The sequence below is a fragment of the Equus caballus genome, chromosome 9, assembly GCF_041296265.1.
Source record: "Equus caballus isolate H_3958 breed thoroughbred chromosome 9, TB-T2T, whole genome shotgun sequence".
NCBI lineage: Eukaryota > Metazoa > Chordata > Mammalia > Perissodactyla > Equidae > Equus > Equus caballus.
In genome coordinates, this window is record NC_091692.1 from 83,482,085 (window position 1) to 83,613,648 (window position 131,564).

At 42.7% G+C, this 131,564-nt stretch overlaps 1 protein-coding gene, 1 long non-coding RNA gene and 1 other non-coding gene across 17 annotated transcripts; 1 reads left to right on the plus strand and 2 right to left on the minus strand.

Moving 5' to 3' along the window:
* Positions 1-42,371: 42,371 nt before the first annotated feature.
* Positions 42,372-112,386, minus strand: LRATD2 (LRAT domain containing 2). Of its 15 annotated transcripts, none has more exons than XR_011421399.1 (7): positions 111,859-112,383; positions 110,086-111,318; positions 101,882-101,972; positions 101,722-101,794; positions 59,130-59,208; positions 57,600-57,736; positions 54,784-55,197 (listed from the first exon to the last, which is right to left on the minus strand). XR_011421399.1 is itself a non-coding variant. In XM_023648957.2 (2 exons), exon 2 carries the CDS (start codon positions 111,220-111,222, stop codon positions 110,284-110,286), a length of 939 nt encoding a protein of 312 aa, XP_023504725.1. In that variant the 5' UTR covers positions 111,223-111,318; positions 111,859-112,386; the 3' UTR covers positions 106,556-110,283. The 15 variants fall into 15 exon arrangements, 2 of the variants coding, with proteins under 2 accessions (XP_023504725.1, XP_023504726.1); XR_002810472.2 differs by lacking the exon at positions 59,130-59,208 and adding an exon at positions 87,981-88,061; XR_011421401.1 differs by lacking the exons at positions 54,784-55,197; positions 57,600-57,736; positions 59,130-59,208 and adding exons at positions 84,921-85,124; positions 85,436-85,555; positions 87,981-88,061.
* On the plus strand, positions 73,781-75,067 carry LOC138915454 (uncharacterized). Its single transcript, XR_011421407.1, has 2 exons — positions 73,781-73,982; positions 74,564-75,067. It is a non-coding gene; the product is annotated as an uncharacterized lncRNA (long non-coding RNA).
* Positions 76,628-76,734, minus strand: LOC111775123 (U6 spliceosomal RNA). The gene has a single exon (XR_002810623.1). It is a non-coding gene; the product is annotated as a U6 spliceosomal RNA (small nuclear RNA).
* Positions 112,387-131,564: the final 19,178 nt, after the last annotated feature.

The following is a 131,564-nucleotide window of genomic DNA, read 5'->3' on the forward strand; positions in this document are numbered from 1 at the left end:
GGCAGCACATACTGAGAGTTAGAGCCCACCATGTCAGTGGGAGAGGACTGTGAACAGTGCAGCATCAGAGCGCCTTGAAAGGGGCGAGAGTGTGCACAGCAAAGACTTAACATAGCAGGCCTGACTGCTGTCCCATGAGAGGCCTGCTTGCAAGGTTGGCCTTGACAGGCCGTGACCGGTGTCTGGGAATTGGGAGTGATCCCACCGTTCTCAGAACTGATAACAGTTCTGGCTCCCTATGCCTAAACCGTCTGTACAGACAACACGGTTTATGCTGAACACCTGCTTTCCTTCTGGGAGTCCGAAATTTTGGTGTGTGCCAGACAGAGGCTGCCTCCATTCCAATCCCCAACAAAAACTCTGGATGCGTAGTCTCTAGTGAGCTTCTCGAGTTGGCAGCATTTCACACGTGTTGACACAACTCGTTGCTGAAGAATTAAGCACATCCTGTGGACTCCACTGGGAAAGGTCTCTGCAAGTTCATGCTTGGTTTCCCTTGGATGTTGGCCTGCATGTCTATTCCCTTTGCTGATCTTGCTCTGTAACCTTTTGCTGTAATAAATTACAACGGAGTCCTACTATATGCCACGAGTCTTCCTGGTGATTCATCAAATCTGGGGGTGCCTCCAAAGAACCCACCATTGTCGCCTAAGAGAAGCCATGCCAGCACTTGGGTGTCTGCCAGACAGAGGGTGCAGATGTCAGATATGATAGCATCAGTCATGTAAAAACCATTTTTAGGTTTTCATTTCTCAGTTTTCTCCTTGAGCTGATCCTGGGAAAGCAGAAGCGACACGGGCCATGGGGGAGAAGGGGAGAAAGAGCCAGTGAAAAAGGAGAGGCAAATGAGCAAGTGGGATGGAAGACAGCACCCCCTCCCACTTTGCAGATTCTAAAAATATGAGTCTAACTTCGGCTGGGGTGGGGAGGAGAGCTGAGGGGGCAGTTTGGAAGGGATGGGATGGGGAAAAATACTGAGCTGAATTAGACATCAAATTTTGATATTTTTAATATCTGAAAGTGAGACTGTCATAATAACTGAAGGTACCTAGAAAGAAGGTAAGAAAAGCCACATGATCTGCCTGAAATGATGTCAGGTTGGAAATGAAGATCCAGACAGTGTGTCTGAGGACAATATGGAAGCAGAATAAATCTATCTCTTGATGGAATCCTACTGAGTCCAGATCATTCAAAAGAACTAAAATCCACTTTTTTAGCACAAGCAGGTGTTCAATAAAACCACATGAAGCATACAGGTAAATATGTTCACCTGCGGTTAAAAGAATACCGGCTTTGAATTCTAACTCTCCTATTTCCTAGCCGAGAGGTTTTTGGAGAAGTTTCTTAATATCTCTGATGCTCAGTTTATGCTTTCACAAAATGCAGACTTGAATATCAGCCTCACACATGGCTCACACATGTCACACATGGGTCACTATGGGAACAAATGAGAGAAGACACATTAAGTGCCTCGCACCTTTGAAATGTTTGGAAGAGATGTAATTTGTGGGGTTGTGTGTTGTCATGGTCTTAATTTTGTTTGTGGGCTTGAGTGCTTGCTCAAGTTTGCTCAATGTGTAGTTGGTGAAGCTGAGATTTGGACCCAAGAGGTCTGATTTCTTGACTGCTTCCCACAACTGGGTCAAGCCACCACCAGACATGGTCCCTATTCCAAACATTGGTCACTATATCTCCCATAACACAATACTGGGCTATCAATTTGCTCAAAGGGAATTTGGCTTGTGTTTCCTTCCTTATTAACATCACTATAATGACAGATTGAATTTTATTTTTCCAATAAGAACAGACATCTTTGCATGCTTCCAAAGTAAATCTCTACCCATGCCTTAGATAATGCAGATATGCCTGAAATTCAAAGCAAGGAAAATATTGAATTCAAACAAAGCAAGTCAAAGAAGGTATTTGTCAAGCCCAGGCAGCAATGCAAGCCACCCATCACGGCCATGGAATGTTTCTGGGAATGGAGGACCCACAGCCATCTACTTGGCTGAGATACTCAAGAGAACCTGGCTCCCTCTAGAAACTGCCAGCTGGTCTTTCTGACAACAAGAGTTGGAAACACTCCCCCTATACAGTTCTTGGGTTTCCCTCTTATCTTTTCCACTGAATATTTAGTCCTGATTGGAGAGAGAAGGCAAAAGCAACAGAAACACACACATTTAGCAAATATGTTTTGAACAAAGTTTGTGCCTTTCTGACCTTCACTTTCCACTTCTGAGAAGGAAGGAGACAGACTAGATTAGTGGTTCTCAACCTTGGCTCATCCAAGATCACCTGAGAGCTCTTAAAAAATACAGATGCCCAAGCCCTCTCCTGACCAATTAAATCAGACCCTCTGAAGGTCCGGCTGAGTATGGGTGTTTTTCAAAACTCCCAGATAATTCTAATAAGAAAGCCACCACTGGACTAGATGATGCTTGTGGTTATTTCTATCTCTAATATTCATTTTATGATCCTTTATTTAAAGTGTGAGCATAAAGCAATGAAATGGCTTCCCATACCTCTCATGAAAAGCCATTGAAATGTTAAGGTTTCTCTTAGTATAGTAGATGAAATCTAGGCCAGTCTTGTGGAGAGACCAAGTCATAGTATGGTTTTAGAAACTTTTCTGATGCTCAGTATCTGGGAGGCAGTGATGAAATCTAAGACCAGAGGAGTCAAAAATTCAAATACTTACAGGGTCAGACAAGAAACATAACGCTGTCACTGAGACCAGGTATAACAATAGAGATGGGTGGGGTTTGTGGAACTAAAACTGTGTGCACTGCCTATAGGCATTCAAACAAGCCCTCTACCACCTCCCCCCTTTTCCTTCCTCCTTCCCTGCTTCTCTCTCTTCCTTTCCTAAATATCCTGTTGGCAGAAGGAAAGATTAACCTGCATGCTTAATTCACCTGTGGGTCACCTGTTTGAGACCCCTACTCAAAACGTTCTGATACCTTAGGAAAAAAATAATGAAAATATTGCAAAAGCATCTGTCTCATTACTAGACCTTCAAGACGTCATGCCTTCCACATTCCATATTGCGGTGGACAATAACATTGAGGGATAGACAATAAGACCTACTGTCAAACCCTGCTCCAAACCTACCCAACCTCCTTTTCTTCATGCATCTCTGTGGTAGTGGACATTTGGCTCCATAATCTTAAATCAAATATCTGCTTATAGTCCTTTGGTTTCCGTGTGCCATTCTGGTTTTCCTCTTGGGCTCACTGCACCTCCTTCTCACATAGAATTTTGAGCTGCAAACTCCTGTGATGATTGCATGTCCTGCAAGTTCAAGGAGGAGAGCCTCTCTAACCTCCCCACCCCTGGAGGGTCCTACCAACCAGCTGTCCTCGAACTCTGGGTTTCTCAGTCTCAGCATCATTGACATTTGGGGCCAGATAATTCTTTTACTGGGAGCTATCCTATGCGTTGTAGGATGTTTAGCAGCATCTCTGATCTCTACCCACTAGATGCCAGTAGCAAACCCTCTCCCCGAGTGGTGACAATTAAAAATGTCTCCAAACCTTGCTGAGTATTCCCCGGGGGACAAAATCTCCCCAGGTGGAGACCCACTGCTCTAAGTGCACACAGCATCCTAGTGCCTACAAGGAAAATAGTACAGTAAGCTCCATCAGTTTGGGACACAGCCAGCATAATATCCAAGCTTCCAAAAGAAAGGCCCCAGCTGAAAAGAAAACAAGCTTCAGTAGGATCAGCTGTGTCAGTTCCATTTAATTGTAAATTTGGACAGGCTCTGCTGAGTGAAGTACAGAATGTTTCTCGCCTTGGGCACTGATATTATATTAGAATAAAAGCAACCTGAGAGGCATTTGTTTTTGTGGAAAGTGCGTGCATGGGCAAATCTCCGCTCATCAGATTGTTTTGAATTGATGTGGAAGCTATAAATAAAGTGTTCTCTCTTTTTTGGGCTGGCTTTGATCTATTGTTATCCTTTCTTTTTCAGAATCCTTTAAAGGCAATTTTCATTCAGATCCTTCATCAGGGAAGCAGGCGGACTTCAATAATTCCACTCAAAAGCTTCGGTCGCTGTCTGCGCGTCAATCAGCCGAATAGCCCTCTTCCCTAGATGGGTGTCTCCTTAATGCCCTGGAGAACGAAAGATGGATGGACTAGGTTGAGGTAAATAGGACAGGCATGTAACGTGAAGAGAACAAGTTTGACTGATATTTTCTTTCTGTGTTAAGGTTATTGAATAATTGCGATAGAATTACTGCCATCACAATTCTCATGTGCCCTGGAGGAAGGGGCACAAAGAAGAGATGTCTCCTCCTGGGGTGAGAGGCATGATCCAGAATCCTTGCCTCCTCCAGTTTGGTGATTAACAATTGAATTCTCTGACAGCAGCCTGCGTTTCTGCAATTGCCGAAATCCACATGTGTAAAATGACAGGAGCTTCCATGATCACAAGACAGTCGTGAGTCTAAAATATTGAGCATTAGTGTGCCAAATGGTTGTAGGAGGAAAGAGTGTGGTAGGGAGAAGAGAATGACTCCTCCCCTGAAATGATCCCAGTCCTGCCTCTTACTTGCTTTGTAGTATGAACCCCTCTGAGAACTCAGTTTCCTCATATTCAAAATGAGAACAATCATACTTCCTTCATAACGTCACCAGAAGTTTTGGAAATTTACTATGGCAAGTGCCTGGCATAAAGCCTGGTCCATAGGAGGTGCTCCTCCTCCTCCTCCTCCTCGTCATCATCGCTCTCTTCTTTCTCATTGTCATCATCACTGTCATCATCACCACCATCGGCATGATTGTCATCATCACTTCTTAAAGAGATGAATGGGTTGTCAGATGTGTGCTGTTTTGTTCTCCATTTGCGGTTAAACAGGACTCTAGTTATTCTTTCCATGGGATGTTGAGGGGAGTGGAACAATTTTCCCCAGCATTCTTATTTGTAGAGAAAAGTGCGAAATTCCCCAGAGGTCCAGGTCCTTGCAGACATTCTGTGACTGAATGGATAAAAGTAGCCTTCACAAAGACTTAGTTCAAAGGTTTAGAAGGCTATGGAGGGGTTGTGCAAACTGAGTCTATGCTTCCCTGCCTTGCCTTTCCTTGAAGAGCATGGGCTGTGATTTCATGGAAACTGAAGACTCGCACATCAACAAATAATCCTCTCCGCTCAAACTTGAAGGCCAGCATAGATTAGAGAAGCAGTGTGGATTAATGGGTAGGCCATGGACAATGAAGGCAGATGCACACAGACTCAAATTCTGATTCTTCCATTAAATAGTTGAGACTCTTAACCATCTCAAAGCCTCAGACACACGTGGAATAATTCTTACTTCACAAAGGGTTATCTTTTGACTCACTTCCCACAAGGATGTGTGACAAACTCCTAGAGAGAAGGGTTGTGTTCAGTAGAAGGAGCCCATTAAATACAGGTGTTCTTAAAACTAGAGGCTGTAAGACACTGAGGCCAAGGAAACTGTTTTGCCCCAGGTCAGAGTTGAGTATCAACGAGAGAAGAGTCTTTCCTTCACTTCCACTCAAGGGAGTGGCCACACTGTGTAAGGCTAGTGGGAGGACTAGAGGGAGGACTCGCTTAAGGAGATGATGTTAAAATGCAGTTACTCCGAGGCACAAAGGATCAGAGAGCCACAGGGAAAAATGACAGAGGCATCAAAAAAACTTATATACTCAAGAGGAGAGTCAAGGTCTTCTGTGAGTTCATGAAAGACAATCCAAGAGATCCCTTGACCAGAAAGGGAGGATCAGGAAGAGTGAGGGCCCATAGATTTTGTTGTTTAGGATCAACTCAGAAACTGCTGCCTGTCTATTGTGACCCTTTGATACCTCCAGCTTGTGTGCCATGGGAAACAGTGGCTACATGTGGGTTGACAAACTGCTCATCCTTGCAGCAAACAAGAAAACATGCAATGTAAGGTTTGTTGGAAAGGCAGAATTTTGTCAAAGAGCTCCTTATGAGGGATGAGGAGCCCAGTTCCTAGACCCAGCTTTGCCCTACATGTGACACTGTGGATCCTGAACGAGCCTTTGATGATTTGACTCTCATCCAAAAAGTCAGTTGTTGAATTTGTTATAGAATCCTCATGTGTCGGCGATTTGGTAGTAATTCTGTGGTTCCTCTACCTGAGGCACTGGGGACCTGGGTGTGAGGTTCTTGTGATGTACCTGAGTCAGCAGAGAAGAGCTGCCCCTCCTGCAGTCAGCATACATCTAGAATGGAGAAAAATCTCCCTGCACTAAACCTAGCAATTAGCCCAAAGTGCTCAAGGAATCCATTTCACTCTGTCACAAAATTTGGCACTCTCTATCTTCTCAACTACGTGTGGCCAACGCATTGATCTTCCCTAAGGAAAACAAGATATCCTGGAGAGAAATCCAGTTTTAACCAAAAGATGACATATGCACCTCAGAAGGGCATTCGCCCCCTGCAACAAGGCAGTTCACCTGCCCTGTTATACAGACTTGAATTGCTCACCTAAGGCTTCCAGTGGCCCAAGGGAAAATAAAAATTAAAACAACTTCACTTTCAAAGACTTTAGAGACTTTTCCTCATTTGGAGTGTGTGTGGAGATGAATTTTAAGCACAAATCTGTGCTTACTGGGTTTGAAGCAAATTGGAATCTTGACCACGAGGAATGAAGGTGGCTAACCTAATTTGAAGACTGAGTGCAGGCAAATGAGTGCATGTGAGCTTCTTGGGACCTGGGTCTTCCTATTGCCAAACCCGAGACAGAGAGAGAGAGAGAGAGAGAGAGAGAGAGAGAGAGGAACGATGCCTTTATCTTCTGGGCAGGTAGGTCCTTGAGAAATGCTGAGAGCTTGCTTCCAGCTTTAAAATGATGTGACTCTGTGGGTCTGTGATTCTGTGATCCCGCAAAATTAGTTGGTGAACATAGAAATATACCCCGACAGGTTAACAGCTAATAGTAATAGAAGTTACCCAATCTACCCATTGTTAAGCACGTTCCATATGCCAGGAAATATTAATCGGAGTTCTCTTTTTTTCTCTCTCTATTCTTCCTACCTCTGTCTATATAGGTAGAAAGATACAAACATAACTTCACACAAATGGATCCATGAGGTTAGCATTATTATAACCATTTTTAGATTTGGTAATTGACGTTTGAAGAGGTTACACAGCTTGACCTTGATAACTGGCTAAAATACGGAAGAGTCTGCATTTAAACCACACTCAGTCTGACTCCAAAGAATTTTCCACTGTTTCTTCCTTGATGGTCATGCATTGGATACAGGCATATTTGTAGAAACATAAAAGTGATAAAGAGTCATAATCATTGTGGTTTAATCAGTATAGTGTTTGGTTAATGGTTGCTAGAAATATCCTCCAAAGAAAAGAAAACCTGGTGGCCGTTTCCTGTGATGATTCAGTATCACAGGACAGGACTGGACCTCAGCGTGGGAGGTGTGAAGTTTGGCAGGGCATTTCCTTCCGGGAGCAATTTAGGGTCTGGCTACTCAAGGTACAGTGGGTGAACCAGTGACATTGACATCACTTGGGAGCTTGTAAGAATTTCAGGCTTTGTCCTAGGGCTACTGGATCAGAGTCTGCCTTTTAACAACATCTCAGAGTGATTCTCATTTACATGAAAAGTTCGAGAAGTATTGATTTAGGGCACCAAAGTAAGAATAATATAAATTGTTCACAGAGCCATGGACACCCACAGATCTAGGCTTCTGGGGTGTTGTGACTTATGATTTTAAAATCCTTTGCTTTTACTAGGAACATAGTATATAATAATATGACAACATTTATTGAACACCAACTCTATCTCAGGCACAGTACTAAGCATTTTGCATATACTATTTTACCTAATTTGTATAACAACTCTAAAAGGTGGCCAGTCAATATCCTCATTTTGTAGAATAGAAATTGAGGTTTATAGAGATCCATTAACACGTTCAAGGTAATTTACCTGGTAAGTAGTGGTTCTGGGATTTGAGCCCAGTGTGACGCTAGGGCTTGCACTTTGAATTGGTTAGTATACTATGCTGCCTCTCCAGGCCAAGCAAGAAACACCCAGGAGAGTTAAATGGAGCCTCGTGCTCAAGGAATTAAGCTAGAGCTACAGATTTCAACAATTGTCTCGCTAACACCAGTGCAATCTCCCCTCAGTTACCAGGTCTGCAGAAGGAAATTTATTACTAATTACCCTGTTTGTGGATTAATTAAAAAGTAAATTAAGCACAGTGATCAAGCAGTATGAAGAATCACAGGACAAACGGACATGATTTACCTCCTGTTATGATACAATGATACAGACACAACCCCACCTATAGTACATGCTTGCCAAAAGATGTTTAACCTGGATCGAATCAGAAGACTGACAAACCCAGAGAAATTATTACAGATTAGAGGAGACTAAACAGACCTGCCAACCCAATGCACTGTGCAACCCTTGACTGAATCCTGAATGGGGCGAATGGTGGTGGAGAAACCTATACAAGTGATTATTGGACAGTTGGGTATATCTGAATATGGACTCTACTTTATATGTGGGCTGCCTGCCACAGCATGGCTTGCCAAGCGGTGTGTAAGTCCACATCTGGGATCCGAACCCGGTGAACCCCAGGCCACTGAAGGAGGATGTGCAAACTTAACCGTTGCACCACCAGGCTGGCCCCAGTCACATGTATTTTTTAACATAAGGTGATGTCATATGCTATCCAGTGTCTTAGAATTTCAGAAACTTTCAACATGTGAGTAAGTCAATGGTCAGTGCTGTGCAGATAGTATTAGCATCACAGAGTTTTGCTAATTCTCCCCAAACTGAGAACCAAACTTCAGTGGTTCCATATTTAAATGGGGTAAAATAAATGATAAAAGATCACAACTGAAGAAAAAATTATTACAATGTCTTTCTGTAAATGACTTTTCATTTCATTGTTAATACCTGGTTTCAATTAGGCCCTGTTATGATAGATTTGAAGAGTTTAAAGATAAAGACCTTTGGTAATACGGTTTAAGAGATGAGAATTTCCAATTCTTAGAAGTCTAGGTGGAATTCTAGTGGAAAAAAAGAGAGTCTAGCCTAAAAGGATTGGATTCTCTCCTAGTTTTGAAATGTTAGGACAGGAAATGCTTTGGCACCATCTACTTATATAATTCACAGTTATCCATCAACTTTCACTCCGTAAACCCCTCCAACGTCTGACTACCTCCTATCCTGCTGGATAGGAAAGTTTCTTTTTCCTCCAAGTTCTAGATCAGAATCACTTCCCCTGAGTTCCCAAGAGAAGGAATGGAGGCAGTGGGAAGTCTAGTGACTTATTTATGGTTGTGTTAACTGGGGAGGGAGAAGTGGATGAAGATGGTCAAAAGGAACAGACTTCCAGTTATAAGATAAATAAATACTAGAGGTGTAATGCACAATATGGTGACTATAGTTAACACTGTTGTATGGTATATTTGAAAATTAAGAGAGTACATCCTAACAGCTCTCATCATAAGGAAAAAAACAATTTTTTCTCTTTTTTCTTATATCGATATGAGATGATGGATGTTAACTAAATTTACCATGGTAATCATTTCAAGGTATATGTAAGTCAAAGCATTATGCTATACACCTTAAACTTTTACAGTGCTGCATGTCAATTATATCTCAATAATAATAAAAAAAGACTTAGAGACTTTCAAAAAATCCTCTTAAAAATGCCAGATACTCCTATTGTTGAACGGACCCTCAACTCATTTTAAATGGAAAGAAGCTATTGAAACTTTAACTAAGTTTTATCCCTTTGTTCCTAATCTCCAAACTTGTCACAGGATGTTCACATTTCATTTTGTAATTGTAATAGCGGAAGTCATTTTACATGTCTGCAATTTTAGCTCTCATGGAAGCTGGAGATGGCTTGTGACAGCTCAAGAGAGCTGATTGTTGTGTTCAGGAATTTTATGAGCCAACTGTTAAATATAGCCATTTTAAATTACATAAGCTTAAAATTTAATAAATTATATTTAAAAAGAAAAGCTTAATAAATATTCCAAACTCATCACATCATAATTATTTTACTATTTTTTGTTGCCATCTGTGTTCTTATGTTTATGTGCATCCATTGGTTCTGTGTGATTGAGATTCTATATAATGGTGCACTACTGCACATCTCTTCCCAACTTTGCATTCAGTGATGTCACATTTGTAGCTTGAAATTTGTCATTGAAGTATTTACTCCACTCAAATTGGAAAACACTACAAATCAGGGCTTTTCCTATCTCTCCCACGCCCACTGTGCAAAAGAGACAGGCATTATTAAAAATTTGCCAGCGCACCAATGCGTAAAAAGACGCATTCATTAGTGGAGAGGGTAGAGCTTTGTGAAAAGAACTTGGTTTCAAAATCAGAGAAGCTTGAATTCTCATTCTAGTTCTGTCATTTACTAACTCCATGGCTTTGGGCAAGTTATATAACTTGTCTGAACCTGACGTTTCTCTTCTATAAAATAGGAAGAATATCTGCCTCTTAAGATTGTTTTACTTTATTTTGAGATACTGACAATCCTAATACCTGCTAGGTATTTTTAAAGGTGTACTGTCATGTCAAAAATTTTCAATAAATGCTAACTATTATTATTTTTACTACTCTACTAAGTTAGCATAAAAATGTAAAGTATAACTCTGAGAGTTATCGTGTCAGATAAGGCAGGGAAAAAAGTCTTCCCTTTCTATAGTAGAAATAACTGTGATAGGGCTGAGAACAATCCAATGCTAAATAAATAAAGAAGAAGGAAAGAGAGAGGGAGGAGGGAGAGAGGGAGGGAAGAGATGAGGTTGCAGAGGGACACAGGAACAAAGTGTGGAAAACCTGTGTGCCCCACTAACAAAACAAGACCCAGATTCTCAGGCCAATTAGCACCCCTTGAATGTTTTCAAGTAAGAGACTATCACGATCAGATTTGTGTTTTAGATAGATTATTCTGGCCTCAGCATGAAGATGAAATGGGGAGGCCAAAGCCCATGAGTGAAACTAATTGAGAAGGTACTGTAAGGTTGAAGTGAGAGAGGGCAATGGTTTAAACTAACGTAGAACAGTGGAAATGGAGAGCAAGAGATGGCAAGAAAGGTGCTAAGGAGATCTCTGCTTACAGAAAGGCCTTGCCATCTGCCCATCCTTCCTGCAGAGATAAAGAGTAGCTAGACTAAATGCTTGGAATATTTCAATCTATCGTGAGTTTGGAAAAATAAATTCTTACCTCCCTCTCACTGTATTCTTGATTAAAATGACCATCATTGAGCAGCTCTAAAAAGATAACGGTATTAAATACTTCTTTATTGTGTAAAAATTAACTAAAAATAAAATGACAAATTGAAAAGCTACCTGGAACTTTCTATACAGGAGTTGAGAAAAATTTCTGTAAAGGGCCAGACAATAAATATTTTAGGCTTTGAGAATCATACAGTGTCTGTGGCATCGACTCAGTTTTGGGCTTATAGCGTGAGCAGACATTGACAATACTTAAATGAATGAATGGCTGTGTTCCAATAAAACTACTTATGGACACTGCAATTTGAATTTCATATAATTTTGAAGTGTCACAAAATGTTCTTTTTAATTTTTTTGCAATCATTTAAAAATGGAAAATCTATTCTTAGTTCACAGGCCGTATGAAAACAGGTGGTAGGGTTGGATTTGTCCTACGGGCTATAGTTTGTTGATACCTGGACTAAACCATAGAGGAAATTTGATTTTGAAATGGATATGATTTGAAAAAATTATTTAATTAGAAACCAAAATCCAAAGAGACAGAGAAGATGTTTGCAGAATGTCTAGTGGGCTCAAATGAGCCCAATATTCAGGCCCATAGATGACAGCCCAGGGTGCCGGGACCCCGCATATAGATATCAAAACCCTGTTGACAGCTTTTGAGAAGATAGCTCTAGGAGAGAGGCCAGATCTGAGATGAGCAAGTTTCACTCCGATTTTCAAAAAAAAGTAGTGTGTATCTTAGAAATGACATATTATGAAACCTGAAGACATTCCCTAAAGAAATTTATGTGCTGATCATAAAGTAGAAGGATTATGTATCCAAAGGAAAAAAATCATTTCAGGACAGAAATCCAAGAATAAAGCCACAGTAGGTGGGTGGTTCAGGAAAGCACCACAGATATATTATGACAGGATTTATCAAGGCAAATGTAAGATCTCTCCTGACATCCTTTTAGAATCAGGGGAGAAATCATGATTTGATGAAAATCCTTGTGTTGTTTTTTACGGGAATGAGTCCAGTGGTTTTCCTGGTCATTTCTATAAAGTTTCATCCTCTGGGAAAGGAGAAAGAAGGGAGCTAGGGAGAGGGAGAGAGATTGAAAAGAGGAGAAAGGAACAAAGAGAGAGAGGAAGAGGAGAAAATTCATTTTTTGGAAAACACGAGATTTTACTTACTGCCAAGATTCTTTTTCTTTTTAAACACTTTAGATTCAAAAGTCAGTCATGGGTACATGCTGGGGGGATAGTCTCTGACACTTTCAAATCCCAGCATTTTTAACTACTCTCCAAGTGGTTTATGCCCACTAGAATTTACAAATTTCCACCCTGTTTCTTGCCTATGATCCTAGAGAACAAGGACCGTGTTTGTTTTGATTACAACTGCATTCCAAGCACTTAGTACAGTGTCTGGCACTCAGATGACATGTAATGAGCTGTTTGAATGAGTCAGTGAATGAGTTAATGGAATGAGCTCTGAGTTCTACAAATTTGACCCCTCCTTTCATTGGAAATGTCTACCCTACTGGCAGCTGAGAACCCAATCAATAAAGCCAACCGTCGTGATGGTAGCTACTAAAAGCGACAAAATGTGAATAGGTTTCTCCTCTCCCACAGAAGGGCTCTGTGGACATCTTCCTCCTGAAAATGCTGAGTGGGGAAGGATTTTTGGACAGGAGAGGACTTTGGTGTCCTTCAGTTATATCACCTGAGAAGTCTATCTGCTTCAATTCCCAGCATGAACCTTCTACTCTCTATGCTTAGTGGCTCCATTGCTCAGGTGAGTGCCTGAAAAGGGAAGGAGGGCCCTATTAGCATTCGCTGGTGCTGCCAAGGCTTGCTTTGTGGTCACTCTGTACCCCACTTCCAGCTCTTTGGCTATGCTAAAGATAAATATGTTCCATATCTAAAACCTTGACTGATTGCCCCTAGATTGTTTTCAAAGATTTCTCACATAAATTTTGGTGGCCTTCCACTTTCTTTGACTAGTCTAATCCTTTATCACTCAGATCTAGTGTCTTCATGCTACCACCTATTTGTTCAAATGTCATTCTTTCCTTCATTCATACATTCACAATTTACCTAACGTGTATTGAACATGTCTCAGATGTCAACATTTTATCATGTGCTCTGAATAAAAAAATAAATAAGACACGATTTCTACATTTAAGGAACTCACATGATAAGAGATTCTTTTATCACAACTAAAGAGGGTAAGAGATATAATAGAGGATGCCTGAGAGTCAATGGGAATTGATCATCTTATCCTTATCGGGTGAGATGGGGAGTTGGCAAAAGTAATACAAATGAGGAATGTGTGTTTCATACATTCATTCTTTCAGCAGACATTTATCAAGCTCCCATCAAATACAAAGCACATTTTGGACTTTCTGGGAATATAGCCTTGAACATTCTAGAGCTTGAATGAGTTCACTAAATGATCAAAAGAGAAGGAATTCCAAGGCAATGGTAGTGGCCAGTATAAAGGGATGGAGACAAACATACAGAGGGCCCTCCATAGTATCGCTCTTTTTCTTTTTTTTTTTAACCCTTTCCTTTCTTTTCAGAACTTGGCAGTCTCTCTTCCTGTGGTACACCATAGGAAACCAGACAAACCTTTGGTAACTTGGTAGTGTAGACTCTTTCCCGGATAATTATGTCCCTAAGGCTTTAAAGAATTTCGTAAATGAAATCAGACATTTAAGGCAGTCTGGTGGGAAGCATAAATGTGTTAAGAGATCATGAGCTGACCACGAGGTCCCTCTCCTGGGCCTTCTTTAGTTAGCGGTAAGGCCACCTCTGCAGAGAGCTGTGGGGTTACTTCTAAAGAAAGATCCAGGGCTTTAGAGAGGGCAGTGTATCTCCCTAGGTCCTAGTAGAGCTTCTGGAACTGCCCAAGTAATTGTGGGCAAATAGGGTTCACTTTTTTAGATACTCAGAAGAAATGGACTTGCTCACACTCAGGAGTGGTCCTTGCTGTTAGAAGCTTCCAAAACAGAGGGAAGTAGGGTGCTGGGGTGAGACAGTGTTAAAAGCAGAACAGATTGGCCACACTTTTAAAAAAACGTTTTCCAGCTTCATTTGAATGATTTAAACACCCCAGAGCCACTATATTACATACAAATATGTGTTTTTCACCCTTCCTGTCTGGAGCAAAAGTCTTTTCCTCTTTCTCCAGCCCCTTCTGACAATTTGTAGCTGGCACTGAGCATTTTGAACGTGGTGTTTTGATTTGGAAGATGACAAGATATTTCTTGAAACCGATTTACTTCATGCCAAATATGAAATTGGATTTGTAATGGTTGGAGCAGATGGAAAACCCATGAAAAAATGCCAGAGCAGCCACATCGCAGGTCCAGGGGCTGTGAAATCAGGCTGCTTTCAGATGAGGGTGAGGTGGTCCTAGGACTTAACTCAGGATAAAGTGAGAGGAAAATCAGCAAGGTTATGGCGGGACACTCCACCCCCTTCAAATTGGTGTCTAGTTCTAAATTTCTCAGAGACTCTGTTCAAATTGATTTTTCCACTATTAGCAAGGAACAAATTAATGGCAATGATCAGAAACAGAACAAGAAGCTCTCATTCCACTCCCTCTGTAAGCATAGGGCTTGGAACTCACACAGTGGGTCACTGGGGAAGAGGAGCCATGAGCACAGAACCTGCAGACCTCCCTGTGGGGATTCTGTAGACCCCTCGGATGGGGATTCTGTGCCTCAATAGCTCAAAAGAACTGCCCCTGGATCATCAGATTCAATGGCGGTCTGCGGGCCCCCACTTCTCTCCACTTAGACCCCTCCTGCTTTGGATCAAGGGCTATAGGAACACTACCAAGAAAAGACAAAGGCTACTCTTAGCCCAGGGCAAACTTTTTCTTGCAACTTGATACAATTTCGCAACCTCTTCCTGCTCCCATTTTATAGACTTTATTCTGCACCAATCAGGCCTGCTAAGTAGACTATCTGCAAAATCTGTGAATGGTCTTTGGTTTTCTCTTCCTTTGGACAAAGCCCAAGTTCCTTGTCATGGTCCATAGGAATCTCCATCCTTTGCCATTTTTCTCCTCTGAGGCCACTCCCCTCACTTTCCCAGCTCCCTATTTCTTTATTACCTAGTCATAATGATGTTTGTATTTGCTACCCCTGGCCGTTGCACGCAGTTCTCTTTGGTGGGAGCACGCTTTCCAGCCTTTTTGCCACCTGGCTAGCTCTTATTTGTCCTTTCAGTTTAAGCTTCTATGTCAACTCACTACCTACTGAAATTTAAGATAGTATGTAATCTCTCCAACCCTCACTTATTTTATTTGTAAAACAAAGATTAAAATTAACATTTCCTTTTAAAGTTGTGATGAAGAATAAAGGAGGTTACTCTAGAAGTTCAGATAACTTATAACTACTACCACCTATGGATTCTTCCTACGTTTGCTCTAGCAGTGTTCTATATATTTCTATATATTTATGCAAGTGATCCTCATACCACCTAGAATCAGGTATTTGGGGCTGTTCCTTCCCTATTGGTGCCTAAGCAAAAAGCAGGAAAAGCCTCCCTTTCTTCAGGACACTTCACATCCATCTGTTGGAAAATTGTCATAATACACCATTTCTGTTAGAACACGATACTCCATTGGCATCTGCTGTGGAACTTTGGCAATAAATATACCAATCTCTCATGTTGATGTGAATGGTGCTCACTCAGAGCTGGTGCCTTGTGCACTGTACAACTTGCACACCTGCGTGCAGCAGGCCTGTAGATAGGATTGCTACCTCATTTTACAGATGAGTAAACTGAGGCTCATAGAGGTTAAGTAACTCAGTTGAGATTATACCAAGAGGCATCACTGTGCTTTGAGCCAAGGCAACCAGCACAATGCCAGCTACAAAATAGCTTCTCATTGAAGATCAGGTGCAGTTTTTGTCATTATTAGAACTGACTCAAATAGGCAAAGTGGAGTTCACTACAGATTTTTTGCCTTAAAAGGGAGATTATTCTAATGACAGCATAATGGATAAATTAGAGGGGGATGATAATTGCATTACATGTATGAATTGGTCCATCATTATTAATTGGTTTTGCAGTGTAGTTTAGTTTTTGATGCTGTAATACAGCCTTTTATGTGTGCATTCAAAGCTTTGCTAATTACTAAAATGCTTTGCATCTATGACATACTTTATCCTTTTGAAAGGGTCTCTACATTTACGCCTGACAATAGCCTGGATTGGAAATGGCGCATGGTATCTTCTAGATTCCATAGATGTGAAAAGGGAGAGTCGGTGTCTCGGATGGTCTCCTGTTGCTGTGTTAAAGGACTGGGCGGGTAAACCTTAAATCTTCTGCCCAGGGAAAACGATGAATCCCTGAAGGAACTGGCCCTGGGGCCCAGGCTGCCTGCTGAACCTTCTTTCCTAAACCCATTGGGCAAAACCCCCAGGGATACAAAGCTAGGAGGCAGCGCCTAACCTAGATGGCTCACATTTACCAGCTGGTCATCAGCCAATATCACTTTGTACAGAGAAGTGCTGAAATAGAGCTACACTCGGGGAAACAGGGAGGCAGAGGGCCAAGTCCCATTGCCTCTTTTGTAGATTTGGGACACAATAACATAGCATAGAGTTTTTGTGAGGATTAAGTGAGTTTATACATGTAAGTATTTAGAATGCCTCTTGACACACACACACACACACACACACATTACTGCCTCCCAGAGGTAGAAGTCATCAGTTCTTCAGTGTCTGTTAGGAATCAGAGAAGGTTTCAGAGAGGAAGTGACTGTCCTGTATATCTTCCTCCAAAGATTTAAGTAAGAAGTTCCTTGAAAGAGGAAACCAGAGGATATACCACAATTTAACTCCTAGTGAGCATTTTTTGAAGTGTGGGTCAATCTGGATAAGTGAATAAGAACTTGCCAAGCTTACCGATAGACCTATTTTTTGGAAATGCGAATTTTAAGGATATTTTTCAAAAGTAGAAAACACTTCCCTTTGGTTTTAAATTGAGAATATAAAACATAATGTAATCTTTTCCTGATGACTCAAGATCAGCCTTTTGCTGTTGGTAATCTTTTCTCAGGGCACCTAGGAGCTATTCCTAATCAGCCACCTACATTTATGCAGCACAGTCTAGTGAAGGGCCTGAGAGGGACATCTCATTTCTAATAAATGAAATGACCAGGCCGTGGCATTATGCTTTGCTTCTTGCCAACCTGTTACATCAACTTCCACTTCCACAGCCACGTTAGATACAGAAATGTGGCTTCAGAGAAGTGGGAATTCAAGATGCTTCCTTCACTTCCCCTATAGTACTTGGATACACACAGGGCTGAGCACACTCTGAACTTGACAAATCTAAGAGTCCTTGGACTATAAGGCACATCATTAGTTATTACCACTAAAAAGAAAAGATGCTGTCAAAGGGTGCACTAGATACCAAAGATGACAAAATGCATGCAAAAGATGCTTCAGAAACAATGAAACAGCATTTGTTATAAAACATACACCATCCAGAGATATGAGTAGTTAGCTAAGGAGATGGGAGGGGAAGTGGCTTCCAGACAAGGACGGCGAGTGTGCAAAGGGTGAGCTGGGAGTGAATTTGGGGTAACTGTGTTTCCTGTTGCTGGTTGCTATGGTCAAAAATGTCTTTGTAGGTGGGAAGGGTGTTTAGAGTAAAATTTCCCAATAAGTTAGAAAATTTGGGCCCTGAAGCATGGAAACGTGAGCCATCAACATCAGAGACAAAACAGCTGTTCATCTCATTCACACATTCCAGACCTCCCGAGTCGAGGTGCTTCCTTGTTTATTACTCAGAGCCCTTCTTCCGGGAATGTCAAGCCCCCTTCTTTCCCATCCAGGGGAGTGAATGCAGAGAAGTCTCCTTCTTATCACCAGTGCTTATCAGTCTGGCCTCTCTCCCCTTCCTCTTTGCTGCCTTTGATTTGGGTTTCTGACTTATGAACAGACGATATCATCCCTCTTTCAGGGACCCTGCTAGTTAAAAAGAGGATGTTTTAAAACATTTTGTGCTAGAACCAGAAAACCCAGCAATGACTAATCCTGAACACAGTGGATGCTCATTCATTGTTTGGTATACGACTGAGTCACTTGCAGAGTCCTGAGTCCCAGTCTCCACTTTCCATTTCATCACTGGAAGGCTTTTAGGCAAGTTACTTAGCCTTTCCCAGCCTTAGTTTCTTCATATCATGAGGCTAAGTCAGATATGAGTGTAAATTGTTTAGCAAGGTGCCTGGCACATAGTAAGCCTTCAATTAATGGAAGCTGAAAAATCATCAGATTTGCTGAAACCTATGGGAGCAAAGATGAAGAAGACAGACCTTTCTCTGGAGGAGCTTGAGGTTCACTGTGGGAGACCAGTGTATAAACAACTGATTATACTCTGGTGCAATGGGGCTTTGATGGAGGAGACCAATGTGTTCTGGAATAGCCCCTCCCTGCACCTAAGGAGGCATTGGTGGAGCTGAGTGTGGCAAGGAGAGCGGGTGCTTGCCAGGTGGACATGTGGAAAGAGAAATCCAGGCAGAAGGTGAATCATGTGCAAATATGTGGAGGCTGAGCAAATGGTGCTCTGATTTCGTACGGGAGACAGGAGGGAGGAAATGAGATACACAAGTAGGCAGGGAGCCTGACGCAAAGGTTTTGTATATGGGGATAAGGACTTTGAATTTTGTCCCGTAGGAAACTGGGGAGACAATGAGTAAATTTCAGTGAAGGAATTTTACACATAGTTCCTTCACATCCACTGTAATGTGGTTGATGGGCTGCTGTGTGTGTGTTTTGGGGGTTCAGTGAGGGAGACCAGGTAGGGAGGCGTCTTCAATAGTGCTACCCCAATTCCAATCTTATAGACACACTCTGCTGTCTACAACTAATTCATTTTAATGAGTTAAATTTCTCACTCACTCTGGAGGTGAATATTCAAAGCAGGAAGTCTAGATTTAGAAAACTATGTTTTTCTATCATAATTTTTGGTGTATCCTCCCTCCTGACCTTTAAATCGTACTCTGCCATCTCTCACACTAGCCTGGGGCTAGCACATAAAACCCACAGACGGCAACCCCAGCTCTGAGCAGCTGTCCATCTGTCTACTCTCTCTTAATAACAACAATCACCACTTAGTCATCTACAAATATAAGCAGAATGTCTACCATGTATGCGGCTCTGAATTGTAAGGTGAAAATAAAAGGTAACTAATACAGCCAAAGTGCCTGCTTTCAAGGAATCTGCAGACCAGTGGAGAGCTCTTTATAGACTAGATGCATTTCCTCCCCTGTGCTGCTCCCAACAATGTTGTAAGATGCAGCCACCATTTTCCCCGTTTTAGAGATTAGGAGACAGGATTATGGAGGTTAGGTGACTTGCCCAAAGCACACAGATGGAATTTCTTTTTTGTTCTTAACTATTTTTCTTTTATTCTTAACCAGTACCTCGTTAGAAAGGGGACCTCTTTCCCATTCCTGTTGTCTCCTTCTTTGTGGAGGGAATCCCTCTAGCAAAAACATAACCAGCTCCTCTACTCCCTCCAGATAAGGAGGAGTGACATGAGATGACTAGCAGTTTGGAAGGAGAAACTGAACACCTAGTCCTTTTCTCTCTCTTCCTCTTGAGAAGTCTCAAAGCATACCGGCTGTCTTCCTCCATGCCCCTCCCCCATCACCACTGAAGAATGTTGGCATCACCTGGTTAAGTAACCTGTCCATGGTTACATATAGATTTGACACCAGGCAGGCTTACCCCAGAGTCTCTATTGTAGGGGAGGAAGACATTTCCTCTATCTTCTCTGGGTTCCTCTGGCTGGAGAATGAATTAAATTCACATGAGACAGAATAGCAGGAGAAAATTAAACAAAGCTTTATATCTCCCATGTATACATGGGAGAGGTCAGGCAAGCTAAGCAACTCGCCAAAATGGCTGAAGGCCTCACATTAAGTATCATCTCAGCTAACGACAAAGGAGGATGTTGCGGGTGGAGGGGCAGTCGATCATGGGAGATTACCACTCAAGTACAGTAAACAAAATGCAGATTTAAGTCCTTGCCTTTGGCATCGATTAAGAGTTTCTAGAGAGAAGGTCATCCCCTTTCTTCTTCCTGGTCCAGAGAGGGAGGCACCTGTACAAATAGAGATTTCCTTTACAATGTAAATGTCTCCTAACAAAGGGCAAGCAAGTTTCACTCCTCAGAGCCTCCTTCCCTGTCCCAGTTTATCAAAAGCAATCAGCCTCAAATAATCCTCATGCCAAAGAGACATATCTTGGTGTGGCCAAGACCAGTCCCCCATACTATCCTTGACCACTGTATTAGTTAGCTAGGGCTGCCATAACAAAGTAGCATGGTCTGGGTGGCTTCAACAGTAGAAATTTATTTCCTCAAAGTTCTGGAAGCTAAAAGCCCAAGATCAAGGTGCCGGCAGGGTTGGTTTCATTCTGAGGCCGCTCTCCATGGCTTGTAGACAGCTGTCTTCTGCCTGTGTCTTCACATGGTCTTCCCCGTGTGTGTTTTTATCTTAATCTCCTCTTCTTATAAAGACACCAGTCATATCGGATTAGAGCCCAGCCTAACAAACTCATTTAACCTTAATTGCCTCCTTAAAGACCCTTTCTCCAAACACAGTCATATTCTGGAGTAGTTAGGGCTAGAATTTCAACATAGGAATTTTGGGGCACACAATGCAGCCCACAGCAACCGCTATGCTAGATTGTCTCTTTTGTGACTAGACAACATTGGTACAAAAGTAATGGTAATGTGAAAGAAGAAGCTATGTAAGCTCTCAGGAATGGATAGACAAATTAACGTGGGAGTTGAGAGGAAGAAGGAATTATCTTGAGCTCCTGGAATGGGGCAGGGTTCTTGGCCATGGGCAACAGAGACCAACTCTGGCTTTTCTAAGCAGATAAAATGCCTCTGAATGCCTCTTCCACGGCTGAATTCATTCCAGTCACTTCTGCCCTTAGACCTCTCCCCTTGAGACTCAGACTCCCAGGACAGAGAGTATAATGGCGCTGGCTTGAGTCATGTGTCCACTTCTTGGCTTGGGAAATCTAGGACACTTGGAATAAGGCTGCATCCAGTAGAAGTGGGTAGTGCCCTGAAGAGAGATCGAGGGGTTGTCACCATGCAAGGGGCAGTAAATACTGAGTGGGCAAAAATTGCGCTACAATGGGGTGTGCCATCCTGATATTATATCTAGAGAAACTGAGTCTTATCTTTAAGAGACCTGGGACTTACAAGTTCTGCTAATTACAAATGACATAGTCTTTCTAGTGACCCCATAGTGCATCAGCCTGCCCACTCCCAGGGGAATAAACATATGAGTAAATATATAAATAAACAAGAGAGCAAGTACATGAGGAGACGAGAATTCTAGAATTTTAATCCACTAATTTATATATACTCTTCCTTCACTACTAAATTGAAGGCTCAGGTATGCTTAATAAGAGAGATTTCTTTGTTTGGCTATCATTAATATTCAAGAGAGGATTTGAATCCACATAATCCACCTTTTGCAAGAGAAGAGCCAGTTCTAGTTTTTCCTCCTGTCAGTTCATCCGGGCCCTGACAAGCCGAGGATTCTTCACACGCAGCTCAGCTCCTGCAGGTGACCTCTGCTGTCCTGCCATTTGGATTATCAAGCCTGCCAGGCAGAGGTCACGTCCAACTCTATGTTTGCAGTAACACTTGATATATTTGTGGGTCTCAAAAGATGTAAATTAACATTAGCAATGTGGATAGGTTTGTTATATATGAGAGAGGGAACATAGCAGTTCCATGGGGAAAGGTAATTGAGATGGGGTGGGGGAGGGAGCTGCTCCTGTATATACAATTTATCAGTATTTACTGAGCCTCCAATTATATGTTAAATGCTACACAAGCCCCCAAAAAGAGAGGTAAAAGAATAAGCCAACAGCTAATCCTAAGAAATGTTTCATCTTTATAGTTATAGATTTTATAATAAAGCCTGAGCTCTGGAGTCTGAGTTTCAAGGCCAGCTCACAAGGGCATGTCACTTCCATGGTATTTTTTCCAAAATCCTATAAGCCCGTACTAATTAGGAGAAAAACATCAGACAAACCCAGGCATTCTACAGGATACCTGGCCGGTACTCTTCAAGACTGTCAAGGTCATGAAAAACAAGAAATGATTAAGAATTTGTAATAAAGCAGAGGAGAATGAGGTGACATAACAATTAAATGCAATGTGGTACTGGACTGGATGCTCAAGGAGAAATAAAACTGTACTGTATTTGTAGTGTCTCACCACAAAAAAAATTATATTCACGTAACACGTAGGAGTATGATCTTATTTGGGAAGAGATTATCTGCAGATGTAATCAAGTTAGGATAAGTTCATACTCAATTAATGTGGGCCATAAAACTGGTATGACTGGTGTCTTTATAAAAAGAAGGAAATTTGTCCCCAGAGACGCAGACCCAAGAGGAGACGCCCATGTGAAGATGGAGGCCGATATTGGAATGATGCATCTACGAGCCAAGTGTCTTAGTCTGTTCAAGCTGCTATAATAGAATGCCACAGACTAGGTAGTTTATAAACACAGGAATTTATTTCTCACAGTTCTGGGGGCTGGAAGTCTGAGGTCAGGGTGCCAGCATGGTTAGGTGAGGGCCCTCTTAAGGGTGGCCAACTTCTCGTTGTGTCCTCACATGGCAGAAGGGATGAAGCAGCTCTCCAGGCCTCTTTAATAAGGGCACTGATCTCATCCATGAGGGTGGAGCCCTCAAGACCTAATCACTTCCCAAGACCCCATTTCCTAAGACCATCAGACTGGGCATTCATCTCAAGGTATGGATTTGAGAGGACACAAACATTTGGACCTCAGCATGAAGGAACTCTGAGGATTGTCAGCAACCACCAGAAGCTAGAAGAGGCTGAGAAGGATCCTCCCTTAGAGCCTTTGGAGAGAGCATGGCCTCTGGGCACCTTGACTTTGGACTTCTAGCCTCCAGAACTGTGAGAGAATAAATTTCTGTGGTTTTAAGCCCCTCTGTTTATGGTACTTTGTTATAGCAGCCCTAGGAAACTAATATAAGGCTGTTAATAGAAATGATGGAATCAAGGTAAAGGCTGGAATTTACTTAATATTAATATATTGATGTTGGTTTCTTAGCTTGACAAATGTTCCACCATAATATAAGATGTTAACATAGGATAAACTGGGTGAGGGTCATACCTGACTGCTATGTTTGAAAGTTTTCTATAGATATATAATTATTCCAAAGTAAAAAGTTTATTTTGGAAAAAAGTCAACTCAGAGGCTGTGTCATCTTTGGATGGTCACCTCCCTGAGCTTAGGTCTCTTCATCCATGAAATGGAGATAATCATTGTCTTACTGAGGGTTGTGTTTAAAATGCAATAATGCATGTAAAGTACTTAAGGTCACATTTTTTCTCATTTTGATTCTGTGGCTTGGTCGATTTGCCAGTCCTTCCAAATTCATGTCACAGTGAATTTGCCCAGTTCATGCCCTCAGCTATGCCATTGTTTGAAATGTCAACAAAGAAAAGGGCAGAACCCTTCAGGCTGCTGCTGGATTCAGTGGCAGCGTCCCCACTGACAGGGAGAGCCTTCCAACTTGCCATGAATCCAGCTAACTCATGTGTTCCATCTTGGGCTAAAATCTAGCCACCTTATGAATCATCATTGCCCACATGTCCACTCGTTGAATAACCTTAATGAAAAAAGAAGTGAGGTTGGTCTAGTGCAGATATGATGCTTTCCTTGTCTTTTATAGGCGACCATGTAACATCCTGGTTAGGTGGAGGCAGGTTCACTGCTTTCAAATCTTAGCTCTACCACTCACTAGTGCTGTGCCATTGGGCAAGTTGTTTACTCTCTCTTAGACTCAGTTCCCCCATCTGTAAAATGAGGATAAAAATACCTTCCTGATAAAGTGCTATAAAGTTTACTTTAAACACTGCATGCAAAGAGCTAAGCCACAGTTCTTTGCACACAATCAGCATTGTCACTGTCAGTGTGTGTGGATACCCATGTGAATGTGTGTATATGGGCATTTTCATAGTCTGCTGCAGTGACTGACATAATAGAATCACAAAATTTTCTGTTTCAGAAAAAAAGTCTGTATAAATGAGAACACTATGGATTGAAGAGAGATTGTGACTTGACCAAGGTCATAGTCCAAGAGAATGGCAGGTGTACCAGTGACACGGGACTCATCACTCCTCCAGGGTTTACTCCGCAGGGGTCTCAGGAATGACCTCATTGCTTTTATTCTGTAGATATGGACACTGAATCCCAAATAATCTAGAGGCTTGTCGGGGGCACCACGACTTGCTAGTGGCAAATATTATACCTCCGCCTCATGTGTTCCAAGTCCTAGTCTAGGCTTACTTTCTACCTCTTCTGGCTTCTCAATAGCGTCTAGTAAAATCTACGCATAGAGCATCTAGTCTGCACTTAGAGTTGACGGTTGATGTCTAGCATCTCAGAAACCAAGGGCAGCTCTGAGAGTTGTCAGACCTTTGGACAAGGGCAGTGAGGATGAGGACAGTAAAGCCAGGGCAGCACTGATTAAAGCCTCATGCTCTGCTGAAAGACCCATGGCTGCATCTTAACGCAAATACTGAAGAAGGCAAGCTAATGCCAGAGGCTTTGGCAGTGTGCATCACAGCTAAGCCGTACTTTGGGCACTTGAGGAAGCAGCACGAGTATTTGAGCCCAGCTCTGCGGCCTCACTCATAGTGGGGAGTTTTGAGCAAATCACATCTCGTCTCTGTGCTGCAGTTAATACTAAAACAACGGTAGCAGAGGGTTGCAAAACACTTTATGGTTTTCAAAGATATTTTGACTCTTAGCCATTGTCTCATTTGATCCTCACAACAAACCTTCAGGCTATAGTTGTTATTATTATATTGGAGCCCCTCTATTATAGATAAAGAAACAGGCTCAGTAAGATAGAGCGTTGTTGTTTTTAACAACAAATACATATTGCCATCAATGAAAATAAGGAAAGTAGTCATTGTTAATATTTGCTGAGTGTGTATCACTGTTCCAGGCACTTTAAATGTATTTGTCATTTAATTCTCACACAACTCTGTGAGGTTGGTGGTACTGCTATCCAGTTTTACTCTAAGTCACAGAGAGCTTAAGCAACTTGCCTGAGGTCACACATCTAAGAAATAGAGGATTCAGGTGACAAGAGATTTTCATATATTGAGGTATATGGGGTAACTATTTGAGTTCAAAACTAATTTGGCTTGAACTAAAGAAGCCTGACTTATGGTCTATCAAACAGACATTGTACATCTGCTTTAACCATTTAAGAAAAGAATGCACTGTCTTAAGGTAACAATGCATTATCCCTCATATGCCCTCTTGGTAAGGCCCTATTGGTAATGTCGGGATTAGTCCCTTGCCCAGACCTCAGGGTCATGTTGACCCGCTAATTTGCAACTGAATGCCTCTTTGAAACTTTGATGCATATGTATCCTGGGTGAGTTTAATGTATATTCTTTGTTCTAAAAAGATATAAGACTGTACTGAAAACCATGCTTCTCCAGAAAGCTTTCTTCCTTTGTGGAAACTGCCTTCTGAGGTTACAATCCTCACACTGGCTCAAGTAAAACTCACCTTATCTCTCTTATCTATAGATGGTTATTGGTGGGGCCGGCCTCCTGGAAGACTGGTTAAGTTCACGCACTCCCCTTTGGCAGCCCAGGGTTCACAGGTTTGGATACTGGGCACAGAGTGACACACCACTCACTCATCAAGCCATGTCGTGGCAGCATCCCACAGAGAATAACTAGAATGACCTATAACTAGGATATACAACTATGTACTGGGGCTTTGGGGAGAAAAAAAAAAGAGAGAGGAAGATTGGTAACAGATGTTAGCTCAGGGCCATCTTCTAAAAAAAAAAATAAAACCTTTAAAAAAAGTGACTTCCAAAGAAATTCTTTAAAAAACAAAAAAGAATGGTTATTGGTTATTTTGCGTCAACACAGGATATGAACCCAAGCAATCTGGTTCCAGACCCCGTGATCACACCAGTAAACTATAACAAACATATTCTCTTGCCAAACAATGAGCTTTTGAGCTGAGTAGGACACAGATACACCTTTCTCCTTAAGGAGTGCACAGACTCGTTTGGACAACTGATATGCAAATTAGATCCTCACAATTCCAGAAGATAAAAATGTATAAGATTCACGATCAGAGCAATGTTATATGGGTGACTAAAGTCAATTTGGTGGAGCTTGGATTAGAAAGCAAGCCTCCTGAGGGCATAATCAATAGTCATTCTTTCTTTCATTTGATAAATACAACTAAGTGCTAGAGATTGGGAAAAATAATGGTAATAATAAGACATTGGTCTCCTGAAGAACCAATAATTATGGTCCAGAGAAAACATTTTCTAAATCAGTTCAAGCCTGCAGCCTTGGTTCCAGCATGAACACAAGGGGAGTCCATTGGTCATAAACTGAAGTGAGGACTATTCAGCTCTCCAATGCCCCACCCCATACCCCACCCTCCCTCCCACCCACCACCATGAAGAGGCACCAGAAAGAATTCTTTTCCACTTTCATTAGCAGTGGTGGCCTGATTTAATATAACCTCAAGCTCAATTGCTTTCACTAAAGCAAACTTAATTGGGATGCCTTTAATCCCCACAGAGATTTCTTCTCAATAAGCTGGATGTTGGCTTTGCCATGAGAACTGTGCTTTCTGCTGGGGAGTCTGCAGCATAAGTCTTTTGGAGTTCCAGGAATGCATCAGTGGTCAGTACATTCTTCAGATGACAGCTACGGTTTTTGAACCAATCCTCACAGAAATGTCTTTGAAGGATGTAGTCAGACTTTGACATCTTCTCCCTTTGGGGTCAGAAATATCTCAGAACACACTTTCCTCAATGTTTTGAGGATAGGGCAAATGAGATTGCAATTAGAAAAAGCTAAAGATGGAGTTTTGTTCTTAAAATAACTCTGAAAACTCAGCTATAAATTTCACTATCACGCTCAGAGTACATGAGGTGAAACTATAAAATATGCCTGCTTTGACAGTGTGACTTCCAAATATGGTTACAGTTCTCTCATTTTTCCAAATAATCACCAGAATACCACCTATTAATAGAAAGACTAAGACTTGAACCTCTCCAACAATTGCCGCAGAAGTATATAGCCATTTCCATTCCGTCCTGAGGGGCAGAGGGGTTGATTCTGTACTCTCTACTCTGTATTCTTATTTCTAAATAGCAAGAGAAGAAAGAACTCAGGTCTAATCTGATAACTATCATTTCTTCTCACTGCTACATTGTGCCACTATCAGACTGGCCCTGCATAACTTGACACTTGATACATGACCATTGCTACTAAGAAGACTTTGTTGATCTACGTCACTGGCCAGAGTACAAAGAAGCCCCATGTTGGAGACAAGCTTGGCCACTTGGTCCCAATGTTTGACCAGTGTGCCTGGGTCCAGCTTCAACCACTACTTTGATAATACCAGTTTTCTCCTGTCCCCCTCCACTTAGAGTACTTCCATGACCCTGAGCCACCTATGTAGGCTACCTCTTAGGGGAATGTTTTTTTTTTTTTTAAAGATTTTATTATTTCCTTTTTCTCCCCAAAGCCCCCCAGTACATAGTTGTATATTCTTCGTTGTGGGTTCTTCTAGTTGTGCCATGTGGGACGCTGCCTCAGCGTGGTCTGATGAGCAGTGCCATGTCCGTGCCCAGGATTCGAACCAACAAAACACTCGGCTGCCTGCAGCAGAGCACGCGAACTTAACCACTCGGCCACGGGGCCAGCCCCTTAGGGGAATCTTTTTGATCACTGGGCTTGAGTTGGACCACCCTGATCCATCCTGGCCCATCTTCCTAGCTTCAATTTTTCTAGTTTCTTTTTGTCCTTGGACTATTAATGCAAACTGGTCCTCCTTTTCCTCCTCGGGGACCAGTTTTGCATGCCAGGGGTCTCAGGGATGGATATCTTGACTAAGGTTGTACCCTTCTCAATCACCACTACTCCTCATGGTTGCCTGTTCATTCAAAATCTATGCAAATGAAGGGGTCATGCAATGACTCTCTTGAACAAAGATCTCCTTCAGGACTTTTGTCACTACCTCTACTTCAAGAAGAGGACAGTATTTTTCAGGCATCCCCTCATCAATTCCAGCCTGATAGCAGCAATGTGCATGCAGAAAGGAACAACTATTGAAGGGTATGAATGGGATGCGGGCTGGTTCCTTGTCATCATAACATAGCGATGTGTTACGTCCTCAGAATATCTAGGGTGGCATGGAATCGACATTGGACAAACTGCTTGGGGCAGGGAGGAAAAGCATCAAGAATAGAGTGATAGATGGCTTTGCCTACCCTTTTCTCATCTGGCGTGGAAGTCAAGCCATTAGGAGCAAGCCTACCTGTGCTTATCAGCTGACCAGCGGAGAGGGACCTCATAGAGGAGATGAGAACTGAAAGGGAGCTCCAGGACTGAATTTTGACACTGGCATTATTATGAACGGATTTAGCCAGCAGCCCTCGAATGTGAACCTTTGAGATAGCAGAGCTAGCAAGGCTGCTGCTGTGAACCTGGAGTACAAATTTGTGCAGGAAATCTGCCTGTGGTGCTGAAAGCCGTGGGCCCTTACCTGTGTTTGTTCCAGAGGCCCAGGCAGCTGCCCTTACCTGCTCATCTTTTTCCAGGGTCCTCCTGGTCAAACAAATCAATTAAAAACATCAACTGCTGGAGGAACACAAACACCGGCAGCGGGAGAGGGCCTGGAGGGCTAAGCTCTGTTTTCAGTTACTCTGGGTTTCCAAGCACGTTCCAAAAATATAACCCCCACAGCCATGGCAAACCTGCCTTTGATGAAACACAATGTACGATCTCTGATGTTGACACAGAACAGATGCGACTTTGATTTTGTTTTAATCTGTTCTTGATAGAAGAGAAATAGACATAATGGATTTTTGGGGTGGTTGGGTGTTTTTTCCCTCATCACATGCATACCTAACACCGAGAGAGTCCTTCAATTCTGTCTCTCTGTCATTGATCCTTTCTGTAACTGGGAGTCTCTGGTAGACTGGGTCTTGCTTTTCTTGTCAACCAGATAGGAGGAAGGTTACTGCCCCCACGTCCCTTCCATCTGGCTCAAAAAAGCATCTGTGGGAGCTGCACACCAGAAGAGTGTCCTCAGACTGACAGGCTTTGAGATAGTGGCTTGTCAACAAGGATCTATAAAGGCATGGCTGAACAGTGGCCAAAAGGGGCAGTATCCTCACCTGCCCCAGATATTGCTGTAATCTAAGTGAAAACAGTGGGCATTCCATGCAAAACTGACTTCAAGGCAAGTCCCAACAGACTGCAGCCGATACGCGCCTCCTACAAAGGTCTTGCAAAGCCGACCCTGGGTACAAAATGTCCTTTTCGAATCCTCCCTGCAAGTGTGGACAGAGATCCTTTGGGCGTGGCCTGAGCACAGAATGTTCTTTGGTGGTGGGATGTCCACCCTCACATGATTCCACTCCCGTGACAACAGTTGTTATAAGGGCAGATTGTAACAGACAGTGAAACAGGTTGGGCTCTATTATATTAACCCCAGATTGTTTGATTAGATGATAACGAGTATAACTGGATAGCTGCTGAAGCCAAATTTCCAATTTAATTTACTGTTGAACTTTCCTTCTTCCTACCCAAAAAGTACCCTTCAAGGAGAAATTTATTTTAAAAAAGAGGGAAGAAAACACACTGAGGAACTATGGCTTAGGTTAGTAGGTGTTCTGTCCTATGTCAAGAGTGGTGTGGCCTTTGGTGTCAACTCAACAGGCTCACCAGGTACCGGATTGACTCAAAGGGATGGAAGGAGGTCTTGTGTGGGAGAGGGAGGCAGGTTTTGCTGGCCTTCCCAGCCCTCCTCATTCTCTCACCACTCTCAAGGGGTTGGGGGTATGGGAGGAGGGCTACAGGAGGTTTCCTGGTTTATAAAACTGGTAGGATTACAATCTGGAATCTTGTCTTATGCTCTCCCAGAATCTAGTCTCTGCAGCACAAATTAAATTGCCCTAACTATATTTCTGAAAGAAAAATCTGGAAATAGGGATACTTTCCCAAAAAAGATTTTGCAGAGAAAAGGACAAGGTCGTACAGAAATAAAAAATGTTTACATATCCAAAAGAAACAAGATCTTTAGCTTGAAGAGGTATCTGCACCCCTATGTTTATCGCGGTATTATTCACAATAGCCAAGACATGGAAATAGCCTGAGCGTCCATTAATTGACGAATGGATAAAGAAAATGTGATGTAACTCTCTCTATACAGTGGGATATTATTCAGGCAGAAAAGAGGAAATCGTGCCATTTGTGACAACATGGATGGAAACCTGAGGGCATTACGCTAAGTGAAATAAGTCAGACAGGGGACGACGAATACTGTTCAATCTCACCTGAATGTGGAATCTAAAAAAACTGAACTCATAGAAACAGAGAAAAGATCTGTGGTTGCCAGAGGCAGGTAGTGGGGAGAGGAAAATGGTGAAAAGGTTCAAAGTTACAGTTACAAGATAAATAAGTTCTGGGCATGCAATATACCCCATGGTGACTATAGTCCTCAATGCTGCGTTGTATACTTAAAAGTTGTTGAGACAGTGGATCTTAAAAGTTCTCATCACAAGAGAAAAAAATTGTAACTATGTGAGGTGATGGATGTTAACTAAACTTATTGTGGTGATCATCTTGCAATCTAGAGATACATCAAATCATTATGTCATACAATTTAAACTAATACAATCTTATATGTCAATTATGTCTCACTAAAACCAGAAAAAAACTTACAGGGAGATAGAGAAAAGATTGCTGGATTGTCTTATTTTGTAAGCTAGCTCCAGAAAAAGAAATCTATTTCTACTTTTTATATATTTCACATGTGTTAGAAGCACATCCTCTTGGTGACTCTACTTTCCAGACTCCATATCACGTATATAACCAAGAGGATGCTTGTCATTTTGTTTGCCATGTTCCATGGCAAGGGCCATGATATATTATTGTTACTCAATAATTGTTTTGACTTTTCAAAAAATGTGTTTTAACTGTCATTTTTTTTCTTTTTCTTTTCCTTTTTTTTTGGCTTGGGAAGATCAGCCCTGAGCTAACATCTGTGCCAATCTTCCTCCACTTTATATATGGGTCACTGCCACAGTGTGGCTGACAAGTGGTCTTGGTCTGCACCCAGGATCTGAACCTGCGAACCTGGGCCACCAAAGCAGAGTATGCCAAACTTAACCAGTACACCATGGGGCCAGCTCCAGTTAACTGCCAATTTTATAGTTAATGAGCATTTCATAAATAAGCAGAAGACAAAGAATGCCCTCATTACTGATGATAATAATGAAGATGATGTTAGGAGTAATGAAGAGAAAACAAGATAAAAAAAAAATGGCCTATGTAGGGTAATCTACCAATTTTCTGATGAGTAGGCACAAGTAAAATGGGAGTTCCAGGGCCTGAATTCAAATCCCACTCCTACTTCTTAGAATGGTTAGTTGGCAAAGCACACTATGTCCCATCCTCACTTTCTTCATCTTTAACATGGAGAAGACGATTCCTCACAAGCTGTGAAAAATCAAATGAGAAAATTGTATATGAAAGCACTTTGCAAATGGGTTTGTACAAACATAAGGAGGTAATTTTATTATCAATCATAAAGAATTACATATGTCTTTCAGCATCCACTCAAGTGTTAAGACATCTTAACCACAAACTATCTATAAAAATGCAGAATGGCCAAGAATGACATATTCTTTTTTTATTGCTGTGTAACAAATGACCGCAAACTTTGCTGTTTAAGACAACACCCACTTACAATCTTATAGTTCTGGAGTTCAGAAGTCCAGGCAGGCTCTACTGGGTTCTTCGCTTAGGGTCTCAAATGGCTGAATTCAAAGTGTCAACTGAACTGGGTTCTTATCTGATGGCTCTGGGGAAGAATGTGCTTCAAATCTCATTCATATTTTTGCCTGAATTCAATTCTTTGGGTTGTAGGACTGAGGTCTCTGTTTTCTTGCTGGCTATCAGCCAGGTACTACCACTCTCAGCATCTTGAGGCTGCTCTTGATCCTTGCCCCATGACCCCCTTCCTCTCAGCAACTTCTCTTATGTCAAATCCTCTCCCTCTGACTTCCTTTATACCACCAGCTAGAGAAAATGCTGCTTTTAAGGTGATTAGATTATGTTCACCAGGATAATCGCTCTTTTGATTAACTCAAAGTCAACTGATTAGTAACCTTAACTACACCTGCAGAATCCATTTTTCCATGAAATGGAACATAAGCATGATTGTGATATCTCATCATATTCACATTCCTGGGGATTAAGATTAGACAGCTGGGGAGGGGGGCATCTTAGAATTCTGCCTACTACAGATTGCGAACCCATTGGAGGGTAGCTTTGAACATGTACACTATGTCTCTTCTCATTAAGATGTGAGGATCACATTTATATACTTGCAGTACCTAGCACGAATCCATGTTCACAGCAGGTGCCTAATGTGGGTTTGTTACATAGAGACATAAGGCTTCTTTGGGGACATCTGCTTTGAAATCTCAGCTTTCATAAAGAAAATAAGGACAGAAAGTGTTTTTTATCCTGTTATTAACTGCATATCCACCTTGCGCCTCTGTCACCTAGCAAAACACTCAACATATAGTGAGTCTATAAGAAATAATGTTGAATGAGTAAGTGGATGAATGAATGATTGAAAGAATTTTCCACTTAGGCTTAACGAATAATCTCCTCTGACATCTGAATATCAAACTAAGGGGTTTTTTCCGAAAAAAAGATGTTGGGGAAAGCTCCATAGTAAAATTGTGTTTTTGATTTTACCTGTTAGGCACCTTTTTTTTTTTTTATTTCCTCAGGGATTTGTTTCACTGTGATGTACTTACACTGAATAACGCTGTTCCCCTTCAGCATAGAGGGACCAGTGCTTCCAGACTAGAGAGAGATTTGCCTACATCAAAGCAGTGTTCTGCGTCAGGCATTGGAGGCCAACTCCACAAGCCTTCTCTTTGAAAGAATTCAAGAACCTCACCAGTCTGCTAAGGAATTTGACTGCATGGTGCATCATAACAAGCTAGATTCTAGCTCAGCAAAAACTAAGCGGCTCCTACCAAACAAAGCACAAAAAACTCTTCCATCATGCATCCACGAAAATGACAAAGCCTCCACACTGTTTCAAAGCTTCCTCCTTAGAAGCCTGATTGACCGATATTGGATTGAAGCGAGGCAGCTTAATATCGAAGATGACAGCTGGCAGTATAACGGGGAAACGCAACCCACCTTGCTGTGGATAAATCAATGTTCTGCTCTGGGCCATTACTGCATTAGTGGCTGGTTATCATTTAAAAATAAAAACCTGCAAATATATTGGGTTACACCTTCATCAGACTGTCTCTCTGGAGGATCCTTTTATGATTCTTCTGTTTTCCAAGTTGCACAAAATAATTTCCCATTAGCCATATCCTAACGTATTCTACTTACTAAACCAAAGCCATTTACATAATGGGTAATTTAACACACACACTCACGCTTTAGCTAATTATATGTGTAAACAAATACCTTGCTAAAGGTTGGCCACACGTGGAAAATGCAAAACAACTGGATTGTGGTGGAGGCGGAAGACGGGAGCAAGGTGCATATGTTACAAGTTAAAGAGCAAAATATACTAACACTACCTAATATTTATGATAGCACTTGCTACACTGTTCTAAGCACTATATTCGTATTAATTCATTTAATCCTCACAGAAACTGTATGATGTAGGGTGTGCTGTTACTACCATGTCCCGCTTGGAGATGGAACTCTGATGCAGAGAGATCAAACAGCAGAGGGGGGCACTGAACTCAGGAAGACAATGCTCAGACTCTGCTACTGCTAGTGTTCTCAGTGGTGGGCTTTCCAAACTCCACAAACATTTCGCTATCATGTGACTAGGTGCTGCCTCCTGCTACCGAGTGGCTGCAGGTACCTTGCTCCATTTCTCTAAGTGTCAGTTTCCACATCTATAATATAGGGATAAAAATAGAACCAAGCTCCTAGGGATGATTACAATGAGGATCATTCATTTCTTCATTCAAAAGATGTTCACTGAGCATCTAATAGGTGCCAGGCACTGTTGTGGACAGTAAACAGAAGAGACTAACCCCTTCCCTCACGAAGCATGTCTCCTAGAGCAGGGAGCAGACAATAAACAAGAACATAGTAAAACCACACAGACTCTACAGCCACTAAAGCAGTAGAGAAGGGGCCTCTTTACTGCTCTGATCATGTATGAGCGTAACTTTTGGAGTGAAAAAGCCATTGGGACATTGGACATACCACAGAGATATTGGTCGTGCATGCAGTATTCCCTTGCTCAACACACACTTAGAAAAGTTCATTTTTGGCTCCAGGATACCACGTTTAATGAATGATGGAGGCTGTGTCCGCCTGCGGTCTGTGCAGGTCTGTCTGTGGGACCAGAAAGTGATCTTTCTAATGTAGATGCTTGAAAAATGATCATTTTCTAAGGTACCTACAACTGAGGAATTCTCACCTTTTCCTTAGGTTTTACATTGTGGTTGGCTTTAGCATAAATCAAAGAAAAAGTTGGCAAAGATAGTGTAACTTTCAGGTACCAACTGCATAAAAGGCTCTATCTCAAGACTTCACTTTGGTGCAGAGAATTTCCCTCTCCAAGAGCTGGTCAAAGCCATCCACAGAAATGGAGACCAAGAGATGCCACCCCAGGAGAGAGAGGTTGATGAGACTTTTTAGCAAGGTGTCAGCTTGTATCATCAGAATCCAGGCTGTACCACTTACTATCTGGGTGATCTTATACAAGTTACATAATCTCTTTATTCTTTTTTTTTTTTAAAGATTTTATTTTTTTCCTTTTTCTCCCCAAAGCCCCGGGTACATAGTTGTATATTCTTAGTTGTGGGTCCTTCTAGTTGTGGCATATGGGACGCCGACTCAGCGTGACTCGATGAGCGGTGCCATGTCTGTGCCCAGGATTTGAACCAACGAAACACTGGGCCGCCTGCAGTGGAGTGCGCGAACTTAACCACTCGGCCATGGGGCCGTCCCAACCTCTTTATCCTTGTTTTCTCCTCTGCAAAATGGGGGTTATAGCAGTGCCTATTTCACAGTGGTTACAAGTGTTCAAACATCTCCACTTGAATGTTTAAATAGGCACCTCAAATTAAACATATCCAAACATATCCAAATTAAACCTGATGCTTCTGATTTTCATCCGCGAACTACTCCTACCCTAGCCTTCTCCATTTCAATAAATAGCAATTCCATTCTTCAAGGGGCTCAGTCCCCAAACAAGCAAACAAAAAAGTAAACTTTCTTGATTCTTCCCTCACATCTCATATACGTTCACAAAATTCTGCCACCTCAATCTTAAAAAATATGTCCAGAATCCAACCACCTCTCACCTTTAACTGCTGAAACCCTTGTTTAAGTCACTAACATCTCCCACTGGATTGTTGCCTTTTTACGTAATGGTTCTTGGCTCTCAATAGTCAATTCTCAATGCAGAGGCCAGCAGGATCCTTTAGAAACATAAACCACCTCATGACATTCCTTAGCTCAAAACCCTGCAATGGCTTCCCTTTTCACCCAGAGTAGACTCAAATCCTTACATTGGTCTACAAGCCCTACACAACGTCCCTCCTCCAGCCCTTCAAGCTTGTGTCCCCTCTTGCACTCTCCTCAGGTCACAATGGTCTCCTTGCTGTTCCTTGTCATGCATGCTCTTGCTGTTCCCTCTGCCTGGAAGTAACTGTTCCCCCAGATATCCACATACAAGCTCCCTCAGTCCTTCAAAGCTGTCCTTCAAAGTCACCTCTTAGACAAGGCCTATCTAAACACTGTCTCAATTTCCATCCCCCAACCCTCCAGCCAACCACACACGTACACACTTCTTCTTCTTCCTCAGTTGTTTTTGTTTTCCTGCATTGTACAAAACCTTCATTACCTTCTAGCGTAATTGATAAATATTTATTTTTAAATAGCCTGTTTCTCTTCACTAAAGTACAAGTTCCGTAAAGGCAGAAATCTTGTCTTTGTTCACTCCTGTATCTCTGTCACCCAGAACAGAGTTTCTCAACCTCAGCACTGTCGACATTTTGGGCAGGATAATTCTATGCTGTGGGGGGCTGTCCTGTGAACTGTAGGATGTTTAGCATCATCCTTAGCATCTGCCTATCAGATGCCAGCACCTCCCCAGCTATAACAAGCAAAATGTCTCTAAATATTGCCCAATGTCCCCTGGAAGGCAAAATCTCTCCCCATTGAATTTCACCGACTAAAGCAATGCCTAATGCAAAGCAAAGGACTGGTAAGTACTTATTGAAAGAATAAATGAATGTTAAACGAGTTAATATCTTAAGTACAGAGAACAATGTTTGGCACATAGTAAACACCCAAGAAATGTTAATTATGATGAACGTGTTGTTTTTATTACTGTTGCTGAGTTGTTGCTTACATCTAGAATAAATCATGGAGACAATCAAACTGTATTAAGTAGAGCCCTAGGATTTGATACAGATTTCATTTTTAAATATATTCAAATTATTTTTAAAAACAGAAGTACAAAACCTCACACTGAGAAGTGTTAACACATTGGATACAACCAATTCATTAACTTGTGTTGCCACGTTAACTTGTTTTTGTGCAGACCTCAGAATACATCATCTTCTGCCATCTCTGTGCATATATTTTAACTTCTTATAAATGTGTCGCTGATTCGGAAGGCTGTAGTTTGGCACTAGTGTTTATTTTTATTCCTGTCTATTCCTGTCGGCTCATGTAAAACTATTCAAGCAAGTATTCTATGGTAGAGTTGTATCAAACATACATTGATTTAATCTGCCCAAATTCAACTATACAAGCTTGGCCAAAAATTAAAGAGAGAAAGCATAATTTTCATTCAACATGAATCCCTAAATGCAAGCCAATTACTTCATCTGGTGCTCAAATAAAGTAACAGCAATCTGTTCTACCCTGGAGGAACAATTGACTGGATTAGATTTAGTAGAAAGACGGGACACTAGACACAAAACTGATATACTGTATTTAATGGGAGATTTAGGATACTTTTCATGGGCAACACTGACCATGTATGTTTACGGTCCTTTCTTATGTACAGTCTCAAAAGCCAAAAAGTCTTTGAAAAACAGCATTTTGGAGTAAATCATTTGGCCACAAATTCTGCGAGGTTATTTATGGTCATTGTTTCCCCTCAGAAGAGGGATGGTGGACCAGTAACTGATTTTCAACTCACTTGCTGCTTTTGAGCCTGATGCCTAAGTAAGATGTTACCTAATGGTACAGCAATACCACTGTTGAGCAGACCATTCAAGAAATGCTCCCTGCCTATACTCCTCCTGTGAAAAGAGTAACAGAAATGGGAAGAAATGCAGCATATAGATGGTTTCTGTGCTTAATATAAGTTTGAGATACTTCTTGTCTCATTTTTATGTTTATAATATCAATTTAAAGTAGTTGTGATATAAACCATAGTAACCACTAACCACAAGGACTGAATATACTCAATGCAAAGTCTTATTTATTATTATAATAATTATAATCATCATCATTGTCATGGCTGATGGTTCATCTTGGAAACCAAATTTCTTATTAGCATTCCTTCACATTTCAGCAATGGTTTATTTGAAGAGCATCCTGGGATTACAAGGCAAACTGCTAAAAACTGTTCATCTGCTCAGACATGTATTATCTTCTCTGCTCAATGCAGACTATCAATAACATTGATAAATCTCTAATCATTCTGATCAAATAAGAAAAGAGGACACAAACAACCAACAGAAGAAATAAAAGAAGGGACATCATTACAGCTCCAATAGACATGAAAAGGATACTAAGGAAATATTTTAAACACCTTTATGCCAGTCAATTTGATGACAAGTGGACAAATTCCTTGAAAGACACAAATACCAAAGATTACTAAAGAAGAATAGATGACTTGAATAGTCTTATATCTACCAAAGAAGTTGAATGCTAAGTGACATCCTTACTAACTGGCCTAGATGGTTTCACTTTTGAACTCTATTAAATGTTTAAGAAAGGGGTATTAGAGATTGTTTTGGGGTAGACAAAAATAATCTATATCTCAATTGTGGTTCAAGTTACATAATGTATATGTTTTTCAAAAGTCTTCAAACTATACACCTAAAATAAGGGGTGAATTTCACTGAATGTAAATTATACCTCAATAAACCTGAATAAAGAAAAAAAGGAAAAAGGGTAACATTTGGGAGCCAATAACCTGCTATTCCCAAATGCAAAGGAGAGTTTTTTAGTTTAACAATAGAAACATAAAAAGAAATTAAAATGAATATCTTAGCTGAAAGTAAAATATACACAAACCTAAAGAATTTTGTCTCCCTTTTACTTTCAGACCCCAGGATTTTATTAAAGCTTGGAAGTGTCACTTGTAGTTCCAATTGTCATCATTTTTATTTTATTTTGTCCCACTTTGTGACTGTCAAGGGCTGAATTGTGTCCCCCACAAATACATATGTTGAAGTCTTAACCCACAGTACTTCAGAATGTGACTATATTTGCAGAAAGGATCTTTAAAGAGATAATTAAGGTTAAATGAGGTCACTAGGGTGGGCTCTAATCTGATCTGGCCTGTGTCCTTATAAAAAGACATGATTAGGACACAGACACACACAGTGGGAAGACTATATGAAGACATAGAAAGAAAACAGCCACCTGCAAGGCACGGAGAAAGGCATTCAGAAAAAATCAACCCCGCAGACACTTTGACCTTGGTCTAGAATCATGAGAAAATAAATTTCTCTTGTTTAAGCCACTTGGTCTGTGGTACATCATTATGGCAGCCCTGGTGGACTCATATAGTGACTTTCCCTGTAGCGTGTGCATAATAAATACAGGTTAAGCTCTGAATTAAGAAGCTATGATCTCTATCTGGCTGGAGCCAAGCCAAGACCTTCACAGAAAAGACAAGAAACTACCAATGAGCTTGTCCCAAATTGAGTCAGATGTGATTCAACCAAGCTGGACACCAATCTCAAGTTCAAATTCAAGTTCATTTTAACAGCACTAACATGTGAACCTTCTCTGTGTGAGTTCCTGATGGCATTTGTGCCTTGTTGGTGCCCACATTTGAAAATAAACAAAACAGACATTGGTTAATTATATATTTTTCAACCTGAACAAATTTATTCCCGAATCCAGCCCAGCGTTTGCTCGCTTATTGCTATTCTAAATGTGACAGTGAGATATGCAGAGTGACAGAGTAATTTTCTACCAAAAAAAATCACAACAATAATTCAAAGAGTCCCCCCCAAAAAAGAGGAAGTGAAGCTGGGTACCTGAGGGTTACTGTAAATATTCTAGAAGAACATGATTACCTTTCAACCTTGTTCCCAAGGTAGACAGAGACAAAAAGAAGTTAATCTTGTCAATTTGCTGTTTTCTAAACAAGAAAACCTGAGGGGTGACTCAAGGGTCACAAGGACTTATGAGCTTGTTTAGCAGAAGAAAAAGAACGACTTCAAGGAAGTTACATCACCAGATAACCAGCCCCCAGCTGCTGTTGATGCCCAGAAGTCAGATTGCCCAAGGGCTTATCTGGAGTGAAAGAAATGGGGACTTATACTTTGTTTCTCCAAAACACCTTCTGCCAAACCCCTTAGCTCTATAAAACCCCCTGCTTTCTTCTCTTGTGAAGGCAAATTTAAGAGAACCTATCCTCCAGCCTTCTCTTTTTGCCCAATTTGAATAGAGCTTTCTCCATCTCCAAGCACCATGTCTCAGTGATCGGCTTACTGTGCATCGGGCACATGAACTTGAGATTAAGAGGTTTGGTATCAGAAGGAAAGGAAGAGTAAGGATATTTATTTTCAACTAGCATAGACTGAGCATGTTCTCTGTACCAGCCATTGTGAATCCTGAGATAGACAACAATGCCTCCCCATCAAGGAGCACATAGCTTTGGAGCTCAAAGGCAGTTCACTGAAATGCCTAGTTGACAACACGGTTATTTACAGCAAGGACTTTAAAAACAGAACAATCTGGGTATGAAGTTTGGCTTCATCATGTTTTGTTCTGTTTCATTTGCCAGGTTTTTAATCTCTCTGGAGCCTCAGTTTCCTCATCTGAAAAATGGTAGTTTTATTGTTGTTTAGAAAGAATGTATTAATTATCATCATTGATGTTTACTAGAAACTGTTATCATGTGGATAAGAGTTTGAGACATTGCAAAGTACTTTTACATACATTATTGTTTTTATCTCTAAAATGCCTTCCGTGAAGTCAAGGGAGGTATTGTTAGAGCTGTTTTATTTGTAAGAAAATTGAGTCTAAAGAGGTTAGATGACTTGTCCATGGCCACACAGGGAGACAGTTTTAGATTCAATTCCAGGTCTGGAAACTCATAATGCTATGTTCTTTCCCATCGGTACACTGCCTGTCCCCTCACGAAAGGTGATCTGGAAGGCCTCTGGTTTGCTTTAGGCAAAGATTTATTTCAAAAATCCATCTTCCCTCCTGCAAGTTAAAATCAACAACCCATAAACCAGGCAGACTCCAACCATGCCAGACAAATGCTAATCTGCTAGACGCTTTTTGCTAAGATGATTGATATCAACAGTGATGATCTTCACAAGAAATTCACGCACATCCCCTGAGGATTCCTGCCTGGAATCAGGTCATTTTAAGAACTCATTTAATACAACCATGCTTTGAAAGGCAACTGCTATTGGTATGCTCAGAAGCATGCTATCAGAAGGCAGCCCACTCCTTGAGCCTTGGCTGCTCAAGGCAAGGGCCATTAACTGGCTTCCCGGTTCTTCATCACAGAATGGGATCTGAGTGAACTTAGGGTCAAAGGCCATTTGCCTGGGGTGTGCTCTCTGATGCAGACATGTCTGGGCCTGAGCCTCGGATGTAAAGCAGTATTGCTCAGACTTTTTTAAATGTAATCTTCAGTAAAAAAAAAAAAAAAAAAAAAAAAATATATATATATATATATATATATATATTTACATCATGATCCAGTTACAAGCATGTTTGAAAATAGTGGTTAGAGAAATCAGTTTAGTGAGAATAACCAACATTTTAAAAAATTAATTGAAACAGAAAGGAATGAAACAATAGAGTAGAATAGAAAATAGAGTGCATTGCATGTAGTAAGGATCAAGTATCTATCTATCCATCTATCTATCTATGAATTGGAAGATCATGTTTAATTTATTTCTTACTGTGGGTCATAGTTAAATGAGTTTGAAAGACCACAATCTAGAGGAGTGCCAACAGAAGGAGGTTGGAGTCACTGGCGATTTGAAGGAAAAGCCATAATCAGGTCTGAGAAGAGGAGAGAATTCTCCTCCTCCCTGGACTTGGTTTCCAAAGCCTCCTTATCCTCATTCCCACCTTCCTTGCTTGGCACCCACAGCCATATGTGATCGCACCTGCTGACATCTCTAGCCTCATGGCTGACCACTCTGTTGAAGTAATTAAACAAGGAGGCCATTAGGCTAAGGGGGCTCTAATGCCTTGGGAGCCTATGTAAGCAAGCCAAACCTGAGCCAGACTCGATGCACTCAAATCTGAGGAAATGAAACTTGGGAACAACCATCACAGACAGCCATCTAGGCTTTCTCACATAAGGCAACTACTTAAGCTATAGCCAATCATAAACTTTCCTTGTTTTGCTTCCACGTCTTCTCTGTAAAAACTTCTCCCTGAGCTCCTGTTCATGGAGGGCTCCCTACCACCTTTGGTTTGGCACCACCCATCTCGAATAATGTATGCTCAAACAAACTCTTGAAATTTTTAATGTGCTTCAGTTTATCTTTTGGCAATTCTCATCGCCATCTCACCCTAAGCCTCAGCAATACCAAATTATTTGCTGTTTGGGTAACAATCCACGCTTCTCCATCCCTACAGGCTTCTGCTTATATATTGCTTCCATCGGAATTCCTGTTCTCACTGTGACTTTGCGATGGTAACTCCTATTCAATGCTTTCAATAGTTCAGCTACATTGTCACCTGTCTCCTCCAGGGAGCTGTTGTAACCGAAAGTTTGGTCTCTGAACCCGATGCTAATCCAAATAACCAGAACAGAGTCTTGAGTGGAAGAGGAAAGGTTTTTACTATGCCAGGCACAGGGAGCAAAGCAAGGGCTCATGCCTCAAAAATTGCTAGCTCCCCGATGAGGAATGGGTAGGGATTTTTATTTGGGGTTTTGGGTAGGGGAGGGGGGAACATGCAGCTTGTGCAGCGCGGTGCTTTCCCACCAGCCTGCATTTGGCCTTGAGAGGCTGCTTGCAGCAAGGCGGGGGGAGGGTGAGATAGGAGGATGGCAGGTGGGAGTCCTTCGCCGTTGTCTCGTCTTCTGGTTTGAGGCGGGTTCCAGCGCCGGGAGTCTAGGTGTTGAGGTCTGGGAAGCCTCCGCTTCTTGATATTCTTGAGACAGCGGCTTTCCTGGCAAACTTCAAGGACACATGATTAGCTAAACTTTAGTGCGCCTCCAACTCCAGGCCACCTGGGCTTTTGACAATTTGTAACTCCCATTTAGTTGTAAAGCTCAAAGAGTCCAAGTTTAAAGAAACAGGTATTTACATAAGAGTGGAGCTAGAGAAGCAGGAAAGAGGGTGGTGGGTTTTAGTTTTAACCCCATATACGCTGGGTTCAACGTGGGGGAACTGATATCAGGGCTGATGTTAAAAGCCTGTAACACTGTCACGTATCACTCTGCATTCCTTCATTCATTCATTCAGCATTTAACAAATATCCACGAGACACGGACCAAGGTACTGGAGATATTGTGGTTAACAGGACAGGTTAACTGTCCTTTTGGTGTTTACCTCCAACGGATGGACAGATGATAAACAACCAAATATAATGTCATTGAAGAAAAATGAAGCACAGTAAGGGAGAGGTGAGGTAGTAGAGGAAGCCTTCACTGAAGGGGGAATTCTGAGCAGGAAACTGAGTTAGGCTGCAGAGTAAACTATCCGTATATCTGTGGGAAAAGTGTTTCCGAACAAGGGAATAGCAAGTGCAAAGACCCTGACAGCTTGGTGTTGCCTGCTGAGCAGGCTGGGTTCCTTATTCCTCCTCTATGCTCCTTCATGCCTTCTGTATACTGTTACACTGAATTATAATTCCTCCTTGTTTGTTTTTTCTACTTAAATATGAGCTCCTTGATGGCATCTAAGAATTAGTCCCTTCTACATATTTGAGTGTGTGAAGAAATAAACAAATAAATGATTAAGGAAATGATTGACAGAATGAATAGGTGAGTGCAGTGTCTCTGTCCCTTCTTAGAAGGGGAGCAGGAAGAGCAAAGGAGAGGATATAGTCCCTCCTTGACTATATAGAAAAGGAAATGAGGGGGCCGGCCCAGGCCCAGTGGCGCAGCAGTTAAGTTCGCACGTTCCTCTTCGGCGGCCTGGGGTTTGCCGGTTCATATCTCAGGTGCAGACCTACACAATGCTTATCAAGCCATGCTGTGGCAGGCGTCCCAAATATAAAGTAGAGGAAGATGGGTATGGACATTAGCTCAGGGCCAGTCTTCCTCAGCAAAAAAGAGGAGGACTGGCGGCAGATGTTAGCTCAGGGCTAATCTTTCTCAAAAAAAAAAAAAAAAAGGAAGAAGAAGAAAGAAAAGAAAATTGATACTCAGAGAAGAAAAGCTACTGCCAACGGTCTCACTGGAAAGGAGTGGGGGAGTCAGGGCTAAATTCCAGGTCTCTTGAGAGATGGAGGTCCAGCTGAGTGATCTTTCCATTAGGCCTGTAGCTACACCCTGAAGGGGAAAGAGAAGCAGGAGAGACCTGGCTGTCTGTGGTCAGCATTCAAGAAAGAGGAAGACTCTGAGAAAGGTACATTTTGAAAGGCAAACTCTGGAAAGGAAAAAGCAACTTTCCCTAGAACTAATCCAGCTGATCTAAGCAAAACCAGAAAAAGAGGTGAGTGGATTGGTTAATTCTGTGAAAACTATGCCCCATTAGGCTGAACCATCCAAACTCATTAGTCTGAAAAGTAAATTGCCTTTCAAAATATAGCTGTGTTAAATGGGTGTTTAGAAATTCCTCTTGGCTCTGCAAATATTCAGCCTTGTGAAAAGAGATGCTGGGCCCCTGAACATGTTTTCAACTGTCTAGAAAATGAAGTCGAGAATATTAGAGCTAGAAGGAGAAAATAAACTCCTCATTTTAATAAATTTAAAATGAATTTTTATTTTAAGTAAAAATAAAGTCCTCATTTTATAATGAAGATAAAGGGGCGGGGCAGTTGCTTGCCCAAGCCATGCCTAGAACCCAGGCCGGTTCTCTCTCTCGCCACAGTCCTTACATCCCGCCATACTGCCTTGAGCTTGCCCACTGCACGTTATTTTTCTTCTTCAATTTTGTGAGAGAACATTTCCCCCTAATTATAGGATTGGGATTTACGAAGATAATTGAAAAGTGCTAGATGCTATTGGACTTCTCCCAGATTCCAAGATGTCAGAAGAAAGATTGCAACATTATCACATCAATTTAAGTGTCAGATGAAAAGAGTTCCCAGGAATCTTAAATCCAAGGACCCTTTCCTATCTCATGTTTCTCTTTGAACTCCTGCACTTCAAATAAGGCTTAATGCAAGCTGATCTCAGAAATATCCATTTTTCTCAGCACAGCTTATATTGAAAGAAGATTTGAAAATTCCTCCCAGATAAGAGTAAGGTTGGAAACATGCTCAGAGATAGTAATATACCTTGGAGAGTTGTTTGCTTTTTCCACTTCTCTCTTTTTTTTTGAGGAATCTCAGCCCTGAGTTAACATCTGCCAATCCTCCTATTTTTGCTGAGGAAGAATGGCCCTGAGCTAACATCCATGCCCATCTTCCTCTACTTTATATGTGGGATGCCTGCCACAGCATGGCTTGATGAGCAGTGCCATGTCCGCACTTGGGATCAGAAGCGGTGAACCCTGGGCCGCCAAAGTGGAACGTGCTCACTTAACTGCTGTGCCACTGGGCCAGCACCATGCATTTTCCATTTCTTAACCAAGAGTCAAAGACAGAATATTGTATATTTTTTAAACAAACTTTTTTTATTTTAGAATAATTTTAGGTTTACTTTTTGTTGCCAAGATAATACAGAAAGTTCTCATATATCCCTCACCCAATTTCTCTGATTGCTAACACCTTACATTACCATGGTACATTTATCACAACTAAGGAAACAAGATTGGTAATCCTTATTGACTAAACTCTATATTTTATTTGGATTTCACTAATTTTGACCTAATGTCCTTTTTCTGTTCCAGGATCATTTACATTTACCAATTTTTTTTTCCCTGAGGAAGATTACCCTGAGCTAACATCTGTGCCAATCTTCCTCTATTTTGTACATGGGTCACTGCCACAGCACAGCTGATGAGTGGTGTAGGTCTGCACCCAGGATCCGAATCTGTGAACCCGGGCCACCGAAGCAGAGTGCGCCGAACTTAACCACTATGTCACTGGACTGGCCCCTACATTTAGCAATTTTTAATTAATTTACATCATATTATATTTAATCATTAGGTCTCCTTTGCATTCTCTGGCATCCAACAGTTTCCTCAGACTTTTTTTGTTTTTGACGACCTTGACAGTTTTGAGAACTACTGGTCAGAGACTCCACGTACTGTCCCTCAACTTGGGTTTGTCTTATATTTTTATCAGTTAGACTGGGGTTTTGGGTTTGGGGGAGAAAACCAATAGTTGAAGTGCCGTTCTCATCGCATTATATCAAAGGTACATGCAATCGATGAGATTTGTCACTGATGATAACCTTGATCACCTGGCTGAGAACTGGACCAAATAAAAATGACACAACTTTTTAATCGCGTGTCAGAAATCACCTAATTTGCCAACACTCCTTCCACTGCAGTTTTCAGGAATACAGAAAGACATGCAGTTTTCAAAACACACCACATTCTCCTTCCCTCTAGTTCTTCATTCATGCTGCTGCCTCTGCCTGGAATATACTTTCTGTATATACCCCCTGCAGGTTAGGCAGGGTGGGGCATCCCTTCTCTTTGCTCTTATAGCATAACATCTGGCACGCTGATTTGTCTGTGCTGACCGCTCTAACACCTCCCCCTCATCTGTGAGCTTCTGGAGGAACATGACCTTGTATTTTATATTTTTATCCTTAGGATCTAGCACATAAAAGGAATTTAAGAAATGCTCATTGAGGGGCGGGTTCAGTGGCATGGTGGTTAAATTCATGCACTCTGCTTTGGCAGCCTGGGGTTCATGAGTTCAGATCCCAGGCACAGACCTACACACTGTTCATCAAGCCATGCTGTGGTGGCATCCCACATACAAAATAGAGGAAGATTGGCATAGATGTTAACTCAGAGCCAATACTCCTGAAGCAAAAAGAGGAAGATTGGCAACAGATGTTAGCTCAGGGCCAACCTTCCTCACAAAAAAAAAAGAAAGAAAAGAAATCCTCATTGAATAGATGAATGAATGAATAAATCTGAGCTTCACAACATTTACCAGTCGTTATTATCTCCATTTTTAAAATGGGGAAACTCAGGCTCAGGGATACTTGATAACTTCCCTAAGGCCACACAGCTAGTAAGGGCAGAGGTAGGACTCAATAGGTTCTTTGGCTGTGTCCTTCGTGTCAACTTCAGTGCTGATATTCTAAGAAGCTGAAACCACAAGAGTCCGTCTGCTACCTGGAGATGTGTGTAAATCCCTTCGGAACGGCAGGCTGTTACATGCTGTCTCACCTCTTCCTCTAGGTTCAACTGTACTAACTGGGGCTTCACTACGGTGTTCCAATATAGTTTAACGTACTTGGTATTGAACCTTAGTTGTAGGAGCCCTGTATTCTCTCCTAAAATGTGATGCAGGGTCCCCAAGGGACTCCAAAGGCTTGTCTCTTTCAAAGTGAGTTCAAGAGTGTGCCTAATGTTGGAAGACCAAATATGATCGTTTACATTATTTGCACTCTGTTCATGATATCTTTTTCTAGAGAAGCAATTGCTAGTCCTAATTTGGATATAACCAAGAGTCCCAGGTCATAAACATCACCCAATTTTGAGTTTGTCCTTATTTTACAGAGGATGACACGGAGATTTAGAGAAGTTAGCCACCAGTGGAAGGTCACTCAGCCAGACAGGGATGAGGCCATGTCCTAAATCTCCTCTCAGTGTCCTTTCTCACTGTCACTCGGCCTTCACTAGAGTTGGCCGAATTCCTGAATACTGTGTAAGTACATAAATTCCCCAAAGAGTATGATGAAATCTTAGCGTTCCTGACAACAGAATAAAGGAAATATGGGCTATAAGTATAGCTCTTCTCCCATCTCTTCTTTGTCCTCCTTTCGCTCTCTCTTTTTTCTTCCTCTTCCCTCTACTTGAGCAAGTGGGTTACTAAGAGACAAGTGGGCAGAGTTCCAAACTAATTATAACATCTAAACTTAACCCATAGCTAAACAAACATATGTAGATTTTCTAGATGAGTTTCAATTTCAAGTATTCTCTTCACTCTCTCTGAAGAATTTCTCATAGTGCTAAATTCAAAATGAGAAGCTCACCTCTCACGGCAAACGTAGGCAGTACTTCTGGCCGTGCTGGGGAAGCTTCAGCTGGATGGCAACACAGGTGGAATTCTCCTTCTTGGCATTCTACATCCTTTTTGTTTTCTCTCCCAAAGTCCCAGGTCACTAATTCCCCTTTAATTGTTAGTTAAGCATCCTATCCACTCCCATCCACAACTGCCTATCCAAGGACATCCCAGCTACAATGGCAATAGTCAAACGACTGCATTCCCTTACTCTGCTTTCTTCTGACGGCCTTCAAGCTAAGAATGGTTTCTGTATTTTTAAACGATTAAAAATAAATTTAAAAAATAATATTTGTTGACACATGAAAAGTATATGAAATTCAGATTTCAGTGTCCATAAATAAAGCTTTGAATTTCATCAACTAAAAATTAGTAGCAATTAGTTCTCTCTTTTGATCTAAGTACCTAGATGATAGCCTCAATTTTGCCTCTTAGCCTACAAAGCCTAAAATATTTACTATCCATCTCTTTATGTAAAAAGTTTGCCTCCCTTTATTGTAGAGAAAGATTGTAAGGTCGTGGTTAAAAGCTTAGGTCTTAGAGACAAGCCGACTTGGATGGAACCCCCAGTGGTGGCACTTCAAAGCTGGGTGACTTTGGGCGAGTTACATACCCCTTGCAAGTTTGCTCATCTATTAAGTGGGGGAAATGGCAGCTGCTCTGTAAGAATGTTGTGAGGATTAAATGAGATGGTACGTGTAAGATACTTGAGTATGTGCCTGGCATATAATAGGCACTCAACAACTGTTGATTATTATCAGTGTCTACATCATCATCCCTGTTATCTTTCTCATAATTATTAGAGCAATCCTTCTGAAGCTCAGTTCTGAAACTCCAAATATCTCTAAAGTGGGTCCTCTACAGAAACAGTGATTACTAAGAGAAAGCTGATAACAAGAAAGCACACAAAACTCCCTTTCGGGCTTCTCAGTCTGAAGAAGTTCTGATAACAAGGAAGCTGCATATGGGACTCTCGGTTAGAAGTCGCTCTAATTAAGTTCATACACATTATGGAGTCTACATGGCTTAACCTTCAAAAGAGAAGTATTTTCATATTAACAGAGTTGCTTATTGCACCAAATAAATATTTGATTGTCGAAATAAGTATATGATGAAGGAAGGAAATTGGTCAGTGATGGTAGAGAAAGAATGCATATCTAATCTTTTCACACATGAAGCACTCTTCCATCAGTCCCTGCCATTTCTAGCTCACACACTTCTCGCTACTCCCATTTGGGATTATTCAATAACCCTGTGTCTGCTTCCTCCAGCCTGGTACACATTTATATGACATACACACATACTTTAATTTGTCTTTAAGAAAGCTAGTTTTATGTATAAACATAGCATTGCATTATTTTGCTTTTAAATATTTATTTTCATTATAAATGCAATATAACCATATTACTGAAAATTGGGGAAAGAAGGAAATAAAAGGAAGAAAAGCCAACATCTCAGATCTGATTTTTCCTGAGCATAGGCCTTGTTAGAGTTGTAATCATCATATAGTTATATTCAGATTGCTCAACAGTTTCACATACTGCAATTTTCACTTAGTTGGTGAAAGCATTTTTCTATATTATTGTATAGTCTTCATAACCACTGCTTAGTTGTATGCAGGACACAGCTATCCCAAATGACAACTTTGAGGGAATTAAAGAAAGACTCTCCCTTTTCCAAGCCAACACAGTCCCACACCAGGTACACTGCTGGGCAAGTAGAGAACAGACTAGATTTCAGTCTCTGCAGATCTCCACTTGCCCTTGGTTGAGTGGTCTTGTGCAGTGAACAACCTAAAGCACTATGCAGGGTGGTCCCGACCGTATGTATATGTGTTCTCCACATCTTCATCATGAGCCCTGGACTATGAATCACAAGATGCCAGCTGTGGGCCCTTGGGGCTGTCACTTCACTTGTCCTCTTACTCTACCACCTGAGTTTTGGATCTTCTTACAAGGTGTGATTGTTGTATTAATGCCAAGGACAGGCAGGGGAAATAATGTGGAATCACAAGCAGGACTCAGGAGTCAGGCACCTGGGTTAAAATCCCTCTCCTCTACTGACTGTTGTAGAACTGAGGTACAAGAAAACACATATGTGGTCTTTGTCCCCAGTTCCTGGCACAGAGCTCCTAAAACCCTTGAAATTTCCTGAGTGATAGGAGTGTCTTTTGCTATTCACGACAAGCCCCTTTTGACCATATCTGCGTTTATACTAATAAGGTGTCACAGGGTAGACGTCCCTAGATAGCTTCAGGATGGCGGCTGGTCATCAGAAAAACCAAACCTGTGATTAGAGGGTAAGAACTTTCAGCTCCCCCATCCACCCACCCTACCCCTGACCTCAAGGGAGGGAAGCGGGGCTGGAGATTGGGTTATTAAAACTCTTGAACAGCGAAATTCAGAGAGCTTACAGATTGCAGAGCACACTCATGTGCTGGGAGGGTGGCGTGTCAAAGAGGGCAAGGAGGCTCCTTGCTCGCCCCTAGCCCCCTATCACATACCTTGCCTTACACATCTTTTCCATTTGGCTGTTTCTGAGTTCTATCGTTTATAAGAAACAGTAAATGTAAGCAAGCATTTTTCTGAGTTCTGTGAGCCATTTTAGTTGATTATAGAACCTGAGAGGGAGAAGTCATGGAAATTTGTGGTCAGCTGAACAGAAGTGTGTGTAGCCTGGGCATCCCATTTGCACTTGGTGTCAGCAGAGGGGGCAGTCTCGTGGGGCCTGCACTAACTCTGGGTGGTTAGTGTCAGAATTGAATTGAATTGTTGGACACTCAGTTGGTGTTGGAGAATTAGCATGGAAAAACAACATACATTTGGTATCAGAAAACACCACACAACACCCTTCACTGACTACCACTGACAGTTCACAGGTTAGGGGAAAAGACTTCCCCAGCAAGGTCCAGGCAGTCTCAGGCCCTCCAAATCCCATCCATTTACAACCTCCCACGAGTGGCAGTGCAGACACACTTACTAGGCAAAACACTCCCAATATATACAACCACGCCAGACAAATTTGGAGATAAAATTACTCTCAACCAAAAGTAGGAAGAAATTAATTTTGGAAGTGCTTCATTAATTTGAAAAGTTTGTCTCTACTCATAGCATTATAAATCACATTATCCCACACAGTAGACTTGAGTCCTTTTATTCATCCTCCCCTCTTTCCAAATTGGGTCTCATGGAAGTTAGAGGGAAAAAGAACAGAGCCCATGGCAAGGGCTCCTTCCTTCATTACTGGAAGAAAATCAGCGCAAGTGCTGCCCTAGCAAGGATTCAATTAAATTCTTAGCCAAAGGCCCTTGTTCTCTGTAGTTTCTATCTAGGGAAAGAGAGGAGAGAAAGGTCCTTGATGTCTCAATGACTCTAGGTTTTGCTCTTAGCTTCAACATTTCATTCATATCTCTGTAGTGATGCTCACCGTTTCAGGATTTATCTTTTTGCTCACTTCCATCCTCACTTTCACCCACTCCACTAAACTGTATGCACCTCAAACACAGGGTTGACTCCCCTTGCACAGCAGAGACTAGCAGAGTGTCTGGTCATAGCAAGACATCCAGTTGTTGACGCAAAATACCCAATAACCATTCTAGATAGGAGAGATAAGGTCAGTTTTCCTTGGGGCAGGGTGAGGATGATAACCTCGGAGGGCAGTTTCCACAAAGGAGGAAAGCTTTCTGGAGAAGCATGGTTTTCAGTACAGTCTTAAACCTTTTTAGAACAAAGAACATACATTAAACATGCGCAGGATCCATATTCACCAAAGTTTCAAAGAGGCATTCAGTTGCAAATTAGCAGGTCTACATGACCCTGATGTCCTGGAAAGAGAACTTACCTGCAGGAGTCCTAATACGGGCATTACCAGTAGGCATTGCTAATACTGGTGTCCTAGGAGGGGAAACGTGCATTCTTATCTTAAAAGAGTGCATTCTTCACTTTAATGGTTAAAGCAGATGTACAATGTGTGTTTGATAGGCCATAAGTCAGTCTTTTTTAGTTCAAGCTGAATCCGTTTTGAACCAGAATAGCTACCCCATATACCTCAATATGTGAGAATCTCTTGTCACAGTAAATAAGTGAAGGAGTTTGTGGGTGTTGTGTGTGCAAATAAGGAACAAATCAATCAATGAATAAATAGCTAATTGGGATAATAAGGCTCATCTTGCAGGATTCGTGTGAAGAATGACGAAGAAAACTTTAGGAAAGCATTAGGCATAATTCCTAGCCTTTTCCAATGCTCAGTCAACATTATGTTTCCTCCCTTCATTTTCTAAACATAAAAGCTCCAGTTCAGCTTCTGTGGCTTAGGACATCATTATCATTTATATGTTGGTGTACTCTTGTAATTGGACACGTTTATGGAAGCCTCCGCTCAGTTTTGGTCTGTGCTTTTAGCTGTGAGGCATATTATTTCCTCACGATGTTACAGTGTAGTCCAGGGAACAAATCTCTATTTGCATGTTGGAAGCAAAGGGTCTCCTTGCCAAGAATGATTAGGGGCTAACTGCAGCATCTATTTGGGATTATAACAACTGGATCTCTTGAAAAAATAAAGGGTACCAGCTGGCTCCTTGGTGTAGTGGTTCAGTTCAGCACACTCTACTTTGGTGGTCTGGGTTCACAGGTTCAGATCCCAGGTGTGGACCTACACCACGTGTCAGTTGTGCTGTGGCAGCGACCCACACAGTAAATAGAGGACAATTGGCACAGATGTTAGCTCAGGGCAAATCTTCCTCAGAAAATAAATTAATTAATTAAGGGTCTATATAGAAGAAGAGAGTCTTTAGGGGCTGGCCCCGTGGCCGAGTGGTTAAGTTCGCGCACTCCGCTGCAGGCGGCCCAGTGTTTCGTCAGTTCGAATCCTGGGCGCGGACATGGCACTGCTCATCAGACCACGCTGAGGCAGCGTCCCACATGCCACAACTAGAAGAACCCACAATGAAGAATACACAACAATGTACCGGGGGGCTTTGGGGAGAAAAAGGAAAAAATAAAATCTTTAAAAAAAAAAAAAAAAAAAAGAAGAGAGTCTTTAACCTAGAGGGAAGAAAAAGAAATATATCAGCATACTGCAAGAATTTAGGGAGAAAGTGGTTAAGAATATCTTAATTTAAAATGATATTTGAAAACCACTCAGCCATTAAAAGAAGATATTCTTTAACCTAAAAGGGGAGGGGAAGAGATATATGAAAACATGGCAATAGTTTAGAGAAAAAGTTGCTAGGAAGATCTTAATTTAAAAGCAGATACTAAAACTATTCAGCCATAACCAGTACATAAACACAAAGCCTTTCCAGACAGTATATTTGATCATTAAAAGAGAAAGCATTTTCAAGGATTGATTTTCTATTTTATTCTGTTTAGTTATGTGTGTATATATACTTTCTTTTATCTTTACTTAATGAGAAGAAGTAAATGAAAATAGACCAGGAATCACTAAGTCAAGTTATATTCATTTTAGCCCATCAAAGCATTTTTTTTTTTCAGAGAACTGGGTGACATAGAGAATGTCTGAAATAAAGTAGGGTTTTCTTTTTCTTGAGAGTGCCCAACCTCCTCAAAAACAAAGGCAAAAACAGAACAGGGCTGCCCGCTGAACTGTATGCAACTGCAATTTGGCATCCATAAACAAGCCACAGTTCTCTTAAAATCTTCAAAGTCCTGGCCATTGATTCCCTTGGATAGAACCATAGCACACACTTATATATGACTGATGAGGATCCAGGCTGCCCCAGGGGGAAGCCCAAGGTGTCCTGCCCTACATACTGATCTATATCATCCTCCAGGAGCATAGGACATCCTGACCTGATCCGACCTGATTCTTACCCAAAGTTATAGGACCACCCAATAACCAGGAACCACCTACACTGATACCATGTTAACGATTTTTTTCATGATCTTTCCTTTGTCTTGTAAAGAAATTACTCTATACCTATGCCTTATAAATTTAGCTCAAACTCTCAACACATTGAAGCTCTTACTGCCCATGGGTCCTGTCCCCATGCTACTCCATGCTATTCTCTGAATAACAGAGCACTACTGCCAGACCTTGAGAATCCAAGAAATCTTTCTTTCGACTCCTCGACTCACAAAGCCCGCATCATGATCACCATTTATTTTCTCCTTTGTGATGACAAACTTTTTTGTGGCTAAACTTCAATTAAGGAAGAATAAAGAGAAACCACTCCTTCTGGAGAAGAGCAGAATTCAAGAGGGGGGCTGCTGGCTCAGATCTTCTAAGCAGGAGAGGAGCCAGATTATTTGTGTAGCTTAATTTATATCCATTGTAATTACAATATGGTGTGTCTGATGCCGGTAATGATCACTTGGAAGCCAGCCACGTTTCCCCTCCCTGTCTGGCTCTGGTGGCGTGTGACTTTCAGCTATTCTTGCCCAGCCTGCCTTCTATTGTCCATAACCAAAGGACTCTCCAATTCAGATTGCAAAAAGTCTAGCTCGGTACCCACGGCCAAAGAAGAAAAGGAACAGCACATAAATATATCTGACAAAGTCATCAGGGATTAGAAAACAGAATCTGGCAATAAATATGGTAATTAGGTAATTTGAGACTTCCCTCGCAGGGTTCTTTGAAAATGCAATCTCAGAACTGGAGTCCAAAGCTGATTTTTGTACCATTAAGGAGAATTATGAGAGAGTCGAAACTTTTTAATGACATTTAAGTATTTTTCATTGGCGAGTTAATAACTTTTCTGTCCACGCTAGGGAAATTTTAATGATGCAGTTAGGAAAAAAGACCCCCACCCCCACCCCAAGCTGCCCAGTTTTGAAACTGGCAACTCCAGCGCAAACTCCCACACTTCTGGAAGCCCAGACGCAGCTTGGCTTGAGTCTATAATGAGTACTTAGTGGATGCTTAAGAATTCCATTCAGCTGCTATTTAGGAAAAAAAAAAGGAAACAACGGTCTTTTTTTCTCTAATTTAATAGCATCAAAGTTTTAATTATGTTTTACCATTTCACAGGGGGGAGTTTTGGCTGTTTAATCAATCTGCAGGTTGTCGTTCAGCTTAGCGTGTTTGCTGTTAAGAAGCCTTCATACCTCGAGGAAGGCTTCCCTTTGTTTTGGTAGATGAAGAGAGAAGGCGGCCAGAAGTGACTTCCTTCAAGAGGTCACCTCTAAACACCCAAGACTGAGTTCTGAGCTCCTCTTGGGTGCCGCTGCATCTTGTCTTCCCCTGTATCCTGACAGGGACACGTATTGGGATCACTGGTTTTCTTGTCTTTCCTCCCCCAGCTTCGAGTTCTTCCAAAGAAAAGACCATGTGCTTGCTGTTCGCTCTGGGATTCCTGGTTCCTCCACAGCTCCTAGCATATAGTGACCTCGAAACAGATATTTATTGAATAAATGAGGGAGTAGAGCCCAAAGGAATAAAAGATGCTCTCATGACATAAAAATTCAGTGTATTGGAAAGATTTCATGTTCTATTTTCCTGTTAAGACTATTTGCATGATTCCCTGTACTGTTCTAAAATATAATCTCTGAGGGATGAGATAAGAGGACCTTGGAATAGCAGTTCTCAATCTGATTGATAATCAAAATCACACTCAAAAATTAAAATACAGATTTTCTTGTGAAATTCTAGGGTGGTGATCTGCAATACCATTGCTTTATATTATTACTATTATCGTTTGTGGTGTTGTTGTTATTAAGATCCCTAGTTGACTCTTTTTTCTTTTAAAGATTGGCACCTGAGCTAACATCTGTTGCCAATCTTCTTTTTTTTATCTTCTTCTACTCCCCACAGCCAGCTAGTACATAGTTGTATACTCTAGTTGTAGGGCCTTCTGGTTCGGCTATGTGGGACACCACCTCAGCTTGGCCTGATGAGTGGTGCCATGTCCGTGCCCAGAATCCCAACCAGCGAAACCCTGGGCCGCCAAAGCGAGCGCAAGAACTTAACCACTTGGCCACGGAGCCAGCCCCGAGAGATCCCTAGTTGATTCTGAAAAACTGGAGCTCCTGCTTTTGAAATTAAATAATCCAATCCTTTCAGTTGATCAATGAGGGTGCTTACTCTAGAAAGGATGAGACTGGTCCAAGGTTACAAAGCAAGTCAGTGACAGAGGTAGGACTTGGACCCAGGTTTCCCGATTCCTGGGGTTTTTATGTCTTTCTTGCCCTTCAAGTCCTGAAGAGTTTACTGAGCACCTATTATGTGGCAGCACTCTGCTGATTATTGGAAATAAAAGACAAAGAACAATAAAAGCTCTTCTTTATTGAACACTTACTATGTATGTGACACTGAGGGAAATGCTTTATATAATAAACCTGTGTAACATTAATATTATTACAATTGAAGTGAATTTCAACCTAAAGAGGTTAATTTGCCCAACAAATCACTTGCTTTTAAACAGCAGGCCCTAGGGGCTGGCCTGGTGGTGCAGCGGTTAAGTGAGCACTTTCCACTTCTCAGCCTGGTGTTCGTCGGTTCGGATCCCCGATGCGGACATGGCACCACTTGGCAAAAGCCATGCGGTGGTAGGCGTCCCACGTATGAAGTAGAGGAACATGGGCACGGATGTTAGCTCAGGGCCAATCTTCCTCAAACAAGAAAAAAAGTCATAAACAGTGGGCCCTGGAGAGATAAGATAAGCACCTGGAGAAGTAATTCTGGGTGACTTGATGGGCTTTTCTCTCCCAACAATTCTTCCTCCTCCCTGCCTTTCCTGGAGTTGGTGACTTCAATAAGGTAACTCAGACTGGGGCAGAAGACAGACTCTCTTCAGCATAATATGGGACAGAAGATGGGTTCACAGGAGCTAGTCTTTGTGGAATAAAGTCTGTAGATTTTTTAAAAATATAATCCACTTGGAGACCAGAGCCCTGTGAAGTCCACTGTTTCTCCTTCTGCCTCTATCCTGCAGACCTGAAGCCCCTGCTAGGCCTCTACCAGCTGCAGAAACAGGCAGATAAGAGAATAATTAACAATGAAGAGAGGACTTTGCTTGACGGTTGGACAAGGGGAGTGATGGCGTAAACGGCTCACAGGGTTGATTTGGGAGGAAAGGAGATAAGTGGGAAAGGGTCCAAGGTGATGAAGGTGGCTGAGGAATGTGCTTGGAAATCCTAGGACAAAACCCTGAAACTCATGAAATGGAGCTCAGGGACAAGGTAAATTATCTAAAAAAGCCACTCCAAAATGCCCATCACCATTTTCTGGATTCTCTATTGGTTGGGTTATGTCAGTAGGAATGTGAAATATATTGCCCAGGACTTCATGTGCTCTTTGGGTTTTTCCAGCTAACATGAACATGTTATGACACTATTCCACCCTTCCCTTCCATGATGGGGTAGAGCAGGGAGCAGAGTGATGAGTACATTCCAGAAGTGCTATGGAGCCGAGATCAAAAAAGAAACTAAATCTGCCTGACGACAGGGTGCAGGGGATAGAGAAAATTATCAGGGAAGGCTTGGCAAGACTTGAGCCAGCTGAATGTGCTCACTAGGCTTCAGGAAGGCCAGTGCAATCGTGGGGGCAAGGCTTGATAGCACACAGAGGCTGGAAAGTGTGGCCTGTTTAGAAAACGCGGCATAGGCAGTGGTTCTCCTGTTCTGGAAACTTGCTGAAATGCAGATTCTTTGGCCTTCTCCCTGAGACTCTACTTCAATAGATTTAGAGGAAAATTTTTTCAGTTATTTTTTGAACTTGATGTACATAATTAGAATTCAGGAAGTCCTTGAACCTGGATGGGAAACATTTTACATCTTTATTTTCACTAACCTCTAACTGAAGTTCGGCATTTTGAAAGGAGGCAACAACGTAGGGTAGTATTAGCCGTCTCTGTGACGTCACCAACAGAAACCACACGTATTGTGAAGTCATATCACTGTTGTAGATATCTTGAAGTAATGTTTATACTGAAATAACAGAATTTATGAAACGACGTTAATTCTTATTATACTTTGTGTTAATAAATAAGCTTATGTATTACTTCATCAGAAAATTTATATATACTTATAGAGATAGAAAACTGTGTAATCAGTTTCCTTTGTGAGTCTATGTGCATGCATTTATAAACATTGTTGTGAGAAGGGAGTCCAAAGGCCAAAGGGGTCTGTGGCAGAAAAAGTTTAATTACTTCTTTATAGGCTAAATTCCTGGAATCTCCATTTTTAATATGCAAACCTGATATTTTTGATGCTCCTGGTCTAGGGACCAAAATTTGAGAGATTCTGGTGTAGGTTATATGTTTGTATGTGAGAGTGCGTGCGTGTGTGTGTGTTTGGAATTAGGAGTCAAATGAAGTGTTAGAGAGCAACAGTGCATGAAAATGAGACTGGAAAGTCAGCTAGGCCTAGTTTGCAAGGCTTTCCAAAAAAGTTTAAGCACAGCCCAAAGAATGTCACACTCTCAAACTTAAACGTGAAGTCATAAACGAATAATGCATACCACTTAGCCACCCAACTGAAATTTATTCTTCACTCCTTACAGTTAAACCACAGAAGCAAAGCTACCAGGGTTTATGTCAATAGCGGATTTACGTACGTGCTGTGTCTGTTATTAGCCTGATACTCAGGCCAAGAACAGAAATAAAAACAAATAAGCTGTGAGACAAAAGGAAACAGGAAATTCCAAGAAACCAGTGCTCCACCTGCATAACAAAGGTGGAGAACTGGGGCTCCACCATCTTTCGCTTCAGGATCATTCTGGAAGGATGATCTACAACCCACTATATCCAAAGAAGAGGCTGCCAGCCACAGAGACAATAAGCATGTCCACCCACAGCCTAATTTCAAGTGTTTTATTTGACCTCTCATGTTTTAATTATAAACCACATTCATTTGTGGATTCAAAGGGAGCTAAAAGCTAAATTTAGTATGTATTTACTGCAAGCCGGATAATTTATGTACTTGATCTGATATAACTTTCAGGGAGCTACTCCGATCCCCATTTGGCAGTTAAATGAGGCTCAGATGGGGTAAAGATCCTGTTTAGCAGGTAGAAGTGCTATTAACCACATCAACTCTTGCTAATTTTAAAATTCCACGCTGCTTCTCTAATTTGTGCTGAGGAATTTCTACGGTTTTTGGGGGAGGAAAATTACATACTGTGTTTCTTTAAAAACGAAATCAAGTTAAAGACAGTAACATACATTCATTCATCTCTTCAATTACCCAAACTCAGTCAAAATTGAGTAAAGGGAATATTTTAAGGACAAAGAGAACAGGAGAGGACATAACAGCAGCAAAATCTTGGAAGCTGCAAAGCGGATGGATGATTGATATGACGTTGAAACTGCAAAGGGCTGACCTGAGGCGTGCAGTAGGAAGCCGGTTGTGCCAGTGTCACACATGTCCCCAAAGAAGCAGAAATTGGTGGTGCTGTATACCTAAGGAAATGGAAATATTGGGGGCTAACAACAGGACTTTTTTTTTGAAAGCAGGTTTAAGGAGCAGTCAAAGCCCACATTTCTTTCTCTATGAGTTAGAACCAAGAGTCTATTCCTTTCCCACTGCAGCAAAAAACCTGAAGGTTTATCCTTTGGAAGGATAAAACAAAAGGCTGTCTGGCTTGTGGGATTCCATACACAGACAAAGATGGAGCCTCCATATTGCAAAACATGGTATAATGAGGAAGTTTACAGACGATTTGTGACCCCCTCCCCTCACTCCTTACTCAACTCTCAGGACAAGCTTCTATCCTGCAGGAAGGCAGGAGATTGGAGGCGCCTTCTTGGAGACTCTGACTGGCCTGGTGATAAACACGGAGATATCGACCACCCAGGATCTCCCTTCAAGGAACAATTGACTGCACAGTTTAGGGGAGCCATGTCAACTCCTTCAGGTGTCTAGCTCAGCCGCTGGAATCCTCCTTGCCCAAAGTAATGCCCTTCCTGGGATGGCCTGCATCCAAGGACTGATTAAGTTGGGGGTATACAGGTGGCCATTTCCACCCAATATGGGACACTCTGATGGGCAACACTCCCTCCAGGGCACCTGGCCAGTTACGGTGCTCTGGTTCCGCGGTCTGTGTACCAGTTTGACTGCTTTCTTTAGTCCAGTCCTGCTTCCTCCCCCTCTCCTTCACAGTGTGGTCTCAAATAAACATCTTGTGCCTCAATTTTGTCTTAGTGTCTACTTCCAGGAAACCAACCTGCAACAGCTCCCCCACCCACCAAATAAAGAACTAAATACAACATTAACCATTTCCCAATGAAATGGACAAAGTAATACTTCCCATGGTGAAGCCCACATTTGAGGAACCTGATGCAAGCACTCAGACTTCTAACCAGCTCTTGAGAGCCAAATACTTAAACATCAGACACCCAAGTATGGCTCGACATCTTACGGAAGACTTTAGCATGAAAAGTAGAATCCAAAACAAACAGGCTACACAAAGCTTTGCTCTTATCAAGATAAGATATTGTACCCATGAACCAAAAGAGGAAGTGTAAAAATATCAGAGAAACATAAAAAGCTCTTGGAAATGAAAATGATGATACCAGTAATAGTTATCACCAAGAACTCAACCAAAGCATTTGAAGGTAAAGTTGAGGCAATTTTCCAGTATCTAGAGTTACAAAAAAAGAGAGAGAGAGAGATTAAAATGAGAGCAAAAGAAAAAACAAACCAACCAAAAAGCCTGAGTTTGACTCCTAGAGATCCAACACCCAAATGACAGCAACTCTAGAAAGAAAGAAGAGAGAAAATGAAAAGAATGCCAAATAAATAACTCAAGAAATTCTCCCCCAATGGAAGGACATGAGTTTCCAGAGTAAAAAGGCCACCTAATTAATACTTCGTAAATGGAAGTTTTTTTAAGAAATCCTTTTTTTTTCCCTTTCAGGGAAAGATTCACCCTGACCTACCATCTGTTGCCAATCTTTCTCTTTTTTTATCTTTTTCCTCCCCAAAGCTCCAGTACATGGTTGTACATCCTAGTTGTCATTCTAGCCATTCTAGCTCTTCTACGTGAGCTGCTGCCACAGCATGGCTACTGACACATGGGTGGTATGGTTCTACGCCCGGGAAGTGAACCTGGGAGGCTGAAGTCATGAACAGTGAACTTGAACCACTAGGCCACCAGAGCTGGCTGTGGATTTTTTTTAAAGACTCAAACCACGCAAATCAAGGGGTAAAAAAACGGAAAAAAAAGAAATATCTTATAAATTTCCTGAGAGAGGTTTCTTTGCAAAGGATCAAGAATCAAAATGGCTTTGGACCACACAGTTTTAACAAGAAAGGCCGAAGGAACGCCTTCAAAATTCTGAGAAAATCAAATTATTCCTGCATAACTCTAAATTAAGGGTGAATGTACAATGAAGATACGTTCAGAGACACAATACCTCAATAATGTTACCTCCCATGCACCTTCTCCTCAAGCATTTCCTTGAGGATGAGCTCACAAACAAGAGAAGAAAACAAGAAAGATTCAAGGAGTGCATGAGACAAGGGATCAAATGGTAGAAATCTGGAGGGTCCAGCACAATGGTGAGACAGAGGCAGAAGGATGGCTTTGTCTCCGAATAGAGAAGGCCCTGGATGGTACTTCTTTAAGAAGATGAAACTGAGAGGCCCCATTATGTGTCAGAAAAGGAGGAAAGGACATTTGGACAAGTAGAGAGACTGAGAATTACTTAGCGAGATGTACAACAAAGAAAACAAACATGAAAGACAATTACTAACGTCAGCGAAAAATCTGGGCCTGAAAGGAAATGCAACTCTAATATATGACATAGTTTACCTGTAAATAACACTTACATATTTTAAATAATGTAAACACTGTATATCTCACCATACTTAGATAAAACATTTAGGAGGACAGGAAAGGGGGAAATTGTGTATCTTTGGTGGGGGTTTGAGAAGGGGTGTGAAAGATTACTAAATCCTCATATTCTACAGGGGATATCAAATAAACAAGACTGAAAACTGAACAGCCAAAGAGTAATATTTAGAGACATGGAAGAATATACCCCATAACAAGGGAGAAAAATGTTTTAAGCGGTTGTCTCTGCAAACCTAGGAAATGAGAAGGAGTGGAACATAGCTTTTTGGGTTTGTTTCAATAAGGCTTGTAGAACTATTTGACTCTTTAAACCATATTCATAGACCCCTTTAATAAAAATAAAAACTAAATTTTAGGGGCTGGCCCGGTGACGCAGCGTTTAAGTGTGCACGTTCCGCTTCAGTGGCCCGGGGTTCGCTGGTTTGGATCCCGGGTGCGGACGCGGCACCGCTTTGCACACCATGCTGTGGTAGGTGTCCCACACATAAAGTAGAGGAAGATGGGCACGGATGTTAGCTCAGGGCCAGTCTTCCTCAGCAAAAAGAGGAAGATTGGCAGCAGACGTTAGCTCAGAGCTAATCTTCCTCAAAAAAATAAAAGAAAAACTAAATTTTAAAAAGAGCAGCACCAACGAGACTTGTGTCTCTGTGACCACCAGTATTGAGGTGAATTAGGGCTGCCTCCCACGTCCTCTCTTTCCCAGGCTGCACTCTGGGTTCCTGAGCTCCTTAAAACCTGCTGAGTCTGGAAGATGGTGATAGATGACCCAGACTCTTCCAGTGAAATGATGGTCTCAAAAATGGGGGAGGATGCGCTGGGGATTTAGAAGGCAGAGTAGCCGGAAAGAGTATAAATTACCCCACCACAAGCTTCACAGAAATGCTGACACTAACGGTTGCCGGTAAAATTTTTGCAGTAAGTGTCAGTGTGATGCCAGATAGCTGAGACAGTTGCAGAAAGTGTCCAAGTTTCCCTCGAAATGTTTTGGCCGGACAATTGGGCTCCATCCTTAAGAGTGCAGCAGTTTGGGGAAATATCACAATCGGACAGAGCCTTAGCACCAGGGCTCTCTGGCTCTGCTTTCCTCTTGTTTGTTGCAGGGAAAGAGAGGAGGGTAAGAAGGACGCAGGGAGAACCACCATTTATTGGCTCACTGCAATCATCTGCCATGCGCTTTATCTGAAACAGAAAGAAATAAAAAACCAAAAGCCCATGGCCTCTAGGATTTGGTCTGGACAGTGGAGAATAAATTCTTTTCATGTCCTCTCTCCCCCTTCTCCTAGCAGATGCTGCTAATAGGGAGAGGGTTATCTTCAACCCTCTTTAAGAGTAGGGGAGGGGGGAATTAAAAAATTCTTTTCAAAGTTTCCGTCTTACTTAAAGTGAGTATATGCAGTGACTGGCTCAGGAATTTAGGAAAACACCCTAATGTCCTTTTTGGTTTGGAAAGACGAGTCTCAGCTGTGATACGGAAGGAAGAGGCTGAAACAAAGGGGAGATAATGTGCTCGGAAAAATAAAGGGGGTTGTCATCCCATCCCAATGCCCCACTCCGCAGCCCAGGAGTCTGTAGGGTGGAGTCCTTGGAAATGGGGAAAAAAAGAGATAAGAGAGAATTGATGTAGGGAGGTCTCAATTCCCAGGAAATCATGCTAGGCAGGGTCCTAAAGAGAAATAGCCTGAAAATAGTCTATCCGCGGGAATGGCTAAAGAAAACGGCTAAGAGTGTTATCAGATACTCACTTTAATGCATGTTTTTGTTCTTTATGGTAAATATCTGCCATTACTTTAAAAAATAAAGTCATTAAAGCAAGAAGAGCCCTATAATGGGGTACTCTGGAGAAAGGTAAGCATCTTCAGAAATCTTGGGGAGGATGTTGGACTTCCCTCAGTTACATAGAATGGAGGCTTGAGTTAGTTTATTTAAATATTCACAGAAAGTGTGACACAATAGAAGGCAGAAGAACTCAGGGACATTAAAACATGTCTCTTTTAACCATCAGAACAATGAGAGGGGATCATTATCTTTTTTAGCAAGAGTGTCCCTCTTTGATATTTGCTTTGTGGATAATGTTCACAAGTCACTGTCAGAGCATACAGTGGTAGAGGAGGGAGCTGAAATATCTGGTCACCCCCTTCTAAGACACTAACTCTTCCCCATTTCACACACGCAGGAATCCCCAGGGGATTAATGTCAAGGGGAAGCATGATTCCAAAGGGTCACCTATTATATTGAAGGTTAGAAAGCTTTCATGTTGAGATAAAAGGAAAACTAAGTTGTTAGTAAATTCCAGAAAATGTTTGAAGGTCAAGAAGACATTTGGAGAAAAATATAAAATATGGAAAAGCAAACTACATAAGAAAATTGTATGTTCTTGCTATCTCAAGAATGTAGAGTAAGCCAAGAACACATAATCTGATTAAGCAGAACTGAAGTCTCCATAAAGACTGTGTAATTCCTGGTTACCTTGGTAACCCCTTCCTGAGGATCACGATGTGATAATGAGAAAAAAAAACACATGTACCTGTGACCCAGCAAGATCCCCTTGAGGGAAGGTCTGGGGAGAAGTTTGGGAGTGGAAGGACTGAGTTTGGTACAGAGGAACCCAAGAGGATGATCTTGGGTACTGCAGACCCGGGTGCCCCCTGCTGACTCGGGCTCAGTCAGGGTAAATAATAAACTAAATGTCTGTGGCTCCACAGTGCTTCTCCTGCCGCACCACAGGCCTCCCTGCCTGCGGAGGACTTTGCACTGAAAAGCAAAAGCACTGTGCAGGAGGTGGTGGGGACTGAGTCTGGTATGGTTGTACCTTCCTTCACTGTCTGCACGGCAGGTTGGGCCCATCAGAGGCCAATTCCACATCCTTTCACCTCAGTTCCTTTACTAAAAGGTGGAGATGTCAACAGCGCCCATCTCAAGGTGTTTTTTTGAGGATTTAAATGAGTTACTACACAGAACGCACTTTGAACAATGCTTGGTACATAGTAAGATTCTTAAGGCGTTAGCTATTAATACTGTAGTTGTTACTAGTATTTAATGGAGGAAACTGGAGTAGAACCCAGAGTGAGCACCTTGTTGTCTATCTGGGCACGATGTCTGTGAAGACAAAGAGGAGGAAATGGAGGAAACAGCATTAGCTGCTAAATAGAAGATGGTTTGGGGCAGGTCAAGTCTAAAATGCAGAGCTGGCTCAGGGTCCTTGGCTCCCACAGAAACCACAGTTCTTACACCAACGATGACGCTCCTTCGAGAGTGAGCTTGTCCAATCCCCAGTGTTATACTCTGTGACAAGGACCCCACATCCCAGCAGGATCAAACCTCGGGCATTATTGCTTTGCTACTAAATACCATGTCTGACTGTAAGACACACATTGATTTAATAACAGACTTCCAGAAGGGGGCGGGGAGTGGAGAACTAACCCTTCATCAAGGGTGCACATAGATGTTGTCGTTTCTCAGAGCTTATAATTACAAGTCTTCATCTTCTGAGTTTGGGACCCACTGAGAATAGATACCAGTGTCAGCTAGGAAATAAAATGTCAACCTCATCACGGATGAAGCTGGATTGGAGAAGTCCTGCTTGGATCTGCAGCCAAAAAGGAGGCTTGCACTTTGCCAAAGTCTAGACCACCACCCTACCCTGGGTGGAGTGTGCAAAGCAGTCGGGCCACTGCTAGCCCTTGCAGAACCTTTAGAGGCAATAGAAAAGGTACCCTTTCTGGTGAGTGCAGCTCTATGGGTGCACGGCTTGGCACATAGAGTGAGAACTGCATTTCAGTCCCCGCTGGACCTCGGCTGGCTGGGTGCTTCTGTCAGCACATTAACACTCAGCTATTCTGCCAAGTAAGGACTCACTCAGTCTGCCGCACAGAGAACTTCAGCTTGGCTCCAACCTACTGAACCTAACAGGGGGCCAGGGAAACCACGGGCCTCTAGACTGCCTCTCGAAGAGGTCCTGGAACCAGATGACCTTACTACGTTGAAGATGAAGCAAGCAGAGTAGACATCACACTAATTCAACAAGCCAAGTGGCCTGAAAAGGTGAAGACAGGCCGATGATGCAGGAGCAGTGGCCTGTAAGGGTCCATCGCAGGCAAGTCACACCCACTAAGGCAGAGATTTTCAAAGTTTGGCCAAGACCCACAATAAAAGACATGCTTTATGTCATCACCCAGCGCACACACACACACGACTGAAATAAAGTTTTTAGAAATTATATTTACAATGTTCCCTATATTTATATAATGTAAATCTCAACCTTTATTGATTTCATCATCTCAAATTAGTAATAACTCTAGTTTGAAAAACTTTGAACTAATGGAAGTCAAACTCTTGCCCCCATCACTCAGACAAATTATTTGTCCTTCCTTAGGGAGAAGTGAGTGAGGGGAGTGGAGGGAAAAGCAGACATCACCTTCCTGATACTAAATAAGGGGGATAAAATTCACATTCTAGGAGCCCCAGAAATGTGGGGAGGAAAAGATAATATGACCCCGCCTCTGGCAACACAGACACAACAGTCTGAATGATGGATGACAATTTCAGAAATACTGAACTGGTTTTAAGTGCTTCTTTTAATTAAAGAAACATGATTTTTTTTGAACTGTGACTTGAATCGGAAGTATTTTTTGTTTGTTTTTTCTACAAATATGCCCATTGGATGGTCTCAAAATCTGACCAAATCAATGCACTATCTGAAGTGACTCAACTGGAACCAATCAAAACAACAAAACAGTCTGAGCTGAATCAATATTTTATTCCCTTCAAACCTCAATGGGTCCTGAGACTGAAGCCTTCTGAAGCGTTGGTCCTAGCCAAGGCCCTTGGCTCCGAGCTGCTGTGCCTCCCTACCTCATACCCTATATCTGAGTCATTCTTAGCTGTTCTCAGTTCCCCCAAAGATCCCCAAATGCTCCAAGCCTCTGCTCATACAGCCCCTTCCATTTAGATTGCTCTTCCTTCTACCCTCTGCCTCCCTACCTGCGTGGCAACTACCTACTCATCTTTCAGAACTCTACTGAAGGATCACTTCACACATTCATTAATTTGCTTTCTCAACAAACTTTAATTGAAGATTCACCATATGCCATATTAGGGAACCCAAAGGTAAACAATACATGGTCTCTGTTCTTAAAAAGCTTACAATCTGGTCAAGCACAATAGGCACTTATAATGTTGTAGATGTCATCCCCCAGGCAAGCACATAGGCTATTATTAGAGCACAGAGAGGGAGCCCTCAAGTCAATGTAATGGGCTGTATAAGGCTCTCTGGAGAAGCTGATGCTTGACATGGCTGAAGAGGTGAAGGAGAGAGTGGGGATTTTAGGGGACAGCAGTAATGGAGTTAAATACCATTATTCCCAATTTAGAGATGAAGGAACTAAGGCATAGAACACTCAAATACATTTCCCAAGGTGCAAAGTTATCAGTTAACAGAGCTGATATTTAGTCTCAATGCACGCTAACTCCAAGGCAGGTCTCTTAATCATTAACTCTGACAATCTTTCATCTGCCATAGGAATCCAGACAAGGAGGCATTCCTGGCTGAGACTAGACAAACAGGAAGAAGAAAATGAATGGGACAGGCAGGGGCTGTTAGAGCCATGGTGGAGCCAAGTACCAAGCCAAGAGATGATTACAGAGGGGCAGGGATGGGGACAAATCCTGGTTTGCAGGACCTGCAATAAAGCAGATCTCTGCCATTAAGTCCTTGTAGAGAATCTATATCAATGCTATGTGTTGGCTGGGTACTAGTCATTTCAAATCAAACCCAGCTAGAGAGAAATCCTGTCTCAGATAGTTACAAGAAGTGTGTCCTTGGACAAGGAGTTTAAACTTTGTGAGTCTCCCCTTCTGTATCTGTACAACGGAGACAGTGATGTCTACCATACGGGGCTGTGATGAGGTTTAAATTCCATGAGATTAAATGTGTAAAACACGAAGCATAGCTCCTGGGACACAACACGTGCTGAATTCACATTACTTCTGCTTCCTCTTTGCATCCCTTAGGTTTTCCCTCTCTCGCTGAGGAGATATCCCTGGGTCCATCTACTTCCTCTGCCACAGAGTGAGCAGGATCCCGGCACCCAGCCCCATTATAGTACAACTGAGTCCTTGGCAGCAAGCTTACTAGGGAGTGACTAGAAGCACAGTCACAGGGCACCAAGCAGAGCTTGTTAGAGTGAAAATGGAAAGAACAGAGTCCATCTTTCAGTGCTGCCAAGGGAGCCAGGAACCACCCATCCCCGGCAGGAAGGAACTGTTAATTGTGTCATTAATAATACTTAGCATTGTCCCATGCTTCTCCAACTTAATTAATTCCACTCCAAATCCTGGAAAACAAATGACTGAGTGTGTTGGAGACAGGCCTCTGTTCCTGAGACAGAAGAGTAGAGAGTGTGTCCTCTGCAAGCACCGGGGAAAGGAAAAAGCTGCATTACCATTTCCTCGGGTCAAGTTACCCAGGGTGGGAGAGGGCATTGAGCCCTAATGGGGACTTTTCCTGCACCCCGAAGACCCTCTTCAAACAATAATAATCACCCAAGGGTACAAAGATACAACAAGGCTCATTCAGCCCAAGACACATTGCCCAGAAGCGGAAGATGTTGTTAAGCTGGAGCCATGGTCTGGAGGTAAAAGTTTATTCCTCTCTTTCTCCAGAACACAGAATCAATGTGCCAGAGGGCAGGACATGTAGTTAGCTGGTGAACTCTGCTGTCCTTTAACTCAGTGGACACTCACTTTACATATCAGAATCTGGGGGGTACCAACAACCTGACCCAGTTCCCTCCCTTCACAGGAGTGCAGAGTCAAGTGTGAGAGACAGAAGAGGCAGAGAAACAGTGAGAAAGCTACAATATAAAGAGAATTACTCAGCTACGGGGAGCTCAAAGAATGTGCGGCAGCCTGGGAGGTGCCGAAAGGATTCCTGGAAGAGCACATGTGTGAGCTGTTTGAGAAGATGATTAAGAGACAACAAAACAAAGACATGGAGAGACTGGCCCAGTGAGGACTAGCTGTGCAGATGCTTAGTTAGAGTCAAGAGAAGGCAAAGCGCATTCAAGGACTTGAACACAGTTCCATGCAACTTGTGGAGCTGGGGAATTGCAATTGGACAATGACTTCTGTCACTGCAGAGTGAAGAAAGACTAGTGGGAAGACACACAAAAGTATAGACATGTATAACATATGAGGAGGGCCCGGAGGAAGGAAAAGGATGAAAGGCGGGAGAGACTACTTCTGCCTTCAGGGAAGGCTCAAGTCAGTGGCAGGCTAACAGGTGAAGGTCCTGGCTTGATGAAGCCAGAAAAAGCATTTCTCAGGCACATCCTTGCAGGAATCTCCTATCCCACAGGATTCTGATTCAGCAGGTCTGGGTTGGGGCCCAAGAACCTACACTTCTAGCAAGCATCCCAGGTGACAGAGATGCGAGACATCCACAGACCTCACTTTGGGAAGTGTGGTGGAGAGGTCCCGGCTCCCAGCCGGGCCTCACATGCACTCTGACTCTGGTCTGTTCTGTTTGCAAAGAAATCCTGGATGTGACAGCAACTGTCATGAGACAGGCAAGGTGCTGCAGAGGAGGTTTTCTTATCTTCTTCCGGCGTTCCACCTTATCAAATCTAGAAAAGCTCCTGAAATAGAAATTTCCAAAGAGTCTGTCCCTTAGAGCAAGTTCATTGATGCATTTTATTTGAAGGCACATCCCAGCTCCTAGCACAGAGACTGTCCAGGCAGACAATGCATGCTAGTTTAATTAATGGAACTGATCTCCATTTCTTTTCTGAAAAGTGTCCTGTGCAAATGCTAGCAGCCATCATGCTTATTTGTATGGAAATAATCTGCTGAAGTGACTTCCTGTCCCAATTTCTCTCTTAAAAAATAGGAATCTACTCTCTAGCTATTCCAGGATCACAGCACTGGACCAAAGATTTTGTGTGTTTGTGGTGTTATGTTGCCTGTGTGGGGACTGTGTGGTCACTGCAAAGTGCAATGGACATAAAATTCAGGCGAGTGACTTTGCTACTTGTTAGTTACAGACTCCTGGGAAAGTGACTGATTGTCTCCATATTTCAATTTCTTCTTTAGTAAAGTGAGGAAATTAGACAATTTATTCATTCGTTCATTCCTTCAATAAATAATAATCAAGCACATCCATGTAGTCTACCAGGCACTACCCCAGTTGCAGGGAGTCAATGATCAGTAAGGCACACTCCATCCCTCTCCTGATAACACAATAATGAACAATGAGGCCGCCTGCTCTCCGTACAATCACCCATTTCCAAAGTTTGGAAGCATCTTGGAACTGCCCTCCTTTTTCATCCTCCTCTCCATCACTAAGTCTAGATAATTCTGTTGCCTAAATAATGCTATAATCAATTCTCTCTTCTCCAACTCTGTTATAGCACAGATACTCCAACCACCTGTTGGAGAAGTGGTCCCTGGCTTTCCCATGACTCATTGAAAGCTCATGCTCTTCCGTGGGCCCCAGCTGAGCTTTCTCCAGTGTAAATCTGATTTGGTTCCTACATTATTTACACGCCTTGCCCGACTCCCATGAGCCACTAGATGATCATTAAGAGCAACTGCTGACTATGTACCAGGCCTTCTTCCAAAGGGCTTTGTATATTTTAACTCATTAATTCACAGTAACGATTTAAGGTGGGTTCCATCATTGTCCCCGTTTGTGCTGGTTATTTGTCTGTTAGCTGCCATCTCCATTCCTGCCCTCCTATGTTCTCCTTTATCCCGCATCGCGGGTGTGGAAGCCTGTAAAATACATGTCCCGGGCTCCCTGGTCACTGCCTTCTGGTTGGGCCTCTGCCCCTGGGAGGCCCTGGGGAGAGCCTGGAAAGCTGGAGGAAGGGAGAAGTTTGCTTTTGCACTGTTTTCTTTTCCCTCTGCTTCCGCTGGTGCCTCCCTCAGTGGTAGCAGTATGAGTAAGAGCACAGCTTCTCTGTGCCCAGCTGCAGGGACCTCCTGGGAGCAGTAGCAGCAATACGGCCTGCAGCAGATCAGCAGCACATGCAGCCTGCACTCCTGCCAAGGGCTAATAAGCTTCCTCACTTCTGAGTCACTCTCTCCTCCTTTTTACTTCTCTCCTCTTCCCAAACATGGTAACTAATCACCTGCATGAAATCCCTCTCTGCTAGAAATATCTTCGATGCATTCTATTTCCTTGACTGGACACTGATGGATACACCACTTAACACAGAGGAAACGGAGGCACAGAGTACCAAGTTAAACAGCCAGAGTGCCAGAAAGCACAGATAAAGGAAAAAAACAAAAGAGATACTAAAGTCAATCAAAGCTCCTTAAGCACGTCACACAATACCCTTCATAACTGTCTTCCTCTCTCCATCCACATCTCACAGCCTAGTTGGAGGATGGCATCGTGTTTTGTTATTGTTTTGGTTGCTGAATGAATGAATGAATAAATGAATGAATGCCAAATGCACCATACTTTTGTAAAACCCTGGCAGGATCTGTAGCTGCAGCAGATGTTTGATAACTCAGGGAGGAAATACATAATAAACTAATGAATAAACTCCAAGCACAAGACAAAAGGACCTGAGAAGCAACCCCCTACCTCTGCATTCCTTCCAGCCTCAGTGTCAAACCTGCTTCATCAGAGACACTGAGCATTCACATTCCTTATACAGTCAGCATACAATAAATGCACATTTGTTAAATGAATGAATCAAGCAAGCAAGCAACAATGTCATCCATCAAGCCATGGCTCAATGATGTTTAAAATTCTAGTTTATCAAAATATAAAATTTTCCAGGAGTACAGCACAAAAGAAAACCATTACATTTTCCTGAAAACGAAAACCTCCAACATGGCAGCCTACAAATAATTAGACGTTATCATCTCTAACTTAAAAAAAAAAAAAAAAAAAAAAAAGCCAGTTAACCTCAGGGGACATCCTGTATGAAAAAGGAAAAAACAATGAGTCATGGATTCTAACCTCCTATTTATAACCTGGGTCCACAAATGATCTGTTGCTAAAGGAGAAGAAAGCCATTAATCTCCCAACTCAGGGAGCAATTTTATATTTTGAATAAAAACAAGATAAACAGCATTAAGGAGGGAAATAAATCAGATATGCAGCAATTAGTTTGAAAGGAGCTGGATTTTCCTGCCTAACATTCTCTTTGGAATTTAAGCCTCATCCATCAAAGAGAAAAGTGTATCCTATGACACGGAGATTTTCCCTTCCCTTTTCAGACAAAATTAGCCAGTTGATCTGAATAGTAAATTGACAGGACCCAGAAGGGAGTGCAGAAGTGAAAGGATTGAAGTAGAGGTGGGAGTGGATGCTTAATAACATTTGGTGAAGCCCTGACCCCTGCACTTTTAACCTCCTAGCATCTGTGTGATTTTTTATTCATTAAGTTGTTCATTGTCTATCTGTGAAATCTTAGAAGACCTGGGATTTTTAAAAACTAGAATCTAAGAGGGACCTTATTCATTTTCTAACCCAGTGTCCTTATTTTACAGATTTAGAAAGCTCAGCCAGTGACAGCAACAGACTTGCGTGAGTTTGCGCAACATCAGCTGAGTCTCCAGGACCAAAATCCTGGCCATGTGCCTCCCAGCCCTTTTCCACAAAGCTCTGTAACGACAAAAACACCAACAGTCGTAAAGTGGCTCCTTACTTCTGGCAATCTTTGATTTTAGGCAACACTTTCTGGGTAGCAGCCTCCTTTATGCTAAATTATGGAGAAAGTCTGCTTCCCTGTCAGTCTCCACTTTCTGCACGATTCCTCAGGCATTTTTCTTTCTAATCAAAAACCCTTTCGAGATTCCTCTATCGCTCATTTGCACCTTACTCTGAATTCTAATTATTATGTTTCCTCTCTCCATTATTTTGGAATATCTTGCTAGAATTTTTTTCAGCAACAGTTTGGTAAGTGATTCATTTGAAGCACAGACATAATAAGTCTCTCCAGATAGACTTACAAGTCCTTGCATAGGATTTTTTTAAATATTGTGTATAGAGCTGTGTGAATAGTTTGTCTCTTTCATCTCTCACCATCCCAGCTATTCAGTTTGGGTTGATATATCCAAAGATTAATAATCATATCAGTGGAAAGAGCAGGGAGATGTCAAAAGGTTAAGGAGCTCATCAAAGCATTGGTTTCTAATAGTAACATAATAATTCAAAAGCTGACTATAAGTTAAATGCTCGTCAATATCGAATAGTTAAACTATGGTTCATTCAAACAACACAAAACTATTTAGCCATTTAAAATGATACAGAGAAGAATACATATTAACATAGAAAGAGGTTCAAGGTGCATTGCTAATATAGGAAATTTGAAGATTTATCAATGGCACTTATTATATGATCCTACTTTTTACCAAAAAAACAAACAACAGAGTTCTACTGAAAAAAGCATGTAATGATATTCCCAACTTGTAAGAGATATATATATGCATATATAACTTTTGTATTGCATTTTGTAATATGGCACATGTATTCCTTTTGATAAGAAAAGCAACACAATGTTACTGTTATTTTTTAATATAAAATAAAATTACCCAAACAGTCGCCCTGCACCATTAGAGAAACAGTGTCAGAAATTACGCCTGCGTGTTCTCAGTAAATTTGTAAATATTGGGGAGGAGAAGGGGGACCTTGGTGATCCCATGATCTCTTCCACCACTCTGCTTTCTTTACTTTATGTGTTGGTTTTGTTTATTTTTATACATGAGTTTTTGTTTGAACAAAAGTTCCCAAGGGCAGATGTGTGTATGTGTTTTGCTCAGTTTCCTTTTTTGATGATCGTAATAAGTCCTTATCTGTGAATATTTTCTTGGTGTGCACAAAAGTAGGAACACGAACAATTCTGTTTGACTATGCTTTGATGTATCAGATGTTGTGCTAGGACTTTTCACAAACACTATCCTGTTTCTTTGTCATCAAAGCTCTGAGAAACTGGCGTGATTTCCACTAATTTTAAAACGCAGGAGGAGAGGCTCAGAGAGAGGCAGTGACCTGTCCATGTTGTCTCAGGCAGACAAGGGTGGGCCTGAGAAAGAAGCCCAGAGCCGTGAGAACCAAGTTCTGTCTTCTTGCCAGCTCGCAGCACATGATCTACCAGTTTGGCTGGGGTTATGGGTTGAATTGTGTCCCCCTACAAATTCGTATGTTGAATTCCCAATCTCTCAGTACCGCAGAATGCAGCCTTAAGTGGAGAAAGAGTCCTCACAGAGGTAATCAAGGTAAAACGAGGTCATTCTGGTGGGCTCTAATCCAATATGACTGGGTCCTTATGAGAAGGGGAAACGTGGACACAGACATGGCAGACAGAAGACCATGTGAGGACACGGGGAGAATGTGATATGAACATGAAGACAGACATCTACAAGGTAAGGAGAGAGGCCTGGAACAGATCCTTCCCTCATACTCCTCAGAAGGAACCAACCCTGCTGACACCTTGATTTGAGACTTCCAGCTCCCAGAACTGTGAGACAATGAATTTCTGTTATGAAGCCACCCAGTCTATGATACTTTGTTATGGCAGCCCTAGCAATCCAATGTAGCTGGTCACCTGGAGAACACATGAAACATTAGTTTTGATGGCAGAAAGGGTGGCTTTAAGAATGCACGGAAGTTTGGGGCCACTATATGGAAAAAAAAAGTCTTCAAGGAATGGAATGGGGAATGGAGGAGAGAAAAGAAATGTCCAGTAGAAGAGAGGTCCCATGAAGCCCTGCTGCCTTCCTCCCCATGCTGCCCAGGTCAGCCCTGCCACTAGGAATAAATCCACAAGGCAAATTATTCAGAACCATGTGTATTGGGGCCAGAAATGCATCATTTAACTTTTTGCAGTAGTTGTACCTTTTTCATTTGGTTTTGTTTTAGGCTAAAATTACAATATTAAATTTTAATATTCAAACATTAGCAGGAGTTTGCATTCCCTGAACGTCCACCCACCTCTTTCCTCCAGCATACGTGGAAGGGTGACAGAGAAGAGCAAGACACAGCATGCTGGAAAGAGGACCAGGCTATGGCTGCTGGTGCTGTCCCTGCACTGGAGAGGCTGTGTGACCTTGAAGGCTTGCTCCCTTCTTCTGGGCTTGGTTACTTCCTCTGTCAAATGATGGAGATGACCTGAGTGCTCTTTAAGTTTCCTCCTGCTCTAAGTATCTGCAAGTCTCTGTATCTCTAGAGACTAGAAGGAGCCAAGTAGAAATCAACAACAGATGGCTGCTCAGGAATTGAGTATCTGTCTGTACCTTTGCCATCATCAGAGCTGGGAGGGGTGTTGGAGAGCCATGGAAAGCGAGCATCTCCATGTGTGGATAGGTGTGTGACCTGAGCAGGGTCTCTACAGATCTTTAGAGTCCTAATCAAAGAAAAGTTCATAGTGCCTGTTCTTATCCTCTTTTGTCACTGATAAAACATAAACATTACATGTATGCTCAAAATAAAAGATTTTCTGACTGAGAAATCTCGGATTACTTACTGAAGCTTCTGTGATCATGTAGGTCTGACTGTGTGCGTGTGTGCGTGTGCGTGTGTGTGTGTGTGTCACCTAGGCATGTGCTTCAGTTTCCCTGGTATCCCAGTCTTTGTGGGGGTAATTAAGCCTTGAAAAGCAGGTGCTTCAAGACTCCCTTTTCTCTGCTCTAAGGGCTGCCTCCTGATTTCTACTATTGGTGAGAGTATAAGTTAGAGTGTCTTTACTTCATACTCAGATCTTCTCTACAGACCCCCGGGTTGAGAGTCCCTCTCTGTGACTGATACCCTCACCGTCATCCACCCAAGAGGAAAATTCACCCAAGAGGGATTTGTTGCCAAACTTTGGAACGACATTGGGTAGAGTTAACTTATTTCTCTTCTGACCTCCTTCTTGATCAGTCCCAGAAGACAAATCCAGCAGACTGCAAAAATACTAGAAGTTCTTCACTGAAGAGTCAGGGAGCGCCAGAAGAGTTTTGTGACATAGTGAGAGCAAATGATGACTTTCCAACTAACGTATAAGTTTCCTGAAAAATGCTTCTATTCTTAGACCTCAGAAGAGACACTGTTTACCATATAATATAATCCCATCAAGGGAGTGACATCCCACCAAGTTTTCCATATTCTGTTGGTTAGAAGCAAGACACAGGTTCTTCCTACACTAAAGAAGAAGAGATTATAATTCATTGTGTTATAATCTTGGTTCATGGCCCCCTTCCTGAGTCTTCAAGGCCAGCAACATCAGGCCAAATCCTTCTTGGCTACCATCTCTATGGTTCTCCCTCTCTTCTCTCTCTTCCCCCTTTAAGGATCCTTGCAATTACATTGGGTGCAGCTGGATAATCCAGGATTATCGCCCTATTTTAAGGTCAGCCAATTAGCAAACATAATTCCATCTGTAACATTAATTCTCCTCTGCCATAAAACATATTCACAGGTTCAGGGAATCAGGACATGGACGTCTTTGGGGAGCCATTACGGTGCTTGCTACAACTATTGATTATTTTTTTGTAGAGGGAAGTAACACTTGTGGTTATTATTCTTTTAAATCCTTATCTTTCAGAGATACGTATTGCGTAGTTTACAGATGAAAACATATGATGCTTGAAATTGGCTTCAAAATAATACAAGGGAGGAAAGAAGATAGAGATATGAAACAAAATTGGCCATGAGCTGATAATTGTTGAACCTGTGTGTTTGGCGTGTAGTGGTCCACTATGTGATTCTGCCTACTTTTGAATACTTGTAAAATTTTGCGTATTAAAAAAATAATAACTGAAAAGAGACACCATGAGATCTTAGCATAAACTGAGCAATTCTGTGTGCTAGGCACTATGCTAAATGCCTCATTTACATCATGTCCTTTGGTTCTCACAACTCTATGAGGAAAACATTAATAGTCCACTTATAAATAAGAAACCTGCTGCTCTGAGAGATTAAATGACTTGCCCAAGTATACCAAGAACCAGGTGCTGAATTCAGATTTCCTTTGATTTCAAAGCCTATGTTTTTTTTTTCTTTTTTTTATTAATGTTATGATAGATTACAAAAAAATATGGAACGCTTCCCGAATTTGCATGTCATCCTTGCACAGGGGCCATGCTAATCTTCTCTGTATCGTTCCAATTTTAGTATATGTGCTGCCGAAGCAAGCACTCAAAGCCTATGTTTTTAATCACCATTTTAAGTTAAATCAGAAAATATAGATTAAGTGGCTACATAGGGCACTGGGAAGTTGACACTTTTTTTTTTTTTTTAAAGATTTTATTTTTTCCTTTTTTCTCCCCAAAGCCCCCGGTACATAGTTGCATATTCTTTGTTGTGGGTCCTTCTAGTTGCGGCATGTGGGACACTGCCTCAGCGTGGTTTGATGAGCAGTGCCATGTCTGCGCCCAGGATTCGAACCAACGAAACACTGGGCCGCCTGCAGTGGAGTGCGCGAACTTAACCACTCGGCCACGGGGCCAGCCCCTGAAGTTGACACTTTTTAGAAGATGTGCTGTTGCGTCTCAAGGAGATCAAGACCTAGAAAATATTTGTTGAAGTGCAATTCTGGTCCTGGCTCAACCACTTACCAATGAGGAGAGGCAAATCATTTCATCTCTCTAGACCTCAGGCCCTTTACCTATATCATGTGATCATGGAATCCATTCTGCAAATTGCAGAGGACACTAGAGAAGATCATATGAAGTCATTTAAGTAAAAGCCATTATGAACAGTAAAGGGCTGTATAAGTAAAAAGGATGAAACGCAGCAACAACAACGATGATAATGTGGTTGAAGACAAAAAGGCTCTTGGCCCACACAGAAAGGAGGAGATTCTTAGTGTACTATACTGAGTTCTCCAAAGCCCCATGGTTTTTCCTTCATGCGAAGCCCTCAGCAAATTCACATATAGTGAGGCTGACTCTGGGAACATCCAAGACGGTGACATTTCAGAGCAATTGTGGAGAAGCTTGGGCATCACATTGAAGTCTCCTCCAGCTCAGGGACTGTGCTTAGAACACAGGGAGAGCCATGTATGAGGAACAAGAATTATTTTTGACCTGTAACTGAGAAATCATGACATGGCATATTAACAAGGAGACAGGAACAGATGGTGTCAGATGCACATTAACCTTCAACATGATGTCCTTCAGGACCTGGTCCCAACTTGAATCTCCAGCTTTATCTCCCACCACACCCACACCTACACCCAGTCATATACCCTTCACTCTGGTTTGGCTTAAAATGCAGTTTCCAGGAAAGCCACACCATCTCACTGCCTTCTTACTCACAATACTCATGCAACAACACTCTCCCTCCACCTTTGCTTGATTCTTCCTCACGCTTTACGATTCAAGCCAGATCCTTCCTTAGGAAAACTTCCTTGATGCAAGTCTAAGTTGAATTAAATATCCCTCCTTTGACTTCCGCGAAAACCTATGATTTCTAAACTATACTTTTGTTGTCTATTTGAACACTAGACCAAGAACTACTGAAGGCAGCAACTGGCTTTTGTTTCTCTATCTCTAGCGCCTACAGAAGAGCAGAGAATATAGAAGGTGTTTCGTGATATGTGTTGAATGAAAGATGGTATGTCACAGAAAATAAATATTATTTGACATATCCCTCCTTTTAGGGGGTGGTTCTTTGTAATTGAAGGTTTCTTTGCTGAGTGCTACATTGGTTGTGAGTGTGCAAGCATGGACACAGCAGCTTGAGATCTACTTTGTTCATCATAGTTAAGAGGAGAGAGACTTGGAAAAGCACAAGATCAGGAAAGGTGGAGGAGGACTCCTCGGGGAAATGGCTATATTAGTTTATGTAAGGTCAGCTGCTATGACAGATAAATCTTGAAATATCTTTGACTCAATACAATGAAAGTTTATTTCTCACTCACATAAAGTTTAATTCTCTCTTACATAAACTTTATCACTCATGTAAACACCTAAAAGATGATCCTGATGGCAAGGAGAAGAGGTGTGAACTAGAGTTAGAATTAGTTCTGCCCCATACAGAGCCAGGTTGATGAAGGTTTCAATACCATCAACAGTCTAATCCCTTGACTTTCAACATCGAGCCAGCAGAGAGAGAAAGAAAGAGAGAGGCTTGTCTATGGGAGGTTTTCACGGGCCAGGACATCGGGAAGGGGTACATACCACTTCTACCCATATTCCATTGGATAAACTCAGTCACATGGCTATATCTACCTGCAAAGGAGTCCGGGAAATGTAGTTTCGGTATGTGTCCAAGAACAAGAGAAAACGACCTTCGATGAATGCATAGCAGTCTCTCCCACCAGGTCTGAGAACTGAGGAATTTTTGTCAAAAATGAGGAAGAGAACTGTCAAGACAGAAGGCAGAGAAAGGGAAGGAAGGGGAAGGAAAAAAGACAAAGGAAGAAAAGAAGAAGGAAGCAGCAAAGGAGAATCTGAAGGAGTTCATGGTGAATAGTGTTCTGCAGCCTTGACTCTATTATCCCTAAAAAACCTCTTCAGTGTACTACCTTGTTCCATCATGATTGTGCACAAGTGGATAGATTTAAAAAGGGACTAGTACTCAAGAATGAGGACAAAGCTAACATGTGGGTTATAGAATGAATAATTAAAAAGATTACATGTTTCTTCTAATGATGGTTCCATTTGTCAAAACGTGATCGACACTCCTTTTGGGTAACTGCCTCCAGAGTCAATTTCCAGCCTTGCAAGAAAATCACAGCCTGCGTTTTTATTTTTTTTTTTAAAGGAAAAGTCACTAAATGTCTGTGTGTGCTTGGAATGGCACCATTTAAAAGATGATAAGAAAAAGTCCCTGCCCTAGAAGCATTTACAATACAGTCAAAGTGTCAGAGCCACATGTGACTTAGGACTGGCTATCTCCTACAACCTGCGGTCCCTGTTCCTCTTAAGGTGGCCCACTGGACACAATTCTCTCCTTCTCTGCTCCCTCTAGTCCTACGGGTAACAGCCCTGCTGCTCACTAGTCCTGGAGTATTGCACTATCCCTTGTGGCTTCCTAATACTGCCCATACCTTTTTAAATGATCCTTTATTAAACTGTCTTTGGAGCATCCTCCTCTGCGTGAGCCATCTGTTTCCTGTTGGAACCCTGACTAGTCCATAGGGTGATCTTATGCAAGTCTCTTACATTTTTTGAGCCTTTGTTTACTCATCTGTAAAATGCAATTAAGTGTAGTTCCTTTCTCCTGGTCCTAGGCAACTTTAGTTAAGGAGAATGCTGTGGAGTATGGGAAAGACTATGTACATGGGAGAAGGGCAGATCAGGGTTTAAATCTGACTTTTGCTCTTACAAGTTGAGTAACCCTCAGCACTTTGCAACAAATTTCTCTTTTTTTCCTTCCTCTTCTCCCCAAAACCCCCCAGTACATAATTGTATATTCTAGTTGTGAGTGCCTCTGGTTGTGCTATGTGGGATGCCACCTCAGCATGGCCCAATGAGCAGTGCCATGTCTGCGCCTAGGATCCGAACCAGTGAAACCCTGGGCCCTTGAAGGGGAGTGCATGAACTTAACCCACTCAGCCATGGGGTGGGCCCCAACAAATCTCTATGATTCGGTTTATTGTGGGTAAAAGGATTATAAAAAATGTTCAACAGAACTTAGAGTTTCAGCTGAGACCCCAAAGATGGGAACAAAGCTAAGTAGCCAGGTAATCTACAGAGAGGAGCTGGATCCCTCCACATGAGAACTGCTAATTGGTAACCAAATCTGACACTCCCAAAAGCTTGCTTACAAGAAGTCTAGAAGCCTCCTTGGAGAGAAAGAAATTCTTTCAAAAATGCTTGTAATATTGGAGATGGATTTGCTTCCATTCACCCACAGCAAAATGAGGAAGTCTAGGATAATCAGTCTTGGAAAGAGGATTTGTTAAGAGAAGGAAGACTGGCATCTCGCTCTCAGGCTGGATACTTTCTGGGATGCAGAGATGCAAAGACTGGTCCCAAGCTGCCCCTGCAGTGGAGTTCTTGAGAGATTTTAAATTCGCCCCCTGGCATTGAGAACATAAATACTAGTACCTAGCTTGCTTAGAGAACATTAAGGGTGGGGCTCCTCAAAGCTGCCCACGATGGCGGAGCAAGTGTGTGTGCATTTCACCAGGGCCAGGTGAATACCATGGAAGGCAGTCAGCTTAACCAATCTGCTCAAGAGAACTAGGGTACCACAAGGGGCAGGAGCTGAAAGAAGTTACAAGAGATTAGCCTAGCACATTGCCAAGTCAGTGTCTCTGAGGAAGCCGCATGAAAGGTGCCACCTGGAAGACTGCACATTTGGATCTGATCATTTGGAGCACCTTCAACAGCCAAGAGAGCATCACAAACAGAATCTGCCACCTGATCTCTCACCCTTCCCACTACCCTAACCTTAGAAAACCCATCAGCAATTAGGGGAGTCAGGTAGGCGGTGGAGCAAGGAGAGTTGAAAAATGGGCCAAGCACTCTATGCTTTTACCGAAGCATCTGGACACGCCTGAGCTGGGCAGAGTGGAGAAGCTTGAAACTGGATGTGAGATTAAATTTTGATTTGGGTTGGAGTGGACGTTTTAATACTTGAAAGTGACTGGGAATCTACCTCTCCCTGATACACCATCAGTGGAGGGAGAAGGCAAATACAACTAAATGAGTTTGAAGGCCATGGGGAGAAAAGGAAAGCTATTTCCTGATTATATCAACCAGGTCCAACCTATTTCCAACAAACCTATTCCACTTACTTTGCAGAGTATTTGTGAAGAATAACCGAGAAAGCACAAAGTAGTGCCTAGCATGGTACATCCTCAACATTACTAGTATTATTATTAAAGATTTCAATCTACATGTTGCACATGCAAGTTAATAACACATGAAGTAGTCACATTCTGACAGGGTTAATGTAGAAGACCGGTTGCCCCAGTGAGTTCTGAGCCCAGGAATCTGTTTTTAGAGAACCTCACGCTCCTGAGTGGCCAGGAGCTTGGCCAGGTTGGTGTCCAGAAGGCTAAGAGCAAAATACAAATTGTCCATATGGTCTTTCACAATGGTCATTGAACTGATGTCTGGCCCAAGTCCACACCACCACTTGCATATCAGACCCACATAACAATCTTCAAACTCTTACAGCAGCATACAAAATGTTTTGACTCTGGTTTCCAAATGCACTTTCAACATGCCCCATTTTGCCTGTTAGTTTCTTCTTCCTGGAAGCAGTCTACTCTGCTATTTTGGTCCTAGCTGTCCTTTCAGAACAATCACATTCTTTCTATTAAGACTAAAATACCTGGGTGTCTATGTTCTTTTATACTTCATTTTTTTCTTAGTGATTCAGCAACTCTACCATTTAACTACTACATCCTTTAAAGGCAGATTAGGTGAATAAACTCACCTGAATTGAACGAGTGAGAAAACACAGGCTGAGACATTAAGGGACTTGTCAAAATTCACACATAGGACACAGTTAGGACCTCGCTAATGCATCATTCTTCAAGAAGACTCACTCTCTGGTTTTGCACCCTTGGTAAATATTTGTGGTTGCACTTGTGGGAGTACATTTGTGGGAGCACATGGAAGCCGTCAAACTTCCTATGTAATACATATGTCCCTTCCTGGCTGTATCTGTGTGGCAGAGGATGGAGGGGGACTATTCTTCTTTATCCACTTCATGGTTAGTATTGTGGAGACTACATGGATTCAGAAAGCCAATTGGTACTAGAGTCTTGGCTACAACAGTTTCATCTACCACTACTCCTTTGCTGTGCCACACCATCTCTGTACACAGTTCTTTCACTGACCTCTGGGCAAGGAGTGAAAATCCCATAAGCCAAGGAGAAAGGGAGTTTACTATTTTCCCTCCGATTTTTGGCTAAAATATACTGGGTATAGTTTACAAAATATTTCAACAAACCCTCCAGGTTAGCGTCCTCTTAACATATATAACCATGGGAATCTCCCGAAAGATATGGAAAATTTTCTCAGAAAAAGAAGCCCACAGAAGACATAGATACAAATTTTGCATAAATATCAGAAGGCTGGTGAACACTATCCATACAACTTTGCAGAGATCCATGAACTCCTGGCTAAGATTCCTGTCCTCATGGACGTGAAACAGCACCTTCTTCTTGGGCACCCTCAGAGCATCAGTAAGAACCAGAGGATCAATGAATCCAAAGTGGTTCCTCTTCCAAGGAGTGCAGGAGGAGGGGAACAAGCTCACTGGGATGAACATTACTGAATGGTGCTGTATGGGAAATTTTCAACAGGTACTCCCATGCGTTTTCTTGCAGCAGAAAGCAACGTTTACTAATGCTGAGGATTTAGGTAAGTTTGCTTGAAGTCCATTTTTGATGTGTTATTGTGATTCACATTAATATGGATCGTCATAATGTACATGGACCACGGACTTTTGTCAGCCAACAAATTTTATAAAAACATTTTCAAAAATGTTTGGCTCACTCCTTGAAAGAGAGCTGCTATATGCCTTATATTGCAGGGCCTCTGATTCCAGCATCCTCTCTTCTCCTCTACCATCCAGGTTGCATAGGAGAGTGATGAGCACATGTTGGGAACACAGTAATCGCAAGTTAAGAAGAATCCCTGCCTGAACCTCCTTGTCAGCCCATAGGTGGTGAACTTGTATCAGAGAGGGAGCTGGTACCGAGAGCAAGGGGAGTCAGCACATCGTTCTTTCTATTAAATGCCATCTTAACCGATTTTACCACTAAACAGATTTTAGTAGAATGAGGGGAGGGAAATATGGAGATGAGAGTAGAGGTCTAAACCTCTAATGGTGAGAAGAATGATGGCAAAAAGATTCTAACTTTCACAGACTGAGAAAAGTTGACTGGAGAAAGAAAGATACAAGAAAAAAAATCACGACTAACCTAGAGGTGAAGTGTTGAAGGACCCAGCTCATGGCCCAGTGTCACTGCGGCTTAGGAAGGCTCAGCAAACCCCTGCAGCGAGAGCTTTTACCTCTGAGAGGACGTGGTGGGGTGGCTTTTAAGCCTTCCTTTATAACAGTTGTAAGTATGGGCAAGCGAGCCTGCACCACTGTGCTCATTTAATAACAGAAGTCACCTTGCTACGTGCACAGCTCTCTCCTCAGCTCTCTTCTCTTTGGGAAGCTTAAGACCCGTTTGTTGCTTAGACAGAGCTGTCGGAAATAAACTCATTCAAGAAATGGAGGTAGCAAAAAAATATAGGAACCCTCAAGGGAAGTTTCTCTTTCATCAACATGGTCGCTGTCATCATATCATCATGATTACCTAGCTAGACACAAAAGTAGTGTTGAGTGTATGCACATATGTGTGAGTATACACACATATATATGTAGTGTATACATATACATCTAGTATGCTGGTGTATGTGTGTATAGTATGTGTGTATGCAGAGTGTGTGTTTGTGTATAACTTCCCAACAACACTGAAAATGTAGGAATTCTTAATTTTCATTGCATATATGAGCATACTGCAGCTCACAAAGACTAGATGACCTCCCCAAGGACTCTCTCTCAATTATCAACAGAACCAGGATTATGTTCCTGAGGTTATTGGCTCCCAAACCCCTCATGGTTCCATTATTTACTCTATTTCCAATTATTTATTTAACAAATATTTGCTGAGATTGTCTACTATGTGCCAGGCACCGTGCTAGATGGTAGGGATACCAAAATGAAAAGGTGCCGCCCTCAGGAAGCCCACTGTCTGGTATAAACTATTGTCTAGTAACATATTTTGGAATTTGCTTTAACCATTAAGGCATTGTACAAATATGAGCTGCTTCTGTTGGACAAAGCAATGTCACCCTGATCATTCACCCATTTCTTAGGGAGCTGTGCCAACCTTACTTATAACCTTTGCATCCCTTATCTCTTTTCCCCTTGGGCTGACCTCCAGGCTGCAGGTGAAATGTCTGCATCTGGTCTCTGTGTTCCTTTCTGTTGGTTCCCTGTTCATGGTTCCCTAGCTCTGTCTGACCATCACTGTCCCTGCTCATCTGCCAGCATCCCAGGTCCTGGCCTTACCTGGTCTGGTCCTGAGCTCAGTTTCTTAATGCTGTGACCAGTGACTCAGTCCACTTTTGAAGAGGAAGGAAAGGCAAGGAACCAGATCAGAAAAGTTCCTTAGAATGCTGAGGAGGAAGAGTCTAGCTCTGAGAGACTGCCCAAAGAGAGGGTAGAATAAATTTGTAGAGTATAGTGATTATAAGCAAGGACTTTGAGTCTTATAAACTTTTTCTTACTAGTGTTTCTAGCTATGTGACTTGGGAAAAAGACTTAATCACTCTCTGCCTTGGTTTTGGGGGAGATAATAATAGTAAACCCCTTATATGGTGATTCAAAGTAGTGATTGAATTAATAGAGCAAGATAATTATCATTATACAGTATTTTGACATTTAAGTCAAGAAATATTACATAGTCATGTGAATACCTAATGAGATGTGGTCCCCATGGCCTTTGTGCTGGATGTGTTCAGTCCACCTGCCCAGATCCACTCTCATCCTTCTTCTCTGTACCCCAGGAGGCTGACCTGGATGAATCCATCAATGTGCTCCCTTGCTGTTTGTCTTCTAGTTGGCTTTGGCCAATTATAAACACCAGCAGAAGAAGAGGGAGGGAGGAGAGTGGGGTCGGGTATTTCTTCTCAGAGTTACCCCTGGCGCTGGCCACCTCCCTCCTCCTTGGGTCTTGCTCATGTCAGGAAGCTTTCTCCACACAAGCCAGGCCCTTTCTGTCTCTGTTCCACATACCACGTCTTTCCCTAGGACCCAGGGCTAGTAAAGGAACCTTGCTCTTAATAGCCCTGGTACTGCTTCTTCCCTCAGGTTTCCTTACACCTGCTCACAACATTGTAATTTCTCAATTGGACTCTCCTTGAATGTGACTAACCTGAAGGTGATGTCTTTTACCAGGACCCTCACCGATACCACCTTCTTCACTTTGCCTTATATGCTGCTTCCCCTGAAAGAAGGCCAGAGTCCAATTCTGAAGCTCTTCTCGGTTGAGTCTCTGTTGGTCAAATGATTGAGAATAAAGCACTCATTAAAATAAATTATCCTGGGAGGACCGGTCAGGCCCTGGAGGAATAGAGGAGAGTGCTGCAGAGAGATTTTAGTCCCAGAGATGAACAAAGCATAAGGGAAGAGCTCACAGTTGGAACTAGGACCACCTACATCAATTCTCTTGCCTCCCGAAATTACCCCACCACATCTTCCTCCCCATCCAGCACCCCCAGATTCCCCTTCCTGGACTCCTGAGAGCATATCTGAGACACCACCAACTCTAGGGGGCTACAAATTGATGAAGATGATTGATGAAGAGCAGAACAGGTGTTCAACTTCACTGGTAACCCAGAGAAAGGAAATCAAACGACGATAAAGGTTTTAAACAAAGGAGGAAGACCTTTTAAATCAGGGCGCATTTTTAGATTCACAATTTTAATGCAAAGATTTCTGGTTTCAGCTCAGAGATATAAAGAGCTAGAAAGAACACTGCCCTCACCCTTACAACAAGAAAAAAGCTAGACAGGCTGCAAGTTAACAATTTTTCTTGAACGCGACAAAGAACTGAGGCCGTGAAGCTAACCTGAAATCTGGGAAGAAACAGGCAGCTACAGAGGAGATACAGGATCTGAGCATTTTGCTCATTTACTAACCTGGGACAGACGCTCTGGAAGCTGGTAAGAAGGTTTAGTTAAAATCATGTGTGTGAAATATACATATATATATATATACATACACACATATATATACACATACACACACATATATGATTATATATGTTATGTGAAAAAAATAATAGATATATACGTGTATATATATATAAATTTACACACATACACACGGTGTGTATACACTAATTTGAGTCAAAGACAGTGTAAATTATACCATGCTTAGTTCATTTCACAACGTGGATTTAATCATTCTCATCGAGTCCTTTGTTACCTCTACTTTTATTTTACTTTTAATTTTTAAATATTTCAAACTTACATAAAATTGCAGAGAGTCAGACAAACATCCACAGAGCCCCCGCTCCCCAGGTTTAACCGATGCTGACACAGGCCACCTCCCATATTTCCTGCCCCTCCTCTGTTTGGATGAGGCTTCTTGGGCTCAGCAGACTTCCAGGGGCCCAGAACAATGCCACCCCATCTTTGCTGTCCACGCGCACCTCACCATGCCCGGAGAACTGTCCCGCACATTCCCCTCTTCTTTAGCAATCCATCTCTTTCTTCTCCCCCTGGGACTCAGCGTGGTGACAGACAACATCAAAGTTCATTTCTGTCTCATTGCAGTTGGTGAGATTTTGTTTTTTTGTATAAGAAAAAGGACCTGCTCCCAGCCTCAGCTTTGAAAGAGAAATTGGCCTGAAACAGCATGCTCCTTGTCACACGAAGACCTTAATAATAAAAGCTCTGGTTTTTGAAGCCCTGATATGTACTAATTCATTTAACATATTGACCATTTGTCTTTCCAGCAACACCGTGAGGTATATGGGTGAACCCTGTGTTACAGAGGGGAAACTGAGAGCTGGAGGGATAACCAGCTAGCCCAACCCCACCGGCCCAGCACATGGGAGAGGGGTCATTCATATGTGTAACTGTCCAGCACCAAAACCTGTACTTTTCTTCAACAATGAAAGCACAGACTGCCTTTCATTTTATATTATCTGGATCGGTTACACATAGGCCTTTTCTATGTTTGTGGCCGTATTTCAGATAACTGAGGTTAAGAGGTAAATGACCTCCAAGTTAGTGAGGACTACCTTATTCAAATGGATGTTTCTTTACAGCAAGGCCTTTAGATCCTGGACGTGATTATTTTTCTTTTTTAACTAAGCTGGAGGAAGGGCAGGGCAGAACTTCTTTACACTCTGTCTTAGGCCAGGCCCACTGAAGCAGCACCTGGGGCAGTGATTTGGGTGAATGTGATTCACTGACTGGGGAGGGCTCTCAGGAGAGAGGAAATGCAGGAAGCAGGATGGGCAGGGGAGGAGGCTAGGCAGGGATGTGGTCTCAGCTGGATCTAGCTCAGCCTGATGGCAGGGGGAGCTCTGGAGCATGTTGCCACTTTGAGGCAAGGGGGCTGGCCCTTGTAGAAGATGGGAAGCAGCTTCTCATGGAAGCTGGGGAGTCTGTGCAGGGGCGGGGGAAAGGAAATCTGGATTGGGAACCAACATCCCAGTTCCACGGCCCTCAAACATTTGAAGGATTGAATGATGAGAGCCATTTGCACTACTGCAGAAAGACACAGAATAATTAAAAGGTTTGAATAGGAACTAAAGAATCCCCACTACCTTTCGGATGACTGGATACATTGAACCAGAAGATTAAGTATAGGGAGATAGGAAAACTAGTCTTAAATGATTAAATTCTTCTACCACTTACAAAACCATCAAATTAAAGGGAGAGTGAGTTTGGTCATTGGCTGAATACCTTCCGAACTTTCTGCTGTTCCTCCTGATGTGTCTTCACCGAGGCCCCATTGCCTGCCTCGAGATGGCTGATTTCAAGGCACTATCAAGACAAAAATAAAAATCCCATTTACTTTCTGCAGGAGATGACTGTCTGCTCCCTTCGAGCTGGGCCAGAGGGAGCATTCAGAATATATTGCTGGAAGTAAATGGCATTTTTCAGCTATTTAAATTGCAATTCACCCCTGAAAACTCCATTTTATTGAAATTCCTGGTTAATACTATTTCCCCTGCTCAGGTATTCTCCCTAAATACACATAGGAGATGCAGGAGCCCAGGGCGAGACTGTTGCAGAGACTAAGCCCCTTAAAGAAGCCTCAGGCACTCACATCCTCATTGCCATGTAGCAAGCCAAACTCAGAAAGGACTGACTCAACATGGCAGGCAGGTGTGTGGTAGGGCAGAGGACACTCCACTCAGAGTCAGAGGAATTAATTTGCCTCTCACTAGCTGTGTGCTCATGAACAAGTCATATAATCTCTCTGAGCTTTTTGGTTCACATTTCTAAAACGGGTTTAGGAATACCTTCCCCGCCTATCTCAGAGAGCTGTTCGGAAGATTACATTAGATTAACTTTTTATGAAAGTGCTATATAAAACAGTGCTACACAAATGGAATATAGCTGAAAATGATGTGTCTTGTAGCCAAACGCTTGAAAACCCACACTTAAGCTTATGGTAGGCAGAATTCTAAGATGGCCTCCAAGAATCCCACCCCGTAGTGGATATTCCCCATATAATCCCCTCTCCTTGAGTGTGTGCAGGTCCTGTGAATATGATAGGACAGTAATTCCCATGATTAGGTTATGTAATGTAAGACTCCATCTTAACAGACTGGAGAAAGATTCTTCCTGCTGGTTTTGAAGGAGTAAGCTTCCAGATCATGTTTAGGACCTAAAAGTGGCTTCTAGATGTTGAGATGGACCGCTAGCCATCAGCAAAAAATTATAGAGCTCAGTAGTACAACCAACAACCACCTGCCAATACCGTGAATGAGTGTGAAGAAGACCTCAGGCTCCAGAAGAGAATACTATCCAACCAACATGCTGATTTAAGCATTGTAGGACCTGAGCAGAAAACCCAGTTACTCTGTGCCAGAACTTCTGACCTACAAAACCTCTGACATAATACATCCGTGTTGTTTTAGCTGTAAAGTTTGTGGCAATTTGTTGCAAGCTATAGAAAACGTATATACAACTGACTGTTCTGAAATGGTCAACTGAGAACCTCTGAAACCCACTTCTCCATAAAAGCAAGGAGAACACCAGAGAAAACTGTCAAAATTAACTTTTTCAGAACTCTGAAAAATTATCAAAGGCTTGCAACAATCCAAACAGCATTTATTTAAGAAAAATGGCTGAATCTTGGCAAGGAGAATGTGCCTTGTGGCATTTTAACTTGACTTATGCCCAGCACCCTCTCTCTAGCAATTCAGTAGCACAAAAAGACAAAAACCTCACAACTACAGGAGCAGTGAAAACCAGCACTTAGAAGCTACTGAGGGAAGCAAATGGCTTTGGAGCTCCCCAGAAGCCCCATTCCCAGAGAATTGTCACTATTTGACCTGCCTGGCAGTTCCCTAAAAAGCTCCACTTTCAAGGACTGTCTTTATTTGACCTAATCAGAGCTTGCTCTTTGTGAAGCGCCCTACCCACAGAGTATTTGTTAAATACAATCAGTGGCAATTGTTTAATATCACAGCTGACTGAGGAGGTGTTAATGGTTACAGCTAACAAGAGGCTAACCAAAATTTTTAAAAAGAAAAACTGGCTAATGAGATATCCATAGGGGCCTTTGAAAAGCTTCAACATATTCCTGAGAATCTAGAAGCTCATATGCATTTTCAGGACTGTGCATATGCCCAGGAAAGACTGGAGAATGTCCTATTCTCTCACCTCTGGTTATCTTGAGTCTCCACCTGAGCAAGGAGTAAAGGATAAGATGGAATTGTAGACCGTCTGCCAGAACACTGAAAACATAACTCAACACACACACACACAGCCCTTAAAAAGGCTGAAAGATTATAAGTTCAAGGAATTTTAAGGAAATCTCTGTCTAGTCATTAGCTAACCACTAAGCTAACTGAATAGAGACTTCAGTGGCCACTCACAACAAAGAATATATATTTTACAGAATTAGTCCAAAAAGTCACTAAACAAACAAATAATAGCAACAACAACAAAGCCTGGAAAAGACAGAGAATCTGATTTCCAGAGTTGACACGTTGCATTATTTACAATGGGCAGTTTTCAATAACAATAGCAAAAAAATAGGAGACAGGCAAAGAAATCGGCAAGCATGGCCTAGACAAAGGGAAAAATTAGTTTACAGAAAAACTGTTCATGAGAAAGTCCAGGCATTGGACTTACTAGGCAGACACTTAAATCTGTTCTCATAAATATATTTAAAGAACTAAAAGAAACCATGTCTAAAGAATTAAAGGAAAGTATGAGAAAAATATGTCACCAGATGTAGATTATCAATAAAAAGATAGAAATTATGCCCAACTGGAGATTTGAGCAGGCAGAAGATTTAGTAAACTTAAAGACAGGTCAATTGAGATTGTTCAATATAAATAACAAAAATAAAAACTAATTAAAAAAGTAAATAAGCAGAGACCTACACCATTCTATGAGGCTCACATTATCCTGATATCAAACCAAACAAAGGCATCATAAGAATCAGATCAATATGCCATATAAATATAGACCAAAAAATCCTCAAAAAAATACTAGCAAACTGACTTCACCAACATATAGAAAGAATTGTTTACTTTGAATGAGTGAGATTATCCTAGGAATGCAAGGTTGGTTCAATACAAAAAACAATTAATATAATACACCATATTAATAGAACAAAGTTCAAAAAATCACATGATCATCTCAATAGCAGAAAAAATACCTGGCAAAATCTGACACTCTTTCATGATAAAAACACTCAACAAACTAAGAATAGAAAAGAATCTCCTCAACTTATAAATGGTATCTATGAAAAACCCAAAGCCAACATCCTATCTAATGGTGAAAGAGTGAAAGTTTTTCCTCTAAGATCAGGAACAAGATATCAGCTCTTGCCATGTCTCTTCAGTACTGTGCTGGAGGTTCTTGCCAGCACATTTAAACAAGAAAAAGAAATAAAAGCCATTCAGATTGAGAAGGAAGAAGTAGAATCATCTCTATTTGCAGACAGCATGATCTTGTTTATAGAAAAAAGTAAGGAGTAGACTAAAAAGATAAATTAAGACAAAAAATTGAGTTTATCAAGATTACAAGATACAAAGTCAGTATACAAAAATTAAATATAATTCTATACACTTTGAACTATCTGAAAATAAAATTAAGAAAACAATTCCATTAATAATAGCATCAGAAAGAACAAAATACTTAAGAACAAATTTAATAAAAGAAGTGCAAGACTTATACATTGAAAACTACGAAACACTATTGAAAGAAATTAATGAAGACATAAATAAATGGAAAGATATCTCATGTTCATGGATTGGAAGACTTAATATTGTTACAATGGTAATACTCTCCAACTTGATCTGAAGATTCACTGCAATCCTAAATCCCCAGCTGGCCAAAACCCCAGCTGGCTTTTTTGCAGAAATTGACAAGTTGACCCTAAAATTTATATGTTAATGCAAGGGCCCCAGAATAGCCAAAACAATCTTGAAAAGAAAGAACACAATTGGAGGACTCAAAGTTCCTGATTTCAAAACTTACAACACAGCAACACAGTAATCAAGACAGTGAGGAAGTGGCATGGTGATAAGCATAGGGAACAATGCAATAGAATTGAGAGTCCAGAAATAAGCCCTTACTTTGATGGTCAATTGATTTTTGACCAGAATGCCAAGACTATTCAGTGGGGGAAAGAATAGCATTTTCAACAAATGATGCTGGGATAACTGGATATCCACATGCAAAAGAAAGAAATTGGGTCCTACTTTAAGACCATATACAAAAGTTAACTCAAAATGGATGAGAAACTTAAACTTAAGAACTAAAACTATACAACTCTTAGAAGAAAACACAGGAGCAAGTCTTCATGGCATCAGATTAAGCAATGTTTCCTTAGATATGACATCAAAAGCATGAAATAAAAGAAAACTATGGATAAATTGGGCTTCATCAACATTAAAAACTTTTGTGCTTGAAAGGACACTATCAAATAGCAGCTCTATTCATAATAACCAAAAGGTGGAAGCAACCCAAATGTCTATCAACTGATGAATGGATAAACACCATCTATTTTAGCAAATAATGCCTTATTGGAACACAGCCACGCTCATTTGCTTACATATTATCTTTGGCTACTTTCATGCTATAGTGGCAGAGTTCAGTAGCTGCAACAAAGACTGACCACGTCATCTGTAAAACCTAAAGTATTTACTATCTGGCCCTTTTCATCAAATGTTTGCTTACCCCTGCTCTAGAATATATGGTCATTTGTGAGGGATTTTGAAATAAAATAAAGAAAAAGAATAATAAAATCATTTTTTTCTGAGTACCTACTATGCTCCCAAACTCTACTAAGCAAGAAGTAGTACAGCATACACTTGCTTAGTCACTGTATGATCTTGGACAAGTTCTGTGAATTCTCTGAGCCTCAGTGTCCTCATATCTAAAATGGGAACAATAATAATCTCTGCTCCATTGGGTTACAGCGGAGATTGAGTGAGGTAATATGTATTGTGATGAGTTCAATTGTTCCCTTCAGAAAAGATATGCTGAAGTCCTAACCCTCAATATCTCAGGATAGGACTTTTTTTTGGAAATAAGGTCACTGTAGATGTTAAAAATGAGATCATACTGGAATAAGGTAGGCACTTCCTCCAATATCACTGGTGTCCTTATAAGAAGATGGCCACGTGAAGACACGAGGAGAATGCCATGTGACAACAGAGGCAGAGATTACACCTCGGGCCACCAGAAGCTAGGAAGAGGCAAGGAAGGATCCTCCCCCAGAGGCTTTTAAGAGAGTTTGGCCTTGTCAGCACCTTAATTTTAGACTTCTAGCCTCCAAAACTGTGAGAGTACAAATTTCTGTTGTTTTAAGGCACCCAGTTGGTGGTATTTTGCTGTGGCAGTCCTAGCAAGCCAATACACATGTGAAGCTCTTGGAACAATACCTGGCTTGTGATAACTCCATAATCCATGTTAGAAATTATTCTAGATGTCTTTACCTCATTGCTTCTGTTAATCTTTAAAATAATTTCATAAGGTGGGTATATTAGCTGCTTGGGCTGCTGTAACAAAATACCACAGATTGGGGGGCTTAAACAACAGAAATATTTTTCTCACAGTTCTGGAAGCTAGAAGTCCAAGATCAAGGCGCCAGTACGGTCAGGTTCTGGTGGCCGATGGCCACCTTCTCGCTGTGTGCTCACAAGGTGGAGAGAGAGGGAGGAAGCAAGCTCTCCAGCGTCCCTTTTTATAAGGACACTAATCCATCATGGGGGCTCCACCCTTATGACCTCATCTACACTTAATTACCTCTCAAAGGCCTCACCTCCAAATACCATCCCATTGGGACTTAGGGCTTCACCGTGAGAATTTGGGGGAACACAATTCAGTCCATAGCAGGAGGTATTATTAACTCTGTTTTTTATGTATGAAAATGGAGTCTCTGTGATTAATACATAAGAAAAAATATAAAAGGATGATAGTATTAAAAGGAGATTTCTGTAGATGTGTGACTTCCTCGTGGATGTTTTTGCACATGGCCATGTATGCTCCATAGCGACACTGGTGTCACAGGCTCTGGAATCAGACAGCCTGAGTTCAGTTCCACCTACTGCCATTCACTAACTCTGGGACCTTGGGCAAGTTACTTAACTGCTTAGAATCTCAGTGTCCTTACAATTGAGGATATTGCCAAATGGATGATTCTTAACCTCATGGAGTGGCTGTGAGCATTAAATGACAATATACATGTAAAAGGGTGTCCCAGAATGCCTGGCACAAAGTAGATATCGAATAAAAGTTAAAACTTAATATACAAAGATGTTCGATGCAGCTGAGATTATTAGAACAGATTCGGAAAATCTCAATATCCAACAATAAGTTATGGTTCATCCATATTAAGACATGCTATGCAAGCATAAAACAGAATAAGATGGATGTATGTTGACTTCCTGGGTTCTTTTCCTGTTCCTACCTCCTGTGTGACTTTAAGCAAATGATTTAACCTCTCTGGGCCTCAGTTTCCCCATCTAAAATATGTAAATAAAAGCAGTATTTATTTCACAGAGTTGTCATGAGGTTAAATAACATATAGTTCATACAAGATGCTTAAAATATTCCCAGGCAGCACATGAGATATATTAATGATTATTATATTATGATTTCATTTGCATGGAAGGAAGGAAGGGTAATTGGCTAATTTCTAGAAAGAGATATAAGAATCTGCTACTAACTGTTATTTCTGGGGAGTGAGACCAGGAAGGAGAAGAGAGAAAGGCTTCAACTTTCCCCTTTACCCCTTCTGTGTTATTGGAAACAAACCAACCCTCAAATTATTAGCTGTCTCTTGTCTTTCTCATATAATGAAGAAGAGACCCAACGGTGGCTGAGTACTTTCTTCTCCTGCCAGGCAGGGCTGCTTTTCAGCCAGGAACCTGAGTACAGCAGCTAAAAATTTCCATTCCCATGGCAAATAGCTGCGTTTAGGTAGGGGTTACTCCTAAGGTAAGGGTTAACTCCTGGACTGCCGGTGGGCCTCTGGGATGTTGATTCAGGGTGACTCTGTTTTCTTTAGGGTCCTGTAGTCCAGGTTAGTAAATATTTTGACTCTCACTCTTGGTGCCAGGCACCGAGCTCAGGGCTGTGCACCCATTGTATCTGACTCTAAAGAACTCTTCAAGGTATTTATTCTCATTTTCCAAGTGATGAAGCAAACGTTACTTATTACTTGACTTGCCCAACAGCAAACAGCTCATCAGCGGAGTCTCTCTGGCTCCCAGGGTCACGCTCCGTGCATTATGTCTTTGCTTTCATTGGCTCACGTTGCCTCTCTAAAAATATTCATGAGATCTGCTTCAACAAGCTATTTTCAAAAAGTTTGTTTTACCAGCTTTGTAGTGCTGGCTTGTCTCAACAGGTTTAGCAGTTTCAAAAGAAGAGCAGAATTATCAGCTCTGTGAATAATTAACGACTCGAGTTTGGTCTCTGGCCTAAAATTGACCGCAGAGTTTCATTATTTGCCCCGAACGGAAACAGAAGGAAAATTTCTCTCCATCAGCACTTCTCAATGCCTGGAGAGGTAGAGAAGCCAGAAGAATCATTCTCACTCTGTTCCCGCTCTGAAAGATGAAGTCCCTGCCCCAGGTCACGGGGGCTGAACCAGGCTTGAAGACTGGGACTCTACTCCATAGAAACCGCACGTGGTTTTGGAGATTACATAGTCTCAGGTTTGTCATTATTAGCTGTGTAACCTTGGGCAGTTACTCATTCCCTCCCACAGCTTACTTCATCACTTGTAAACGGGGGCGATAATATTTATAGGCACTAAGCTAATATTCTGCAGTGATATTAGCATTTTTCAGCAGTCATTAACCAATCCAAATGCTGCACACGGAGCTGCAGCAGAGTGCTGGAGGCCCCAGCTCTGCAAGCATGTCCTTGTTAGTGGAGATATCCCTGGGGGTCCCAGGGCAGTGGCCAGGGGGCCAGGAAGATGGGCGTGCAATGGTGGGGAGGGGTGGGTTTCAGGGAAGCAGGTATTTATCAACTGATATAAAGTGTTTCAGTATTTTAACAACTGGTACAGCTGTACAAATGACTATAGGATGAATCTGGGTCCCTTGCAATGTGAGTTTGCATTTCTAGGGGATGTGCTTGGTCCTGTGGCTAAACTTTTTTCTCATATGATTCCATGCAATCTCCACAACCACTCCAGAAGGTGCTACTTCAGGCCCATGTTTTCAGATGAGAAACTGCCTCTCTCAAAGTTACAATGGCTAGTAAGCGATAGAGCAATGATCCAAATTCAAGCTGACCAGTAGCAGAGCCTGACTCCTACCTACAATGGGAGAGAGAAGGAAATCCTGGGCAAAAAGCAAACTGAGCTGAGAACACAGGTAGGAAAGTGTGAATAAGAGAGTTGGGCTGTAGGACGATTCAAATGAGGAATAAAAGAGCTACTAGACACACAGAATCCTTGGGCAAGAATGACATTAAAAACATTTATCCCCCCGCACTTTACAAATGGAATAAAACGTTAAGAAAAGATGAATCTGCGTGCAGCGTAGATAGAGATTCTTTTGCACTGTGCTTATTCAAGCAATTTTGAAATTATGCCCAAATAAAAAGTTAAAGTAAAAAATCAAAGTCCTTTGCACATGGGGCTCCCGTCTTCCGTAGCTCTGTGTCATCTCTCAGTTGGATTGTTCAGTTTCTTGCCTTCAACTCATTTTTCAGAGTAACAGGGGCCACTGAAAAAGATCTAAGTCTAATATTCCACCTCCCCAACTTTCAGCAGCACTGCACAAATCTGAAGAGAAGCCTTTACGATTATGTGATTTGGGAAATGCTGGCAAATGACAGTGAGTGTAGCTACTGGAAGTAACTGTAATGTGGCAGGAAAAGCATTGGCCCAGGAGTCAGATAACTGTGGACTGAAACTTATTTGGTCCCTTTCGCAGCTCAGCGATCTTGGAGGAATCATAACTTCCTCTGTAAAATGAGAATCTCAGTGCCCACTTCCCAGGTTATGCTGGGGATTCACTGAAATACCATTTGTAAGATTCCAACCATGAAGTCTGGCCTACAGTATGTACTCAAAATTAAGAGAAATAAATATTTTATTTCTCTTTCACTGAGGCTCAATTTCCACACCTGTTCAAGGAGAATAGTAGTACATAATACGTGAAGGAGAGGGTGCCAAGACCAAATGCGATAATCTGTGAAAGGTGCTTTGGAAATGCATCACATTACAAATGACTATTGTCATCACTAGAGATGACCAAGGGGACTAAAATGTCCTCTTGCCCCTAACTACATCTCACAATTGAATGTCTCCTTCTGTCTTTATTACTTTCAAGTTTCTTCTGACCCTTTAATCTGATTTCTCCAACAAGCACACAACTATGGAAGTATTATATATACCTCTGAACAGGATTCATATTTCCCTAACATGCCTAACCCAGGGCTGTGGAGGCACCAAACACATGGTAACTGGCATTTCCCAAGTAAGGGCTAAGGATGTAATAGGCATTAAAATTTAAGGTTTTTCCAAGGTGATGCTGTAAACTGGTGAAAAGAGAAGGCTCTGGGTATTGGCTCTCCTTCCCAGAGAATCCTCAATTTTGAGATTTCGACTGATCAGAAAACACATTCACAGGTCTGGAGATTAGGGTGCAGACATCTTTGGGGGGCCATTATTCTGCCTACCACATCATCTTACTACAAGGCATCATGGTACAGTTAGGAAATATTTGGCAAAATTTTAGTTTCAGGTACATGTATATTCAGATATATACATATATATTTCATACATATACATACACACACACATAGACATATATGTGGGCATTTAGTTGTGATACACAGTGCATTTCTTATTGCAGGTCAAAGTCTGAAAAATACTACTCTAAAGCCAGGAAGGAAAACCTTAGTGTATTTAGGAAAATAAATCTAGGCCTGTGAGGGTGGAATGTCCCCTGCGAGGGGGAGTGATAAGAAGTGAGGTTGGCAACATCAGCAGAGGCCAGATTGTACAGGCCAACAGGCCACCATAAGGAACTTAGATTTAATTCTAAGCACTACTGGAAGCCACTAAAGGGTGTAAAACAGTATGCTGAACACTCTGATTTACATTTTTAAAAGAAGGATAATTTTGGATACCTTCCACTCCTGCCTTTCTATTGTTTGTTCATAGATTGGACTCTAGAATTCACCAGTCTGATCGAACAACCAAGTGCTTTGGAGAGAATTAGAGTGTTTGTAACAGAATAAAACTGGTAAACTGGTAAACTGGTAAAAACTGGTAAAAAAAAAAAGTTCTTGGAAACACCAATGAGACTAGCTCAAGTGATAAAAAATAAATCTCTCATAGACACTCAAACACTATACTACTTTTTACCTATGAATAAGTAAATATTTTCAAACACTTGAGAATGTTATAAGCATTACTGTAAATTGGCACAATCTTCTATAGAGGTCCATATGGTCGTTCCTATCAAATTTAAATTTTGCATAACCTTTAATCCAGAAATTTCACTTCAGTAATTATATGCTCCAGAAATACTCACATATATGCCAAGAACAGGTATAGCAAGATGTTTGTGGTATCATTTATAATTTGGAAAAATTGGGTATGATTTAAATGGGCATCAATGAGAAAATGCATAAATAAGAAACAGAAGCTTTTTACCATGGAATACTCAACAGATGTTTAAAAAGAATGTTCTAGACATTTGATGTAGTAATATAAAATAAAGTTGATTTATTGATGAGTAAATAAAGGGGGGGCAGAGTAATACGGGTAGCATGATCTAATTTAAAACACTGGAAAATATATGCAGATGAGCATATCTGAATGTTAATAGAAAAAAGTCTAGAAGGAACACACAACACATCTAATATTGATAACCCTTGGTTAGAGTGAACAAGGTGAGAGAAGGCAATGGAGGATGTCCTTTACTTTGAGTTTACATACTTTGGTATTTGAACTTCTTTTATATTAAGCATATATTATTTTTGAAATATTAAAAAAAGTAATAAAATTACATTAATAGAAAATATTCATCGTCTTAAAGGCACGCAGAGAGAGGCATTAACCCGGGAGGAGTAAAACAGTTATAGCTTCATGACGATATGAATGCCTGAGCTTCCCCTCTTAGGTTGTCAGGTTGGGTAGAAACCAAAGATTCAGATGGAATGATGCACGTGGCTTGGCTTGGTGTGTATGTGTGTGCACGTGTGTGTGTGTATGCTTACGTGTGTGTATCCACATATATTTATGATTTTCTCCTAAACTCCTGGGGCCAGATAGTTTGAACCATTACAAAACCAAAGGTTGCACCATCTCTGACCATCTTAACACTGGTTAGATTTGTTTGGCTTAACCAGCTCCAATCTGAAATTCATCTATGAGATTTTGGATTTGAGTTATGAACACTGGGCAAAACTGAAGAAGAGAAAATGGATAAAGACAGCAACCAATCCCTGAGCATATACCTTTGTGCCAGGACTACTTCTGGGGGATTTATGTATATTACCATGAACCACAACCCTGCACGGTAGATGACATATTATTCCCACTTTACAAATTAATACACTGCAGCTTCCAGAGCCAGGTGAGGTCATCTGCCCAGGTGGCAAAGAAAGAACAGGTGCTGGGGTGACAGCCCAGGGCTGACTCCAACACTGGCCCATGTTTTCCACCATGCCTCTCAGCTCCCTCAAAACACAGAGAGGGCAGCCTCAACCCTCACCATATTGGAACTACTCGGCCATGCCTACAGTTAGCTGAATGATGGTGCTAAAGATAAGAGAACAATTTTACTGTAGTAAAATTAATATCCTTTCAGAGTTTCCAATAATGTACCCTAGTTGGCTGAAATTTATACCAGCACTATGAAAAAGAGAAAAGGAATTACTAAGCAATTTATAGCATTTGTTCTCATGCCCCACCTCCCCCCAAGCCATATACCAAAGACAGATGAGGTTTTACTCCTAAAATAAAGGGTTGATGAGATGGGAGCAGAATTATGCCAGAATCTTTCTCTGATAAGACCTCTCCCTACCTGCTTACCTCTCCCCAGGAAACCTATCCTGGACCCTTCCCCAGCCCCAGCACGTGGGGTTAGCTGCCAACCTCCCCTCCCCCAACCCCTCACCAATGTCACCATAATGCCTGGTGCCTGCCTATTCTCTATCATCACACTTTTATCACAAGGTATTGCACTTACTGTTTGCCCATCTGTCTTCCTCAGCAGAATGTGGGCTGGCACCTGGAGCACAGGGACCACATGGCGTTCCTCCTTCTAGCCCTAGTGGGTAGCACATTGCCTGATAGGCCTCAATGAATACTTAAAGAATAAATGAACACAGTTCTAGACAAGAATGCCATTTGGAATGGCAATGAAAGCAAAAGGGCCTTGCAGAAAAGTATCTCTTAAGGCTTGATAAGACCAACTGAAAATAGTCCAATTCTTAGCTGGGGGAGAGAGGAGGAGAAATGAAGGAGAACATGTCTTGTGTAAAACTATTCTGTATGGGGGCTGGCCCCGTGGCCGAGTGGTTAAGTTCGCGCGCTGCGCTGCAGGCGGCCCAGTGTTTCGTTGGTTCGAATTCTGGGCGCGGATATGGCACTGCTCATCAAACCACGCTGAGGCAGCGTCCCACATGCCACAACTAGAAGGACCCACAACGAAGAATACACAACTATGTACCAGGGGGCTTTGGGGAGTAAAAGGAAAAAAAATAAAATCTTTAAAAAAAAAAAAAACTATTCTGTATGATACTATAAAAAATAAACTCTTTTTATAAAAAGTACTAAAATTGATGTCCGCACAAAGAACTGCCACCATTTAATGCTTCATGGCTTTATGAACAACCTTGCTCTTTCTGAAATATAAGAAGAAACAGACTCCGCTGGAAGAAAGTAGACTAAATCTTGCATATCTATTGAGATATAAGAGAATTCTCTCCATGGGCTATAATGTATTGGCCAAGAGTACAGCCAGGTAGCAAAGAGAAATGTACTCTAGAATGGAAAAAACAAACAAACAAACAAACAAACAATTGGTGTTCCAAAAGCAAAACTGAAAAGTTAAAAAAAAAAATTCTAAACACTCTTTTTCCAAAACAAAGGAAACACAGATTAATTTACTCCTATCATTACCTTTTTCCTCATCCATGGCCCAGATTTGGTTTCTAATATGAAAGATCAAAACAAAATTTGCCAGTTCAAGAAAAAAAGTTTTGTGTGTAGTCCCTACTTTTCACAATAAAAGCACTCCCTGAAATTCAGTCATCTTATTATTATTATTATTTCTTTCTTGGTGAGGAAGATTTGCTCTGAGCTAACATCCATTGCCAATCTTCCCCTTTTCTTGCTTGAGGAAGATTAGCCCTGAGCTAACATCTGTGCCAATCTTCCTCTATTTTTTATATGTGGGATGTCTCCACAGCATGGCTGATGAGTGGAGTAGGTCCCCACCCAGGATCGGGATGGGGATCCGAACCAGGGAACCCAGGCTGCCAAAGTGGAGAACACAGAACCTTAACCACTCAGCCACAGGGCTGGCCTTATTAATATTATTAATTTTTTTTAAATTTATATATTAATTTTTTACATAAGTGAGGTGTAAGACTATGGCCAAGGAATCAGTATTAATTAGTACTCATTAATTACTTAATAAGCAGAGCAACTAGGAACTTCTATAACCTTGTCAAAGGATAAAGTTGCACTTGATGTTATCATAGACTCCTGATGGAGTTGGTGCTCCACACACAGAAGCATAGATCCAGGGTCCTGGCATAGTAAAGAGACCCGCTCAAGGTCATATATTATATTCGTAGCAGAGCTATATGTGGCAGAGCCAACCAATATGGCCACCATGCCACACCTGAGTGCCCCATGATGCGCCTGATTTACATGACCTCATGTAAGCCAATTAACAGCCTTAGGGAGTAGGCACCCCTAGTGGCCCCAATTTTTAGATAAATCAAAGTAGCTTAAGAAGGTACTAACTTGCCCAAGGTCACACAGCAGATCAGCAGTTGGAGTCATGATTCAAAGCAGGCCAGCGTGACTTGCCGTCAGCCTGAAGGGGGAAAGGAAGTGCTCAGCCACAGGGAAGGTGGGGGTAATTATAGGAAGGTCAATTACTGGGCTTGTCAGTGTTACTCACGATGAGCACGTGAAATCCCTCCTGGCTGAGAGTTGCCCGTCCTCTTGCTCCTGCGTCTTCTGGCCTCCCAGGCTCACTACCTCTAGAGCTACTGCAATAAGAGCAAAAGCAGACGTGCTATTCAGATAACGCTTCAAGCCACATGTTGGAGCAGAATAACGTCCTAAGACTTCTCCATGGCTAAGGAGGAGGGTGGGGTTGCCAAAAGGGTGGGTGTGGTCAGATGATCTTTCAGTGGAGAACCCTAGCCTAGGGCTTTGGAGACCAGCATTTCTGTTCCAGGCCAGAAGCTGTCATTTGTTAGCCATGTGACTGTGGACAAATCATCTCATTTCTCTCAGCCTGTTTCCTCAACTACAAAATGAAGATATTAGCACCTATCCAGAAACACTGGATTCATTGTGATGAATAAAATAGGACAGCGCGGGCAAGGTGACCTCATCATTGTTAAAATGATTACTGCAATATCCCTTCTTATCCTCCCTGGGCTTTCCAGCACCTAGGACCTTAAAGGTTCCCAGGAAACATTTGGTGAATTAATTAGTAAACATAATAAAATGTATAAACAAGTTAAATGGTTCATCTACTAATGACCAAAGCTCGAGAAACATTTCAGGGGCAGGCCCCTTGGCCAAGTGATTAAGTTTGCGCACTCCGCTTCGGCAGCCCAGGGTTTCGCAGGTTCAGATCCTGTGCATAGACATGGCATCGCTCATCAGGCCATGCTGAGGCGGCGTCCCACATGCCACAACTAGAGGGACCCACAACTAAAATATACAACTATGTACCAGGGGGATTTGGGGAGAAAAAGCAAAAAAAATAAAATAAAATAAAATTTCAAATACTACAGCAGTGGCCAAACAGCTAAAGAATCAACTGGAGTTACCTCTTTCTTATCTTACCAAATTCTTGTATCTAGCTAAGAAATTCTCTAAGACTAAAGAGAAGACCTCTTTCTCCCAGATAGTAATTTTATTTATTTTGAATAAGGCTTTTGAATGCACAATATCCCAGATTTTCTCTAGCTAATCATAAACTGATCTGGGCCTTATGTGCATTGTTTCGTCTTGTGCTCACAACCACCATTTGAAGTACATACTATTATTATAGTCCAATTATAGTATTATATATATTACATATTATTTTACAAAAAAACTGTAATTCAGAGAATTAAGTGAATGGACCAATGTCACAAGCCACATTGTAGAGAAGAAATAAAGTTTCTAAGCAAATACACGATCTCTCCCAATGTTATACCACCTTAAAAGGAATCAGAGCCTCGGGTAGAAAAACCCGGTAGTTTTGATGCGGGGTCGGTGAGCCAAGGAGTCGAAAGAAAGATTTCTTAGACTCTCAAGATCTGGCAGTAGTGCTCTTTTATTTAGAGAATAGTGGAATAGCATGGGGACAGGACCCATGGGCAGGCAGAGCCGCTGCTGCTGCCCCCGCTGGCATGGGGACAGGACCCACGGGCAGTCAGAGCTCCTGCTGCTGCCCCGAGTGGAGGGTTAGGGCTAATTTTATAAGGCATAGGTATATGATTCATCTCTTTACAAGACAAAGGAAAGAACATGAAAAAAAGTTAAAATGGTATCAGTGCGGGTGGGGTCTGGTCATTGGGTGATCCCATGACTTTTAGACAAGAATCAAATCGGATTAAGTAAAGGTTAGAAAGGTTAGACGCCACCACCCTAAACCAGTTACATGAGATTGCCAGACAGCAACCAACTTAAGTTCTTGCCTCTGGCATTGACCAAGAGCCTCTAGAGATAAGACCATCCCCCCCTCTTCCTGGCACAGAGAGGGAGGCATCTTCACAGATAGAGGTTTCCCTTAGAAATGTAAATGTTTCCCAACAAAGGGGCAAACAAATTCCACTCCTTGGAGCCTGAATCTCATCTGTAGTTTTAAAACTAACCAGCCTAAAAATCCTCATCATAAGCCATTTTAAAATTAAGCAGCCTATAAATCCTCATCAGTTTGACTGTCAAGGCTGAACCACTAGTCAATTCTGTGTGCCTTGGTCAGACCCTCGACCTACTGTTTAGCCTAACAGAGAATCCGCAAAGTTAGGAGGTTACAAAGAATGCTCTCGATATCAAGATAGCCAGACTTTGGGAGTTAATTACATTGTTATACAAATTTCCCAAAGAAAGCAGCAGGGAACTCATCTTCTGAGTCATTTATGGCTACATTCATCAAGACACCAGTGACTACTTTTTTTTTTTAAGATTTTTAAATTTTTTTCCTTTTTCTCCCCAAAGCCCCCCAGTACATAGTTGTATATTCTCAGTTGTGAGTCCTTCTAGTTGTGGCATGTGGGACGCCGTCTCAGCATGGCCTGACGAGCGGTGCCATGTCTGCGCCCAGGATTCGAACCAATGAAACACTGGGCCGCCTGCAGCGGAGCATGAGAACTTAACGGCTCGGCCACAGGGCCAGCCCCCCAGTGACTATTTTTTAAGCGGCTTGTGTTGGCTAACTGAGCAAAATACTCTCTTTCTCCACCACAATTCCAAGACTGTGGCATGTAGGCTGTAAAACCTCTTGCTCCGTTTTACCTCTGCTCCCATCTAGGTTGGCCTGTGCCACTTCTCACACCTGCATCGGGCAAAAGCCCAAATTCACACCCCACTTTGTAACCTGGCTGGCAATTTAAGTCATCAGTAGTACAGGCCAACCTCTAGTCCTGGGAGAGGGGAGCACAGAGTCACTCATTGGCTCTCCCTGCTCCATCATCCTAAAAACAACTGCTACCTCTCCCTCTTCAAACCGTAGTCATGACATCACCCTGAGATAATATGGGGGCTTTTTAGTCTAGTAAACCCCACCCTCCAAAGTCACACACTCACTCAAACTTGGAGCAAGAGTCTCTCTGCCTGGTCCTGTGTTAAGCATCAGTGGTACATGAATGAATCAGACAACACGTTGGGGAAGGGAACCCCAAGGAGAAATGGACAACTACTGGGGCATGAAGCAAAGGCATTTTGAAAGCACTCAGCATTCATTAATTCACTTCCCAGGCTTCCTCCTGGAATTCAGGTAATCAGTGCCCTCTGAAACACCTGGCTCTCTCCTCTACTTCTTCCAAAGTTCAGCATAAATGCTTCCTCAGGGATGCCCTCACTGACTCAGAGAGAGATCCTCGCCCAGAGGCCCCGTACACTTCCTTCATTGCACCTACACCTGTAATTGAATTCCTTCCTGTGAATTTCTTTTTGGTATATAGTTATCTGCCTTACCTATCAGAATATAAACATGTGAGGACAGAAACTAAGGCTCTGGTTTACCTTTGTACGTTAGGCACTTGGGATTTAAGTCTCTCAGTTAAGTACTCTGTAAATTAGTTATATTAGTTCCATCCTTTTCACCATCATTTGTACCTTCAGGTTTTTGGTCTGATTTCTCCAATGGGAGTGTTCCAATTAAATATACACACATTCGCTTTATCTGAATACCTACCAACCATCAGCACTTCACAGGGCCACCTTTTATTACCATCTGTCCTGTATGTAGGATGAAACTGATCTCCCCTTAGAAACAAGCTCAGGAGCAGGGACTCTCATTGTTTCCTTCTTTGTTTTTAACCTCTGTATGTTCTGGTACCCAAGCTAGGGCTCAGCATCCTTTAGCCCTTCACAATACTTAACCATTCACAAATATTAGGACCCTTCACACAACTTAGTTGTGATTGCAAATACAGACACTAATCATTCTTGCATCTACTCTGCAGATAAAATTGCTATATTCTGTTCAATAAGCAGTTTTTCCAGTAAATTCAGTCAAAGGAAATAAAAGCCCTTCTGCACATATTCCGGACCTGTTCATTTTGGAGGTCCTTTTAAATGCTTCCGAACATGTCATTTTCCTACATTAAGCAAGCTCAGTCCACTTAGGAGAAATGGGAACAGCAGCCTACACCAAAATCACCCAAGAATAAATGCACCTTCCGTATTAGGCTTCCCCTGCTACTTTCCTGTGCAGTGAGAACCACGATAAATTAAAAACTCCCACTCTGGGATAAATGGTCTCCTGCTGCTGGAGCTCCCTATAACCTTCAGTATTCAACTTTCTTCCCACTTAAAACTCTCATAGGAGCCTGCTGACAAAGCCCAGTCTTTTGAACCTCACAGGATTGTGGTAACACCTTCAGGGGCTGGCAGCTCCGATACACTGGTCCCAGATGCAACATCTGCTTTACCAACTGCTGGCTTATCCTCCCTTATTATGCCAACAATGCCACCTGATCACACTTGCCCATTTTCTGTAATTAACTCCACGAGCCCATTCCCTCTGTCTGGGGCTCTCAAACCACTTAAGACACAACATGGATTACCCACCTTAATACCAAGACTCCCCAGTGTAGATTCCAAAACGTGAGTGTGGTTTCCAGTGATGCTTGCATTGATTCTGAAAATCAATGCGTATTGAAGATTTATGTCCAGGAGACATTTTTCATGAACACTGATAGCCTGGAAGCAATGAGTGATTAATTCTCACCAAGTAAATGCAGGGAGGGCTTTCAGTCACTAAATGAATTCATCAAAATATTTACTGACCAATATAAAGATGGATACGCACCAATATTCTCAGAAAAACTGCAGTTGAGTAGCCTCGATTCGAACCAAAAATGGCAGACAGCGATATACGAGTGGAAAAAAATATATAAATCAGTTAACTCTAATAGATGGTTTATTGGAAACCCTCACAGCATTTTTCAAAAGGACTTGACAGATTTTATTTTAATAAGACATAGTGAAGAGGAAATGGTTTAAAAGATGTCATCAATCTTTTATTTAACTAAGCACTGCCCTTCATTTTGAAGGAAATGATACAATTTCAAATTGGAACCTCCTTCTCAAGAAGTGGTATGAGAACAGAACATTGATTTAACATACAATCTTCAACAAAAATAAAGTTTACACAATTCACTGGGAAATAAAATACATGTGGAATTTATAGTGTTAGTCAATGTAATTCTCTGTGGGTCACAAGTATTACAACTATGGACAAAACAACATAATAAAAAGTTGAAGAAACCAGTCAAGATTATAGTTACCCTGATTTAAAAAAATAAATTCACAAAATGTAACTTTCCAAACAAATCCATTCAATGACCATGATCACACTAGATTTTATTCTAATTTATAAAAAATGGTTAGACAATCACATAATATCAAGAGTCTTCAACACAGTGGATTCCATTTTGTTAAGAAAAAAAATAGACAACAAGTAGTCTTTAAATTTTCTTCACTCTCCATAGCATATGTCATACAAAATTAAAGTTTTGCTCCCAAAAATATGTTTCCACGTGGTTGCGGTATTGTCTAGTGGTGCCGTTAGGGCCAGAAGCACCAACGACAGGACAAGTTAACCACTGAAGCATCATTTTTCATAAAAACTAAAAATTTCCTTAAAGGTCTGGAGTAACGTCTTCTGCTAGGCATTTTAGTGCTATAAAGTCATTTTAAATTAAATGTGGAGTCAAAGTTACAAAAAGTATGAGTTTTTTCAATACAAAAAAGTTGTGTAGCTGAAGTCGTGGGCTCCTGGGACATACATAAGCAGTCTCAATAAAATATTTGCTCGGGTAAGAAAATAGAATTTGTCTGATTACATTTAGCGTATGTTCTAGTCAGGTGTCCTGTTTATCCCTGCCAGAGCTTCTGAAGAACATTAGAATCAACTTCTCTTTCCTTCAAAGAGCATCCGTAATTCACAGTACAAAATAGTTCTAAAGTCTCATTCCTAAGGAGAAACAAAAATTAAATATATTTATTTTCTTAAAGTGCCAGATGTAGCCACCGCCTGGGCATTAAAACCTCACTCATCCACAACACTGCCATCTTGAGGAAAGAGCCAAGAGTCGACCGGATTCCCCTTTCTTGCAGCCTCCACAGGTTGGTTGTTGCTTTCCTTTAAGCATTATAATCCTAAGAAAACCTCCAGTGCAATCGCTGTTCCTAAGTATTACACATTTCACACATCTGGTACCCTATAAAAATGCTTGCATTACATGGGAAAGCAGCATCTGGAGTAGATTTATTTCCTTTCCTAGTTCATTTTCAGGCTCTATTATCAAAAACCTCTTCTCTAGAGGCAGAATGCTTTTATTAGTGTGGATTTTACCGGAGTTCTTCAAGTTGAGACTTCTCACAAAAACCAGTTCATTTGTAGCAAGAGATAGTCACTGTCAGACCGCAGTCACCAATGACATTCTCCTTCCAGTTGAGGGCAAAGAAGGGAGACAGCGACAAGGAGAACAGAAAGAAGAGCTGGCTAGCTAGCCCAGAGCTGCTAGGCAGTGCTGTTCTGTTCTTCCTCCCTCCTGCTCTCTGCACGTTGGTTTGTTAAGCATAAAAGAAAACCCAAATCTGTAGTAGGCTCTGCTAAATGTCTTGACCCATGTTTACCTTGCTCCGCTTTTCCATGAGCAGGAAAAGAGACTATTAAACATGGCAACGAGATGTACATTTCCATCAGGAGGCTGACATTTCTCCGAAGTCCCAGACTGGGGCTGAGTGTGGTTCACCTTTAACAAAGTGTTAGGACTTGTTCTATGATCCCTGTAAAGACAGGAAACATAGCTAATGCCCTTGCAATCAAATTATTTCATGTTGAGATGCTATGAAGGTCTAGGGTTTTAAAAATTATGGCCTCAACTTCCAAGTTCGAAAAAAGTATACAAAGAAATCCTTCAAGTCTTGTTGCCTTGATTTGGAGCTCTCCAGGAGGAGGCCCAAGAATGGCCACGGCTGTAGAACACTCAAGAACGATTCTACTCCAACTGTAAGAATTAGGTCACAAAATGACTCGTTCTGTGTAATCTACAATGACTCCCAAGAGAAACAAAAACTTTACTCAACTTTTAGATAGCATCAGCAATGCCAGTGTGCAGCAGAAAAGCATTCTGAAATGGAGGGCACGCGCCATTAAAGAGCTCACGCGAATACAAGGGACAGATTGTAAAATTTTTTAAAACCTTATAGTAAAGCAAACAGTAGCTCAGCAGCAGATGCAAATAGAATAGGCCAGCCTGCCGCGGCGGATCCCACAGTCACCACCCGGTGCTTCAGGACTGTCACCCGTGCCATTTCACTATGGCACTGACTACACCAGGTGGCATTATTTGTGACTGCTGTCACCTCTCTTAATTGAGAAGGCATACAGAAGGGGCATTCTCCAAGCAACTAGGAGACTGCTGCAATATAACAATACAGCATCTTGAATTAAATTAAATTGCATCAAGTGTGGCTAGCAAAATAAATACCTTACTGAAATATGCCTCCAGCCTAAGAGTTTACCACCAACAAAGCCCTACATTTTAAAAAGGTTATCTTCACTGTTCTGGAAGGGGGTTGGGTGGGGAGTGGGAGAGGAGACTGACTCATTCCTGCCAGGGCAACCAACCTTGATGGGCTGCTTCTGTAGCAGATACTTTATGGGGTGGCATCAGCCAACCCCATGTGTGACTTGAGGATGCACACGGCCAAGCAGGTTTAATTAGATCAGAGGCACAAAGGGCTGTTCCCTCCTCTGATAACAAATAGCGCAGCTGTAAGTGCCTACAATTGCAGGCGAGAAACAAAGGCGACAAAACAGAACCATAATTGAATCCTTCCCCTAGCTGGCCGGTGACAATGATTTACTTGTAACCTGGGAAGTGGCGGGTGGAGCAGGAGGGAGCAGGAGACTCAGCTAGAAGCCAGCTCCAGAAGATGAATTACTTGGGGATGGGGAGGAGGGAGGTAGCAAAGTCTTTGTTTTGTAGCCCAAGTTTACACAACCCTTTGTTACACTTCATAGGGGGCCGCTTGGTTTTGGTCTGCTGCTCCCTGGTCCTGGTTTCTCCAGCCTTGCACCCCAGGAATCCCATAAATCACCCCAGCTTCCCGGATTCCACACACAGCTCCGCGAGGGTAGCAGATAAGAGGCTCTCTGCCGGCCTGGCACGACACAAACCCACTTTGGCCTTCGTACAGGACATCCTCCAAGCCCAGGATAGGAGAGGAAGTGGGGAGGAGGCAATGGCAGGCGTTGGTACTCTGAACTTTTTTCCACCCCCGCACGCTTAAGAAGAGTCGGTTTTGGACCCAGGTCCAGGAGGGATTAAGCGTCAGGCAAGTTCACAGTTTGCCCCACTTTGGAAAGGAAGACAAATTGAGGAGGCGGGCAGGAAGTGCCCCCAGCCAAAGTGCTCCTACCTGCTCCCTCTTCCTCCTCCGTCCAAGATAACAAGCTTGAGCCACAGCTGGCTGCGCATTTCATCAACTCTCGGTTTTCCAAATGGCCCAGGAACCCAGATGGGGCCCAGAAGGTGGTGGAGGAGGGAGTGAGAGGAGGGAGGGGGCAGCGCCTGCTGCAAACAGCTCCCTTTCACAGCTCTGCACTCAGCTCGCCCGTCAGTGCACCACCGCCTCTCGGTCCTCTTCCCGCCGGCCGGACGCAGGGAGGCGCCCAGGAGGCGGCGTAGTCCGCGCGGCGTCGCAGTCGCCCTCATCTGGCTCGGCCGGGTGTAGGTGCATGGCGAGCTCCTGCAACACCGCTGCGCGCCCGATCTGGTCGTTGCGCCGCTTCTCCATGATCAGGTCCTCCAGGCTCTGGAACTCCAGCGTATGGGTGCGCTGCGCAGAGAGCTGGATCTGCAGGCGGTAGGGCTGCTTGCCGATGCGCAGCTCGCCGCCGATCTTGAACTCGCGCTTGCCATAGCGGCACCAGGCGGCGAAGCTCTCCGAGTTGCGCCAGCTCAGCTCGCGCTCCTTGGCGCCCACGTGCGCCAGCGCGTTGCGCACCACGGCGCTAGGGCTCAGCGGCTTGTAGCGGTACAGATCGTTCACCACGCGGCCGCGCCGGCCCTGGCTCGCATCCGTCAGGAAGCTGTTGCTCACCTCCAGCCGGTGCAAGTGCACCACTTGGAAGTTGCCCACGTATACTGCCCAGTGCGGGTACTGCGCCTGCGACACGAACTCCACCAGGTCGCCAGGCCTGCACTTGTTGAGCAGGTTCTCGGGCGTGTAGGTGCTCAGCGCCGCGGAGCCCGGAGCGAAGCTTTTCTGGTAGATGCACTCCTCGCGGTAGAACACCGAGCACTCCACCTCGTGCAGTCGTGGGTCGTAGGGCTGCGGCGGGGGCAGCGGCGGGCCGTCCCCGCCGTCAGGCAAGCCACCGCCGCCTCCATCCGACCCCTGGGGCGGCGGCTGCGGCTCCATGTCCTCGTCGTCATTGGAGAAGATGTAGGAGACCCCGATGCGAGGCCCGTCGTCCCGGTCCAGGCCGGTCGGGTCGGCCGTGGGAACTTCCTTATAACTTAGGTGGGTCAGTTTCTCCACCTGGTTGCCCATCACGCTGCGGACACACGTTCACACCGCCGAGAGGGGAGAAAGCGAAACCACCACTAGGGTCATGGGCACAGGTCCCCGGACAGGGGCAGTGACCACCTGTTGGGAGAGGAAAGCAAGGAAGGCATGTAGGAGCCCCTCCATGAAAAAAACCGATTTGTTAAGAGGAGGAAGAAAGGCTGGGAGCCGAGCACCCGGAGCCATTTTACAGGGAGTCTCGGATGTAGCGAGCCTTCCCTCATTTCTCCACCTCCAGGGTCACGGTCACAGGAGGCCTGGCAACTCCAGCTCTCCGCTGCCCCCAGCCCTTCACCTCGCCCGGGCAAAAGCCCATTATATCAGTAGCTCCTACCGCTTCCGCCAGCGCCCTACCTGCCAAACCCAAGCAGGAGGGGCGGGGGGAGAGAAACTTTACTCCAATCCCCCCTTTCCTAACCCCACCTGTCACCCCAGGGCCCTAACTTAGCCTCTGAGACACCCCCCACGGCTCCATCCCCGGGGACACCGGCGAGGATCCCTAGCGCGGCCCGGGCAGGTGAGCCACCCTACCTGGCTCACCTGCGGCGCTTTCTCCTCCGGTCTCGCCCGCCCCTCCCCCGCGCGCCCGCCCTCTAGCTCGGGTTACCTGCGCAAACTCACCCGCCGGGAGGTGGAGGCCGTGGGGAATTGGGAGGGGCCCCCGCCGCACCCGGAGACTTCTAGGGCGAGTTTGCAGGTGCGGGCTCCGCAGTCCCTCCTCTCCAGGCGCGGGCAGCAGTGAGGCTGGGCAGGGGGCAGCGACGCATGTCTTGCTCCCGCGGCTACGTAGACCCTCAACACTTGCAGGTGGGGGGACAATGTCTGTCCACACCGCACCCCCTCCCTCCCGCTGGGCTGCTGCTCCCCCTCAATCTGCTCCCGAGGGAGGTGGGGCGCGAGAAGGAGGAGACCGAATCAGCCTCGCTGCCCGGCGGCGGCAGCTCCCGCTCGGGCCGGGCGAGCAACAAGCGCCGGGGCGGGAGGGACGGGATTGTAGATCCGGCTCCGGGCTCCCGGGGCGGGAGCGCAGCCCCTGGCATTTAAAGAGACAGGCGCTCGCTCCCGGAGCCCAGGTCTTTCCCGCACGGTACACAGCCTCCGGGATCCCCGCCCCCGCCCCGCCCACCCGGGTTGTGGGGCTCCGCCCAGGCCACGCCCCCACGCCTGAGCGAGTTTAAATCCCGCTGGTAATAATCAACCCGCCGACGGGTCTGGCACACTGCAGCCGTGGAGTGTAGGCTGGTCACTGGCCGCTTGCCTTATTAGAGCTGTGGGGTCCTCGCTGCTTGCTCAGTTCGTATTTTTCCGAGCTGTGGGCTTTAAAAAGAAGTTGGAAGGCGAAAACCTCCTGCCAGTGAAGAGATGACCAAGGGAATAATAAAAGTTTGGTGTTTGTTCCGTTTCCTCTTCGCCTCTTCTTTCCAAGGGTATCTGGAGCGGGAGGAACAGTCATTCGCAAGCAAACAGACGTTTCCTTCTTTCTTTTCTTTCCTAGAACATATTTCTTGCCAAAGGTCACAGAACAGAATTTTTTACTGAGACCGCTCGAGAAGTGCTTCAGTGCAGAGATATTTCCAGAATGAGTCCTGTGAAACTTTCTGGTAGGAAAAAAAAAGTTCATGGAAAGAAAACAGTGTAAAACAGAACGAAAACTTAGTTACAGGCTTGCTTCCAAGACCGGTGCTCTATTTATTAGATGTCCCTCGAAGTTAGCACAAAGTTGATTTCATAACCTGCGTAGTTATTTGAAGAGTTCTCAGTTCGTTGGTAGTGAGAGAGCATTCAGCTGTGGTTGTTTATCTTGGGGGTAGAGGATGTAGGAACTGCTCAACTGTCTTTACATTAAGTACAAATTAACAGAGGCCCTTGGTGGATATATTTCCTTCCTGCTGACTTACAGAAGGAAGTGACAGGAGACGAGTATTGCCTATCAACCTCCACCACAAGAGGACACTTCCTCTTGCTCTGGTCCATGCTGGTTTTGTTTTTGGTACCTAAGATGTAGGTTCCCAAAGTGTTACGGATCGGAGTGTGGGTGGAGGTTTAACAAGCTTCGCATTCATTGGAACACCCAAACTGATTCGTGGTGGAATTAAGAATGCAACTCTAGACCTCCTCTGCCCTGTTTTCCATCACTGTTTCTTTGGACTAATGTTTCCAGATAATGTTATTATTTATTCAGTGTGTCTACCAACCAGTGGAAGGGAATAGACTAACACTACTGCCATCCTTTTTAGTTTGAGGAAAAAAAAAATCAATCTACTTATGTACATTCGAGTCCAAACAATCAATACTGGCAAGGCTGCGATGGGAGCTAGTCCTATAGCAAGTCTAAGATCACAGTGTAAGTTAGACCAAAAAGAGGCTTCTGTGTGCCTGCTGTGCAGATTACATTTAAGTGTTTTCCGACCAGCCTCAGGCATGTGTGACCAGATGAGTCCCCCTTGGACCCTTTGATAACACATGCTCTGGGGGCTGCTGTTTCCTGAATGATATTTGCCACTCCCGTGTGAACTCATATAGGTACCCACTGGACGGGGAAGAGTTAGGCTTAGAGAGGCAATGGCGAGTCCCCCCACATCTGTTAGACTGGGAAACCTCTGCTACTGTCAGCTGGGGTAGACCACTTTGCCCCTAGGTGGTACTGGGTAGGTTGGGTAGTGATGGGAGAATCCATAGAAGGACATAGTAGTATGACAGTTTGCTGCCACCACTCTGGGACAGAGACCTAATGAGTAGGGAAACAACACCTACTTATCTAGGTGTCTGTTCTGTAGTCTTGATGATCTCTGTTCAGGTACACAATAGTGGCTCAACAATGTTTCTTGAACTGACTACTATAAAGTCTCGGAAGGAAGAGGGTCTGAGTCATCTTTATACCCCAATGCCTGGAACTTAGTAAGTGCTCAATGAATGCTTAATAGGTGGCTTAGGGGAATTCTTGGCCATATTGATAGCCTGTCTCTTGTGTTGCTTCCCCTATTAATGTCTGTTTAGGGCCCAACCTTCTTCTGATCACCTAAGGCTCATGGTCAGAGGTTTCCGAATGGCTCCCAAACATGTTTTGCTCATCTTAAATAATTGTTTAATAAATTTAAATTTGCTGTGAACAATTTGGAGAGTTGGGAAATCTCATATAAAGATTCAGGTTTCCAGCTTCACTTGAAAAAGCTAACCATATGAGACCATCAGGCCCACATTCGAGGATGGCAACAAAGAGCTGGAGCTGAGTAGTGGTTGCCTTGGAGATGGGATGTAGTCTCCAGTTGGCCCCAGTCCTATCCACCTCACCCACCCAGTTCCTGGCCCTGAGAGACTTATCATTGGCCACCTCTGCCATCCAATTTCTAAACTACATATATCTCTTGATTATTTGTAAGTCAGCACTTGATTATATACCATCTGATATTATTGTTTAATTCACTTATTAAAAATGTCTTTTCTAGAGAGAAATTGAATCAAAACGTATTTCTTGAAAACCTAGTAGGTACCTGCCAGTCCTATACACCATACATTCATTCTACAAGTACAACAGGCATTGTGCTGGGTTTTGTAGGTATTCATGTCCCCATGGAGTTCAGTGCATCTGAGGAGACAGAGGAATAAGTGGACTCCTTAGGACAGTATGACATGTCCTGCAGGAAGGGGAAGTAGAAGATGCTGAGGGGAAGTTTCAAGATGTGTGGATGCAAAGATGAATGTCAAAATGCCTGCCATCAGGGGTCTTGACTAGTTGGGGTGACACAATTCTAAAATTAATAATGATAACTACCAACGAGTGAGTTCTCAATTTTATCACAAAGGATGATAGAGTTGAAGAGGCTAAATGACTTCTCCCAACTGGTAAGTGGGACTGTCTCCCAGATCTGCTTGACTCCAAGGCCTGTGCTCGTAACTACTATGTTTTAAATAGAGACAAACACATTCTTCAATATTTGATGAATAGTTGAGTATCTGGTTTTACTGGGTTCTAGAGCTAAAGCCACGGACACAGTAGACAAAGTCCTTTCTCTTATGGCACTTACGTGTTGATGGGAGGAGACAAGTGACAAGTAGGTAAATGAATAAGAATTTCTGAGACAGATAAGGGCCATCAAGAAAATAAAATAGGGTAATGGGACTGAGTAACTGTCACAACAGAGAAGGTGTGGGGGGTGGCCTACTTGGGATAAAATTATCAGAGATGGACTCCTGAGGAAGTGGAACTGGAGCTGAAGCTTGAAGGAAGAGAAGGAGCCGGCCTTGGCGTTCCCTCCACAGGGAATACCAAGAGTGAAGGCCCAAGGTGGGCACTGAGGGGTTTAGGAAAAGGAAAACATACGCTTGTGACTAGAGCTCAGTGAGTGAGAGTTGCTGTGAGAGGAGACACAGTTAGAAAGCTGGGAAAGCTTTGGGGTTTTAAGGTTTTTGGCTGCCCTGTGGAAAATGGACTGTAAAGGGGAGAGAGAGGAAGCGGATCTCTTAGAGGACCAGGCTGTGGGGAAAAAAGGCATTCCGCGCAGATGGAGACTGGTGAGCAAAGGAGGAAGCTGGGAAAACACCTTCCCCAAGAGAAGCCACTCAGTAAAGAAATGGTCATTGGATTTGAAGTCTCAGCCACGCTGTAGCTTCATCCCCCAGCAGTGACCCCCAAGTGTCACATCCCACACGCCTCGTCAGAGAAGGCACTCAATAAAAACAAGTTGTGTTGAATGCCAGTTAGTCGCTCTCACAGTATTCCTGTCCGGAGCAGTGGGGAATAATCGAGAATTGACGTTTCTACCTGACAAGGCATCGGCCCTGACCCTGCAGGTGTGGTAGAGATCTCGGTTTAAATGGCTCACTCCAAGAATGCACAAAACAGGAGCAAGAGGGCAGAATTATCTGATTAGGCTATCTGGAACTCTGCCTGTTCCCCAGCCGGGCCTCAGGTCCATGGCAGCAGCAGATAGCTGAGTGAATTTGGTGGAAAACAGGTTCCTCCACACCTCCTTTATATTGGGCAACTCCCAGACTTACCTGCTCCTCTCACCCACTGCTGGGATTTTGCTGAGACCTTAGGAGATAAGAAGTAGCAGAATGGAAACAGGTGACGTAGGTAGGAGTCCTGTTTGCCAGGTGTATGACCTTGGAGCTGTCTCTTCTCCACTCTGGGCCTCCTTTCCTAGTCTCTAAAGTGGGGCTGATGATTCTACTTGCCTCACTTTTGAATCCTCAAATGAGACAGTGGGTGCGAAAGCACTTTGTATATCCTAAAGGCTGTATAGACCTAAGGCATTGTTTACACACCGTGTAAGAGCCAGATGATGGTTTTAATATGGGGAGCAAAAGGATGCCCATTTGTTTTGGGCATCTTCTTGCTAATTCTCCAGACCAATCCTGCCTTTTACATTTCCCAGGTAAGAATACAAAGGCTCAGGGATGTGAATCTTGCTGATGGAAAGTGGGAGAGCTGGACTCAACTCCAGAGCGAGGTGGCTCCTAGTCTCCTTTTCACGCTGTGTCAAGCTGCCTCAGGAGCACCACCAGCAGCATATGTTTGTTCGTCCGTACACTGGCCAGTCTGAGGACCAGGGGACTGGTATGTCTTCTGGATGTAGAGTGACCAACTTCTCCTGGTTTTCCAGGGACTATCCTGGTTTTAGCACTGAAAGCTCCAAGTCCTAGGCAAACTGGGACAGTTGGCTGCCCTACCTGGATGCCTCCCTGTCCTGGTCATCACCTTCCCCAAACCAAGGACTTTCATGGATGGAGCTGGGAATATTACAGGGGGATGGAGCAGAGAAGGGAGAGGGGAACAAGGGGAGTCAAGCATCTTAGACCCAACTTCACTCCCATAAAGGGCCCCCATTTTCCAGGCGAAGTTATACATACAGCAGCAGCTGCATAAACAGGGCCATCCAATAAGAGACAGTAAATGTTGTAACCTGCTTTTGTCATTCATTCTTTTCTTAAAATTATTTTCCATTTTATTATATATACTATATTAAATAATTCTATTATCAATATATAATTCTATTATAAATAATATTATTATATATTAAATAATATATATAATATATTAAATTATTTTCAAAATTATTTTATCAATATTATATTGGCTTATAGCATTGTGTCAATTTCAAGTGTCCATTATTATATTTTGGCTTCTGTATAAACTGCATTATGTTCACCACCAATAGTCTAGATTTTATCCATCACCGTACATACATGCCCCTTTACCCTTTGCGCCCTACCCCTACCCAGTTCCCCTCTGGTAACCACCAATCTGTTCTCCTTATCTCTGTGTTTATTTGTTTTTTCACCTTCCACCTATGAGTGAAATCATACAGTGTTTGTCTGACTTATTTCCCTTAACGTAACACCCTCGAAAGTGCATCCATGTTGTCGCAAATAGCGTGATTTTATCTTTTTTATGGCTGAGTAGTATTCCCTTGTGTATATGTATATCACATGTTTTTTGTCCATTCATCTGTTGATGGGCACTTAGGTTGTTTCCAAGTCTTGGCTATTATGAATAATGCTGCAATGAACATAGGGGTGCATATATCTTTTCAAATTAGTGATTCCATGTTCTTTGGATTAATACCCAGCTTGCCACTCTTATTCAACATAGTACTAGAAGTTTTAGCCAAAGCAATTAGTCATTTATTCTTTTTTTTCTTTTTTTTTAAACTGACTTCCTTTTTTTTTTTTAATTTATTTATTTTTTTATTTTTTTCCTTTTTCTCCACAAAGCCCCCCGGTACATAGTTGTATATTCTTCGTTGTGGGTCCTTCTAGTTGTGGCATGTGGGATGCTGCCTCAGCGTGGTTTGATGAGCAGTGCCATGTCCGCGCCCAGGATTCGAACCAACGAAACACTGAGCCGCCTACAGCAGAGCGCGCGAACTTAACCACTCAGCCATGGGGCCAGCCCCTCTTTTTTTCCTTTTTTTTAATTGGACTTTTCACAGGATGTGAGGGCTGGGCCTGTCTGCCCTTTGGCCCACAGCTGCTCTCTTCACTCTCCCAGCCTGCCTGTCTTGGGCTTTAAAACCTGCATACAGAGTTTTACAATTTGGCTGAATTATTCCTCGACCTTCGGATTAAGGAAGGGAACACAGAGGCTGCTGAGTGGCATCCTTTCCCTTGGCTTCTGTATTTTATTTGCTTTTCCCTTCAGATCACCAGAGCAGGCTCTCTCAAGCAGGCTGAACCAAAGCTAGTCTGCCCTGTGGGGAAAGGTGATGAAGAGATGCCTGGAGAAGGGGTATGGGGGCTGTCGCCCACCCCAGACCATCAGCTATCCATGCATTAATTCTGTGGCTAAATGGTGAGGAAGCTTTTAATCCTTTCCTGGGAGAGGGCTCACCAGTGGGAAAACACGGTGGCCCGTCCCTCCCGGAGGTTTGCTGCTTTAGGAGGCCCCTGACATCATGTTGTTGATGTTGAACCAGAGTTTGATTTGTGCTCGGGAGTCTGAGCTGGTAGCTGGGCTCCTGCAGAAGCCTCATGAAAGATGCATTTCACCAGGCAGTTCCAGGGGAGAGACCGGCTTAAATTATAGCTCTGCAAATCCAAATATTGGCGTATCTGCAAATCCAAATGCAGGATTTCAAAAAAAATCTTAATTCTAAGAATCTTATTTTGTACTTCTTGTGCAAGAAGAGGGGGATGGGATATTCAGAAAGGAGACAGGCTGTCAATAATGAGAGAAGCTTTGGCAGAGCAGACCCAGCCTCCTTTTCTTTCCCTGGGCATCCTTCATGCTTCCAGGGAAGAAGAGCTCCGACATGAGAGAGGACGATAGCATTTGTTCAGCATGGCTTTCTGCAGGATGGGTTAGGGGGACCACCCACCCAGTATTTGGGGCATAGGGCTCAACAAATCTGGTTGGTCAATTTTCTGTCTGCTGTCCCCAAACCACTTCTAGGTCTATGTACAACACAGCAGCCCCGAGCAATCCTGTGAGACTATGAACCAAGCCAGGTCACTTTTCTGCTCAAAATCCTCCCATGGCTCCCCATCTCCCTTGGAGAAGGGCCCAAATCCCTAAAATAGCCCCCAAGGCCCTGGCCTGCCTCCCCCATTACCTCTCTGACAGCCCCTCACTCACACCTCCAGACACACTGGCTCCTTGATGTTCCTCCCGCTGTGGTGGGCATGCTTCTCCCTCATGGCCTTCACATTTGCTGTTCCTTCCACCTGGAACACTTTTCCTCCCGATATCATCATGGTGTGCTCTTTAAATCTTGACTCAGGTGTTAGCTTCTTAGTGAGCCTTCCATGGAGACCCTATTTAAAGTTCCAAATGTCCTCCCATGCATACCCCTTATCCTCTTTCCTGCTCTTTTCTCTGTCACTTATTTGACTCACTTATCACCTTTTAGTATTCTATGTGATTTATTAATTTGTTTTATTATCTCTTCCAGTTAGACTATAAGCTGTATGAAGTCAACAACTCTGGTTTTGTTCATTGAGCTATCCCCAGCTCCTAGAACACTGCTTGACAAGCTCACTAAATTGTAGTTGAGTGAATAAATGAAAGGGCTTTTTATGAGTCATCTCTGTTCATCCTCACAACAGCTTTAATGGTGTAGGATTATTCTCAATTTATGGATGATAAAATTAATTATAAAATTTACTAAATGCCTATGGTGTACCCGGTACTATACTAGGCAGTTGAGTTTCAGAGGTGTTAAGAAGTTGGGCCCGGGGCCGGCCCAGTGGTGCAGTGGTTAAGCGCGCACATTCTGCTTTGGTGGCCTGGGGTTGACTGGTTCGGATCCCAGGTGCGGATGTGGCACCGCTTGGCAAACCATGCTATGGCAGGCGTCCTACATGTAAAGTAGAGGAAGATGGGCACGCATGTTAGCTCAGGGCCAGTCTTCCTCAGCAAAAGGAGGAGGATTGGCAGATGTTAGCTCAGGGCTAATCTTCCCCCGCTCCCCCAAAAAAGAAGTTAGGCCAGGTAACACAGCTATGCTCGCCAAGAAATTCTAGCTCTGCACTGTCCAACATGGTAGCCACTAGCCTCATGTAGCTCTTGAGCACCTGAAATGTAGCTAGCTTGAACTGAATTGTGTCATAAATGTAAATTCACACCAATTTTATAAGGCTTAGTACAGAAAAGTAAAATATCTTGCTAATTTTTTATATTGATAACATGTTGAAATTATAATATTTTAGATCTATTGGGTTAAACAAAATATATTATTAAAATTAATATCACTTGTTTCTATTTATTTTTAAATAAAAAGTAAAATTTAAATTACATGTGTGGCTCACGTTTGGGTCTTCGAGCTATTTCTGTTACACCTTGCATCTCTATCTTCAAGTCTGTTGCCTCTTGGACTCTTAAGGGCAAGCACAGTGACTTCGTCTTCCCTGTGAGGATCAAAGCAACGATTTGCAGAATGCATCCACCTGTTACAAACTGTATGTGTCCCCGCCCCAAAATTCATACATTGAAGCCTTAACCCCAAATGTGATGGCATTTGGAGGTGGGTCCTTTGGGAGGTTGTTAGGGTTAGATGACATCATGAGGGTGGGGCCCCCATGATGGGATTAGTGCCCTATAAGGAGAAGAGGAGTGATCAGAGCTTCCTTTCTCTGCCTTGTGAGGACATGGTGAGAAGGTAGCCATCTGCGGGCCAGGAAGAAGGCCCTCACCAGAACCAGACCGTACTGGCATCCAAATCTTGGACTTCCAGTCTCTAAAACAGTGAGAAAATAAATTTCTGTTGTTTAAACCACCCAGTTTATGGTATTTTACTATGGCACCAAGCTGTCCAAAAGAATACCTGAAGACTGGATGTCTCTCTCCAGAGGACAGTAAATCTCCCTGAGAAGCAAAGGGAAAGTTGAAATGGCCTCCTGGGTTGATGTGTCTTCAGAACCTTCTAGTAAAGCAGATATCCCCTGCACATACTTGAGAGTGGGGTCTGTGAAGAAGGAACCCCAGTATAACGGAGGTGGATGAGGCTGGCTGTCACAGAGCCAGGACAGTCACCATTATCGAACATTTTCTGCTCCCTGCCAATGGAGCGACCTTCTGAGAGGCATCTGGCACCCATATGGGTGTGCTTATAAATAATAAAAGTTGACTAATCATTACATTTCTTTTTGTCAATCAGTAAGCTGAGGGGCTGGTTTTATGCCTCTGACTCTGAGGGCTGAGTCCCTCCGCTTTTGATGGGTTGGCGGAGTTGGGTTTCTGAGCCTTCAAGCTTGAGGATCACAGCTCAGATGGTAGAGAATTCATGAAGGTTATAACAAACAGATGAACAAATAAGATAGTAGCTGCCAACATTTGTTGAGTGCTTATTGTATCCAGCACCATTCTAAGAGCTTTATATGTGTTCACTCATTTAATCCTCACCTATGAGGTGGGTATTATTATCGTTATCCTCATTTTACAGATGAGAAAGCAAAGGAATAGTAAATTTAAGCATCTTGCCCATGGAAACACAGCTAGTGATTTACAGAACCAAGAGTCAGACACAAGACAGTGACACAGAGTGGGACTAAGCTCTGGCCACCCACCTTGCCCAGACAGTAACCAATATGGCTGAGTTCTATTGTCTTCATACTCCACATTCCTCTTGGTTCCATCTGTGGATGAAGCTATCACCTGTCACCTTTGCATTCATTCATGAGTTTGACTCTTCACTGTCCTCTGGCCTCATCTCCTGCCAGTTTCCCAATTGCCCACGATGCCCCAGTCACACCAGTCCTTGGTTTCCTGTCCACACCAAGCTCGTGATTGCCTCAGGCCTTGACGTGACCATTCCCTGGGCCTGGAATGTTCTTTACCCCACTCTTCACAAGGCTAAATCCTTTGCATTTTTTATGCCTCCAATTAAGTCAAGTCCTTAGGGAGGGCTTTGCTAACCAGCTTGTTACCTACCTCACTTTTCCTCAGCCCCTGTTTGTTCCCCACATAACACTTAGTACAATAGAGATGATATTTGCTTATTTGCTCATCATTACCTGTCTCTCCAGGAGCCCAGACTTTGATATGTCATTGTTGCACCCCTGTTGTTCAGCGTAGTATCCTACACACAGTAGATGCTTAATGAATATGTGCAGAGTAAATGAATCCTTCTTCGGAGTAGCCCAATATTCTCATTCTTTATGTGTCAAGAGAAACCTTTCTTCAAAAAGTGATTTTGAGTTTCAATTATGTGCTCAGGTTCACAAAACTAAGGTGTCAAATGGAAACAGGAGGAAGCTGATGGAGTATAATGGATCAAGGAGGAGAAACAGGAAGAAAACAAGCAAACAAATGAGGAAAACAATGAGGACCCACTAGGGAGAACAAATATCAGGAAAGGATTTTGCTAAAGTTCATTGCATTGGGAGTTGACTTCTAGTTTGTTGGATGAGTTATCTGACTAGACTGCATGAGTGAAGGATGGTTTGGAGTGCTCCCTTTACATGGCAAGGACTTACCTTTGATCTGGCTCTTCCCTGGGCCCCGTGGCTGGCGGTGAATGTGCACATGGCAGTCAGCTGCTGTGCCCAGCTGTCCAGTTCCATGAATCCTTATTGAGCACCTACTTTATGCTACTCATCATTGTCGCTTGCTACACAAAGGGACTAAAACCTGATCCTTGTCCTCTGGGAGCTCATGACCCCATCACACCAACTAGCATCAAAAGAACAACTTAGTAGGTGTTCAGTAAACATTTGTGAAGTAATGGATTAATGAGTGCATAAAATTAGACTTTTGTCTTCAGAGTCCTGAAAGCAATTGGGGATGCCAGACAAGGGATATTTAGAGATTGAGCCAGAAGCATATGTATGTAAGCTATGTTTACCCAGCTTTTGCAAAGCTAGACGAGCTATAACCACTCTATGGATAGCTATTGGAAGGGAGGAAAAAAATACTTTTGCTCTACCTGCCTTGGTTTCATTGGCTGGGGCCCTCAAATTAGGCTAACAAAAGACAGATTAACAAGAGAAAAACAAATAGAAGTTTATTAACATGTGCATCACGTATATGCATGGGAGCACTCTGGGATGAGTAGATGAAAGGGGTGGTTAGAACTTGGGCTTATATAGCATCTTAGCAAAGAACAATAATTTTGTAGAGAAGTGACAAGACAAAGGAAAAGGGCTTTGAGTTTGTAGGGGCATCGAATTGTGGGAAGGCAAATATATGGGGAAACTAATGGTGGAAAAGGGCTGGTTAATAAGATTTGTTTACGTAGATTCTTTCTCGGTGCCATCTAGTCTCCAATGATAAGGCTGTTATCCCCTGCCTGGTATAGGAAGTGGAGAATGGGACACCTTAACAAGGGGAATTATTATTCATTTTCTGATAGATAAGGGGAGGGCAGAGAGCTTTTCTTGTATCTGCTGCTTCTCGATTGCTTTCGACTCAAAATAATCCTTGTGCCAAAGTGACATGTTTTGGGGTAGCGTCTTACGCCATTCTTCACTATGAACCAGCAAAAAGATGAGGTCTTGTCTCTGAGATAGCAGGAGGATTTATTCTGTGCCCAGTAGTGTGCTAACTATTTGTAACCCTTACCCAGTTAACCCCCCTCATAACCTCACATGGCAGATTCTGTTATTATCCTAATACCCATTTTATAGCTGGGCAAAGTGACTTGTCCCTATCAGAGAGCTGGCGAGTCAACCAATGAACAGGATATGGACCCAGGCAGGTCTGAATCCAGGTCCCACTGGACATGGCGCCTTGGCACTTCAACCACTATTTGTCCCATCAATGTCATAAGCAACAGCAGCAGATTTTTGGTGAGATAAAATACAGCTAACTAACATCTCTTTTTCCTTTTCCTCCTCCTCTAAGTGGGGCATGCTTCACCCAAGCAGCTAGCCCAAGGGGTTCAGACAGGTTTCTGAGAATTTAGCACACTATCCTGATGACAGAAAGAGATTGATAGAAGATGGTTCCATTGGGAAAGGAACCCGAACTTTCTATATCAGAAAAGCCCAGGGAGAGGGAAGAGAAACAACCTGGGGACCCTGACTAATTTGACAAATGAATGTATTACCGTGGGAGGGTCTGAGTCATTAGAGCTTTGGGGACATGCCAACTAAGATAAATAAATTAGATTTCACTGTGCTGTATGGAATCGCTACATGTCTGCAGGCACTTAAACACCACACCAACCTGAGCATGAGGAAGTCTGCCATTTTTGGCAAGGTCAAAGAGATGCCCCTTCCCAGCAGGCACCTTTCCCTCACCTACTGCTTTGCAAATTCCTGTCCCAATTGGCCCATTGTCAGGGACAGGATCAATATTTACCACCACTGTCCTCAGCCCTTTTCCTTCCAAGGTTCACAAGCCCTAGGGCTCCTGCCTCCTGAGTCATTATGCAAACGACTTCCAGGCAGAATCTAAGAGCCATTAACTAGAAACACTCCACTTAGAAGGTCTCTAGTCAACTGGGTTTCTGCTTAACTGAAAGTTAAATAAAACCTGCCTTGTTTCATCCCTTGTTATTGAAAGTCTTTCTAAACTGTTAGTTCACTCACCTGCCTCAGTTTCTGGAGCAGAAAGAAAATAATTACATATTTGCTTGATGATCAGACATCTCACAGAGCCTTGGGGCACTATTCTGTCTGATGGTTAGGATTAAAATTTCACTGCAGTTGTAGACTTTTGTGAGAAATCGGGCTCTAACTCTTCTAAGTTGAAGAAGAAATTAATTTAATTTTGTTGAGATACGAGCACCATCTTGCCCTCCCAGTGCCTAGCAGAGTGTGAGGAGCATTTTCTCGAAAATGCTGATGGAGTCAATGAGTGCTTGAAAGGAGTTTATTTCTTGCAGTTTTGTTTCCCTAATGATAGTTGTATGTGCTCTTTATTGATTGCTAGTGATTGTTGCGAGTGTTGTGCTAAGATGTGGAAAGGGAGCCTCAGAATGGCTGAGGTTCCCAAACTGGGAAGGGACCAAACAAAATTCCCGTTACTCACGGGGTTTTATGGATGGCAATCTCCATCTGCATGGGGGGCGAGATGTACAGTACTCTCCCCTAAAACCTATAGGAAATGGGGATTGAGGTGGGATGGACACACACACACACACACACGCCCCCATGTTCCTAGACTCCCCGTCTGTTGGGAGCCAGTACACTATAGTAGTTTAGAGAAGTGATTTTCAAATTATGTGTGGGGAAGGACCAGGCTGTTTCATTTATTTGTTCTGTTTATAATTTCCAACTTTTTGTGAACTGATACCATTGTGAAATAACTGATATAAATTACTAGAAAGATGCAATAAAAATAATAGTAATGACATACAAATCCCATTTTCTTATTATTGTTATTAGACTTATCAGACATAAAATAACTGTCCAATAGTTATGAAGTTTCTAGTGGCGCACTCCCAACCTCTAGTCTTCTTTCTCTGAGGATAGGTAACGGTCAGTGGGTCAACAGAGGTGCTCACATTCCACTTTGGGGTGCTGGGTCGCACTGACCCTCACTTCTCCATCTACGGTCTTCGAACCGGCAGCGTGGGGCCTCACCTGGGGGCTGAGCTTGCTGGAAATGCAAGATCTCAGGCTCCACCTCTGACCTGCTGAATCAGAACCTGCGTTTTAACAAGCCCACCAGGTGATCTCGTGTGTGTTTTAAGGCTTAGGAAGCACTGATTTAAAACATAGGCTCTGAAGTCGGACCAGTATATTAATCAAGCTCTATCTCTTGCATCTGTGTGAACTTGAGCACGTCGCTTAACCTCTCTGTGCTTCGGTTCCCTAGTTTTAACAGTGCACCCCTCTCTGGGATCTTGTGAGCACTGCCAGGTAAGACACTTGGAGGTTTAAGGCCAGATGAGAGCTCAGTGGAGCCTCTCCAGTCTAAGACAATGGCTCCATAGCTATTGTTATTGCTATCCTTAATGATTTTTTTAAAAAATTCTCTAGGCCATCCTTGTTGTCTTTGAGGCCTAGGCATCCAGGCCAAGGATGTTTACTTGGATGGTTAAATCCTCTGCTGGCTGTATGGAGGGTTTGCCCTTCCTCTGCCTGATCCACATTATTTAAATGGCTACCAACGCCATTTAAACCCCACTTGGACAGTTTCCTCACCCAATTCGGGATCATCTGTTCATACTAACCTTCCTGAACCGAGTGAGTCTACAAGAGGCCATGAAAGCTGGTAAGTTCTGGTTTCCCCGGCTGTGGAGGACAGATGTCATCCTGGCTTGGTAGATCTTTCTGGCCAGTGGAGCCACTGCAGTTCAGCCGGGAGACAGGACATGCGCCCTGGAGGGTGGGGGCTCTGTGGCAGCAGTCTCTCTGGTTGCTTGCTTTCTTCTCTTCTCTTCTCTCTGCAGATGAAAGCCAGCATGTCCCCTAGTGAGACCGACGACTCCGTGAGCCTGGAGCCAGGAAAAGGCAGTGAACAAAAGTGAGCAGTCGGCCAAGTAGAGTTTGCTGGAGATTTACGCAGAAACTGACCCACAGACACGGGGCTGCAGGGTTTATAACAGGGCAGGATAATTTGTTCTGTGTGCCAAGATGAGGGTAAAGAGATTTCATGCTGCGGTATCAGCCTCTACCTGCAGAAGGCAGGAAAGATCCCCTGCTGTGTTGCCGAATCCTAGGCTTGACAAATCATCCTCAGAGACTTATTTCTTGGAGACTTCATCTAGAGGTCATGCAGGGGCCCAAGTGTTAAAGGTGGAAGGACACATCTGGGAGCAGAAGAGGGGTCTCTTGTTCCTGTGCAACTGGAGGCTCAGAAATGAACGTGGCCATGGTGCTGGCTGTAGCATTTGGAAAATCCCAGGGAGAAGGTGGGGCGGTGTCAAGTAACTGCCTGATCCTGGGGCATGATTGAGGAAATAGGCCAGGAAATGTGTGTTTCCATTTCAGCCCACGCTTGGCCTTGGTCCAGCCGTCACACCCACCCTGGACCTGGCTCTGCCCTTTGTATTGTCAACAGCAGGTAGATGAATGTTTTGTATTCCCAGAGTTTCTCATCACACCTCCACGGAAGGACGCCCCCACTGAGCTGTAGGAAGGGGCTGGCTGTCTGGCCACACCCTCCGCATCTGGAGGACAAGGCAGTATCTTGATAATCTTTGCATCCCTTGTGTATCAGCTCCTCCGTATGTGCTAATAGTGTTTATGGAAATAAGAAAGCCAGAGCTCTGAGAGTGAACCTCTTAAAGAAATATAGGAATGCAAATTAAAATTTGGAAAATTATCATTTTTCTATAATACACAGTCTTTGGTGGGCTGTGTATATTTTTTTATAATCCTAATTTGTCTGTATGTAGTTGTTATTACCCTACTTTACAGATATTGAAACTGAGGCTCTAGAACCCAAGAAAACACAGCTTTCATGTAGTGAAGCCAGGATTCCAACCTACCGCTGTTAGACACCCATCCCACTTTGCCCAAACTGATGCTAAAGTCTCGATTCCAGGGTATCTTGCTTTTGGTGTTCCCTTGGGGACTTCACTGAGGCTAGGCCTGGGTGCCATTTTTCCCATCCGTCAAATAGTGAGAGGGAGGGACTAAGACCCCACAGGCTGCTTGTCAGGGGGTGTCAGAAATGCAGGAGGAGGAGGAGGTGTGCAGCCAGGGGCACTGGGCTTAAAGGCTTGAACAATGTCAAGTGTAAGTCCCCAGTAAATTGAGGTGTTACTACACAGACTTGGGTGCTTGGGTGTGTGAACAGGGAAGCAGTCACCAGCACAAGGCCTTCCAAAGGCAATTCCACCCTGGGGCCTATAAATCCACTCTAGATCAGATGAGTGATCAGGCTGGTGTGACAGAGAGCAGTGATTCCAAAAGATGTGTGTAGTCGCATTTGTGCGGAGTAAGGCAGACGTGTCTGTGCAAGGACACATGGATAGGGTCATCAAGGCAGCATCTGTGAGTAGCCAGAGACACAGGCTAAGATTCCTTTATATTGCAGATTATGTCATCAGAACTCTCAGGCTTGCCCCGCATAGGACTTTTCAGATTATTGTCTGACTTATTAGTCTCCCTTTGTCCCATGCTTTCCATATTCCTGGTATAGACAGTGTGTATACCGAATGTAAGACAGACACTTGACCATATTTTGTTTCTTTTAGTTTACTGTTTTGAAGAAGGAATCCATATCCATGAGCAAAAGATTCAAATCTTATGAAAGAGGATGTTATGCAAAGTTATTCTCTTTCCTACCTCTGGCAGTTAGATGGCTAGCCAGAGGCAACCATGCTTACCAGCTTTTTGGATAAACTTCCAGAAATAGTCTATATATGGAAAAATCACCTATACTACTCTTTGTTTTGCACAAAATGCACTATACTGTGAGCAAATGATTGTTTCTGAATGTGATTAACTCTTAGAGTCCTAATGATATGGTTAAAGGCTATTTATGGTTCTATGGAAAGAAGTGGAATGATGGAAGACCCTTGGCAATGAGGAAGATGGAAATGCTCTATGGGAAAGTGCTTCCTCCCGCCTAAGCCAGGAAAGGCAGGTCCACCGCTGGGCAGTGAGAGTGTCCGTAATTCCAGCCAATCAGTTAAAAAACAAGCTGGGCTCCTCATCTTGACACCCGGCTGAAGTGGGAGTATGTAGGAGGACTGGGCGATTTGAACTGGACTTACGGAACTTATTTTTTATTTTTGGAAATAGGACGGCTGAACATACCGAGCATTTGTTGCTGGCCTGAACTGTGACCACAACCTTGGAAACGACCTAAGTATCTATCAATAGATAAATGAAGAAAGAAGATCTGGTGTATATATATGTGTGTATATATATATATATATATATATATATATATGAGCTGAGATGCGGATGTGAAAAGGAGAACCAGCTGCCTTTATTGAGTACCTTCGTTGGGCCAGACAGTGACATTTTGGAGGACTTCTCTCATTTATTCCTTAAACAATTCTACCAAGTGATATCCCATTTTACCTGTGAGGAAATGAAGACCCCAAGAAGTTAGGGGTTAATCAACTGGCCCAAGATGTCACAGCTAAGATGGCAGAGTCATAATATGACACCAAGTTCTCTTTGGTTCCACACCCCGGGCTCTACTCAACACTGCCCAGAAGAAAAAGAGCTAGGGCTTAATTGTCCGCCAGAAACTGGCAGATACTTATGCTAAGGTGGTGGCTCTGAAACTCGGGCTACAGTAGGATCACCCGCAGGGCTTTTTGTTGTTGTTGTTGTTTTTGTTTTTTGAGGAAGACTAGCCCTGAGCTAACTACTGTCAGTCCTCCTATTTTTGCTGAGGAAGACTGGCCCTGAGCTAACATCTGTGCCCATCTTCCTCTGCTTTATATGTGGGATGCCTACCACACCATGGCGTGCCAAGTGGTGCCATGTCTGCACCTGAGATCCGAACCGGCGAACCCCGGCCGCCGAGAAGCAGAACGTGCAAACTTAACCACTGCACCACCAGGCGGCCCTGCAGGGCTTGTTAAAGTGCTTCTTGCTAGCCCCACACGCAGAACCAGGGCCTGGGAATCTGCATTTCTAACACGTTCTCAGGTGATGCTGATGCTTCCTGTCTGGGGATGCCACTTTGAGAACCACTGTCAAAAAGTCAAAGATTAGAGTGGGAGTTCATTAAGCTTATTTGGTGACTTTAAGGTTAAATGTGAGGGAAACAGGGCAAGTTCTAGTTGTTTGTGTTTCCTGTAATTATTTCCTTTGGGGTTTTCTTTGGGTTTTAATAAAATAGTGAAAAGATCCACTTATCTCATCTATTTTAAGGTGAAAGAGGGAAATGACTTTATGTCTACACCTGAGCCAGAGAGACAGAGGGGAAGCAGTGTACCTTAAGGTAAGGAGAGCAGAGGTGGCCCTAGGACTGCCCAAGGGGGATGGGGCCCTCCCCAAAGGAAAAGCCAAATCTCTCTTCTGGTTACAAGTGACAGAAATCTGCCTCAAGCGATTTCTCTTAAGATTGTATTTGGCTGTGTGTAACAAGTCCACTTTAAACAGGCGTCTTAGAATCAAGTTTCTGTTTTTCTTTTACAACAACATTTCTGGAGTTAGATGGTCACTGGAATTGCTCTAGCAGCTCAACAATATCAGGTGTGGCATCTCTGTGATTCTTTTTTATTTTCTTTTTTGCTCATGGTTTCAAAAGGGCTGCTGTGGCTCCAGTCATCACATCTGTGTTCTAGTAAGGAAGAAGGTGGAAAGCAGAAGGGGTGTAATCCACCTCATCATTGTTATATTCATCTTTAAGGCTTCAATTGTGTCAGATAGCCACATCTAGCTACAACAGAAATGGATAGAGTATTTAGAGGAGACACATTGCCCGCCTACAGAAAAATCAAGATTTTGTAGTCAAGGGAGGAGTGATTGAGTATTAGGAATGCACTTAACAATCTTGCACAGCAAATTGGGTCAAATGAGGGAGACAGTGCCTTCATGAGAAAGGCAAGAATGAGGTGGCTTTCAAGAAAGTTGTGTGAGTTATCTTTTGCTGCATAACAAGTCACTCCAAAACTCAGTGACGTTTTAAAGTTTCAGTTTAAGCAAGCATCTCTTTGTTTATGAATCTCCGGATTGACAGCTCATCTGGGAGACTCATCTCTGTTCCATTGACTGTGCCTGGTGTTACATCTGTGACCTTAGCCAGATGGCTGGGATAGCTGGTATGGTTGGGACACCTGGACTTTGTTTTTCTACATGATTTCTCGTCCTACTGTCACCTTCCTCACATGGTGGCAGGAAGGTCTCAGAGAGCTGCAAGTTATTTATCATTGAGCAACAAACCACTCCAAAACTTGGTGAAATAAACAAACACCATTTCATTTGCTCATAACTGTGAACCATCATTTGGGGCTGCGTTCAGGCTGATGGTTCTTCTGCTGATCTCCGGGGTCCCTCATGTGGCATAACTTGATGTGGGCCAGATGATCTCTGGTGGTCTTCCTCTCATGTCTGGCAAATGGTGCTTCTTGTCTCCAGCAGGCTAGCCTGGGTTTCTTCACCTGGTGACTAAGTTCTAAAAGCAACAAGAGAAAGGGTGGGTCCCAGTGCGTAAGTGCTTTTCAAGCCTCTGCTTGTATCACCTTTGTTGATGTCCCACCAGCCAAAGCAAGTCCCATGGCCAAGACCCAAATCAATGTGGGAGGAGGCTCTGCCAGGTTGTGTACACAAGGAGACATGATTTATTGGAGCCCATTACTCTAACGATCTTCCACCTATACCTTAAACCAAGGCCCTGAAAGTCCACAGGGCTCTCCCTACCGTGTCTTTAATTTTCTCTGCAGGTCATCTTCATTCCTTTAGATAAACATCTTCCGCTAAGGCTGGAACCACAGCTGCCCGCAGCTCCAGGAGTCACCTTCTCAGTTTCTCACCAAAAGGGAAAGGGTCTTTTTCCCTTTAATTCTCTTCTGAATGTCACTGGAAAG

What these genes read in the sequence shown, in the direction of transcription:
- LRATD2 (XM_023648957.2), bottom strand. Translation starts at nt 111,222, where the DNA reads ATGGGCAACCAGGTGGAGAAACTGACCCACCTAAGTTATAAGGAAGTT.